General features: G+C 46.3%; 1 protein-coding gene across 1 annotated transcript; it reads right to left on the minus strand.

Annotated features, from left to right (window-relative positions):
• Positions 1-5,624: 5,624 nt before the first annotated feature.
• Positions 5,625-71,380, minus strand: LOC134602556 (prostaglandin-E(2) 9-reductase-like). The gene is made up of 9 exons (XM_063447531.1): positions 71,229-71,380; positions 39,826-39,993; positions 36,626-36,742; positions 29,393-29,470; positions 21,569-21,691; positions 20,790-20,899; positions 18,753-18,918; positions 13,807-13,889; positions 5,625-5,829 (listed from the first exon to the last, which is right to left on the minus strand). The coding sequence occupies exons 1-9, from the start codon at positions 71,313-71,315 to the stop codon at positions 5,787-5,789; spliced, it is 975 nt and encodes a 324-aa protein (XP_063303601.1). The 5' UTR covers positions 71,316-71,380; the 3' UTR covers positions 5,625-5,786.
• Positions 71,381-144,179: the final 72,799 nt, after the last annotated feature.

Raw genomic sequence — 144,179 nt, forward strand, 5'->3', positions numbered from 1 at the left:
ATCAGGGTCCCTGAGGACAGGTGTCAATCCATATCTGCCAAGTGACCCTATGTAGGGGGAACAGTCCCTATTCTGCTCTGTGTCAGTGTGTATCAGGGTCTCTGAGGACACTTGTCAATCCATATCTGCCAAGTGACCCTATGTAGGGGGAACAGTCCCTATTCTGCTCTGTGTCAGTGTGTATCAGGGTCCCTGAGGACAGGTGTCAATCCATATCTGCCAAGTGACCCTATGTAGGGGGAACAGTCCCTATTCTGCTCTGTGTCAGTGTGTATCAGGGTCCCTGAGGACAGGTGTCAATCCATATCTGCCAAGTGACCCTATGTAGGGGGAACAGTCCCTATTCTGCTCTGTGTCAGTGTGTATGAGGGTCTCTGAGGACAGGTGTCAATCCATATCTGCCAAGTGACCCTATGTAGGGGGAACAGTCCCTATTCTGCTCTGTGTCAGTGTGTATCAAGGTCTCTGAGGACAGGTGTCAATCCATATCTGCCAAGTGACCCTATGTAAGGGGAACAGTCTCTATTCTGCTCTGTGTCAATGTGTATCAGGGATCATTAGGATAGGTGTCAATCCATATCTGCCAAGTGACCCTATGTAGGGGGAACAGTCCCTATTCTGCTCTGTGTCAGTGTGTTTCAGGGTCTCTGAGGACAGGTGTCAATCCATATCTGCCAAGTGACCCTATGTAAGGGGAACAGTCCCTATTCTGCTCTGTGTCAATGTGTATCAGGGATCATTAGGATAGGTGTCAATCCATATCTGCCAAGTGACCCTATGTAGGGGGAACAGTCCCTATTCTGCTCTGTATCAGTGTGTATCAGGGATCATTAGGATAGGTGTCAATCCATATATGCCAAGTGACCCTATGTAAGGGGAACAGTCCCTATTCTGCTCTGTGTCAGTGTGGATATGGGTCCCTGAGGACAGGTGTCAATCCATATCTGCCAAGTGACCCTATGTAAGGGGAACAGTCCCTATTCTGCTCTGTGTCAATGTGTATCAGGGATCATTAGGATAGGTGTCAATCCATATCTGCCAAGTGACCCTATGTAGGGGGAACAGTCCCTATTCTGCTCTGTGTCAGTGTGTATCAGGGTCTCTGAGGACAGGTGTCAATCCATATCTGCCAAGTGACCCTATGTAGGGGGAACAGTCCCTATTCTGCTCTGTGTCAGTGTGTATTAGGATCCCTGAGGACAGGTGTCAATCCATATCTGCCAAGTGACCCTATGTAGGGGGAACAGTCCCTATTCTGCTCTGTGTCAGTGTGGATCAGGGTACCTGAGGACAGGTGTCAATCCATATCTGCCAAGTGACCCTATGTAAGGGGAACAGTCCCTATTCTGCTCTGTGTCAATGTGTATCAGGGATCATTAGGATAGGTGTCAATCCATATCTGCCAAGTGACCCTATGTAGGGGGAACAGTCCCTATTCTGCTCTGTGTCAGTGTGTATCAGGGTCTCTGAGGACAGGTGTCAATCCATATCTGCCAAGTGACCCTATGTAGGGGGAACAGTCCCTATTCTGCTCTGTGTCAGTGTGTATCAAGGTCTCTGAGGACAGGTGTCAATCCATATCTGCCAAGTGACCCTATGTAAGGGGAACAGTCTCTATTCTGCTCTGTGTCAATGTGTATCAGGGATCATTAGGATAGGTGTCAATCCATATCTGCCAAGTGACCCTATGTAGGGGGAACAGTCCCTATTCTGCTCTGTGTCAGTGTGTTTCAGGGTCTCTGAGGACAGGTGTCAATCCATATCTGCCAAGTGACCCTATGTAAGGGGAACAGTCCCTATTCTGCTCTGTGTCAATGTGTATCAGGGATCATTAGGATAGGTGTCAATCCATATCTGCCAAGTGACCCTATGTAGGGGGAACAGTCCCTATTCTGCTCTGTATCAGTGTGTATCAGGGATCATTAGGATAGGTGTCAATCCATATATGCCAAGTGACCCTATGTAAGGGGAACAGTCCCTATTCTGCTCTGTGTCAGTGTGTATCAGGGTCCCTGAGGACAGGTGTCAATCCATATCTGCCAAGTGACCCTATGTAAGGGGAACAGTCCCTATTCTGCTCTGTGTCAATGTGTATCAGGGATCATTAGGATAGGTGTCAATCCATATCTGCCAAGTGACCCTATGTAGGGGGAACAGTCCCTATTCTGCTCTGTGTCAGTGTGTATCAGGGTCTCTGAGGACAGGTGTCAATCCATATCTGCCAAGTGACCCTATGTAGGGGGAACAGTCCCTATTCTGCTCTGTGTCAGTGTGTATTAGGATCCCTGAGGACAGGTGTCAATCCATATCTGCCAAGTGACCCTATGTAGGAGGAACAGTCCCTATTCTGCACTGTGTCAGTGTGAATCAGGGTCCCTGAGGACAGGTGTCAATCCATATCTGCCAAGTGACCCTATGTAGGGGGAACAGTCCCTATTCTGCTCTGTGTCAGTGTGTATCAGGGTCTCTGAGGACAGGTGTCAATCCATATCTGCCAAGTGACCCTATGTAAGGGGAACAGTCCCTATTCTGCTCTGTGTCAGTGTGTATCAGGGTCCCTGAGGACAGGTGTCAATCCATATCTGCCAAGTGACCCTATGTAGGGGGAACAGTCCCTATTCTGCTCTGTGTCAGTGTGTATCAGGGTCTCTGAGGACAGGTGTCAATCCATATCTGCCAAGTGACCCTTTGTAGGGGGGAACAGTCCCTATTCTGCTCTGTGTCAGTGTGTATCAGGGTCTCTGAGGACAGGTGTCAATCCATATCTGCCAAGTGACCCTATGTAGGGGGAACAGTCCCTATTCTGCTCTGTGTCAGTGTGTATCAGGGTCCCTGAGGACAGGTGTCAATCCATATCTGCCATGTGACCCTATGTAGGAGGAACAGTCCCTATTCTGCTCTGTGTCAGTGTGTATCATGGTCCCTGAGGACAGGTGTCAATCCATATCTGCCAAGTGACCCTATGTAGGGGGAACAGTCCCTATTGTGCTCTGTGTCAGTGTGTATAAGGGATCATTAGGATAGGTGTCAATCCATATCTGCCAAGTGACCCTATGTAGGGGGAACAGTCCCTATTCTGCTCTGTGTCAGTGTGTATCAGGGTCTCTGAGATTAGGTGTCAATCCATATCTGCCAAGTGACCCTATGTAGGGGGAACAGTCCCTATTCTGCTCTGTGTCAGTGTGTATCAGGGTCCATGAGGACAGGTGTCAATCCATATCTGCCAAGTGACCCTATGTAGGGGGAACAGTCCATATTCTGCTCTGTGTCAAAGTGTATTAGGATCCCTGAGGACAGGTGTCAATCCATATCTGCCAAGTGACCCTATGTAAGAGGAACAGTCCCTATTCTGCTCTGTGTCAGTGTGTATCAGGGTCCCTGAGGACAGGTGTCAATCCATATCTGCCAAGTGACCCTATGTAGGGGAAACAGTCCCTATTCTGCTCTGTGTCAGTGTGTATCAGGGTCTCTGAGGACAGGTGTCAATCCATATCTGCCAAGTGACCCTATGTAGGGGGGAACAGTCCCTATTCTGCTCTGTGTCAGTGTGTATCAGGGTCTCTGAGGACAGGTGTCAATCCATATCTGCCAAGTGACCCTATGTAGGGGGAACAGTCCCTATTCTGCTCTGTGTCAGTGTGTATCAGGGTCCCTGAGGACAGGTGTCAATCCATATCTGCCATGTGACCCTATGTAGGAGGAACAGTCCCTATTCTGCTCTGTGTCAGTGTGTATCATGGTCCCTGAGGACAGGTGTCAATCCATATCTGCCAAGTGACCCTATGTAGGGGGAACAGTCCCTATTGTGCTCTGTGTCAGTGTGTATAAGGGATCGTTAGGATAGGTGTCAATCCATATCTGCCAAGTGACCCTATGTAGGGGGAACAGTCCCTATTCTGCTCTGTGTCAGTGTGTATCAGGGTCTCTGAGATTAGGTGTCAATCCATATCTGCCAAGTGACCCTATGTAGGGGGAACAGTCCCTATTCTGCTCTGTGTCAGTGTGTATCAGGGTCCATGAGGACAGGTGTCAATCCATATCTGCCAAGTGACCCTATGTAGGGGGAACAGTCCCTATTCTGCTCTGTGTCAGTGTGTATCAGGGTCTCTGAGGACAGGTGTCAATCCATATCTGCCAAGTGACCCTATGTAGAGGGAACAGTCCCTATTCTGCTCTGTGTCAGTGTGTATCAGGGTCTCTGAGGACAGGTGTCAATCCATATCTGCCAAGTGACCCTATGTAGGGGGAACAGTCCCTATTCTGCTCTGTGTCAGTGTGTATCAGGGTCCCTGAGGATAGGTGTCAATCCATATCTGCCAAGTGACCATATGTAGGGGGAACAGTCCCTATTCTGCTCTATGTCAGTGTGTATCAGGGTCCCTGAGGACAGGTGTCAATCCATATCTGCCAAGTGACCCTATGTAGGGGGAACAGTCCCTATTCTGCTCTGTGTCAGTGTGTATCAGGGTCCCTGAGGACAGGTGTCAATCCATATCTGCCAAGTGACCCTATGTAAGGGGAACAGTCCCTATTCTGCTCTGTGTCAATGTGTATTAGGGATCATTAGGATAGGTGTCAATCCATATCTGCCAAGTGACCCTATGTAAGGGGAACAGTCCCTATTCTGCTCTGTGTCAATGTGTATCAGGGATCATTAGGATAGGTGTCAATCCATATCTGCCAATTGACCCTATGTAGGGGGAACAGTCCCTATTCTGCTCTGTGTCAGTGTGTATCAGGGTCCCTGAGGACAGGTGTCAATCCATATCTGCCAAGTGACCCTATGTAGGGGGAACAGTCCCTATTCTGCTCTGTGTCAGTGTGTATCAGGGATCATTAGGATAGGTGTCAATCTATATCTGCCAAGTGACCCTATGTAGGGGGAACAGTCCCTATTCTGCTCTGTGTCAGTGTGTATCAGGGTCTCTGAGGACAGGTGTCAATCCATATCTGCCAAGTGACCCTATGTAGGAGGAACAGTCCCTATTCTGCTCTGTGTCAGTGTGTATCAGGGTCCCTGAGGACAGGTGTCAATCCATATCTGCCAAGTGACCCTATGTAGGGGGAACAGTCCCTATTGTGCTCTGTGTCAGTGTGTATCAGGGTCTCTGAGGACAGGTGTCAATCCATATGTCAAGGTGTCAATATGTCATATGTCAGGGGTCAATCCATTTCCATTGTGATTTAGGAATGTTAGGTGATTTATGCCCTTTATGGATTAAAACCAGACTCTGCATCAACTGTGTAATTTTCCATGGGAGTTTTGCCATGGATCCCCATCCGGCATGCCACATTCCAGGTGTTAGTCTCCTTGAAACAACTTTTCCATCACTATTTTGGCCAGAAAGAGTCCCTGTGGGTTTTAAAATTCGCCTGCCCATTGAAGTCTATGGCGGTTCGTCGGTTCGCGAACGTTTGCGGAAGTTCGCGTTCGCCGTTCGCGAACCGAAAGTTTTATGTTTGGGACATCACTGCTAAAAACGTTCATCTTCTGTTTCTTCAGTATTGATTGTAGAAAGAAAACGTGAGGCAAGTAGCTATTAATGTTATGTTTTAACCGATGACAATTTAAGCACGAAATGGCTGAAAATTATTTATCATTCATTTAACCCTTTCGCAGCAGTGCTTAATATGCAATTAAGCTTATTTCACAGAATGACATCTTCAAAGACTAGAATTGTCTTTTAAATATGTTCTTTTTAATTGCCATGAAAAAAACACAGAGTAAGAGTCAACAAACAAAAGCAAAAAAGATGGCATCTTCATGGCTTTCTGCCTCATCTTCTTCAGTATTCATCGTGGAAAGGATAATTTGGGTGAGCCTCAAATCTAAGAAAATCAATATCAGAAATTGAGTCATAATGATCCACACTTCAAGAATGTTACTGTAAATACTTTTTTTAAAACATAGGTAGACATATCATAGCAGTTATTTTTGTTTGGTGAAATACAGAGACTATTAAGATTAATTAGGTGGCACCACTGTAATGTTTGGAAGACACCGGACTGAGTTAATCGATAAGCATTAGACTTATGTCCATCAGAAAAATTTGGTTCAGCCAAATAAATTTGTGCATAAAACAAAAAATTATGTTTGCTTAATCTGATATTCCTCGTTGGGGTCCTTTGACTCATCTGAATATCATCCATGCTAAATATTCAGGAAAACAATTTAGATGACCCAAAAAGGGCATAAATATGAGTCCACCAGTGTATTGCAAAATATAGACATAATAGAAATATTATATATATGTTTCCCCCATATTGTTCAAAGATCAAGTGAGAAAAAGTAACTATAGTGGAAAAAAGGAGGAGCAACAAAAAAAAGCTATATTTTTATATGTTTTATATATTAAATAATATATATATATATATATATATATATATATAATTTTTTTTTTACTGCTCCTCCTTTTCTTACTATTGCTTACTTCTCGTTTGATCTATAAATGAAATCAACATTTATTGGCTCTCCCCTAACCATAAATCATCTTTTTGTTCCCCATAAATCATGCTTTTATTTGACACCAGAGGTGGTACTCTCCAATCATAACAAATAATTAGAACAATATATTTATAATAATAAATAATTAGGACAGTATATTTATAGATATTAAAATTAATGATTTGAAACTGATTTCCTAATTTTACAATTTAGAATTTCTAAGTTAGAACTAGCTTAAAAGATAATGGATGTATTTAGTTTGATCCCATAGTGTAGCCCCATGTAGCTAGAGCGCAGCTAAGCGGAAAAAGGCCTTGACAGGGGTTAGGAGGCGGGCTTAGGAGGAAGTAAGCAAGGGTTGGATTATGGGTAAGTAGGATTGGCTATTTAAATGAGCAGCCATTTTAGGTGAGTCATTCTAACTTTCTACCTGGTTGAGTTTGTGTTCACCTCGGTGTGCGCGGACTTTGCTTGGTTGGATTTTCTTTGTCTCCTCTGCAGGGCCAATGGACGACGTGGAGCGTTTGCTGGAGGGGATCAGGTCGGCAGCACGGCATCAGGGTGTGGACTGGCTACGGGCACAGCTCGGCCCTGCCCTGGCGGAGGCGGCGGATCGGGACGGTGATGGCGGGAGACCGGTCAGGGCCCGGAGGCCCCCGAGGAGGCTAAGCCCGGGCACGGGGCCCGGTGAAGTTGTCCCCGGAAGCAGTGGGGTTTCGGTTGCGACCGGCAGCAGGCCCGGGAGCCGCGTGGTCGAGGCCTTGCCTCCCCGCGTGCGGACGGAGCCTCGGACGAGCACTCGGCGGCGGAAGGATGTCGCAGACGGGGGCGCTGCTGCTTTCGGGTCGGAAGTGGCCGGGCGGCCCCCTGGTGTTGCAGGACCCACGGAGGGGAGGTCTGGGCGGGCTTCCCCCCCATCGGAGAGTAACGAGGATGACGAGGCTGGATCCGGGAGACCGCATGGCCGGCCTGGGAGGCAACAGGCAAGTGCAGGGGGCTCCGGCCGGGGCCCTCTTGGCGGGAAGGTCGTTAGGGGGAGCTCTGCCACGGAGAGAGGCGGGAGTAGGCCAGTGGGGGGTGCCCAGGCCATAGTCCTAAGGGGGGAGGGTCCTGGGGCCCCTAAGCGTAAACGTGGATCGAAAGGTGTGAGTTCCAGGGGCGGGGGGGGGGGTCTCGGGATGTGGCCAGGTCAGAGAGTGGGTCCCCCGTAGGGGTGGTGGGTAGGTCTGGGCTGTTGGGGTCTAGTCAGCAGGGGGGTAAGGGTAAAGGGGCGGGGGTGGTAGGCGCGGGAAAAAGGGTTCCGGAGGCAGTCAGTCGGAGGAATAAGGAAGGTCGGGGACCGGGATCCTCGGTAGTGGTCGGGCGGCGGGGGGGCCCGGATTCTGGGAGTAGTAGCGAAAGTCCATCACCCGTTAGATCGCAGGGGTCCCGGGAGGCGCGGGGGAGGTCGGGTCGGCACTGCTCCCCCTCGGACAGCTCGGCATGGGAATGTGCGGCAGCCCCTAGGTATGGTCGGCAGGGGCGGCCTACTAGTAGAGACGGGAGGAGTCGTAGCCCCAGGGGTTCCAGGGTGCCACGTGGTGGTAGAGGTCAGCGGGAGGCTTCGGTACAGAGCAGGCGCTCCCGGGGTCGTGACGGGAGGGGTATTGATGTCCGTTACACCCTACCCAGGACTTCTTCTCCTTGTCCTAGATCTCGGAGCCGTTCCGCCTCCTCGCAGGCTGGTCACCGGGTGGGCTCCCCGGTCGGCGAGACAGCAGCGGAAGTTCCTCTTCCTGGATGTCGGGCGCTCTGCACTGCAGCCCCCACCGTCCCGGTGTCGGGGGGCTTGGCCGGTGAGTCCAATGGGTCAATACACTCTAGCGCTTTAATTACCACACTTCAGGCACTACTCCACTCATTGGGGGCGGGGGGTGACACTAGCGGCATTGGTCAGATGTGGGCTCCGGGTGCTGTGGCTACGGGCTCTCGAGTTGGGAACTCCACGGGGCCTAGTTCGGGCGGGGACATGGTGGTGCCGCAGGAAGTAGGGGAGACTGGGAGCGAGCGGGCTGAGTTGACCGGGGGTATTCCCGACGCGGCTAGACAGCACGCGTATGTGTCGTTTGCGGGCCCGTTGGGGGTTCATTTGAAGCAGGACGTGAAGGATAAGATGTGGAAGGGGGAATTCTGTGAGATCTTCTCCCTCCTCCCATTGGAGGACTTTATAGACCTCAAGGAGGAGGATAAGAAGGACGAGAAGAAGGAGGAGGAGGAGAAGAGGAAGCGGTATCGCAAGATTCCGAAATCCTTTGGGAATTGGCTGAGGGCTTTTTGTGTGCTGGCTAGCGTGCTCGGCGAGAAATCGCCGGGGTTATGCTCCTCTCTGTTTTGTTATTTGGATGGCATTTGGGAAGCGTACCGGACTTGCGGGGGGTTGGCGTGGTGGCGGAATGACGAGCAGTTTAGGCAGCGGCTGGCGGCTAACCCGGGTATGCGGTGGGACCAAATGGACCTGCCGCTCTGGATGAAGTTAATGATGGTGCAAAAGGCGCAGCCCTTTCAGAACTCGGCCGGCGCTAGGGGGCAGTCCGCCTCGTCGGCCGCCTTACCAAAGGGCTTATGTTGGCTCTATAATGAGGGCCAATGCAAATGGGGGACCACCTGTCGCTTCAAGCACGAGTGCTCCGGCTGTGGAGGCGCTCATGGGCTCAACCGCTGCTTCAAGAAGGGGAAGTCCGGTGGCGCCGGTGCTGCTGTCGCGGCCGGGGGAGGGGGTGCATCCGCTTCCCCTGGGCTTAACCCCAGTGAGGCTAAGCGCGATGGAGCCATGGCTAAGCCGCTACGATAACAGGGCGGATGCCGCTGTGCTCCTGGCGGGTTTTGCGAAGGGGTTTTTCATTCCGTTTCAGGAGCGGGAGGGGGGATCGGGGAGGCTGCGCAACCTGAAGTCTGTGGCCGACTTCCCGGACGTGGTTAGGGAGAAGCTGGGCAAGGAAGTCGGGCTGGGCCGCATGGCGGGCCCGTTCGCAGTGCCTCCGCTGGAAGGCCTGCGGATTTCTCCGCTTGGGGTGGTTCCCAAGAAGGAGCCGGGTAAATTTAGACTCATTCACCATCTCTCGTACCCGAAAGGGGAGTCGGTGAATGACGGTATTCATAAGGACTTGTGCTCGGTGTCTTATGCATCTTTCGACCGGGCGGTCGATCTGGTCCGGCGGGCAGGGCGTGGGGCTCTGATGGCGAAGGTGGACATTGAGGCCGCGTTTCGGCTGCTGCCGGTCCACCGGGACTGTCATCACCTGCTGGGGTGTTTCTTCGAAGGGGACTACTTCGTGGACTTGTGCCTGCCCATGGGTTGTTCCATTTCGTGCTCCTATTTTGAGAAATTTAGCACTTTTCTCGAATGGGTGGTACGGGTGGAAGCGGGGAATCGTTTTATTGTGCATTATCTGGATGATTTTCTGTGCGTGGGGCCGGCTGATTCCTTGGATTGCCTGCGCCTGCTGCGGACGGTTGAGTGGGTGGCGGGCCACTTCGGGGTTCCGCTGGCGGCGGATAAAACTGAAGGCCCGACCACGTGTCTGAGTTTCCTGGGTCTGGAGATTGACTCTGGGTTGGGCGAATGTCGGCTGCCCCGAGATAAGCTGGACAGGCTTCGAGGGGCGGTGGCTGCTTTGGCGGGGGCGCGCAAGGTTACTCTGCGGCAGCTCCAGTCTTTGATTGGGCTGCTCAATTTTGCGTGTCGGGTCATTCCGATGGGAAGGGTCTTCAGTCGCAGCTTGTCGGCCGCTACTGCGGGGGTTCGGTCCCCGCACCATTTCATCCGGGTGTCGGCGGCCATGAAGGCGGACTTGGGCATTTGGGATGCCTTCTTGCGGGATTTTAATGGGACGGTGTTGTTCAGGCAGGAGGGCCAGTCGTCGGCCGAGCTTGAGCTTTTCACGGATGCATCGGGCAGCGTGGGTTTTGGGGCATATTTTGGTGGCTGCTGGTGTGCGGAGAGGTGGCCGGACTCTTGGGGTTCGAGCCCTCTTATGCGCAACTTGGCTTTCCTTGAGTTGTTCCCGTTAGTGGTTGCGATGGCGCTATGGGGCGACAGGCTGCGTGATCGGAAAGTGGTCTTTTTCTCGGATAACATGGCGGTGGTTCACGCGGTGAATCATCAGTCTGCGGCCTCAAGGCCGGTGGTTAGGCTGCTTAGGCGACTGGTATTGCTGTGTATGTCTCGGAATGTTGTTTTTCGCGCGCGGCATGTTCCCGGTTATTTGAATGAGGTGGCTGATGCTCTGTCTCGTTTTCAGTGGTCCCGATTCTGGCTGGTGGCGCCGGGGGCTTCGAAGGACGGGCAGGCTTGCCCGGACGAGATTTGGCAGCTGGGAACATCCTGCTTGGAGGACTTGTGAAGGCTTCCCTGGCGCCGGCCACTTGGGCCTCGTACAGTAAGGTTTGGGGCTTGTGGGAGCGGTCGCTGGACGGGCTGGCCATGGACAGCGGGGAGGCCCTGCGGGATGCTTTCCTGTGGTACACCTGTCAGTTGCTGGCAAAAGGGGCGTCGCCTGCCATGGTGGACAGGTCCATGGCGGCGATGGCGTTTTGGTTCAGATGGCATGGGAAGGAGGACTTTACTAAGACCTTCATTATCAGGCAGGCCCTGAAGGGCTATCGCAAGGGACGCAGGTCGCCGGATACCAGGCGCCCGGTGTCGGTTCGACTACTGGGGGATTTGGTGGGTTTGTTGCCTGAAATCTGTTTCGATGGGTTCGAGGCTTCGCTGTTCAAGGTGGCATTTATTTTGGCGTTTTTTGGGGCATTCCGAATTGGGAAACTGGTGAGCGCTAATAAGAGGGTGAAAGGGGGCCTGCAATTTTCGGGGGTTCGTGTCTTGGATGGGAAGGTGGTGGTGCACCTCGGCAGATCCAAAACGGACGTCCGCGGCGTGGGCCGGGACGTGGCACTGGGGGCCTTGCCGGGCTCGGCTTTGTGCCCGTTGGCTGCTACGGCAGAGTACCTGGCGCGGAGGCCAGCGATGGGGGGTTCCTTGTTGGTGCATGCCGACGGATCCTCCCTCTCTCGGTTTCAGTTCACGAAAGTTTTTCGGTTGGGCTTGGGCAAGTTAGGGCTTCGTGCTGAACGATTTGGAACGCACTCGTTCCGTATTGGGGCTGCCACGGAGGCGGCTCGGTTGGGATTGGGGGACGAGGTGGTGAAGCGGATTGGGAGGTGGGAATCGGTAAGATTCCGTTCCTATGTCCGTTTGGGTCTGTTGGAGTAATGAGATTGGGGACCGTTTTATGCAAAAAAATAAATAAATAAAAATATTTTGGGAATAAGAGACTGGTAACTGGCTGTACTGAAATGGTTCACTGTGTTATTTGGGCTGGGGTGGGGGTCTCTGTCGGACATCCCTCATCATTTGTTTTTTCCCCCCAGGGCGTGAGGCATGGATCGTGGGCCATTCGTTTGTCTTCTGGGCCGAGAGGAGGGCCGCAGCTCGAGCGCAAGGCCAGCAGCTGTGTTTTCCGAGAGGCCAGTTGGCAGTTCGCTGGTTTGGGTATCGGGGTTTCTGCTGGGGGGATGTTTGTGGTAAACTGTTTGGGATGCTGGCGGCGGGATACACGCCAGACTTACTGGTCCTCCATATTGGGGGTAATGACCTGGGCCTTACGCCGCAACGCCGGCTGGTGAAGTGGATGAAGCAGGACATCAATAAGTTGAGGGGCCTGCTTCCGGAGGTCATGTTGGTTTGGTCGGAGATTGTCCCGAGGCGCCGGTGGCGGCACGCTCGGGATCCGTTAGCTATGGATAGGTGCAGGAAGAAAGTGAATAGCTTGATGGCAAGCTTTGTGCGGAAGGTAGGAGGTGTGGTGGTAAGGCACCTTGAGCTGGAGGAAGGGTTGCCAGGATACTACCGCTCGGATGGTGTTCACCTCTCGGAGGTGGGTTTGGACCTGCTCAACTTGGGTTGGCAGGATGGTATCCGGATGGCTCTGTTTCTTCGGGGTGGCGGAGCTCAGACAGCTTAAGGGGTCAAGGTCTGAGCTTGTGGCGGGACGGGGAGCCGAAGGAGAGGAAATAGGCTCCCCTGGATGAACGTGAGGTGGAATAAACAGATTGTGGTCATCGGTGGTTGAGAGGTTTCGAGTCCTGGAGGTGACTCAGAACCTGGTGGGGCAGGGGTATCCGGGTATACCCCTGCCGTGGTTAATGGATGGTTGGCACTTTGGAATGTTGGTGTATGTTATAAATATGTTATAAATATGTATAGGTGTTATTATATGGGGGTCATTGCCTTTTGTATGGTAGCCGAAGGAACAGGATGCGAGGGGGCGGAGTATGGGGGGCAATGACCCATGTTTAATATGTTAATTTATTATTGTTATTATTATTATTATTATTATTATAATTATTGGTTAATAAAGCTGTGGACAAATTTCCCCATAATACTTAGTGTCCGTGTGTTATTGGGTTAGGTTATGGGGGTGGTTTGTCCTGGATTCCGACTGCCCAAATGGCGACTATACACCTGTCATGGTCTGCTGTGTTTCCAAAGTTTCTACAAGCATTAGTTGACACAGAAAAAAAAGGAATTTGAGGGGGGCAACCAGCACATACATTTCTCAACAGTGGTGCTGCAGCAAAAGCCACAATTTATACAAAACAAATAACAGAAATATACACAAAGGCACGGCACCACTGTTGATAAATAAACAAGTCCTTCCACTCATAGCCCCTTTGTGGGTGCGCTAGGTGTGAACAGTGAACAGTGATTGAAAACCCCTACTGGATGCTGTCCTGTTGCCAGTGCTTTTAGTGGACATACACTCGCTGGCAGCATGCAACTATGTGATTATGTAACTGATACAACCTAGTTAAGTAGATAAAAAATAGACCAGCATTCATTGCAGCTTTCAAGTATGTGTCCCTGTGCCTCTGGTCTCGTCCAATAATCATCCACAGATTTAGCCAATGATCCCAATTAAATTACAAATGGTCCAGCACTCCTCAGTACTTATAAATTCTGTTTAACAGTGTCTTTGACAAACATTTTATTAGAGGGTCCAAATGTTGCTGCTGTGAGTACACATTGAAGGGAGTTTATAAGTACTTAGGAGTGCTGGTCCATTTTTTTTTTACTGATATAACATTGCCAGGATTATTTCATAAAGTCAGAATTCAAAGTGAATTTCAAATTTAAGACCAAAATAGCTGAACTGAGAGCATAGCTGACTTTCTATAGTTTGGCTATTTTGACCTTATATTTGAAATTCACTTTGAATTCTCACTTTAGGAAAAAAATCCTGTATGAATTTTCATGTAGCCAACCAAAAGAGAAAGCTATGTAATATAGATTAGAATTTGAAATATCCATTAGATTTGCATACAATTTTGCTGGAACATAGCGCAGGTTTTGGTTTAGTCCTTCAAGTGCTTCCATATCATCTGGGGGCAGCTGGAAGTCAAAGACCTGAAAGGTATACAATTTATATAAATATAATGACTCAATACAACTATCATCTAAGGCAGGCATGCCAGCATTACGGATGTAAGTGCATTTGGGGGATGTAGTCCAAAACATCTGGAGTGCCAAAGGTTGCCTATTCCTGATCTAAGGTGCCAGGTTTTACACCCTTCCCTCCTGACAAAGTGTACACAATGTTTAACTTACGTTTTTAACAGAAATAGCAAATTACATTTAGTCCATAAAACTCTACAAAACACAGTGAATAATATTTCTCTGCTGAATCATTACAGTTAAAGATAAAGCCATTTCTCAGTTTCAGCTGAAAGATCAACATTAAAAATATCAAAATTAAGAAAAGTTATTTTCTTAATTTTGGGCTTTTAGTTTCAGTTTTGTGCAGTGCACTGGTTGCGGATAGCTCCCTAATTTGGTAGGTATGCTTATGTGGGATTGCCCTATAGAATGGTTCCACTACCAGTTAGGTAGGGGGCAGTTTAAGATATACCTGTTTAATGTGCAGTGGCGGTACTAATGAAGATAAGGCCCTGGTTTTGGGCCCCTTTTAGCTCAAGGGTGGTCAAAAGGTAGATTCCTATCTGTTGCGATGCTATGCCAGTTGGGGATTTACCATTTACCCATCCTTGCAGGGTTGTATATGAGAGCAGTATTTATGCGTTTGAATGTTTTTAAATGTGTGCATGTACATTTGTATGTACTGCTGCCATTTAAATGCAGCGGTGCATTTGTGTGAAGTGTTTGCATTTGAATGCAGGGGTGTGTTTCTATGTAGTGTTGGATTTTAAATGCAGGTGTACATTTGTGTGCAGTATTCATGCTTGAATGAAGGGGTGTATTTGTATATAATTTTGGAGTTTGATTGCAGGGATGTGTTTGTATTTTGTATGTAGTGTTGGCATCTGTATGTGGCAGTGTATGTGTGTGTGTGTGCATACATCCCAGCAATCAAATATACTTGCACAGATATACATACACATTAACACACACACATTCAGATACACACTGAAACAAACACACACTCAGATAAACACTCTGACACACTGACACACACACATCCTGTCATGTATACACACACTGACATATATACATACCTTGGCACAGATACCCATACACACACACTCACACACAGATACACACCATGACACACAGATTAGTGAGTGAGTGTGTCTGTGTGTGTCTGTTAGTGAGTGAGTGACTGTTAGTGAGGGAGTGTGTGTTTGTTAGTGTGTGTGTGTCTGTTAGTGAGTGTGTGTTTCTGTTAGCGAGTGTGTGTTTCTGTTACCTAGTGTATGCGTATCTGTCAGTGAATGTGTGTGTGTGTATTTAGTAGGTGGGGCAGGGGGGAAGGGTTGGGTGGGGGTGGTGTGGGGGGGGGGAAGGGGGCGCCTGAGTTTTGTCCTGCCTAGGGCAGCACAAAACCAGGATACACCACTGTGTTCAGCAGTATAAGTTCATGGGCCACCCTGAGCATGCGGGCCCTGGTGCAGCCACACCAATTTATGTGCACTTTAGTGTGTACCCTTTGTGGGAGTGTCAATATTTTAGGGTTCTAAATTAGGAAGCTAGCTATCTTATAAATGTTAATAACTTGACCTATAAGAATGATAGAAAAATGGTAGCAAATTATTTAATAAACATTTTATAACATTCTATGTGCCGCGTTGTAGCAGGACCATTGCATTGCATTCCCTGACGCACCCCTAATATTCACTTAGAGTTAGAGAAGTCTGAGTTAAACCATTTGCTAATGATAACCTAGGGTTGTTAACTTCAAGCAACTTATCTCTGGTCAGCTCTGCTCTGGGCTGGCCACCGATCATCCCCTCTATGAGAGCTGGAGGTTCTCTCTCTTCATTGGCTGAAGCCTAACGGTGCGGGGATTAACTCATTAGTTGAGGAATGCTCAGCATAGCATGCATAGCATGACTTGGCTCTTCTAGTGTACAACTAATATAGCACTCACAGAGAAAGTAGCTTTTGCATCTTCTGTACCTCATCAAACCATTAGCAATTTAAACTACTTAAATTGTTTTGGTGGAAGGGCACTCTTGGCACCATAACTATAACAGCACATTGTAATTCTGATAGTGCTAGATTTAAATAAAAAATAAATCCTTAAAGTAAAAAGAGCAGCAGAAATGGTCTGCTGTAGTTTAACTGCCTCAGCTACTTGTCATCCTCAGGGCCCACTTGTAGCCCCCTTTAATCTCTATTAGCAGTCTTCTTCATATTCCTGATTCTGGGTTTGAATGGGTCAGTGAGTGAGTGTGTGATGTTGTGGATTTTGGACTATATGTCTCTCTTTGGATACTACATACAGTCTGAAGTCCACACCATCACATACTCACTAACTTACAGACCAATAGGACCATATAGAGATGTGCGTGTAGTGATATGATATTGGTTAGGATGGAATTGAGGTTGTATTGGTTTGTGTTGTTGTCATACTGGTTGAATTTGTTATGGTAATAGGTGTAAAGAAAGAAAGGAAGAGTTACAAAAAAAAGAGTCATTTAAATGTAATGGAGATGAAAGTGAAAAGGGGCATTCAGTAGGAAAATTACACACACTCACCTTTTTCAGCCTCAGCACAAAGCATTTGCACAACTTCAGTCCTTAGTGTAGGATCTCCAGAGTGCCAGAACAGTACCCCAGCAATTTTTGATAGGGGAACTATATTATTGCACTGTACACTGGTTTATAAGTCTGTACTGTTCCTCTCCTCTCCCTGAGAGTTAGAATGCAAGAATAAGGATGATAATTCAAATTTCCTTACAATGAGGGAGGAAGGAACTAAAGCAGGGGTTCCCAATTAATTTTTCCTGTGGAACCCTTTCACATAGTGTACCAACATCGTGGAACCCCTCGAAAAAATGTTGCGCCATAGCACAAACCTTTTAATTAACAGAGCAAAAGGTTTTCTTTTTTTTTTTAGCAAATTTCTACAGATAGTTAAAGGGAAACTCCAGTGCCAGGAAAACCTCCCACCCCCCAATCCCCAGTTGCTGAAGGGGTGAAAACATGTTCCACATCGCTGCTTCTTCCGCCGCCGCCGGTCCTCCCTGTGATTGCGTCGGCCGGTGGGCGAGACTGATCCCGCCCCCGGCCGGGGAGACTTAATGCGCATGCGCGGCAATGCTGCGCATGTGCATTAGAGCTCCCCATAGGAAAGCATTGAAAATGCTTTTCAATGCTTTCCTATGGGGAAATGAGCGGCACTGGAGGTCCTCACACAGCCACTAGAGGTGGAGTTAACCCTGCAAGGTAATTATTGCAGTTTATAAAAAACTGCAATAATTACACTTGCAGGGTTAAGAGTAGTGGGAGTTGACACCCAGACCACTCCAATGGGCAGAAGTGGTCTGGTGCCTGGAGTGTCCCTTTAACTGACTGTTGTACTTTGTAACAGGTGTGCTTCTTTGTGTAGAGTTGGTGTTGTATATAATTTTAGCATTTTAATAGAGGGGGTGTGTTTGTATGTTATGCTTGCAATGGTGTGTTTGGATGTAGTGTTGGATTTTAAATGTGGATGTACATTTGCGTATAGTAATGTTGTTTGAGTGAAGGGTGTGTTTGAGTGTTTATAATAATTTTAGAGTTGGAGTTCAGGGGTGTCTTTGTATGTCATGTTTGAGTTTGCAGGGGTGTGTTTGCATGTTGTGTTGGTGTTTGATTGCTGGAATGTCTGCACATACACACTTACACAGATATACATACATATTAACAAACAAACAAACACATTGACACATACACACTGTCATATACACACTGACACATACACACAACAGCACGAAGACACACACTAGCACATACATGCACATTAAAATGCACACACACTGACAGATACACTGACACGCATACACACAAATACATACTAGCACATACACACAGATACACACACTGGCACATAGGCACAAAGATACAAACACTGGCATAAATATACACACACTGGCACACAGATACACACAATGTCACATACAAACACTGTCAGATACACTGACACACACTAGCACATACACACACAGATGCACACATACACACTGGCATATACACACATAAACACACACTGATACACAGATACACATAAAGACACACACCCGCATACAGGTAGACTAACTGGCACATACACACACAGACACACACACACACCCACTGGCACAAAGATACACACACTGGCACACACACACTCAGATACACACACTGACAGATACACTGATACACAGATACATATTGGCACATACACACACTGGTACAAAGATATACACACACATTCAGATACACACACACACACACACACACACACACACACACACAGGCACATATACACACTGGGAGATACACTGACACACATATGCACACACTGACAGCAAACACACTGGCACATACACACTGTGATACACACACTGACAGATACACTGAAACACAGATGAACACACTGGCACATACACACACAGATACACACTGTTAACACACATCCTAATTGAAGCATCAGGAAGCAGAGCTACTGATAGGTTGAGAGCTCCCCATTCAGACAATGGAGATATACATAATAAGTATATGATAATTAGTAGGTCCCCATTCACAAAATGGAGCAAAAAAGGTTTGTGTATTTTTCATTCAGTTTTGTGAATGATGTGCTGAAGCTCTCAGCCTATCAGCGGTGCACAGATCTGAAGCTTACTGATGGAAGCCTCTGACTGAAACATAAGTAAAGGGGCAAAGATGACAGTTGCCAGATTGAAGACTTTGTGGTTAAATTTTCATTAACAGTACAACACCTGAAGGTAAGCCAATTAAGTTGTTATGATGCCTGTAGTGTCCTTTTAATCCTTTACAGTATTCTCCCACCTGGAAATTTTCTTTGATCCTGGCAGTAGTAAAGCTCTTTGCCAAGACTATGATGTGCCTCTGCAGATGATATCTCAAGGCCACCTGAGCTGGGGATTTCTTGTGCTTTTTAGCGATGGACTTTAACACTGGATCTTCAAGAAGAATGGGTGAATTCTGGTCAATCCTGTAAAATAGGAATCCGATATTTAAAAAGACCCTCAGAACACCTAGTTTGCGCCTTACTTAAAGGACCACTATAGGCACACAGACCACTTCAGCTCAATGAAGTGGTCTGGATGCCAGGTCCCTCTAGTTTTAACCCTGCAGCTGAAAACATGTTTACACTGAGGTTTAATCCAGCCTCTAGTGGCTGTCTCACTGACAGCCACTAGAGGCCGCGTCCGCGATTCTCACTGTGAAAATCACAGTGAGAAGTCGCTGGACGTCCATAGGAAAGCATTGAGAAATGCTTTCCTATGGGCGCTGACGTCGGCAGGAGGAGGAGCCCAGCAATGGAGAAAGGTAAATGGCTGAAGGGGTTTTAACCCCTTCAGCCCAGCGGGACGGGGGTCATGAGGGTGGGTGGTCCTAATAACCCTATAGTGCCAGGAATACAAGTTTGCTTTCCTGGCACTATAGTGGTCCTTTAAAATTCAGTCTATAAATTCCCATGGTTAGCACTAGATGGCGCTCAGCTACGCTCTAAAAACTGGTCTCTAGCTTGCCTTACAGACTAACCTTTCATGTCTGTTCTGAACATCATATAGGATCTAACTAGGATTCTTTTTCAACCTCTACCTCTAATCAATATGGTAAAAAAATAATAATACTGGTATAGTTCTAACATGGTGATAGCTATTTCAGTAAATTGATCAGGGCAGTGTTAACCATAAGGTAACTCAGAGATTAGGCAAGAGAGTTGGAACCATAAATACACTTTGTCCCATTCACCATGTGAAGTATGAAGGTTGGGATGCAAATGGGTAAACTGCTTAGGGTCCTATGTGATCTTAAAGGGACTCTCCAGTGCCAGCAAAACATATCCCTTTTCCTGGCACTGCAGGACCCTCTCCCTCCCACCCCTCATCCCAAACAGGTTAAAACCCCTTCAGTGATTTACCTGAATCCAGCGCAGATGTCCCTCGGTCAGGCTCCGCCCATGCTCCTCCCTGCCAATGTCAGCCGGCGGGGGAGACCTAATTCTCATGTGCACACATTAGACCTCCCCAGAGGAATGCTTCCCTATGCTGATTCCGGCAACGCTGGAGGTCCTCATGCATAGCGGAGGAGGTCCAGCGTCATTTAAGAACATGAAATCTCTCTAGTGGCTGTCTGATAGACAGCCACTAGAGGAGGACTTAACCCTGCAAGGTAAATATTGCAGTTTATACAACTGCAATAATTACACTTGCAGGGTTAAGGGTGGTGGGAGTTGGCACCCAGACCACTCCAATGGGCATAAGTGGTCTGGAGTGTCTCTTTAAGCCTTCTCTGAAATAGATCAAGTGTGCTGTATAGTTTACTAGCAAAATGTTTTGCAGTTTACATATCTAGAGGATCAACCTCCATAGATATGTAAAGTCCTCCTGACATCAGCATAGGGATTCCCCAGCTAACACTGTAAGCTCTCTGTACTGTGTAATTGCAGTATGAGAGGGAGATCTCATGCTATAGCTCCTGTAACTGTGAAAGGTGCTGGACAGCTGGCTAAGCCCAGCAACAATCACAGGGCAAAGGGGCATGCATGTAGACCTAACCAGACTCATAATCACTGTGGCTGAGCTTAATGAAATTTAGCACAACATTTAACCCCTTAAGGACCAAACTTCTGGAATAAAAGGGAATCATGACATGTCACACACGTTGAGCCCTGTACATAGCTTATCTATCAGTCTAACTGTGGCCCCAGCTGAAAGAGAATACAACTCGGGTATCCAATGATACGTGGGGCTCCTTGATTTTACTTTTTTTTTTTTTTTTAATAGTTATTTGGTCACTGTTACCCTTTAATACAAGGCACATTGAGGAAGTATCACATACTAAGTTGCAACTCACCATTTCCCCTCCCTGCTGGTTCCCAGCATACTGTACCCCACAAGCACAATATCCTGAGACTTACAGAACTCAAGCAGTTTTTTCTGATTTAAGTATATGTGACATTCCACCTGCAGGGAGAAAAATATCCTATTAATTCAAGCACATGTATACATAACCTTTAATAGGGAGTTATAATACATAGTATAATGCTTCCACTGTAGCAACAAAAAAGAGTTGAAACTTCACATCAAATCAAGGCCTTGATTTGTGTTGATAAAAGCAACTGCAGTTAATTTTAACAACAATTAATTAGCTAGATTCAGTGAAAGTACAATTTAATTTATTAACGTTCATTGAATCCTCGTGAGGTGAAATGTACTTTAAAATGTGATTATTATTATTAGTTTTATAATTATTATGAAAACAGCAAGCACAATAGATTCACCTGATGAGACACTAATGCCTTTATAGATGAGATAAGGTGAACAACATTAAAAATATACAAAGGTAATTATTCCAGAAAAAGTCTATACAATTAAATATAATAAACCATATGTCATAAGCCTTGTTTCACTAGTCTGGGCAAAGATAGATTTTGGGCAAACTATCACTGATACTGGATGAATGTACAAGGCTCTGATGCAAATGAGTTGCCAATTCCACCAGGTCATGGAGATAAAACTTTGGTTGTTGACAGTGGGGCAAAGGACAAGTGGTCTAAAAGGAATATATTAATAATTCAAAATGAGAATTTCATCATCCCCTAAAAACTATAAGAATAAAATAATTTCTATTACCTGATTGCAAACTGGCTTGTACTTCAGTCCAGGCTTACTAAGGATTAGCTCCAACTGCTTGCGACTAAAGTTGGAGACACCAATGGACTTCACCAGTCCAACATCTTTACATTCCTCCAGAGCCTAAAAAAGCAAACATATGCAGTCACTATTCTACTATGTAATCTACACACTCATTTGAACTCTTATTTATTTGGGGGGTTTCAATGTATTTTTGCTCCATTTATTGTATATTTATACTCTTTATCTAAGTACGTGGGTGTGGGTGTCTTGGTTGTAAATAATATCATAGAACAGGTAACCATCATTTATATTACAAATGTACTCCAATAAATGCCCAAATGTGTTCCAATAAATGCCCTTTTCAAGTGAAACCTAGTTGGCGGTGAGAGAAAACAGAAGATTGGAAGCGGTTGAAGGGCAGTTTAAATTTTAACACCTTGATTAATTAAACCTATTGGTTTATTTGACAAGTATATCAATGTTATTCACTAAAGTGAGAATTAAAAGTAAATTTAAAGTGGGTTGGGGGGAGGAGCGATGACGTAGCATGCAACACATGTATGAGGATGTAGAGGAGAACATGCTGGAGGAGGTCTGAATCTACTACGGCATACAGGCTCACTAAACTACAATCGGACTGAGAACACCGACCCCTACCCACCAATGGAGATGCAAGCAAGAGGAGAGATCCAGGCAGATATACTACCTGTCATTCATCGAAAGCCCAGCAGTGCACCAGCACACAGGTCTCACCGCTCCATTGCGTCCAGTCAGCAGATTATTAAAGGGGGAGTGTGGAGCCGCGCTGGACACCATTGGGACGAACTGGAGCCTGAGAAGCATCTGATTCCTGATTCCTCCAGGTAAGTTTACTTATTCAGTTACGTTTGTTTCCTAGTTCCAGGTTTTTAGGCTTTTATGCTTTTTCTACTACTCTGATTGCCACAAATCTATATATATTCTCAGTAGGGCTATAGACCCCAGAGGCTCCATTGAGAAGATAAATTTCTAAGCTGATTACTTGCAAATTACCTTTCCTTTAACCCCTTAAGGACCAAACTTCTGGAATAAAAGGGAATCATGACGTGTCACACACGTCATGTGTCCTTAAGGGGTTAATAGAACTATGTTCATCTAGCAACAAAATATAGAGAAACATACTATTTGTCTAACTCTAAACCAGCCAGAAAAAAGAGAGCTGAACAATCAAAGACAAATTGAAAGGAAAGAAACAAGAACGGAATATAAAAAAGGCAAAGGAAAAGAAAGAGACTCTGTAAAACCTAATGCACAGGTCAATACTATTTTACTATAAATTTATACTAATAGCTAATCTAACTACTTTGTAAAACCACTGTGGCATGGTATAGGGAAAAGGGAAAAGGAAAGAGAGAAATTGTTCTTTTTTGTTTTCTTGTTCTTTTTTGTTTTTTTGTTTTTCTCTTGTGTCCTGTTAATGACACTGCTTCCAGCAACATACATTTTTTTTATAGAATATAGCTCCTCAAAAGAGCTAACTTGACAAATAATTAACCAATAAATAAAATCTGAAATATTTAAAATATTCAAAAGAAAGAGATACTAGGTGGGGGAGGTAAGCAGACATTAAACCAGATAGCATAAACATTATTATGTCGTTGGATAAAACATTGAAATGGCAACCAAAAAGACTACCAAACCGAACCAAAACAAAACAAAACAAAAAATTCTAACAAAAGAAATAAGAAAAAAGAAAATAAACCAAAGAAATGTAATTCTTGCTGTGATGGACCCTCCATCAATCGATGCTCCTAGTACTTACCAAGGTCCATCAGCACTACAACCAGACACCATCAGCACCGCAGTCCCCACATCCAGCGTTGCAGCTTGGCTGGGAACTCAACATTACCGGTGTCTCCGAGCTGCCTCTCCTCGCACTAGGACGCCATCCCACTGCTGCCACCAGATGTAATGGACCCTCTGTCAATCGATGCTCCTAGTGCTTACCAATGACCATCAGTACTGCACCAGACACCATCAGCACCACAGTAGCCACGTCAAGCGTTGCAGCTTGGCTGGGAACTTGCCATCCTCTACCCAACCTGGACCTACGACAAGGCTCCAGGTTCCAGTGGGTGAACCTCTCCTCCAAGAGAGAGTAGCAGGAACAAGCTCTTAAAAGAGCTTAGGGATTATAGCCCAGGGGAGTATACAGAGTATAGCTTTCCCCCAGTGTAGATGCAGCCTTTTCCCCCCAAACATGAGACGAGGCTCTATGTTGAGGGTAAAACAGGAACTCAGCAGATCTGAGGGTTTGTTGTCTTTTATACAGTTTTACCCACAAGGTCACCATCCAGGTGGATCTTGTGGAGCACAGGACACAAATTCATAAAACCAATCAAAACAGTATTGTACAGTTAGACACTCTCAGATAATGTACACAAACCCTCCCCTCTGCCTGTGATACAATTAACAAAGACAATGGGCTAACTCAATTAACTCTAAACAGAAAAAAACATACATTTTTACAAACCCCCAAAAGTACCCCAAAATACAACATATCCAAAAATCACCCAGATCGGTTCAGGGGTTCAGGAATTTCCTGGAAGTCTTATTTTTGCCCCACCGTGCACATGGTCCCATGCCCAAAACAGTTCCATACACTCGACGACAAAACACTGCTGGACAATTTAAGATGGCTGCCACCACATGTTTGAAAGGGGCATTGTGCTAAGTCCCAATATGCACAATTAGTGTCTTTAAAAGGCAATACACCCCAGGGGCCATAGTCACAGCAGGCCTCTCCAAAACCCAGTGGCAAGGTTACTTTTGCCACACTTGCTTTTCCCCTAAAACGAATAAAATAGATCTGGATAGAACAGATCTGGAAGAAATATCCTTAAATATGCCAGACGCAGCCTCGAAACATTATTTGCTGGACACAGAAAAGGATGATCAAATAATCACTAAAGCATTCTTGGAAAGGGCATGTGACTCTCAATTAGAAACATCTAAATCAGAGATAAATAATATTAGGAGAGATGTTAAAGAAGACCAACAGCAGATAAGGAAACAACTCCAAGAAAATGAAGTGTACATGGCACAATTGAAGACCATTATTCAGCAACAAGAAGACACTATCAAAAAAACAAGATGACAGAATTAACAACATGTGTAAAAATATAACCAAACTGGAAAACAGATCCAGATGAAATAACCTAAGGCTTAAGGACCTTCCAGAATCTATTTATCATGATGGGCTGGACGCCTATGTAGTAGAGTTCATAAAAGCACTTGGCATAAATATATCAGGATATGAGAATGTCCTGTAAAGGTGCCACAGGACCTTTAACCCCCTTAAATCCACAGTTCTAAGCCTCGTGATGTAACATATGCTGTGTATCAACCAGACTTAAAGACCAAATCATCAATGCGGCGCGAGATACCCATTTGACCTCTCTATATGCACAAATAAAGATTTTCCCAGATCTGTCATTTAATACCAGATCTGAAATGAAATACAAATGGGGCTATCGCACAAAAATGATCATATCTTATGATTATAGCACAATTGTGCCCAAATCACCTGACAAACTTGACAGCTGGCTTAAAGAAAAAAACTTTATGATGTCTTCCTCAAATAATCGAATTCAGCCAATCATGACAGGACACAAATAAGCTCTGGTAGGCTGACACAGATTTCAGGAAAGAAAGTGAAGGAAAGGGGAGAAAAAGGAGAGAGAGAAAGGGAGAACTCTGGGAATCTATAACTCCAAATTAAATAACGCAATCATATCCTGTCCCTCATCCAGATTAAGGAAGAAAAGAAAGAAAGAAAGAAAGAGAAAGGGGAAACGGAATAGAGGCAGGAGGGGAAGGAAAGAAGGAGAATGGAAAATATCTTACAATATATCTAAAAAATCTACCCACCCAATTATATCCTTATGAGAAAATATTATTACTATATGTAATAGTTACACTTTATATCACAGACACGACCACTTTAAAACTAAATAAAATAACACTCAATGCACCAACCAATTTTTTTTTACATAATTTTACAAATATACACATATTGAATAATAGAAACATCTCCCAATAATGGATTTTTATTACTATTAACCCCTTAAGGACACATGACATGTGTGACATGTCATGATTCCCTTTTATTCCAGAAGTTTGGTCCTTAAGGGGTTAAAGAACAAGGGAACAGGGAAAGAAGGGAAAGGGAACAATGGAGGGAAAAAAGAAATAAAAGGAAAATAAAAGATTCACAAGAAGAGATTGCAGTATCACCCTAAAGTTATAAAGTTATGATCACTATGAATTAAGTTATAAAAAAAAAAATAGGACATTATAATGTACACCATACACAATTTGTCTGACTATCACATACACTAAGATGGTAATAGTATCACCTAACACAGACTTAAATAGAAAGAATTGTAAGAAAATAGTGACACAACAAATGTATATATATTTAATTTTTTCTTTTTTTTTCCTTCTCTCTAATAGAATTTTTTCTCATACTATACGAACATTTTGGTGCGATATATGCTTTTAATGTATTCATCTTCCCTAACCATGAGATTTCCAAGGTTTTTAATTAAAGGTAGAAGATTAAGTTCCATCCATTTCTCTGTTTTTTTTTTTTTTTTTTTTTAATTTAAAGTAGAAATCCACCATATTAAAACCTTAAAGTCACTAGTAGTCCAACACATTTTTCCAGCTTGGCCTCTTTTTAAATAAAAAATCGGTATAAAAGGGAAAATAATATCAGCTTCACAATTAAATATATTTTAACCTTAGAATTATGGATCCATAAAGGTATGAAAAGGATCTCTAACCTTATAAGAGGAAATATGTTTAAATCTTTGGAACAACTTCAAACTGAATACAACCTACCATCTACTGAATGGTTAATTTATATAAAAAAATAACATCTTTCTTAAAAAAAATCTGAGATTTAACCCTCTTGAGCCTCCAGTTAAGATTTTGACAGAAATGTCTGAACAAGCAGATTATACCCATTTAGTCAATTAATGTCTCAAACTAATCTATAAAGCACATACAAAGCCAATTTCTCTGGCAATTGCAAAATTGAATTATGATTTGAAAACAAACATAAGTACGAAAGAATGGAATAATTATCTTACAACATTATATAAAACTTGTCATTGTTTAAATATGCATGAAGCTCATTATACGATATTAAACAGATGGCATAGAACCCCCCCCCAAAATTGCAAAAATGTATTCTACAGCCTCCGCCACTTGTTGGAGATGCTCCGAGCCAACAACAGATTTTAAATACATTCGGTGGGATTGCCCGGCAATCCGGCACCTTTGGGAGAAAACAAACCATTATCTATCAACTTTATTAGAAAAAAGTTTACATTGACTCATAGAATGGCTTTGTTACATATGTATAAGAAGGTGATTAATGGAAACCTTAGACCGGTTATCCTCCACATCTTAATGGCTGTCAAAATACTAATAGCCAGGAACTGGAAGTATCCTCTGGTGGATAGCTGGCCCAAGATCCACTCACAAAGTATAATACAATGTAAAATGGAGCGAGCTATTACTAGGCGCTCCCCCTGTTGAGGCCTGGACTCTGGACTCTAAACACCTATCATCGACCTACAATATCCCTTTACATCATCTAATCCTGGATAATTCTCTGGATTATAAATTAGCTATGCTTTCAGTTTGGCACTCTGTCATTAAAGGACCACTATAAGGTCAGGAACACAAATGTTTATTTCATACCCTGTAGTGTTAAAAACACTATTTAGCCTCTTGGCCCCAACTTGTCTTCCTAGATAGCTGTAAAACTCACGTTATTTCTTGTGCTGTGTGGGTCCACAGGTGCTGGCTTCACCGCCGATTAGAAGTGATGATCTCACTGGATTGGATTGGCTGAAATTGTCAATAGTGATAATCTCAGCCATGAAGGTGAGCCGGGGGGAGAAAGTGTGGGGCTGATGGGAAGGTGATGGGGGGAGGGGAGGAAGGGGAGGAGCGGAGGAAGAAATGCTGCCCTGGCCAATCAGCATCTCCTCATAGAGATGCATTGAGCCACTAGAGGTGTTCCTAGGCAGTAATGTAAACAATGCCTTTTCCCTGCAGGGACTGACTATACTTACAAGAAAAACTACACCAAGCAGTAGTTCTTCTTGTGGGTATACTGTCCCTTTAAGGCAGCACTGTCACCGTCAGGGTATACCCTGTAAAGATCCGCACTTGTGTTCCTGTGACCCAGGGGGCAGGTGACAGTGAGCTTTTCTTACCTGAACTTTTCCCTCATAGGAGGAGCCATCCTGATCCTCTTTGAAGCTGATGCCACTGCTATACTCTTGCGCATGCACAAAGGTACAGCATTGATGTCTATGGAGGATCCTGCTAGACTGCAGGATCCTCCATAAACACGGCCAATTCACTACAGCACTGTTGACAGCTGTTGGGATTGACACTTAGACTCATCCATGAGTCCAAGCAAGGAGAAAGACAGAGACAAAGTAGTCCCTAATTTGTCTCTGTATATCACTTGACTGGGTTGGAATTTCAGGGAAGTTGAAATTGAAGACAAAATTAGTATTTCATAAAGATTCTATTTAAAATACAATTAATTTTTGGGGGGTGGGGTGATACTTTAAATTTGAAATTCACTTTAAATTCTCTTTGAATTCTCACCAAAGTAAATAACCTTGAATATTTTCTTTATATCTGCCAATTTAAAAATCAGCATTGTTAAAAACATGATTCTATAAAAGTAACTGTGGAATGATTAACGCGTAGAGCAATGTATAGTATATTTATTATATTTCAAAGTATTTCATCTAGTCCTGGGTTTTCCTAATTTTAAAAAGAGTAAATATTGTACCTCAACCCCTCTGTTATGAAAGCATTATAGCTTAACTTAAACCTTTAACTTAGTGAAGTAGTTTTAATGTATAGATCATGCCCCTGCAGTCTTACTGATGGTTCTTCTTTAAATACTTCTTATTATTTTAATTAGTGACTATGGTAAGCAGATTTTGATATTAATGTTGTGTTTCCTAAAAACATTTTTGACACTACATCCCATCATAACTATTTTAAGGCATTTCAAGAGATATTGATCACAGTCATGTTTGGTGTTATATACCCATTGGAATTACAGTATAATTGATCAGACATCATAAATGACCATAAGTGGTATCGAATATAAAAAAAAAACTGCCCATCCCATGCACTCATAAAAAAGACAGTATAAGTAGTTTATGGACATTATGTAATGTGTGGCAAAATAGATAATTCTTGAACAAACTGCCTGACAGTGACATCTTCATCTGGGACAACACACACTTGATCTATGCATCAGACATGCAATTACTTGAAGGTGACTATGTTTTATGGGCACCTTTTTGTTGCATCAATGTGTGTCCAGATGCATAATCTTCCTGGCTTCTTGTAAATAAGGACCTATTCAGAATTATGCTAGAAGAGGTAAAGGTTTGTCCTATGATGATGTAACATCAAATAACTAGTGTTGCAGTATCCATCATGCTTCCAGGATATATGTCACATCTTCATTTTGATGGACAACATATGAAAATTGCTGCCTGGGTATATGCAGAATTTGTATGCTTAATGATACATAACTTTTCATCCTGCAACCTTTGATTTCTACATACCACAGTTCAGTGTTTTTATAGGCTGCCTTGTAATATGTATAAATAATTTGTGTCCAAGAAAACTTGATTGATATGATAATTCTGCACAAACATGAGGACATTAAAGGACAGAATGCCACATGTTCCGTTCCAAGACATACAGAAGCACATAGAAACAACTCACCTCCCAAGTCTCTCGCAGATCTGTATAATGAAAAATGTAATGACCATTTTCATCAACAGGCATTAGATCATCACCTGGCTTAAAGAAGAAGCACTTTAAAAATAAATCTACTCATAAAGTAAATAAAAAAAAATCATCAAACAAATCTATCTAAATAATAAGGCATTACTAAGTAATTTTCCTCTATCTCAAACAAGACTTAAAAGACCACTAAGGACCTTTTATGCTGTCACTCAGTGGATCTTCTACCAGACATCCTGGAGAGGTGCCTACCATCAAGAACACAGGGTGTTATCCCATGGTGCTGTGACTGGATGATTTCAAGCACAGTTTCAGCTAGACATATGCAATTCATTTTGGTCCGAATGTGAATTTGGACGAAATTCAGGCAAATCGGACATTCGGATGCTTCTGAATGTCTGAAGTGCCGACTGTCCGAAGTGCCAAACCGAACAAATTTTTTGAAGTGCCACATTTTGGAAGTGCCGAATTTCGGATGTGCCGAACCAAACGGAATTTCCGAAGTGCCGAATTTCAGAAGTGGCAAAACAAGAGAGGGAGGTAAAATTACATGAATGATGACAGGGGTAGGGTTAGGGTAGCATTAGGGTTAGGGGTAGGGTTAGGGGTAGGGTTCGGGGTAGAGTTATGGTTAGGTGGAGTGTGGTTTAGGGTAAGGTTAGGGTAGGCTTAGTGTTAGGATTTTCCGAAGTGCCAAACCGAATTGACGAATTGACGAAGGGCCGAACTTTAGTCAACAATCCTATGGGAGGGAAGGTTTGGCCATTTGTGACCAAGGATTGCTTCTCTAAGAAACACCATGTAAAAGCCATAAATAAAATTATGGGCAAAGGACCAAATCAAGTCTGATTATTAATTACATTTTATAATTATAGTATATATGTACAGCAGTTCAGCATATACTGAGCCCCTAATCTTGGGAGTGGTTCTGGTAGATTATTTAAAGAAACAATCCAGGCACAAAAAACACTACATTATGTTGTAGTGGTTATGGTGCCAGTAGTGCCGTAAGTGCTCTCTCAGGGTAAGTAGTCAAACTGTTTTAAACAGTTTGACCACTTACCTGGGGTCTGCCGGGATAAGGACTCTAATGTGTGTGTGTGTGTGGAAGAGGTGAAATATGTGTGTCTGAGGGGTGCAATATGTGTGTGTGAGTGGTGAAGTGTGTGTGTGAGGGTTGCAGTGTGCGTGTGTGTGTGAGGGGTGCATGTGAGTGTACAGGTGTGCAGTGTGCATGTGTGAGGGGTTCAATGTGTGTACAGGGGTGCATTGTGTTTGTATAGGATGTAGTTTGTGTGTGTGTGTGTGAAGGGTACAGTGTGTGTGTGGGGAGGGCAGGTTGTGTGGGGGGTACAGTGTGTCAGGGCTGCCATCAGGAGCGGTGAAACTGCCGCAGGTGCATCTGCACCGGGCCCATCAGGTGGCCCAAGCATTTAGGGCCACCGATGAGCCCTATATCTTCAGGGGCCCGGTCAGTGCTGCAGCCATGTAATAACGCGACCGGGCCCCTTTAAAAAAAATAAAATGCGGCTGCACCCAAATGCTGCTGGGAGGAAGTGACGGCGGGTCACTTCCTCCCAGCTTACTCCGCGCAGGGGGAGAGAGAGCAGAGCAGAGGAGAGGAGAGGCATCCGCTCCCATCATCCTCAGCTACCCTCCTGCAACTTAAAGGTAAGGAAGAGGAGCGTGGCTTTAAAATAAGGAGTATGTCTGTATGTGTGCATGTATATAAGAATGTATGTATGTGTCTGCATGTATGTATTTCTGTTTGTGTATGTCTGTGTGTCAGTATGTGTGAATATATATATGTATGTATGTATGTATGTGTGTATGTATATATGTGTCAGTATGTATGTGTGTATATATATCTATGTATGTATGTATGTATGTATATATGTCAGTATGTCTGTGTGTGGGTGTGTCAGTATGTATGCCTGTATGTATGTGTGTATCTATCTATGTATGTGTATGTATGTCTGTCAGTATGTGTGTGTATATATGTCAATATGTATGTCTGTGTGTGTGTATGTCAGTATGTATGCCTCTATCTATCTATCTGTATGTATGTGTGTGTATGTATGTCAGTATGCATGTGTGTATGTCAGTATGTTTGTATGTATATATCTATCTGTATGTGTGTGTATGTCAATATGTATGTATGTCTGTATGTATATCAGTATGTATGTGTTTGTATGCCATTATGTATGTATGTATGTCTGTATGTCAGTATGTATGTCTGTTTGTCAGTATGTATGTATGTGTGTGTCAATATGCGAGTATGTATGTACGTCAGTGTGTGTGTGTGTCTGTATGTGTGTGTGTATCTGTATCTCCTTATACATGTGTGTGTCTGTATGTGTCTGTATATGTGTCTGTTTCAGTATGTGTGTGCCTGTATGTGTCTGTATATGTGTGTGTCTGTTTCAGTATGTGTGTATCTTTCTGTGTGTGTGTCTGTGTCCTTTTGTGTCTGTATGTGTGTGTATTCTTGTGGAGGCTGAGCTTGGAGGCGGGCACCCGGGGGCCCAGACTTGAGCTGTGTTAGGTGCCCAAAATATCTGATGGCGGCCCTACAGTGTGTGTGATGGGTACAGTGTGTGTGATGGGTACAGTGTGTATAGGGGACAATGTGTGTGTATGGGGGATGGTGTGTGTGTGTGTGTGTGTGTATGGGGGTAATGTGTGTGTGTGGAGGGTAGTGTGTGTGTGGAGGGTAGTGTGTGTGTATAGGGGATTGTGGCGAATGTGACCTCGCCTTGGGTCTTGGAGAGGCCTGATTGCCAGCCTCTTGCCTTGTGACTATGGCCCCTAGGAAGTATTGCCATTTAAAAAGTCTGTTTGGGCTTATTGGATTTTGGGACACTTTTTCTGCTCATTTGAATCCATGGGAAGGTGTGCCACTTCCCCTCCCCCGTTTCCTGTCCCATTTTTCTCCAGCAGGCCGTTGTCCCAGGGACACTGCCAGACCAGTTGGAACTGGCTGCTTTGTCTTTCCTCGGTCTCTCATCAGCCCTTGCTATTGTTTAAACCCAGGGCAATTTGACTGTGTTTGTGGGATCTGAGCGCTGTTGCTATAGTGAGCGCTCAGATCCAAGCTATCTGGGGATAGGTCAAATGTAGGGGTTCAGTTCTATAGAATATTAGTTATGTATTTTAATGTGTTTTGTTGCAGTTGTGACTTAGTGATATTTTCTGCACCTGGAGATAATTGAGTTTACTACAGTTACTTAAGCCAATTATCTCCAGGATAGAGGAGAAAATTGACCGACCGCACAGCAATGCTTGCAGTCGATCAAAAAGGACTTTCACCTAACTTTTAAACCACTGGAGGGAATTGTCTGATTTTTGAAGTTTCTGGTGTTTGCATTTGGAGTATGCTGACTTAGAATATGTACTTTTTTGGAGATTGCATGTATATTTTAGGAGATATGAATATTGTGTGAAACTGTATATTTTCCTGCCTGTGATAATTAAGTTAACCCATTGTGTACAGTAAGAATTTGCATAAAAGAAAGTCTTTTGAGGCCTACTAGCCCCTGAAGGACACATGACATGTACAGCACCCCTGTTCACAGCAGCATGGAGCAAGTGAGCCCCTTTGCAGCAAACCCATATGAGAAGGAGTTTTACTGGAGGGTGCAGAACCTCTTGGACCAACAGGATGGGCCGGTATCAGAGGAGGAAATGTTGGACCTCAGAGGGGAGGCCAGAAAGGAGCTGTGGATCGAAGCCCTGGAGAGCGCTCAGCGTTGGCAAGATAAATGCCTTCCCAGCAGGCCGCAGAGACTACAGACCCGAATGGCAGCCACAGGGGGAGTGGGTGAAGAAATTCGAGATACTAGTATGGAGGGAACTGTACCTCTGCGACAAGTACCAGGTGCTATGGTGGTACGCGGTCCAGCGTGTTCCCGAGATGGCCAATTATGAAAAACTGGAGGGCAAGGATTTCCATGGCTCTGGCCTGTTCTGGGAAGCATTTAATGACCAAGACTTCGGGAGTCCTACAGAGTCCCACTTCTGGGACATCCATGACTACCATGAAGCCATGCTGGAACTCCCTAATGCAGTTGACCTAGGACCAGACCTGTTCCATCTGGACACCCAGGAGTGGGATCTGGAGCAGGACTACCAATACTTCCTCAGCTCAATTTGGCCCCAATCCACCCGACGGTGCAGCTGGGATGACCTGGCCGAGTTACCCCCTGCTCCCTTACCAACATCACAGGGAGAGGAGATTGTCTGTCCCTCGTTCCTGCAGCAACCCGCATAACTGGGAGTGGAGATGGTCACTACCACTACCCAGCACCAACCAGCATCACTGGGAGTGGAGACAATTGGTCTCACTCCCCAGCAGCAGTGCGAATCCCAGGGATCTGAAGGTGTCATCCTTCCTTCCCAGCGGCAGTGTGTATCCTTGGGAGAGGAGACAGTCGGTCTCTCTCCCCAGCAGCCAAGTGTGTTACAGGGAGTGGAGATAATCGGTCTCTCTCCCCAGTGGCAGTGCAAATCCCAGGGAGCCGAAGGTGTAGTCCTTCCACCCCAGTGGCAGTGTGTATCCTTGGGAGAAGAGACAGTCGGTCTCTTTCCCCAGCAGCCAGGTATGTTACAGGGAGGGGAGACAACTGGTCTCACTCCCCAGCGGCAGAGCATCTTACAGGGAGTAAAGACGACCGGTCTCTCTCCCCAGCAGCAGAATGCATCCCAAGGGGCCGAAGGTGTTGTCCTTTTCCCCCAGCAGCAGTGTGTCCTACAGGGGGCAGAGACAGTCGGTCTCTCTCCCCAGCAGCAGGACAATTTATTGGGAGTGGAGACGGTCGGTCTCCCTCTCCAGCGGAAGCATGTGCTTCAGGGAGAGGAGCATTTTGCCCTCTCTCCCCAGCTGCAGCTTACCCTACCAAGGGGAGACCGTATTCTATTAGACAGTACAGATTGGACCATAGTCCCTGCACCCATCCGACCGGGAGCCTGGACAGCCTGTCAAGATCCCCAACTACCCTCGCAGGGATACCAGGATGAGGGGGTAAGTGCTATTTCCCCTCCCAAGCCAAGTCCCAACAAGGCTACCCCAGCAGAAGCGCTGACATCGGGGTAGAGCGCAGCTGGCCTCTGCCCCCCCAAGTAACCGTTTGTTGTGGGTGGGCTATTCTTGTACTTATTGTGGTTGGGTTGTCCGACTTACTGAGGCACTGACCGACAGAAGCTCAGGTACCTGGTTAGTCTACCCTCCAAAGGGGAGATATGTGGCGAAAGTGGCCTCACCACTTGGAGAGGCCTGCATGCCAGCCTCTTGCCTTGTGACTATGGCCCCTGTGAAGTATTGCCATTTAAAAAGTCTGTTTGGGCTTATTGCATTTTGGGACACTTTTTCTGCCCATTTGAATCCATGGGAAGGTGTGCCTCTTCCCCTCCCCTGTTTCCTGTCCCATTGTTCTCCAACAGGGCGTTGTCCCAGGGACACAGCCAGACCAGTTGGAACTGGCTGCTTTGTCCCTCCTTGGTCTCTCATCAACCCTTGCTATTGTTTAACCCCAGGGCAATTTGACTGTGTTCATGGGATCTGAGTGCTGTTCGGCTATAGTGAGCGCTCAGATCCCCCTCAGAATGTGGGGGTTCAGTTCTATAGAATATTAGTTATGTATTTTAATGTGTTTTGTTGCAGTTGTGACTTAGTGATATTTTCTGTATAATTGAGTTTACTACAGCTACTTAAGCCAATTATCTCCAGGATAGAAGAGAAAATTGACCGACCGCACAGCCCAAATCTATGGAACTGTTTTTGGCAGGAAAGCCATGCTTGCGGTTAGTCAAAAGGGACTTCCACCTTACTTTCAAAACACTGGAGAGAATTGTCAGATTTTTGAGTATGTTTGTATTTATTTTGGTTTGGAGTATGTTTGTATTTGGTAACTTTATGTAAGAACTTGCATAAAAGAAAGTCCTTTGAGGCTTATTAAAACAGTTCTACTTCACCCTCAATTTAGAGTCCTGTCTCTTATCGGGGGAATCTGCTACAAGGGATTGCTATGCTCGTCATACTCTCTTGCTATAATCACTAAGCTCTTATAAGAGCTTGTTCCTGGTTTGCTACCTGAAGCAGTTTACGGTGCTTATGGTGTCTGCTGGAGTGCTTGGAGCCCTCAGGAAGTGCTAGGAGCATCCTTCAACGGAGGTACCCAGTCGGGGTTCCAGGTGATCTGTTACAGGGGTAATTGTGTGTATGGGGGGTAATTCTGTGTATGGGGGGATAGTGTGTGTGTATGGAGGATAGTGTGTGTGTGTGGGGGGGGGTAGTGTCTGTATGGGGGATAGTGTCTGTATGGGGATAGTGTGTGTATGGGGGGTAATTGTGTGTATGGGGGTAGTAAGTGTGTATAGGGGATAGTGTGTGTGTATGGGGAAGGAGTGTGTGTATGGGTGGGAGTGTGTGTATGGGGAATAGTGTGTATGAGGGGTAGTGTGTGTGTATGGAGGATAGTGTGTGTGTGTGTATGGGGTAGTGTGTGTGTATGGGGGATAGTGTGTGTATGGGGGATAGTGTGTGTATGGGGGTAATTATGTGTATGGGGGTAGTAAGTGTGTATAGGGTATAGTGTGTGTGTATGGGTGGGAGTGTGTGTATGGGGAATAGTGTGTGTGTATGGGGCAGTGTGTGTGAGAGCTATTGTATGGAGTGGGGTCTGTGGGGATAGGAGGGCAAATTAATACATATATACTTTTTTAAAAATAAAAAATAAAAATGATATCCTCCCTCCGCTTACCTTTGCGTAGGAGGGAGGGACATTTACTGCAATCCCTGGTGGTCTGGTAGGGAAGCCTTGGTGGTCTCATTGGGGAAAGTGAGCTCCAAGCTTGCGAGAGTAGGACTCGGTAGAACTGCAGCTTAGAGCTCCCCCAGGTCCTCTCTCCCTCCCTCCCTCCCTTCCTTGCCGGCTGTCAGCAATGTGCTAGCTGGCTATCCCCTCCGGTACTTCAGAGCCGGCAGGGTAGAGCACAGTTCCCGGTGCTATGATTGGGAACCGCTTGGTTAGAGGAAAGAAAGCCAAAACAATACCTGATGCTTACTACATTCATTTAGCTCTCTTACCTTATTTGACTTCCTTTATGATAATAGCACAGCTCATCCGTTGTCAGGAAATAAACCAGAAACAAAGCTAAAGGTCACAATAGTTATAGTTCGATTGCTGGAGGGTTACACTACATACAAGGCCTTACCTTGAGACCAGTTGGTAAATGAATAAGGAATAGATCCATATAGTCAAGCTGCAGCTGCTGAAGAGATTTTTCTAGAGCTGGTCTGACCAGATGAGGACTATGGAATGTGTTCCAGAGCTACAAAAAGAAAGTTACCAATGTAAATGATAAAATTCATAAAAAGTATGAGTACTAAAGTTCAATCAATAGATACATAGGCATAGATTTATTTAGATGTAAAAATAAACCTCCCATCTTTGGATCCTCTGTACAATAATTATAATATAAATTTATTATAGTCATCAACACGTCCTCGGTCATAGCATGTGGTTTCCCACTCTCAGAGGGCACGCCGCCGGCAGAAAGGGCCGCGACGGCATCACTCAAGACATACTGCAAACAGTGTTAAAGTTCCCAAGTGGGCAGCGAAAGGGAAATGGTGAGCTGAAGGAATCAAGGAGGATGCCAAGTTATTATGTAACCACAGCACCAGCCTGGGCTGCTGGACTGGCAGAATCACATAATGTTGTGGGACTATGTCACACGTGTAATGGGTATAGGCTGAAACAACAAAACAAAAACAAAAAAAAAACTATATCCCATATACATGCTTTGGATCCACTAAACACACTAGATCCCCTATAGACACACACGGTACCCAGGGCAAGAGCGTCCATAAGACAGCACAGGCAGGGAGAGAAGGACGGGCTGGGGGTGAAAGAGAAACACACAAATGAGCTGGAAGAGTAAAATACACAAAGGGTCTGGGAGAGAAGTAGACACACAAAGGCGATGGGGAGAGTAAGACACACAATGGAGAGTTGTAAGAGCTACACAAGGGAGGTGTAAGACACACAATGAGGAAAATAGGGGATAAGATACACTAAAGGGGGTACGGCATTTAAAAAAGGGGATAAGAAATAAAAGGTGAAGAAGCTCTCTTTTGGGTGGGGGGTGGGGGGTGGGGGGGGGGATTGGGCATCATCATCTTCCATCTTCGCCTGTGTACCCAAATATTTTTGCACCGGCCCTGACAATACTACATTTCTGACACACACACACCACATCCCCTATACACACTTTGGATCCCCTGTGCACATACTAGATTCCCTGTACACAAACACACTACATTCTCTAAACACAGCCCATAGCTACACACCCTATAACCCAGGCTTCCCCAAACTCCGGCTCTCCAGATGTTGCTGAACTACAACTCCCATGAATCTATGAATGAAATAGATGGGCTAAGAATCATGGGAGTTGTAGTTCAGCAACATCTGGAGGGCCGGAGTTTGGGAAAGCCTGCCACACATATTACACCATGAACATAACACATCTGAAACCAACCTATTTATACAAAACACCAGACCACAATCAACTCACTCTAAACACATGTAATCCCACACGCAGCCTCCAAATACATGTACCATATGCTCTCCTGGCTCTTTTGTCCTTTTGTATTCCACTTGTGGAGACATCAGAGACAAGTCACAAGCAAACTTATTGCAAGCGTGTCATTAACTTTGCTTGTGCTGCGTAAAATACATACAGGGACTTGACTTTTTCTCATGGGAGAACTCTTTGCGCATGGGCTGCCCTGAAAGAGCATTGAACCGACATGCTCGCTTTGAGGGACTGTGAGATTGGCCTGCAATAGCACTCTGATTGGCCTGGCTTGCAGCTACTTCTTTCCATTCTTTTGTCATTTATTTTTACTTTAAAGAGGGGTGGGGGAAGTCGAGGAGCATTCCAGAAAGAGTTACTCTAACAAAATTATTACTTCATATTTCATCCCTATGCTTTATAGCCACTGATTTCTTTTTTCACATTTTGTGATTAGTGATTATAAAGAATTGCTTGTTAATTTCAATAATTGGCAAACAGTGTACTATATACTGTTTATAAATCAGTACTCTTTATGTGGCATATTTATGAGTACTTTCCTGTTGCTATATCAATTGGATTTTCTCCCCACAACCTACTATCCCAACGCATGTTTCTCCTCTAGAACAGGGGGGCCTAAAAGGTTTTGTAGAACTACAGCTTCCATGATGCTTTGCTTTGCCATTACAACATTCTAAAGACATGCAAAGCATCACCTACAACATCTGGGGATCTACCTTTTGGGCACCCCTGCTCTAGAATCAGGGTTTTCAAAATCCTGGCACTTCAGATGTTGCTGGACTACAAATCACATGATTCTTTGAATGAAATAGGAAATGGATAGCCAGAGAATCATGGAAGTTGTAGTTTAGCATCATCTGGAGAGCCAGAATTTGGAGAACTCTAGATTGCAAGCTTATGCAGGTTTTTACTTAGTACTTCGTAGGAGGTTAAAGCCCAGGGACAGGGTTCTCTTCTACTTTTCTATTAGTGTCTAATTATACATCCCCCAGTCTGTATAATTATCAATGTTCTTGATACATGGAATAGCCTTCCAGCTGAAGTGGTGGAAGTTAATACAGTGAAGGAGTTTAAGCATGTGTGGAATAGGCATAAGACTACCCTAGATATAAAAGACTAATAAAAGTATTTAAAAATTTGGGCAGACTAGATGGGACGATGGTTCTTATCTGCCGTCACATTATATGTTTCTATAAACAATGGTACCCCCTCAAGGCACTATATATATATATATATATATATATATATATATATATATATATATATATATAACAATGTCCAAATGCTTGCACTCCAGTGTAATCAGTTATGTGGCCCGGTGCTTATCGGCATCAATAATAAATATAGTAGTTTTGAAAAGCACTCCAAGGACTTCATATAGGTGAAAATAAACTTAGCTTTATTCAGCAACAACCCTACATATAGTAGTTTTGAAAAGCACTCCAAGGACTTCATATAGGTATATATATATATCGTAAAACACACTGGATAAGAGCACAATGTAAGAAATGTTAAATGCAAAACAGAACATACAATCTTGTCCATGTTATACTTGAATTTAGACTGTGAATTTATAGCCAGTCAGGAAAAGGATGCAGGAGGATTGTGGCTAAGTTTATCTTCTAAGGTCAATGGAGCAACTTTAAATACAAGTTTAAATATTATTGATATCTTAAAACTTGCTAATCTTTTTAACTTTACCAAGATATGGAGCGGTATGTATATGTTTCAAAACAGTAATACACGTTAACAGTAAGTGAAAATTAATGATCCACTTTTAGTCAATCAAAATCAATAAGTCCTGTTTAGATATTTACTTTCCCAGTGTAGAATATGTTTTCTCTTCTAACTGTACCATCTGCAATCTTTGCTCTTATGGCATTGCCAACCTCTGCTTCATTGCCATAAATATAGGCACAGTCAATGTGGCGATATCCAACTTCAATAGCCACCTTTGTAGCATCTTCCATCAAGTTCCTCGGAAACTAAATATAGAAAAAAGAAAAAAAAAATCTTAAAAAAAATGTACATTAATCAAGGAGTTATTTAAGTTATGGTATATAGCATTAAAGGGACTCCGTCACCTTGAACTTACTTATCTCCTATTGTTTCTCTTCCTCATTCAGAGTCTAGTTCTCTCTAACACATAAAACAAAGTAGGGACTACTTTATCTTATGTATTTTCCTACAATTTGCAATCTTGACAAAGGGTGGAACTTGACAAAGGGTGGAATGCTTCAGTTCTTCTGTCAATCTAACACATGGTGAAGCTTGCCTTAAAGAGACACTATAGCCACTATAATTATTTAATCTCTTTGAATTAGTTATACTACCTGGAGTCCCCTTGCACTGTCCCTCCATGAGGGTTCCTGGCCACCGACAGTACGGTCCCTTTCAGAGACGATGGCTAAGGCAGGGATAACAGACTTCCTTGTATTCATACACATGCATACCATCAATTGGAGCTCTGACAGGCTAAAAGCCAGTGACAGCTTTTCATTGGTGCTCAGGCTAATACTTCCTCATTTGCCAAAGCAGCCCAGAGAAAAGGGTTTGCTAGGGACTCTCATTTAACATTAAACATAAAAAACACATTCAAAACTGTTTAATGCTCCAGTTCACAAGAAAGGTAGTAGGGAGGAGTCGGGCAACTATAGGCCAGTAAACCTTACTTCAGTAGTGGGGAAAGTAATGGAAACCATTTTAAAGGATAGGATAGTTGAACATCTAAAGTCACATGGATTTCAAGATCAGATACAACACGGGTGATCATGCCAAACTAATCTTATTGAGTGTTTTGATTGTGTAACTAACAAAATAGATCAAGGTGGTGCAGTAGACATTGCTTACCTAGATTTCAGTAAGGCTTTTGACACTATTGCACATACATAGTTACATAGTTACATACCGTATATACTCGAGTATAAGCCGAGTTTTTCAGCACATTTTTTGTGCTGAAAAACCCCAACTCGGCTTATACTCGAGTCAGAGTCTGTATTATGGCAATTTGCATTGCCGTAATACAGACAGGGGCTGTCAGAGCTGTAACTTACCTTCACAGCAGCTCCTGTCAGCTCTCTCCTCCTCCGCGCCGTCCGTTCAGCACCTCGGTCAGCACCCAGTGTAAGTCTCGCGAGAGCCGCGGCTCACGCGAGACTTACAGTGTGAGCTGATAGAGGAGCTGCACGGACGGCGCGGAGGAGGAGAGAGCTGACAGGAGCTGCTGTGAAGGTAAGTTACAGCTCTGACAGCCCCCCTCTACCCCCCACTGAACTACCAATGACACTCGACCACCAGGGAAGGAGAGCCCCCCTCCCTGCCATGCATCAAGCAGGGAGGGGGGGATGAAAAAAAATATAATAATAAATTATAATAAATAATAATAAAATAAATAAAAATAATAAAAAAAAATTATCTAACAAAAAATATATTACCATTATAATAATTTAAAAAAAATAATAAAAATGCCCACCCCCCACCAAGGCTCTGCAACACACTGCACACACACACACACTCACACACACTGCACTCACACACACTGCACTCATACACACACTGCACTCATAAACACTGCACTTACACACACTGCACTCATACACACACACTGCACTCATACACACACACTGCACTCATACACACACACACACACACACTGCACTCATACACACTGCACTCATACACACACACTGCACTCACACACACACACTGCATTCATTATATACACACACTGTAAATAAATATTAAATGAATATAATTTTTTTAGGATCTAATTTTATTTAGAAATTTACCAGTAGCTGCTGCATTTCCCACCCTAGTCTTATACTCGAGTCAATACGTTTTCCCAGTTTTTTGGGGTAAAATTAGGGGCCTCGGCTTATATTCGGGTCGGCTTATACTCGAGTATATACGGTAGTTACATAGCTGAAAAGAGACTTGAGTTCATCAAGTTCAGCCTTCCTCACATATGTTGTTGCTGTTGATCCAAAAGAAGGCAAAAAACCTAGTCTGAAGCGCTTCCAATTTTGCCAAAAACTAGGAAAAAATTCCTTCTTGACCCCAAAATAGCAGTCAGATGTCTCCTTGGATCAAGCACCCCACTAATTAGAAATTATATCCCTGTATGTTATGTTTTTGTAAGTATTTCTCCAATTGCAGTTTAAACATCTGTAGTGACTCTGACAAAACCACCTCTTCAGGCAGAGAATTCCATATCCTTATTGCTCTTACTGTAAAAAAAACTTTTATTTGCCTTAGATGAAATCACCTTTCTTCCAGCCTAAATGTGTGACCTCGTGTCCTATGTATAGCCCTGTTTATGAATAGATTTCCAGATAAAGGTTTGTACTGGCTCAGAATATATTTTTATAATGTTATCATATCCCCTCTCGGGCGCCGTTTTTCCAAACTAAACAGATTACATTTTTTTTACCTTTCTTCATAACTAAAATGCTCCATTCCTTTTAGCTCGTCTATGGACTTTTTCTAGTGCCATGATATCTTTCTTTAGAACAGGCGCTCAAAATTGCACAGCATATTCAAGGTGTGGTCTGTGGCAAATCTAGCCACTTCTGGACTATATGCAGTATAGGTTGTCCGTAGGCTGACTGTATGATGTGTTCCGTTAACTATGTATGTATTGTGCTATGGCCGTTCGCACGCTGGCAGCCGTACGCTGCCAGCGTACCAGCATTCATACGACGAAAACACGGCTATCCTGGCCATTCGCCGTACGAATACGGGCTCCCCAGGTCGACCACACACTCCCAAGTCGTGTGGTACCAAGTAACCGATTGCAACATTGTTGCAATCGGTAATTAAGGGCTCTCCTAGGTGGCCGTCGATCCACTACCGACCATGCGGCGGTCGGCCATCTTGGATCCTTTGTCTCTGCAGCGGTGTTCGGTCGTCGAGAGCCTGGACTTGAAAACGGCTACTCGATGATCCGAGCCCCGCTGGGTTTCCAGAGCATTCGGGAGTTCCGCGTTCGGTACATTATATGTCCCGTATTTATTCGGTACTTTTAAACCAACTTTCATGTTTAAATGTATTATGTGCGGCGTTCGGTCAATTCAGCTGGGATCAGAGCGGTATTCTCACAAAGGGTGCGCTCCGACCCCAGCTATCTACCGAACGTTCGATTATTCCAAAGTACCGAATATTATGTGAATTATGGATTTTTGAGTCAATTGTCGGTTTTGCTACACGAGGGGATAATCCACTTAATCGTCCATTTTAGTGGGAGTATCCCTCTCGTGTCGCAATGCCGGTTGGGAAAGTCACAATGCATGTTGGGAGAAATCCCCTGGATGATCTGTGTGGAAACCCCTTGCATGGGGAACTGTATAAATACGCTGCTTGTGAATAAACCGAGTTAGTTGACTCCCAAACTGGGTTTCGTCCGGTTATTGGGAGGATTGGGAATATTGCCTTGTTTTCTACTCTGACTGTGGATTTCCTGAAGATACCAACGGATGTCGTGGACGGTTATACCGCATACCGTTACAATTGGTGGCAAGCGACGGGATCCGAACCTTACAGCCGAAAAAGCAGCGTTCGTGTACACTGGAACTACCGAACAAGGAAAGCAAGGGCAATTCGTATGGAGATTGACTACACCATACTGAAACGACAGACTTTAAAAGAGCTACTGGAAGCCAGGGGCAAGATAGCCAGCAACAAATCTAAGGCTGTGCTGATCGCTGAACTAATGGAGGGAGACAGAGCCCGCAGCACTACACCTCCACCAGCCAAGGAAGAGACCCCATTCCAAAAAGAGCTACGAACCAGGTTGGAGTTTCTGCCGCAACCAGTATCGTTGGAAATGTTGACCGTGATGATATCGGATGTACAGGACTATCTGCTGGCAACCAACCCACCAGCAACCCCACCTAGGGCAGAGTCTGTTACTGCCTCCACCTATGGACAAATAAAGCCCAAAGTCCCACATCACGCCTTTAAAGCGTTTTGTGAAGAAAAGGACGAAATCGATGGGTACTTACAGGATTTTGAGCGGCTGTGCGATTTGCACGATCTGGAACCCGCAGTATGGGTACCGCTGCTGGCCGGTAAATTATCGGGTAGGGCAGCTGAAGCCTACCGTGCTGTACCTCGAGAGGACAGCAAAGATTACCCTAAAGTAAAGAGGGCGATCTTGGAGAGGTATGCTATTACCCCAGAAGCATACCGGCGCAAGTTCAGGGGCTTGCGCAAACCGGAGAAAGATTCTCACGCAGAGTGGGCACACAAGCTGGATCAAGCATCGCAAGGATGGATACAGGCCAGCAACGCCACTAATATGGAGGAGTTACGACAGCTTATGCTACTGGAGCAGTTTTTTAATGGCTTGTCCCCAGACGCACAAGAATGGGTGAGAGACCGTAAACCCCTCACCCTACCCGAAGCCGCTAGATTGGCGGATCAGCATTTTGATGCCCGGAGGCATCACGGATCACAGAATAAAGCCCTCCCTCGGATTACCGGGCCACCCCATAATTGTACTCCTACCGGCCCCACCGTACCCCTGCACAGGCCAGCACTGAATACTCCACCACCCCCCTCCCGATACAACGGCCGGGCTAACATTCAGTGTCACACCTGCAAGCAGTGGGGACACATTTCTCGGGAGTGCACCCAAAACCGGAGCCGGCAGGCTTGGAATCAGGTGCGACAAAATTTGGCACCAAGGGCTGCTGCACACCATTACCAGGTAGCCCCCGTCACCCAAGAATTGCTGAGCGCTCAAGTTGAGGAGCCGCTAGGGGTGCTCCACGAAGTAATGTCGGTCCGAGCCACCGACAACCGACAACATCATCGGCAGCTAGTAACCCTAGAGGGCAAGGAGGTACAAGGGCTCAGGGATTCGGGAGCCACTTTGACTTTGGTTGCACCACATTTGGTCCCGGGCGCAACCCACACTGGCGGGTCAGTGGCCGTACGGGTGGCCGGGGGAGCAGTATACCGGCTACCGACTGCCAAAGTACACTTGGATTGGGGTGTGGGAGAGGGGACTGTGGAAGTAGGGCTTATGCAAAATTTACCTGCAGATGTTGTGCTGGGGAATGACTTAGGCCAAATGACTTCCGCTTTTATTCCCCAGACTCCCTATCAGGAGGCACACCCCGTAACCACCCGGCAACAGGCTCGCACCACGGCTACACCGATGCACTCTGAGGCTCAGGTAAGAGACCATGCTCCCCAACCGACCCCCATGTCCTGGGATACCCCGACTACCTTTGCGACCGAAGTCCAGACCGATCCCACCCTCCAAGTATATAGGGACCGGGCACAAACAGACCAAACCGGGCTAGAGGGGGAGCGGTACATCTGGGAGAAGGAGTTGTTATACCGTGTCACGACTAAAGATGTGGGGGGGTCTGTCACCCTGACTAACAAGCAGCTAGTGGTACCGCAAAAGTATAGACAGGAGCTGCTTAGAATTGCTCATGACATTCCCTTGTCAGGACACCTAGGGATGACCCGTACCCGGTACCGCTTAACGCATGCCTTCTTCTGGCCCGGCATCTCGCAGGATGTGCGCCAGTATTGCACCTCTTGCGACGTATGTCAGAGAGTAGGTAAACGAGGGGATCGCCACAAGGCCAAGCTATGTCCCCTACCCATTATCGCAGAGCCCTTCAGCCGCGTAGCGGTAGATATCGTAGGGCCCCTGCCAAAACCCAGTCCCTCTGGAAAAAGGTACATTCTGACTGTAGTGGATTACGCCACCAGGTACCCCGAAGCTGTGGCCCTCACTAATATACATGCCGAGACCGTAGCGGAGGCATTAATGAAAGTGTTTTCCCGGGTAGGGTTCCCCCAAGAGATAATCTCGGACCGAGGTACCCAGTTTACGGCCGAAGTTACTCAACATATGTGGAAGGTATGTGGCATTAAGCCAATAGTTAATTCCGCCTACCACCCCCAGTCCAATGGGTTATGTGAGAGGTTCAACGGGACACTGAAGCAGATGCTTCGGACGTTCGGGGAGACCCACAAAGACTGGGAGAGGTTTCTACCTCACCTACTCTTTGCTTATAGAGAGGTTCCCCAGGAGTCGACCGGGTTCTCCCCGTTTGAATTACTATTTGGGAGGAGGGTGCGGGGACCCTTGAACTTAATTAGGGAACATTGGGAGGGAGAGAGTACTACCAACGAGACCCCTATCATATCATACGTCCTGGAATTCCGGGACCGTCTGGAGGCGCTCACTCAGGCTGTACACACCAACCTCCAGGCGGCCCAGCAACGACAGCGACGCTGGTACGATAGAGGAGCCCGAGACCGCAGCTTTCAGGTGGGACAGAAGGTTTTAATTTTAAAACCTGTCCGCACAGACAAGCTGCAGGCCATCTGGCAAGGCCCATACCAGGTAGTGGAGCAGCGATGCGACACTACCTATGTGATCGGCCCCTGCTCAGGGGTAGGGAAGAGACGCATGCTCCACGTGAACCTGCTCAAACCCTATCATGAGAGGATCGAGGATGTGACGGCCATCTGCGCCTCCTCCTTAGAGGATCAGGAGAACCTACCCTTACCTGACCTACTAGAACCCGAGGCACCGATAGAGCCCTCCCAGGGAGTTCAGCTGGGGGAGCGGCTAAGCGCCCATGAGCGTGCCCAGGTACAAGCGCTGATCGAAGCCAAAGGGGCTACCTTCTCCAATTTACCTGGTTACACTCCGCTAGCCACTCACCGAGTAGACACCCTGGGACAGCTACCTATGAGACAGGCTCCATATAGGGTTCCGGAATCCGTCCGTACCCATATGAAAGCCGAGCTAGATGAGATGTTACAGCTAGGGGTTATCGAACCCTCCGATAGCCCCTGGGCATCGCCGGTAGTCCTAGTACCGAAAAAGGATGGCACCACTCGGTTCTGTGTCGACTACCGGAGGCTAAATGACAAAACGGTGTCTGATGCCTACCCGATGCCCCGGATAGACGAGCTGTTAGATAAGATGGCACGGGGCCAGTATCTCACTACCATTGATTTGTGTAAGGGATACTGGCAAATTCCACTAGCCGATGACGCCGTCCCCAAGTCGGCGTTTGTCACTCCGTTTGGCCTGTACCATTTCAAGGTCATGCCCTTCGGAATGAAAAACGCTCCGGCTACCTTTCAGCGGATGGTAGATCGGCTACTGGACGGGTTCCAAGAGTATGCCTGTGCCTATCTAGATGACATAGCCATCTTTAGCCAGACCTGGGAGGATCACCTACACCACATAGGGGCGATCCTAGATCGTATTGGGGAGGCTGGGTTAACGTTAAAGCCTAGCAAGTGCCACATAGGTATGGCTGAGGTGCAGTATCTGGGACACCGAGTAGGGTGTGGGCAGCAGAGACCCGAGCCAGCCAAGATTGAGGCCGTAGCAAAGTGGCCTACCCCCAGGACTAAGACGCAGGTGCTGGCGTTTTTAGGGACGGCCGGCTACTACCGGAAGTTTGTTCCAGACTATAGCACCCTGGCCAAACCCCTGACGGACTTGACTAAAAAGAACCTTCCCCGACAGGTTGTCTGGGCCCCAGAGTGTGAGCAGGCATTCCAGCAACTCAAAACGGCTCTAACTAATGCTCCTGTGTTGACTGCTCCTGATCCAACTAAAAGATTTCTTGTTCACACAGACGCTTCAATGTTTGGATTGGGAGCAGTACTGAGCCAAGTGGGAGCCGATGGCGGAGAACACCCCGTAGCTTACCTAAGCCGCAAGTTACTACCGCGTGAAGTGAGCTACGCTGCCATCGAGAAAGAATGCCTGGCCGTGGTGTGGGCCCTCAAAAAGTTACAGCCATATTTGTACGGACAACCTTTTTCCTTACTCACAGATCACAACCCGTTGGTGTGGCTGAACCGTGTATCTGGGGACAATGCCCGGCTGCTGCGCTGGAGTTTGGCGCTGCAGCCCTTTGACTTTACCATTCACTATCGGCCCGGAAAACAAAACGGTAACGCTGACGGGTTATCCAGACAGACTGAACTCGAAAAGTGATCTGTGAGTACTCTCCCGGACATCCCCAAGCCGATCCGTTGGGATCAGACTGTGTATGCCGGCTTGGTTCTGGGGGAGCATTGTGGCAAATCTAGCCACTTCTGGACTATATGCAGTATAGGTTGTCCGTAGGCTGACTGTATGATGTGTTCCGTTAACTATGTATGTATTGTGCTATGGCCGTTCGCACGCTGGCAGCCGTACGCTGCCAGCGTACCAGCATTCATACGACGAAAACACGGCTATCCTGGCCATTCGCCGTACGAATACGGGCTCCCCAGGTCGACCACACACTCCCAAGTCGTGTGGTACCAAGTAACCGATTGCAACATTGTTGCAATCGGTAATTAAGGGCTCTCCTAGGTGGCCGTCGATCCACTACCGACCATGCGGCGGTCGGCCATCTTGGATCCTTTGTCTCTGCAGCGGTGTTCGGTCGTCGAGAGCCTGGACTTGAAAACGGCTACTCGATGATCCGAGCCCCGCTGGGTTTCCAGAGCATTCGGGAGTTCCGCGTTCGGTACATTATATGTCCCGTATTTATTCGGTACTTTTAAACCAACTTTCATGTTTAAATGTATTATGTGCGGCGTTCGGTCAATTCAGCTGGGATCAGAGCGGTATTCTCACAAAGGGTGCGCTCCGACCCCAGCTATCTACCGAACGTTCGATTATTCCAAAGTACCGAATATTATGTGAATTATGGATTTTTGAGTCAATTGTCGGTTTTGCTACACGAGGGGATAATCCACTTAATCGTCCATTTTAGTGGGAGTATCCCTCTCGTGTCGCAATGCCGGTTGGGAAAGTCACAATGCATGTTGGGAGAAATCCCCTGGATGATCTGTGTGGAAACCCCTTGCATGGGGAACTGTATAAATACGCTGCTTGTGAATAAACCGAGTTAGTTGACTCCCAAACTGGGTTTCGTCCGGTTATTGGGAGGATTGGGAATATTGCCTTGTTTTCTACTCTGACTGTGGATTTCCTGAAGATACCAACGGATGTCGTGGACGGTTATACCGCATACCGTTACATGGTCTTACCAGCGATTTCTAAAGAGGCAAAATTATATTTTCATCCCGAGAATTTATGCCCCTATTTATACATGACACAACCTTACTGGCCTTAGCAACTGCAGATTGACATTGCATATTGCTGCCTAATTTGTTGTCTATAACAATTCCCAAATCCTACTCATGTGTGGTTATCCCTAATTCACTACCATTTAGTGTTTCCTGGCTAATCATGGCAGCATTTAACATATGGGTTTAGCTCCTCCCACTAACCCTCAGGAAAGGAAACACAAACAATCAAACAATTAAGCCTACCTTCCCCCAGTATATAAGGTACCCCAGTATCCTCCACACCTCAGTCTTTTCCTGTCCTCCTAGCCCTAGGACAGTTTTTTATTTTTTTTTTATTATTTTTTTTTTCCAGTTTTATCTGGATAATTATTTTTTTTGCTCACCTGACCATGTTTGATATGGTCTTGTCCCTGTGGAGGTCAGCCTCCCTCCTCAGGAAGCCCAGGCACATGTAGCCCATTCTCCACGGAGTTGGGAACCCCTGGGAGCCTGGGTGGTTAGTTCCACAGGCTGTGGGAATCCTCTGGCGTCCTGTGTGTGATGCAGACCTCGATCAGACGATCAGCATGAAGGTAAGACGCTCGCGCATGCGCAATGCGTCCGACCGGACTCAGAGTGAATTTTGCCCATATCCAAAATGGCGGTTTCGCGATCTCGTGACCAAGTGAGCATGTGCGATCCTTTAAAGGGGCAGAGCGGGAAATTTGAAATGGCGGTATTTAGACTAAAAAACGCTTGTTTTCTTTCCCTTCAAAGATACAGTGCTCTAGTAGGCTGTTATTAAAGCTCTGCAGGTAAGTGAATTACTTTTTTTTTTTTCAAAGCTTCATAATATTGGGCTGAGAATACATTATTTTGTTTTAATGTTCTTAGCCCTACAGTCAGTATGGATCCATCATCCCTTCTGCAAAATCAACGAGATCTGCAATAGGTCATAGGTGAGCAACATTTTTATTTTTATTTTTTCTTCACGTTACTAAAAAGAGTGCATAGAGGGTACAGTCTCATGACTTCTGTGTCTTACAGCCCTCGTGACCGGTCCTGTCCCAGATCCCCATCGAGGAGAAGGGAAAAACCGGCAGCCTGCCCTGGATGTGGAGCAAGGCCTATGGATAACTGCAGGCTCTGCAGAAGATGCTTAGCCATGGTCGCAGGAGAATCTGATCGCCAGAAGTCACCGCAAGCCTCTACCTCCTCAGCCAAAGATATGGCTTACTGGATTAAACAAGCGGTGGTGGAGGGAATTGCAAGAATAAGAGATCAAGAGGTGAGACCTTCGGCATTGATTCAGATCAGTCTGAAGATGAATACAGACAGCCTTCAGCTTACCTGGATTTAGAGCTAATCTCTTCCAGTGAAGAGGAGTATATGGAACAACCTTGCTCCTTGGACTCCAAAACTATGGAACATTTGATTATGGCTGTTAGAAGAACATTGGATTTGCCGGAAGAGGCCAAAGAATGTTCAGCTTCTGACAGACACTTTGGTGATTTGCATAAGAAAAGACCTTCCTTCCCAGTTCACAGCTCTATTAAAGAACTGATGAAGAACGAGTGGAAAATTCCCAGCAAGAGGATTACTAGTCAAGGAAGGCTTTCGAAGTTATATCCGATCAAAGAGGAGGATTCCAGAATGTGGACTACGGTTCCTAAAGTTGATGCTCCTATCATTAAGGTTGCTAAAAGATCTACGCTCCCGATTGATAGCAATGCTTCCCTTAAGGAGCCCATGGATAAAAGGATTGACGCTGATTTATCTAAAGCTTTTATGACAGCAGGTTTAGGTTGCCATCCGGCTGTATCCATTTCTGCTTTGTCTAGAGCCATGCGTTCCTGGTTGCTTGACTTGGAGGATGACATCGATAAAAGTGTTAGTAGACGTCAGTTGGCTGAATCCTTAAGAGATATCAAACTCGCCAGTGACTGGCTTTTGGAATCCTCCACTGACCTCATTAGAATTCTTTCTAAGGTTATGGCTCATTCAGTCACCGCTAGAAGGGCGCTTTGGCTGAGGTCCTGGGGGGCAGACCTTTCCTCTAAGAATAATTTATGCTCACTTCCCTTTATGGGGGAAGTGCTTTTTGGAAAACCGCTGGATGAAGCTATTAAAAAAGCGGCCGAGGTTAAACAGGTTATGCTGCCACAAGATAGACGTCCTAAGAGACCTCATTTGGACCGCAGACCTTTCAGGGATCAAGGCTACTTTAGGGAAAGTAAGACCTACAGACCGGGCAGAGAATTCTCAAGGCATTCCAATTGGAAGAGCGGCCAGAATGTAAAATCCTCTAGGGGCAAGACGCAGACTTCTTCCTTTCGCCCCAACAAGCAGTTCTGAAGGTGGCTTACTCCAGGCTCCTCGAGTGGGAGCACGTCTTTCATTCTTTCAGAGGGCCTGGGAAATCATTCCAGATGCTTGGGTGAGATCCATTATCAGCGGAGGTTATCATCTGGAATTCGAAGAATATCCGCCTCCACCAAGGTTTATTTGCACAAGGCTTCCTGCCAACATCCAAAAAAGAGAGATTCTGAATCTTTATGTCTACAATCTGCTTATGGAAAAAGCCATCGTGCCTGTACCCATAAGAGAAAGATTCCAGGGTTATTATTCTCCCCTGTTTTTGGTCAAGAAGTCGGAAGGAAAATGGAGACCTATTCTAGACCTCCACCAGCTCAACCTTTATCTAAGAGTCAGAAGATTTCGCATGGAATCCATTCGCTCCATCATTCCTGTTGTTCATCACCAAGATTGGATGATATCTATAGATCTCAGGGATGCCTATTTTCATGTCCCGATCACGATCGCCCATCAAAGGTTTCTCAGATTTTGTGTCCGGAAAGAACACTTTCAATTTCAGGCCCTTCCGTTTGGTATAAGTACGGCCCCAAGGACCTTCTCGAAGGTTCTGGTCACCATCATTGCCTTGCTCAGAAAAGAAGGTGTAGCGGTGTTCCACTACCTGGACGACATCCTGGTTGTGGCCCCGGACCGAGGATTAATATTTCAACACAGACGACTAGTCCTCGACACTCTCTCTCATTTCGGCTGGCTCATCAATTACGAGAAGAGTCACTTGCATCCTTCAAGAGAACTGATATTCCTGGGAGCAAATTTCAATACAGACACGGCGATTGTATCCCTCGCACACGACAGAAAGATCGTGCTGCAAGATCGGATAAGGGACTTCAGACTGAAGACTTCAGCCTCGGCAAGAGAGTTTATGAGGCTCCTGGGGACTCTTTCCTCCACAATAGAGCTTGTCAGGTGGGCTCAGTGGAACCTTCGCCCTCTTCAGCAATTTTTTCTGGAAAATTTCAGGACCAGCTCAAGGGATTGGGAGATGCTGATTCGCATTCCTTTGGTTCTGAAACAGAAGCTCCTTTGGTGGATGTCGTGGGAAAATATCTCCCGAGGGTTCCCCCTGCGGGAAATAGATTGGGTGGTCATTACGACGGATGCCAGTCTGACAGGTTGGGGGGCGCATTTAGGCAATAGATTTTTTCAAGCAAAATGGCCTCCGAAAACTCAATGCTTACCTTCCAACATCAGAGAACTAAGAGCTACTTTCCTGGCCCTTCTTCATTTTCAACATGTCATCAGGCATTGCTGGGTCAAGTTGAGAGTGGACAACAAAGCAGCTGCTGCCTACATAAACCATCAAGGCGGAACAAGGAGTGTAGCCCTGATGAGAGAAATCGTTCCCATTATGACCTGGGCTCAGAATCATGTGGAGGGCCTGTGTGCCACCTATCTTCCAGGGAAGGAGAATGTATTAGCGGATTTCCTCAGCAGACACCTGATAGAAGCTTCAGAATGGCAACTTTCCAGGAGGATCTTCACCCAGTTGGTCCAGAAGTGGGGTCTTCCACAAGTGGACCTCATGGCGACCATTCGGAATGCGCAGGTACCATGCTTTGTGTCGAGGAGATACCATCCGAAGGCGGTTGCTCAAGATGCTCTATCCATCAATTGGGGGTTCAATCTGGCTTATGTCTTTCCTCCGATTCCCCTCATACACGCTGTTCTGAGAAAGATCTCCAAGGAACATTGCAAGGTGATAGCGGTCCTTCCCTTCTGGCCTCGTCGCCCTTGGTTTCCCCTGTTACAGAGGTTATCGATGGACCTGCCTTGGGAACTTCCAGTCTCAGAAGACCTGCTGTTTCAGGGACCAGTGTTTCATCCGGAGCCTCACAAATTCAGGCTCCATGCATGGCTATTGAGAGGAAGTCTCTAGTTGAACATGGCCTTTCAGACCAGGTTATCTCAACCCTGTTACGTTCCAGGAATCCTTCTACTTCTTCTACGTACCATAAAGTATGGGAAGCCTTTGCACGATGGGGTAATTCCACGGTTCAAGATTTAAGTTCCCCTTCCGTATCTCAGGTTTTGGGTTTCCTACAAGCAGGCCTGGAGAGAGGCCTTCAACTTAACACGCTTAAAGTGCACTGCTCGGCTCTTTCAGCTCTTTCTGGTGTTCGTTGGGCATTAAATCCTATGGTGATTCGATTCTTCAAAGCAGTCATTAGGATTAGACCTCCTATCAAGGGATTCTCGGCTCCTTGGAATCTGCCTCTGGTTCTGCAGGCCTTGACGGAACATCCCTTCGAACCTATTGATGAAGTCCCTATGCAGGTTCTTTCTCTGAAGACCCTGTTGTTGCTGGCCTTGGTATCTGCTAGGAGAATGTCAGATATTAGAGCACTGTCATCTGAGGAACCGTTCACTACCTTCTTCGATGATAGAGTTGTGCTACGGCCTAGACCGGAGTTCCTTCCTAAGGTTGTTACATCCTTCCACCTGAATCAGGAGATTGTCCTGCCGGGGTATTTTCAGGAGCCATCTTCTCCTGAAGAAGAAAGATGCCATACGCTAGACCTGAGGAGATGTATTTCCACATATATTGGTCGCTCAGCTAATTGGAGGAAGTCTCCCCAATTGTTTGTGATACCTTGGGGTTCTCGTAAAGGTGAAGCAGCCTCTGTAGCTACCCTTCGTTCCTGGACGGTTCAGGCTATTTCTAGAGCTTACAGAGCGAAACAGGTTCCAGTTCCCAAGGACATCAAGGCACATTCCACAAGGTCCATTGCTACTTCATGGGCTGCAGAGTCAGGAGTTCCTGCAGAGAGCATCTGTAAAGCTGCCAATTGGTCATCGTTGAGGACCTTTGTACGTCACTACAGAGTGGATGTCTCTTCTCATTTGGATTCAGAGTTTGGCCTGTCGGTCTTGAACTCTTTTAAGCCTTAAGTGGATATTAAACAATTTTTGTAGCATGACTTACCCTCCCTGAGTGGTTATTGCTTTGGGAATCCCATATGTTAAATGCTGCCATGATTAGCCAGGAATAGAGAAAATTTATTGATACTTACCGTAATTTTCTTTTCCTGGCTATTATTCATGGCAGCATTTGGTCTCCCACCCTATCTTGGTTTATTTGTCTTGTTACTGGACTGAGGTGTGGAGGATACTGGGGTACCTTATATACTGGGGGAAGGTAGGCTTAATTGTTTGATTGTTTGTGTTTCCTGTCCTGAGGGTTAGAGGGAGGAGCTAAACCCATATGTTAAATGCTGCCATGAATAATAGCCAGGAAAAGAAAATTACGGTAAGTATCAATAAATTTTCTCTAGTAAGTTGCTTGTGCATTCTTAACCCCGAAGTGCATAACTTTGCATTTCTCTACGTTAAATTTCAACTGCCATTTTAGTGCCCAGTCCCCCAATCTATCCAAATCTCTCTGCAGCAAAGCAATATCCTGCTCACATTTTATTACTTTACAAAGTTTTGTGTCATCTGCAAACACTGATACATGGCTTTCAATGCCTATTTCAAGATCATTTATAAATATGTTAAATAGAAGTGGTCCCAAAACAGAACCCTGAGGGACACCACTTACCACTTTTGTCCATCCTGAAAATGTACCATTAATTACAACTCGTTGTACTCTATCCTTAAGCCAATGTTCTACCTAAGAACAAGAATATTCATCTAGACCAATTTCTTTTAGTTTGAAGACTAACCTATTGTGAGGAACCGTATCAAATGCCTTGGCAAAATCCAAATAGATCACATCCACTGCAACACCCTGGTCTATACTCCTACTTACTTCTTCGTAGAATGCAATTAAGTTAGTTTGACATGACCTAAGTTTCATAAAACCATGCTGATTATTGCTAATAACAAAGTTCTTCCCAATGAATTCCTGAATATTATCCCTTAATTGCCCTTCAATAGAGATGTCCCAAATAGTTCGCTGGCGAATAGTTCCCGGCGAACATAGCTTGTTCGCGTTCGCCACGGATGGCGAACATATGCGATGTTCGGTCCGCCCCCTATTCGTCCTCATTGAGTAAACTTTGACCCTGTACCTCACAGTCAGCAGACACATTCCAGCCAATCAGCAGCAGACCCTCCCTCCCAGACCCTCCCACCTCCTGGACAGCATCCATTTTAGATTAATTCGGAAGCTGCATTCTTTTTTTTTTTTTGTATTTTTTTTTTTAGACAGAAGTGTGTTATATTTGAGCATGCTAGGCTGAATGTGCGTATATCATGGCTAGTTGCACTGAGGGTATGAGTATATAGCAGTACATTGTTGTGAAAGATGGCTATCATGTTTAGGGTGTAGCTTGCACGTTATCAACTGTGTTTTTATATCAGCAGCTCCACCACTAGTTATAAATCAAGTGTGAGTCGCCCCATGAGATGAGACTAGTGAATAACATAATACATGAAAGGTTAAGGTAAAGGCATGTAAGGAACTACAACAATAAACTCTTTAGGAGGTGAAATAATGACATGTTTAAACGCTTGCTACTTTACGATTAGTTAATGTGCAGAGAGCAGTTCATGTGATCAAAGGCATGGTGTGGAGGATCGGCTATAGTGGGACATGCTTGGCAGGCTGCTGTTTACTGCTTGTGCTCATCCGATCCCTTCTTGGGCGCCAGGTACAGACCCTGGGAGTCCCTGATACCTGGAACAACAAAGGTAAGTCTCTGGCTGAGTTCGCGGCTTGAGGTGGTGGAAGCTTGTTTTGTCGGGGGGTCGGATCTGTCCCGGTGGTGCTTCACGTCCGGTGCGGTATTGTGGTGGCTTAAGGTGGAGGTGAGTGCTTGACGTGGGGCAGGCTCTGCATTTCTGTTTGTGCCTGCGGTCCCGTCTTCAACGCATTTTGCGTTGGTGGATTTTAATGGGGACTGCTTCGCTTAGCTGTGGTGGAGCTTGTTGGGGCTGTGGTGGAGCTTGTTGGGGCTTCCTGCTTGTTATTTGCTTCCAAAATTGATTAAAGAGTCTGTCCAGCTTAGACTCAATATCCTGCCATGCTTTGCTGGTACCAGGAGGACACGCGGCTGCTGCCATATTGGGAGAGTCCCAGATGAGTATGTCAGCCTGGGCGGCTGTGCTCTGTGCGTCCATTAGCTCCAGACAGCCTCTCAGGGGTGGACCGGGATAACCCCCACCAGTCCGAGGGGGGGGGTAACAGAGCTCCTGCCGGGAAGTAGCTGCTCCTGGGCATCCCAGGATCGGGAGATCGGCCGCCTCTCCCACCAGGTGAGCACCAGGCCACACTTGCCACGCGGAGGTAAGATAGACTTTTTTAGGGCTAGAACATCAGTCTGCTTTTTTTTTTTCTGTGTAATCTAATTGCAGTTGCCTGCCTGCCAGCGTGTGTGTCAGGCTCAGAGCGTATACTGTGCCCACTTGCCCAGTGCCACCACTCATATCTGGTGTCACAATAGCTTGCATTTAAAAAAACAAAAAACTTTTTTGACTGTAATATAATAGCAGTCAGTTTCCTTCACACATGTGCATTTCAGGGCCTGCCAGGGCACAGTGTCACACCAGTGCAACTCATATCTGGTGTAACAGTAGTGTACATTTAAAAAAATATATAGAAATTTGACTGTGAAATAATAACAGTCAGTTTCCTTCACACGTGTGCGTTTCAGGGCCTGCCAGGGCACAGTGTCACACCAGTGCAACTCATATCTGGTGTAACAGTAGTGTACATTTAAAAAAAAAATACAATTTTGACTGTAATAGCAGTTAGTTGTCTGCAAGCATGTGTGTCAGGCCTACAGCGTCTGCTCTGCCAACTTCTGCCAGTGCACAGTTCCACTCATATCTGTTGTCACAGTAGCTTGCACGCATAGTACCACTAATCCAAAAAAAAAAATGACAGGCAGAGGCAGGCCGCTACCACTGGACCACCAGGGAATTTTATTACAAAACAAGGTATTTTAGTGTGTGGAGGCTTGTCACAGCCTCCACACACACTGTCCCCAACACTACCCACCCACCCTCACTGCTCCAATACTCCCCACCCACCCTTACTGTCCCCAACACTGCCCACCCTCACTGCCCCAACACTGCCCACCCTCACTGTCCCAAATACACTGCCCACCCACCCTAACTGCCCCAATACTGCCCACCCTCACTGTCCCAAATACACTGCCCACCCACCCTCACTGCCCCAATACTCCCCACCCACCCTCACTGTCCCAAACACTGCCCACCCTCACTGCCCCAGCACTGCCCACCCTCACTGTCCCAAATACACTGCCCACCCACCCTGACTGCCCCAATACTCCCCACCCACCCTCACTGTCCCCAACACTGCCCACCCTCACTGCCCCAGCACTGCCCACCCTCACTGTCCCAAATACACTGCCCACCCACCCTCACTGTCCCCAACACTGCCCACCCTCACTGCCCCAACACTGCCCACCCTCACTGTCCCAAATACACTGCCCACCCACCCTCACTGCCCCAATACTCCCCACACACCCTCACTGTCCCCAACACTGCCCACCCTCAATGCCCCAACACTGCCCACCCTCACTGTCCCAAATACACTGCCCACCCACCCTCACTGTCCCCAACTCTGCCCACCCTCACTGTCCCCAACACTTCCCACCCTCACTGTCCCCAACACTTCCCACCCTTACTGTCCCCAACACTGCCCACCCTCACTGTCCCAAATACACTGCCCACCCACCCTCACTGTCCCCAACACTGCCCACCATCACTGCCCCAACACTGCCCACCCTCACTGTCCGAAATACACTGCCCACCCACCCTCACTGTCCCCAACACTGCCCACCCTCACTGTCCCAAATACACTGCCCACCCACCCTCACTGTCCCCAACACTGCCCACCATCACTGCCCCAACACTGCCCACCCTCACTGTCCGAAATACACTGCCCACCCACCCTCACTGTCCCCAACACTGCCCACCCTCACTGTCTCCAACACTTCCCACCCTCACTGTCCCCAACACTGCCCACCCTCACTGTCCCAACACTGCCCACCCACCCTCACTGCCCCAACACTGCCCACCCTCACTGCCCCAACACTGCCCACCCACCCTCACTGCCCACCCTCACTGCCCCAACACTGCCCAACCTCACTGTCCCAACACTGCCCACCCACCCTCACTGTCCCCAACACTGCCCCAACACTGCCCACCCACCCTCACTGCCCCAACACTGCCCACCCTCACTGTCCCAAATACATTGCCCACCCACCTCACTGCCCCAATACTCCCCACCCACCCTCACTGTCCCAAATACACTGCCCACCCACCCTCACTGTCCCCAACACTCCCCACCCACCCACACTGTCCCAAATACACTGCCCACCCTCACTGTCCCCAACACTGCCCACCCTCACTGCCCCAACACTGCCCACCCTCACTGTCCCAAATACACTGCCCACCCACCCTCACTGTCCCCAACTCTGCCCACCCTCACTGTCCCCAACACTTCCCACCCTCACTGTCCCCAACACTTCCCACCCTTACTGTCCCCAACACTGCCCACCCTCACTGCCCCAACACTGCCCACCCACCCTCACTGTCCCAACACTGCCCACCCTCACTGCCTCAACACTGCCCACCCACACTCACTGCCCACCCTCACTGCCCCAACACTGCCCACCCACTCTCACTGCCCCAATACTCCCCACCCACCCTTACTGTTCCCAACACTGCCCACCCTCACTGCCCCAACACTGCCCACCCTCACTGTCCCAAATACACTGCCCACCCACCCTAACTGCCCCAATACTGCCCACCCTCACTGTCCCAAATACACTGCCCACCCACCCTCACTGCCCCAATACTCCCCACCCACCCTCACTGCCCCAACACTGCCCACCCTCACTGTCCCAAATACACTGCCCACCCACCCTCACTGTCCCCAACACTGCCCACCCTCACTGTCCCAAATACACTGCCCACCCACCCTCACTGTCCCCAACACTGCCCACCCTCACTGTCCCAAATACACTGCCCACCCTCACTGCCCCAATACTCCCCACCCACCCTCACTGTCCCCAACACTGCCCACCCTCACTGCCCCAACACTGCCCACCCTCACTGTCCCAAATACACTGCCCACCCACCCTCACTGTCCCCAACACTGCCCACCCTCACTGCCCCAACACTGCCCACCCTCACTGTCCCAAATACACTGCCCACCCACCCTCACTGTCCCCAATGCTGCCCACCCTCACTGCCCCAACACTGCCCACCCTCACTGTCCCAAATACACTGCCCACCCACCCTCACTGTCCCCAACACTGCCCACCCTCACTGTCTCCAACACTTCCCACCCTCACTGTCCCCAACACTGCCCACCCTCACTGCCCCAACACTGCCCAACCTCACTGTCCCAAACACTGCCCACCCACCCTCACTGTCCCCAACACTGCCCCAACACTGCCCACCACCCTCACTGCCCCAACACTGCCCACCCTCACTGTCCCAAATACACTGCCCACCCACCTCACTGCCCCAATACTCCCCACCCACCCTCACTGTCCCAAATACACTGCCCACCCACCCTCACTGTCCCCAACACTCCCCACCCACCCACACTGTCCCAAATACACTGCCCACCCACCCTCACTGTCCCCAACACTGCCCACCCTCACTGCCCCAACACTGCCCACCCTCACTGTCCCAAATACACTGCCCACCCACCCTCACTGTCCCCAACTCTGCCCACCCTCACTGTCCCCAACACTTCCCACCCTCACTGTCCCCAACACTTCCCACCCTTACTGTCCCCAACACTGCCCACCCACCCTCACTGTCCCAACACTGCCCACCCTCACTGCCTCGACACTGCCCACCCACCCTCACTGCCCACCCTCACTGCCCCAACACTGCCCACCCTCACTGTCCCAACACTGCCCCAACACTGCCCACCCACCCTCACTGCCCCAATACTCCCCACCCACCCTTACTGTTCCCAACACTGCCCACCCTCACTGCCCCAACACTGCCCACCCTCACTATCCCAAATACACTGCCCACCCACCCTAACTGCCCCAATACTGCCCACCCTCACTGTCCCAAATACACTGCCCACCCACCCTCACTGCCCCAATACTCCCCACCCACCCTCACTGCCCCAACACTGCCCACCCTCACTGTCCCAAATACACTGCCCACCCACCCTCACTGTCCCCAACACTGCCCACCCTCACTGTCCCAAATACACTGCCTACCCACCCTCACTGTCCCCAACACTGCCCACCCTCACTGTCCCAAATACACTGCACACCCACCCTCACTGCCCCAATACTCCCCACCCACCCTCACTGTCCCCAACACTGCCCACCCTCACTGCCCCAACACTGCCCACCCTCACTGTCCCAAATACACTACCCACCCACCCTCACTGTCCCCAACACTGCCCACCCTCACTGCCCCAACACTGCCCACCCTCACTGTCCCAAGTACACTGCCCACCCACCCTCACTGTCCCCAATGCTGCCCACCCTCACTGCCCACTCTCACTGTCCCAAATACACTGCCCACCCACCCTCACTGTCCCCAACACTGCCCACCCTCACTGTCTCCAACACTTCCCACCCTCACTGTCCCCAACACTGCCCACCCTCACTGCCCCAACACTGCCCACCCACACTCACTGTCCCAACACTGCCCACCCTCACTGCCCCAACACTGCCCACCCACCCTCACTGCCCACCCTCACTGCCCCAACACTGCCCACCCTCACTGTCCCAACACTGCCCACCCACCCTCACTGTCCCCAACACTGCCCCAACACTGCCCACCCACCCTCACTGCCCCAACACTGCCCACCCTCACTGTCCCAAATACACTGCCCACCCACCTCACTGCCCCAATACTCCCCACCCACCCTCACTGTCCCAAATACACTGCCCACCCACCCTCACTGTCCCCAACACTCCCCACCCACCCTCACTGTCCCAAATACACTGCCCACCCACCAAGCCTGTCATACATTATAACAACAGCTCATTATACACACGATGCAACCCCTATATGTTTTTTTACTATGAGTGTTAGTGGGGGGCCTCTTGTTTGAGTTTCGCCTAAGGCCTCATAAAGCCTAGAGCCGCCACTGTGCGCAACCATTATTGCTAGAGGATGTAGATAACAGGGATATGTCTCAGTCAGGCAGCATTACACACATGGACGTACGGTGTGATGATGATGATGTTGTACACGCTGCTGCTTCCTTTGCTGAGTTGTCAGATACAAGTGAAGCGGTTGATGATGACGATGCGTCTGTGGATGTCACGGGGGTGCCCGCTAGAAGAGAAGAAGAACAAGGGGAAAGTTCAGATGAGGAGACAGAGAGGAGGAGACGAGTTGGAAGCAGGGGGAGGTGGTCGCAAGGAGCTAGTGGCACAGTCAGACAGCATGCATCGGCACCCGGGGTCAGCCAGACAGCACGCCAATCAACACATGCTGTTGCCACCACCAGAATTCCGTCATTGCAGAGCTCAGCAGTGTGGCATTTTTTGGTGTGTCTGCCTCTGACAACAGCGATGCCATTTGCAACCTAGCCAAACCTAACCTGTGCCAAAAGAAACTGAGTCGTGGGAAGTCCAACACCCATCTAGGTAAAACTGCTGTACGAAGGCACATGATCGCACATCACAAACACCTATGGGATCAACACATGAGTACAAGCAGCACACAAACTCAAAGCCGCCATCCTCCTCCTGGTCCAGCATCTTCAGCCACATCAACCACTGCTGTCCTCCTTGCCCCCTCTCAACCATCTGCCACTCCGTCTCTCGCCTTGAGCAGTTCCTGCTCATCTGCCCACAGTCAGGTGTCTGTCAAGGACATGTTTGAGCGTAAGAAGCCAATGTCACAAAGTCACCCCCTTGTCCGGCATCTGACAGCTGGCTTGTCTGAACTCTTAGCCCGCCAGCTTTTACCATACAAGCTGGTGGAGTCTGAGGCGTTCCAAAAATGTATAGCTATTGGGACACCACAGTGGAAGGTACCCGGCCGAAATTTCTTTGCACAAAAGGCAATCCCCAACTTGTACTCGATTGTGCAAAAGGAAGTAATGGCATGTCTGGCACACAGTGTTGGGGCAAGGGTCCATCTGACCACTGATACCTGGTCTGCAAAGCATGGTAAGGGCAGGTATATCACCTACACTGCGCATTGGGTAAACCTGCTGACGGCTGCCAAGCATGGAATGCGTGGCTCTGCAGAGGAGTCGGTGACACCGCCACGACTTGCAGGCAGGCCTGCTGCCACCTCCTCTACTCCTCCTACTCCATCTTCTTCCATAACCTCCTCGGCTGAGTCCTCTTCTGCTGCTGCGTCTTGCTCCACATCAACGGCACCCCCCCAGCTCCCCAGGTACTATTCCACATCCCGGATACGGCAGTGTACTACTTAACACACCTTATAATAACGCAGAGAGAGGCAACGCAGAGAGAGGAGTCTGAAGAAGAGGAGTCAGAGGAGGAAGGTGGCTTTGAGGAGGTGGAAGACCAAACACAGCAGACTGACAGTGGGCGATACATTTGACTAAAAAAGGCGTAACAGGGATTAAACTGATAAGAATAGTACTACTTAACACACCACTCCTATCTGGTGGCACATTAGATTACACGCGCAGTGCCCCAAATTTGAAGTAGGAGGGCCAACCAAGCATCTTTTTCCATCTCCCGGTTCCTAAAATCGATGCCATATACACGACCCCTGATAGGGGACGTAACAGGGATTAAACTGATAAGAATAGTACTACTTAACACACCACTCCTATCTGGTGGCACATTAGATTGCACGCGCAGTGCCCCAAATTTGAAGTAGGAGGACCAACCAAGCATCTTTTTCCATCTCCCGGTTCCTAAAATCGATGCACTATACACGTCCCCTGATAGGGGACGTAAAAGGGATTAAACTGATAAGAATAGTACTACTTAACACACCACTCCTATCTGGTGGCACATTAGATTACACGCGCAGTGCCCCAAATTTGAAGTAGGAGGACTAACCAAGCATCTTTTTCCATCTCCCGGTTCCTAAAATCGATGCCATATACACGTCCCCTGATAGGGGACGTAACAGGGATTAAACTGATAGGAATAGTACTACTTAAAGCGGCACTGTCATGCCGAACTTACCTTTCATCAATCTCTTCATCTTCTCCCCCTCTCTCAGGATCTGTTCTTCTTTTCTTCCTGTCTTCTTTAGTTTTCTTTAAAATCATAAGACAAAATAGGGACCCTTTGTCTTATGGAGGATTCCCCCGCTTGACCAGCTCAGACCAGCGGAGGAGCAAAGTGTGCTTAATTTCCGCTGGTCAGAGCAATTTTCCCATGATCCCTAGCTTTCCTCCCTGTTCCCACAATGCTTCCTGTCAGTATTGGCGAACGTCCTGTCACTTAGACAGAACGCCGGCAAAACTGCCGAATTGCATCCTAACAGAATGAGCACTGTTTCTCCATTGGTGTTAGGATGCAATTCGGTACTTTGATCGTATCGGAATTTCATTCTAATGAATGAAACTCCGATCCTATTCATTGCCGCGGCTGCTTCTTGCAGCTGCTTAGTAGATAACTCCCTAATTCCCACGGTATCAGGGAGCTATCTACTAAAAGGCTGAAAGACCTAAATTGGTCTTTCAGCCAACTTTACTAATACTAAGTAAAGATTACTTAGTATTAGTAAATAATATGCCCCTACTCACTATACCGCGAGTAGGGGCATGTCTAGTAAGCAGTGAGCATCCTGCGGCTGCTCACTGTAAAAAAAACAAACAAAAAAACCTAATACACCCCCCCCCCCCTGCGCGGGGGTTAACCCCTTAAGGACCAAACTTCTGGAATAAAAGGGAATCATGACATGTCACACATGTCATGTGTCCTTAAGGGGTTAAAGATGGGGGGGGACCTACTGTCCTCCCCCCTGGCCCCCACCCCTGCGCGGTGGGTGGGGGCCCTAATTAAACAATAAGGGGGGGGGGACCTACTGTCCTCCCCCCCTGGCCCCCACCCCTGCACGGTGGGTGGGGGCCCTAATAAAACAATAAGGGGGGGGGACCTACTGTCCTCCCCCCGGCCCCCACCCCTGCGCGGTGGGTGGGGGCCCTAATAAAACAATAAGGGGGGGGACCTACTGTCCTCCCCCCTGGCCCCCACCCCTGCGCGGTGGGTGGGGGCCCTAATTAAACAATAAGGGGGGGGGACCTACTGTCCTCCCCCCCTGGCCCCCACCCCTGCACGGTGGGTGGGGGCCCTAATAAAACAATAAGGGGGGGGACCTACTGTCCTCCCCCCGGCCCCCACCCCTGCGCGGTGGGTGGGGGCCCTAATAAAACAATAAGGGGGGGGGACCTACTGTCCACCCCCCCGGCCCCCACCCCTGAGCGGTGGGTGGAGGCCCTAATAAAACAATAAGGGGGGGACCTACTGTCCTCCCCCCTGGCCCCCACCCCTGCGCGGTGGGTGGGGACCCTAATAAAACAATAAGGGGGGGACCTACTGTCCTCCCCCCCTGGCCCCCACCCCTGCACGGTGGGTGGGGCCCCTAATAAAACAATAAGGGGGGGGACCTATTGTCCTCCCCCCCGGCCCCCACCCCTGCGCGGTGGGTGGGGGCCCTAATAAAACAATAAGGGGGGGACCTATTGTCCTCCCCCCGGCCCCCACCCCTGCGCGGTGGGTGGGGGCCCTAATAAAACAATATGGGGGGGACCTATTGTCCTCCCCCCGGCCCCACCCCTGTGCGGTGGGTGGGGGCCCTAAATGACCCCCCCCATCAAGGTGACTAGGGGTCCCAAGACCCAAGTCACCCCCCCCCCCACCCAAAACATTCTATCCCCTACCTACCCCCGTCACCCTAAAAATAGTGAGGGGGGAATAAAATAACTAACCTGTAAAAAAAAAAATTAAACTTACCATTTGACGTCTTCTTTTTTCTAAATTCTTCTTTCTTCAGCCCCCCAAAAGGCCAAATAAAAATCCATCATATCCGACGCACTTTAAAAAACAAACAAAAAAAAACAAAAACGAGCGCAAACAAAAATTAATCCATGTTCACCCATGGAGGGCACGCCACGTACTGAGCTCCGCAGGGCGGGTCAAGGCTTATAAAGCCTTGCCCCGCCCTGCAATTAGGCTTAGAACACACTGATTGGTTGGTTTAAGCCAATCAGAGTGCTCTGTGTCATTTTACACTGCATGGGAAAATTCAAAAGAACTTTCCCACGCTGTGTAAAATGACAGATCACTGTGATTGGATGGTTTTCAAGCCATCCAATCACAGTGCTCTGTGTCATTTTACACAGTGTGGGAAAATTGAACTTTCCCACGCTGTGTAAAATGACACAGAGCACTATGATTGGCTTAAACCAACCAATCAGTGTGTTCTAAGCCTAATTGCAGGGCGGGGCAAGGCTTTATAAGCCTTGACCCGCCCTGCGGAGCTCAGTACGCGGCGTGCCCTCCATGGGTGAACATGGATTAATTTTTGTTTGCGCTCGTTTTTTTTTTTGTTTGTTTTTTTTAAAGTGTGACGGGTATGATGGATTTTTATTTGGCCTTTTGGGGGGCTGAAGAAAGAAGAATTTAGAAAAAAGAAGACGTCAAATGGTAAGTTTAATTTTTTTTTACAGGTTAGTTATTTTATTCCCCCCTCACTATTTTTAGGGTGAGGGGGGTAGGTAGGGGATAGAATGTTTTGGGTGGGGGGGTGACTAGGGGCTTGGGACCCCTAGTCACCTTGATGGGGGGGTTCATTTAGGGCCCCCACCCACCGCGCAGGGGTGGGGGCCATGGGGGAAGGACAGTAGGTCCCCCCCCCTTATTGTTTTATTAGGGCCCCCACCCACCGCGCAGGGGTGGGGGCCGGGGGGGAGGACAATATGTCCCCCCCTTATTGTTTTATTAGGGTCCCACCCACCGCTCAGGGGTGGGGGCCGGGGGGGAGGACAGTAGGTCCCCCCCCTTATTGTTTTATCAGGGCCCCCACCCACCGCGCAGGGGTGGGGGCCGGGGGGGAGGACAGTAGGCCACCCCCCCTTATTGTTTTATTAGGGCCCCCACCCACCGCGCAGGGGTGGGGGGCCGGGGGGGGAGGACAATAGGTCCCCCCTTATTGTTTTATTAGGGCCCCCACCCACTGCGCAGGGGTGGGGGCCGGGGGGGAGGACAGTAGGTCCCCCCCTTAATGTTTTATCAGGGCCCCCACCCACCGCTCAGGGGTGGGGGCCGGGGGGAGGACAGAAGGTTCCCCCCCCTTATTGTTTTATCAGGGCCCCCACCCACCGCTCAGGGGTGGGGGCCGGAGGGGAGGACAGTAGGTCCCCCCCTTATTGTTTTATTAGGGCCCCCACCCACCGCGCAGGGGTGGGGGCCAGGGGGGAGGACAGTAGGTCCCCCTTATTACCATTTTTTTTTACAGTGAGCAGCCACAGGCTGCTCACTGTTTAGTGGACATGCCCCTACTCGCGGTATAGCGAGTAGGGGCATTGGGGATCTCCCTCGTGCTATTATGGGGGTAATATTGACCCCCATAGAGTGAGGGGGGGACCTGGGGGGCTTATGAAGTGGTGGGGAGCACTGCTCCCTGCCGCTTCTATAGTTACATATTACAAGGAAGTAGCTGCACGCCGGTAGCTCCCTCCTTGTAATAAACTGAACGAACAAACTAACACTGATACACAGTGATACTCAGTGTTAGTTTGTCTGATGTTTCTATTCATTCATTCGTCTGTCTGATGAATGAATGAATAGATGAAATTCCCGTTCGCATGTCCAGGTGTTTCACTGGGCATGTACGGGAATCTCACAGTCTGTGTAGTGTGGGCAGATGACGTGTCCCACAGGGACTTCTCCTACCCACACAAAGATGGCGGCGCCCTGAATAAATATCGGGCCGAAAATAAAGAATTAAAAATAGGTAATGTGGGGGGGCTTAGGGGCATTTGGGGGTGACTAGGGGGTCGTTTGGATGTAGTGGAGGCGGGAGGGAGGTTAAAAAAAAAAACGGGATTCGGCATGACAGTGCCGCTTTAACACACCTTATAATAACGTAGAGAGAGGCAATGCAGAGAGAGGAGTCTGAAGAAGAGGAGTCAGAGGAGGAAGGTGGCTTTGAGGAGGTGGAAGACCAAACACAGCAAGCGTCCCAGGGGGCTTGTTGTCACCTTTCGGGGACCCTTGGTGTTGTACGTGGCTGGGTGGAGGAAGAGACCTTCAATGACATCAGTGAGGACAAGGAACAGGACATGGCTAGCTTGGTATCCAACCTTGTGCAAATGGGGAGTTTGCGGCTGTGCAAATGGACTGTTTGCGGTTGTTTGCGGTGCATTAAACGGGGAGTTTGGTCTGTCACTGTGAAGCGGGCATAACCCTTACACTACCTGATCGATACAACATCATACCTGATGTTTTAAAGCACGTTATTCTAAACAATTTAGGAATGTTAGGTGATTTATGCCCTTTATGGATTAAAACCAGACTCTGCATCAACTATGTAATTTTCCATGGGAGTTTTGCAATGGATCCCCCTCCGGCATGCCACAGTCCAGGTGTTAGTCCCCTTGAAACTACTTTTCCATCACTATTGTGGCCAGAAAGAGTCCCTGTGGGTTTTAAAATTCGCCTGCCTATTGAAGTCTATGTCGGTTCGCCCGGTTCGCCCGTTCGCGAACATTTGCGGAAATTCGCGTTCGCCGTTCGCGAATGGAACATTTTTATGTTCGTGACATCTCTACCCTTCAAATATTTTCCTAGTTACAGAAGTTAAGCTCACAGGTCTATAATTTCCAGGCAAGGATTTTGAACCCTTTTTAAATATAGGAACAACATCTGCCTTCCTCCAATCCTCCGGTACAACACCTGAAACAAAAGAATCTTGAAAAATGAAATAGAAGGCTAATCAATAATACTTATCAATCTTTGAGTTTGTATTCCAAATTTGTTGAATGGGTTAGGCAGTGGCTGAGTGACAGGCAACAGGGTTGTAGACAGTGGAGTATATTTGAAGCAAGGTTTTTTTTTTTTACCAGTGGGGTACCTCAGGGATCTGTACTTGGACCCAATCTCTTCAATATTTTTATTAGTGATATTGCAGCAGGTCTTGATGGTAAGGTATGTATTTTTGCTGATGATACTAATATTTGCAACAGGGTTGATGTTTTGGGACAGATAAGCCAAATGGCAAATGATTTAGGTAAACTAGAACAATGGTCAGAGCTGTGGCAACTGACATTTAATGTGTATAAGTGCAAGATAATGCATCTTGTGCAAGTTTAGAATATTTGATACAGTTCTAACCTCAACATCTGAGGAAAGAGATTTAGAAGTAATTATTTCAGATGACTTAAAGGGACTCTCCAGGCAGAGTCTTTTACTCACCTGGTTCCAGTGCCGGGAGCTTCGTGAAGCCGCGCCCCCTATTTCGTCAAAATGACGAAATAGGTGGGCGCGAGCAGGGAGCAATCAGACGCTTGCGGAGCTCGCGGTCTTTGCCCGCCCCCCTCCTCTGCTAACAGGCTGGAGAGAGAATGCGCGCACACAGTGCCTTCTCTCTCCTGCACACGTCAGACGTATTTTAATACGTCTGAGGTGTACAGGGCCTTTTTAGGGCCCTGCATGATAGGAAGTCCCTCTGGTGGCCGTCTGAGTGACGGCCACTGGAGGTATTCCTATCATTCAATGTAAACACTGTATTTTCTCTGAAAATACAGTGTTTACATTAAATTTGCCTACAGGGAGCTATAGATCATACCTGAACAACTACATTAAGCTGTAGTTGTTCAGGTGACTATAGTGTCCCTTTAAAGGTAGGCAGACAATGTAACAGAGCAGCAGGAAATGCTAGCAGAATGTTTGCTTGTATAGGGAGAGGTATTAGCAGAAGAAAGAGGGAAATGATCATACAATTTTACGCAATACTGGAGACCGTATCTCCAGAAGGACACTGATACTTTGAAGAGCGTGCAGAGAAGTACTACAAAACTGGCTAATGGATTCAAGGGTAAAACTTACCAGCAAAGGTTAAAGAATCTTAACATGTATGGAGTAAAGACGAAATGTGGAAAAGCATGGAGGAAAGACGAAATGTGGGTAGAAGATTCATCTTTTGCAACTGTCACTAACCTAATACTATCCTTACCTTTTTGTGTCACTTTACCCCACTCCCTCTAGCATGTAAGCTCAATGAGCAGGGCCCTCAACCTCTCTGTTCCTGTGTGTTCAACTTGTCTGGTTACAACTACATGTCTGTTCGTCCCCCCACTGTAAAGCGCTGCAAAATTTGATGGTGCTGTATAAATAATAACATAATAATAATAATAATAATAATAATAATAATAATAATATGAGAGACACGTTTAAATATATCAAGGGAATCAACACAGTAAAGGAGGAGAGTATATTTAAAAGAAACAAAACTACCACAACAAGAGGACATAGTCTTAAATTAGAGGGGCAAAGGTTTAAAATAATTTCAGTAAGTATTACTTTGCTCAGAGGGTAGTGGATGCATGGAATAGCCTTCCAGCCTAAGTGTTAGAGGTTAACAGTGATGGGGTTTAAGCATGCGTGGGATAGGCATAAGACTATCCTAGACATAAAAGTATATAGAACATTGGGCAGACTAGATGGGCCGAATGGTTCTTATCTGCTGTCACATCATATGTTTCTATAAATGATGGTACCAGAGGACTCAAGGCACTATAAACAGTTTAATGAGATGAGGCAGACACAGTGCCTACAGCCTTTAAGCTCCCACTTTATCAAGATTGCAAAGTGTAGGAAAAATATATAAGATAAAGTAGTCCCTACCTTGTCTTGTGTTTTAAAGAGAAATAGATCATAAATGAAGAAAATATGAACAGATACTGAAAAAGGAAGAGAAGAGGAAACAATGGGAGAAAGGTAAGTTTACGGTGACAGAACCATTTTAATATTCAAAAAATGTTGGGTGATTTTTAATATTTATTTTATAAAGCAATTTATCTTGCCTTCTAGGAATGTATAAACTGTTAAACATACAACTTAATTATATACATACTGGTAAGCCAATCAATATCAGTGCATGTTACATATTGACATAGTTACGAGAAAATTCTGTCTTGAAAGTAATCTTTCATCCACAAACCATGTCAATTCAATATACTTAACTGAAGCTTTGTTTCATACTACCCAACATGGAATCCTAAAGAGAATGGATCGGCTGTACATCCGCCTTACCCTGAAATCATACGAGGTTGATTGCTCAGGATGGATGATTTGGAAGTGAATTTTCCACTTTATCTGAACTTATGCAGATATGCCTGGATTTTAGTGTCTTTGAGAGCCCTGTTTGTTTCCAAAATGTTGCAAAACCATTTAATATAAACAGGAAAATGACATCCAAAGGCTCGTAGCAACATAATCAATACAGTGGTTATAGTGCTTAAAGTGCCCCATTAATCTTTTAAGGCTTGCACATGTTTTCAATGCACTTTTCCCATGTGCAACTTGTTGGAATAATGCTACCAGAGAGAATTGTTTATACCAATATTAGAGGTGTTTTCGAAGTGAGATCATTGTCATCTAGGGATCCCATTTTTTGTTTCTGTTTGTCGCAGAACACTATTAAATGTAACATATATATTTTTTGAGAAGTAATGCCACCAATCTAAGCTTCTATTAAGCGTCGAAGCTTCTATTAAGCCACATTACCTGCAAACTAGTAATAAAAAGCAATTACAAATTATTTAGAACATCTAAATTACAGCATGCATAAAGGACTATAAACTGTGTAATCTGCACACAAGTAATAAGAAAGAACGTCTAATGAAAACCCCCTGAGTGCATCTATCGATAAACTGCATACTCACATTTTCTGAAGCATAAGTGCCAAAGCCAATCACCGGAATTTTATTTCCATCATTCATAACAATGTAAGAATCTGATTTTAGATCCATGCCTTTTGTTAAGCTTCACTCACAAATGAGAAATTGTGGAGTATGAAGTCATGCAGTTATGTGCCCTTGGGGAAACTCAGTGCTTTCAGCCCACCTCCTTCAATAATATTTCTTGCTGATAATTTCAACCTGAAGACAGCCCATTTTTAGATAGTTACTGAAGAATATGCTGCACTGTTTTCATGATCTGTTATTTTGTTTTACGAGTTAAGTATTACAGAATGTGTAACCATGCAGAATTTGCAAGATGTAATTGGAAGCAGTATGGTGGTCCTTGATTACATGAGGTATCCAGAACACAATTATTGCAATTATTAAATAAATAAAATACATATATGAACCCTTTAAGGACAGAGGCATCTGTACATGTTCTGATCAAAACAAAATCAAAACAAAACCTGGAATTTGACTATGTTTGTTCAACAATAATGTACCTCTTTCATACTGAACCCACACTTATTATATATAATTATTATATATACTTTTGTTCAGGAGAAGCAGGGCTTTCATTTCACATCAAATAGTTATAAAACATAATTTTATATGAATAAAAAGTTTAAAAAAAAATGTATTTTTTTTAGTTCTGCATGGCATTTTAACTGTGAATGTCATAATACTCTGTGATGCACAAAATATGTGGATGAAAATGTCCTCCTCAGGTAGACATACAGAATAAATCCATATATTGTGCAAGATAAACCACCAGGAAAGTATATATTTAAAATGTTTAGTTATCTGAAGATCATACTGGTGGATGGTCATGCTCACATTTAATAATTTGTGAAGTTTAATAATTGTAATTTTAGTTTAGTTGTTCAACACTCTGTAGTGATAAGTGTACCCGGATACTTTAGGGCTGATTTACTAAACACTGAATGGTGGTAAAACTGAATACCACCATTTAGGTAGTGAATAGGAAGATTTAGGTGAATAAAACCTAGCTAATCTGGAAAAGCTCTGCATTTATGCTATAGCAATAGTTGGTTATTTTAGACTAACATTTTTTTTTTTACATTTTCTATTCACAAGGATTCACTGGTTACATTTTCTATTTACGAGGATTCACTGGTTAGTGCATAAAACCCTTTATGTATTTATGTGTGCATGGCATTTGACTAGAATTTTATAGAGATAAAGTTGGGTGCACAGGAAAACTTCCTTCTTGTCATATGTCATCAGAAGCTGGCTTTTAAATTCTTTTATAGGTTGTAGAAAATTAAATCAATTGGAAGGACACATTCAGCTGAAATATGTTGAGCTGTGCTTGTGAATGTTTCTGTATATATATGTGGTTTTTTTTTTTTGGAGGTTTTTTTTTTTAGAAAAGTGCCTAGGGGTACGTTTATATAATCACATAAGTAGATGTTTTGCACAAGTAAAAAAAAAAAAAAAAAAGCTTTCATTTTACCTTTAATGGAAATGCATGCTTCTATTTAGCTTGCTATCCATCTTTCTTGTTTATATAACAGGACTAAGTACATTATGAACATATGAAAGGTTTGATAAAGTAGGCATGATTCGTTTTTATGCAGTGTATATTTTTTAATCATGGATTTGTAAATCCCATAACATGATTCTTTCAGACATGTTAGAACATTGGCTTACTTTGCTACACGGCATGTGGACATATCCTGGTGAACGGACAGCTGGGCAGATGCATTGCCCATCAGGCTGAACACCGCTGGTCATATTTAAATCTGTCTCTACCCAAAATTACAGAGGATGTGAACATTAACAGAGAAGGCAACCAAAACACCCCCTGGGACTCACAAGTCCCTTTGTGAGGGCACACTCATTTAATCCATATTCTTGCACTCAACACCAGAGATGGATTACCCACAAGGTTGCATAGGCAGGTGCCTTGATTTATACTCACCCTGGCAATTAAACACAGGCCAGGTGAATTCTTACCTGACAACCTTGGCCTGTGTTTAATTGCAAGGGTGAGCATAAATCTCTGCCTACCGGACTCCCAACTAAGGTAAGCCCTGACACAAAGTACCTCAAAACCCATGGAAACCCCACAAACTCATATCCCCTGATAGCCACGATCTGGGGGACCAACATATCCAAAAACCACACAGATCGGTTCAGGGGTTCGGGATTTCCATGTAGGTCATAATTTGACCGACCGCACATATGATATTATGCCTAAAACAGTTCCACAGTTTCAAAGGTAGCAGTCGGTCCATTTCGGGAAGTCTAAAAAACAAACAAATTCACAACTGTTTTCCTGGCTCATGGGTAGTTTGTGGGAACAAGCCTACTGAATAGCGCTCTCTTGGCTGGTAGATTTAAAAAAAAAAAAAAAACAGGCATTCACGAAGTTGACCGGCATCTGCGGTTTTCTTTTGTAGTTAATGAGCCAAGGGGGTTTTCGGTGTTCGGTAGTTTTATCTACCGAAAGAGAAAAATCAAAGTTAAAAAACTAAATGTATGGTTTTTTCACACCACTTATTCATGAACCCTGGCCAAAGTTAACGTTCATATTTGTTTTTTGCATTTTTTTACACATAAACTGCAGTTTAATTGATGATATCATCATCATGACTCATTTTACTGTTTCAAAACACGGGATGTGCATAGGCAAAAAATTTGGTTCGGTTTGGAAATTCAAGTAAGTAAAAAAAGTTTGTCGGACCAATGGCATTCAGTTCGGGACTTCCGAACTACGGAACTTCGGCAATTCGGAACATCAGCAATTCTGCAATTCAGCAATTCGCACATTGGTAAGCATCCGAATGTCCGAATTGCATGAAACAAATTGCACATGTTTAGTAAGTGGTTGTGGTGGCAGTCCTGGGCAACCCTAATCCTAACCATAACCATAACCCCAAACTCTAACTCTAACCACTTACACATCTATAGGGCTCCCAGTGCCAGGATTGCCACCACAACCACTTACACATCTATGGGACTAACCCTAACCCCTAACTAGTGGTGTATTTTAGATTTATGCTGCCCTAGTGAACCCCTCCACCCCATATTTAAATTTTCCCCACCCCTTTCCTGTCAAGGCCACACTTTGACTGACAGACACTTTCTCACTGATGCATTCACTGACATACACTCACTTAAAGATACAGTCATTGGCACACATACTGTTTAACCAACACATGCTTTCACTGACTGACAGACACACATACACACTCACTGACAGACACACTCTCTCATGTACACTGACAAATGATGACATTCACACTCATTGATTTGACACACACTATTACTCAGACACACACTGACAGGCTCACACTCACTGACAGATGCACACACTCACTGACAGATGCATACACTCATTGACAGACACTCTCATATACACTGACAAACAATGACATACACAAAAACTCATTGATTTGACACACACTGACAGATGCACACTTACCGACAAACGCACACACTCACTGACAGACGCACACACTCACTGACAGACGCACACACTCACTGACAGACGCACACACTCACTGACAGACACAGACACACTCACTGACAGACAATTATTCATAGACACACACACTCACATACACACACTTACAGACACACTTACAGACACACACACACACACATTTCCCTCAACACTCACAAATTATTATTATAATTTTTTTTATTTTAATTGAAATCCACCCAGCCTCCTTGGGAGAGCTGAGTGTATTACTTACCTGCGGTCCAGTGGGGCTGCTGCGCGGGCAGGAAGGGGGTAGACAGGCAGAGCAGGCAGCGAGGGAGCTCTAATCTTCCTGCTGAGCTCCCTCGCATGCTACTTAGTGATGCCAGGAGCCAGAGTGATGTCATATTCCGGCTCCAGTAAGCAGCGCGTGAGGGATCTGAGCATGCTCCCTTGCTGCCACGACCGCAATAGAAGCTGCCTCCCACCTCGGGGGGAAGGGGGCTCAAAAGTGGCCAGCCACCCAGCTCTTGAGCCCCCAGGACACAAGGCAAACAAGGCTTTTTTTGCCGCCCCCTGCAAAGTGCCGCCCAAGGCAAATGCCTTGTTTGCCTCGTGTAAGATACATAGTTGCCCCTAACTCTAACCCCTAACCATAACCACTTGCACATCTATAGGGCTCCCAGTGCCCGGACTGCCACCACAACCACTTACACATCTATAGGGCTCCCAGTGCCAGGAATTAGCTTGACCAAGATTCCTGTCATCATTCACGTAATTTTCCCTCCATCTCTCTTGTTTTGCCAGTTTTCCGAAATCCGAAGCACTTCGAATTGCTGAAGTTCCGAATTGCCGGTTTGGTACTTCCAAAGTACCGAACTTCATCACTTCGGAACTTCGAAAATTCATCACTTCAGATATTTGTAAGCATCCAAATGTCTGAATTACACAATATTCATCTGAACAAACATTCGTAAAGGAACGAATTGCACGTGTCTATAAAACATGTCTATAAAACACTCAAATTTTTGTTCAGCGAAGTCTCCAGAGTAAAACAGTACTCAGATTTTTTTTTTACAGATTTAAATATAGGGCTCACAAATTGAATTCTCTGGACTTTCTGCTTGGGTTGTCAGGCAGGTCCCTCAAATCCTAATTATTAAAACCCCTAATTATGTAAAAAGATTACATAAATATACACATAGAATAAAAAAAAAATATATATATAATTGTAGTCGTGGATATTAAGTAGTGATGTACCGAACTGTTCGCTGGCGAATAGTTCCTGGCGAACATGCGCGGTTCGATCCGCCCCCTATTCGTCATCATTGAGTAAACTTTGACCCTGTGCCTCATGGTCAGCAGACACAAATTAGCAGCAGACCCTCCCTTCCAGACCCTTCCACCTCCTGTACAGCATCCATTTTAGATTCATTCTGAAGCTGCATTCTTATATAGAGGATGGAAAGTGTAGCTGCTGCTCATTTGATAGGGAAATTGATAGCTAGGCTAGGGTATTCAGTGTCCACTACAGTCCTGAAGGACTCATCTGATCTCTGCTGTAAGGAAAGCACCCCAAAAAGCCCTTTTTAAGGCTAGAACATCAGTCTGCTTTTTTTTTTTCTTTTTTTCTGTGTAATGTAGTTGCAGTTGCCTGCCTGCCAGTTTCTGTGTCAGGCTCACAGTGGATACTGTGCCCACTTGCCCAGTGCCACCACTCATATCTGGTGTCACAATAGCTTAAGCTTGCACTGTAATAGATTGAATAGCAGTTAGTTGTCTGCAAGCGTCTGGGTGTCAGGCCTTCAGCGTGTACTCTGCCAACCTCTGCCAGTGTACTTTGCCACTCATATCTGGTGTCACTATAGCGTGCCTTTAAAAAGAAAAAAGTTTTCACTGTAAGCTAATAGCAGTCAGTGTCCTTAAAGCGGGTGTCAGGCCTTCAGCGTGTACTCTGCCAACTCTGCAAGTGCACTTTGCCACTCATATCTGGTGTCACTATAGCATGCCTTTAACCCCTTAAGGACACATGACATGTGTGACATGGCATGATTCCCTTTTATTCCAGAAGTTTGGTCCTTAAGGGGTTAAAAAGAAAAAAAGTTTTTCACTGTAAGCTAATAGCAGTCAGTGTCCTTAAAGCGGGTGTCAGGCCTTCAGCGTGTGCTCTGCCAGCCTCTGCAAGTGCACTTTGCCACTCATATCTGGTGTCACTATAGCGTTAATTTAAAAACAAAAAACAAAATTTCACTGTTGTAGATTGAATAGCAGTTAGTTGTCTTCAAGCGGGTGTGTCAGGCCTACAGCGTGTACTCTGCCACTGCACAGTGCCACTCATATCTGGTCGCACAGTAGCTTGCATGCATAGTACCACTAATCCAAAAAAAAATGACAGGCAGAGGCAGGCCACCCCGCAGGGGCCATCGTGGTCGTGGTGCTGTGATTCCCTTTTGCCCTAGAATAATGCCCAGTTTTCAGAGGCCACGTACCCTGAACTTGAAAAGTTCTGAGGACATAGTTGACTGGCTAACACAGGACACCCAATCTTCTACAGCTTCCGCTCGGAACCTTGACGCACCATCCTCCTCCAGCTTAGCTTCGGGCACCTCTCAAGATACAACTCACCCGCCTGCCGCCACCAACACTAGCACCACAGCCGCTTCACTTGGTATGTCAGAGGAGTTATTTACACATCCGTTTGATTAAATGAGAGATGCGCAACCATTATTGCCAGAGTATAATAAAGGGTTGGCCCTATAGTAATGGATAAAGGGGTAAAGGACAGCACAGGGGGTAACCCTAAGTAGATAAATGCAAAAGGAAAGAAGAGAAACTGTCCCTAAATAATATACAAGCGAAAATGGAAAATAATAAATGAATGAGTAATCTTTTAATAGGTGAGACTAAGCACACACTCAATTACTAACAAAGTTGCTAGTCACTACTGTCCCAATAATGGATACCTGGGGCAGACACGGTGGCTGCAACTAGACAAACTGTGTTAAAAAATATATACAAGTAGGAAGACAGTGAACAGAACGTAAATAGACAATAATAGGGCAAAACCCACAAAAACGTTAAGTAGATAAGTCCCTACCCCAAAAATAGTACAGTGCACACAATACTATTGCTACAGATTAACTGGCTGGCGAGATCGTAAGGTATGAGTGCAGTGTAACAAAAGTGTCAGAAAAGTACACAGAATGGCTACAATATGCCGAAAGTACCCCTTCTGAATCAGGGATTTGTGTAATCAACTGAGGGTAGTAGAAAAATAGGTGGTGGGAACTTATGATGTGAGTCTGTGCCCTAAAAGACATACAAATCGTAGCTGATATCCCCTTGAGAAAAACCCTGCTTTGAAATATAAAGTACTCCGGGGTCCCAATTGGTTTAATGGAGGATATAGCCGTAGGTCAGCACCCTCCTAGTAAACGTCATGTTCCCGCTCATCTGCCCACAGTCAGGTGTCTGTCAAGGACATGTTTGAGCGTAAGAAGCCAATGTCAGAAAGTCACCCCCTTGCCCAGCGTCTGACAGCTGGCTTGTCTGAACTATTAGCCCGCCAGCTTTTACCATACAAGCTGGTGGAGTCTGAGGCATTCAAAAAATTTGTAGCTATTGGGACACCGCAGTGGAAGGTACCCGGACAAAATTTCTTTGCACAAAAGGCAATCCCCAACCTGTACTCGATTGTGAAAAAGGAAGTAATGGCATGTCTGGCACACAGTGTTGGGGCAAGGGTCCATCTGACCACTGATACCTGGTCTGCAAAGCATGGTCAGGGCAGGTATATCACCTACACTGCGCATTGGGTAAACCTGCTGATGGCTGCCAAGCATGTAATGCGTGGCTCTGCAGAGGAGTTGGTGACACCGCCACGACTTGCAGGCAGGCCTGCTGCCACCTCCTCTACTCCTCCTACTCCATCCTCTTCCATAACCTCCTCGGCTGAGTCCTCTTCTGCTGCTGCGTCTTGCTCCACATCAACGGCACCCCCCAAGCTCCCCAGGTACTATTGCACATCCCGGATGCGGCAGTGTCAAGCCGTCTTGGGTTTGATTTGCTTGAAAGCAGAGAGTCACACCGGACAAGCACTCCTGTCCGCCCTGAACGCACAGGTGGAAAAGTGGCTGACTCCGCAGAAACTGGAAATCGGCAAAGTGGTTTGTAACAACGGAACAAATTTGTTGGCGGCATTGAAGTTGGGCAAGTTGACACATGTGCCGTGCATGGCACATGTGTTTAATCTGATCGTACAACGCTTTGTGCATAAGTACACAGGCTTACAGGACGTCCTGAAGCAGTCCAGGAAGGTGTGTGGCCATTTCAGGCGTTCCTACACGGCCATGGCGCACTTTGCAGATACCCAGCGGCGAAACAACATGCCAGTGAGGCGCTTGATTTGCGACAGCCCGACATGTTGGAATTCAACACTCCTAATGTTCGACCACCTGCTCCAACAAGAAAAAGCCGTTAATGAATATTTGTATGACCGGGGTGCTAGGACAGCCTCTGGGGAGCTGGGAATTTTTTTTCCACGTTACTGGACGCTCATGCGCAATGCCTGTAGGCTCATGCGTCCTTTTGAGGAGGTCACAAACCTAATCAGTCGAACCGAAGGCACCATCAGCGACATCATACCATTTGTTTTCTTCCTGGCGCGTGCCCTGCGAAGAGTGCTGGATCAGGCCGTAGATCAGCGTGAAGAGGAAGAGTTGTGGTCACCATCACCACCAGAAACAGCCTTATCAGCATTGCTTGCTGGACCTGCGGCAATGCTGGAAGAGGATTGTGAGGAAGAGCAGTCAGAGGAGGAATGTGACTTTGAGGAGGAGGAGGAAGACCAACCACAACAGGGAACCCAGGGTGCTCGTTGTCACCTATCTGGTACCCGTGGTGTTGTACGTGGCTGGGGGGAAGAAAATACCTTCATTGAGATCACTGAGGAGGAGGAACGGGAAATGAGTAGCTCGGCATCCAACCTTGTGCAAATGGGGTCTTTCATGTTGTCGTGCCTGTTAAAAGACCCTCTTATAAAACGGCTGAAGGAGAACGACCTGTACTGGGTGTCCACGCTACTAGACCCCCGGTATAAGCAGAAAGTGGCGGAAATGTTACCAAATTACAACAAGTCGGAAAGGATGCAGCATTTGCCAAATAAATTAAAAAGTATGCTTTACACAGCGTATAAGTGTGATGTCACAGCACAACGGGAATCTAACAGGGGAAGAGGTGAAAGTCATCCTCCTCCTCTCACTACCACGCCGGCAAGGACAGGACGCTTTAAAGACGTGTTGTTGATGGAGGACATGCGGAGCTCTTTAAGTCCTACGCATCGCCACAGCCCTTCGGGATCCACCCTCAGAGAACGACTCGACCGACAGGTAGCAGACTACCTCACCTTAACTGCAGATATCGACACTCTGAGGAGCAATGAACCCCTTGACTACTAGATGTGCAGGCTTGACCTGTGGCCTGAGCTATCCCAATTTGCGATAGAACTTCTGGCCTGCCCTGCTTCAAGTGTCCTGTCAGAAAGGACCTTCAGTGCAGCAGGAGGTATTGTCACTGAGAAGAGAAGTCGCCTAGGTCAAAAAAGTCTAGATTACCTCACCTTTATTAAGATGAATGAGGGATGGATCCCGAAGGGACTGACAGTGGGCGATACATTCGACTAAAAAAGGCCTGATGAGATGAGCTGCCTTGGGCTAAAAATGGTCCACACACTGCTGTATTTTAGCTCTGAATGCCGGTTGACTTGCGTGACTTATCCGCCACCAACTAGGGTTCAAGCCGCAATGTTTTAGGGCACTTTCTGCCTGGGAAACAAACATCAATTTTTATGGCCGCTGCTACAGCAGCGGCTGCAACAATACCTTATTTTTCAGGCATGTGTACATGCCTAATTTTTCGGCCCTCTGGTGTTGCACTGTGGCTTCAAAAACCAAACCAAAAAAGAGGCACATAACAGGGATTAAACTGATAGGAATAGTACTACTTAACACACCACTCCTATCTGGTGGCACATTGCACGCGCAGTGCCCCAAATTTGAAGTAGGAGGACCGACCAAGCATCTTTTTCCATCTCCCGGTTCCTAAAATCGATGCCATATACACGTCCCCTGATAGGGCGCCAGCTCGTTATTCTCTTGGGCGCCAGCTCGTTATTCTCTTTTTAACTTCACTAGGGACACTTTACTGCACTATGGGCACTGAGACCCACTCTTTGTCGTGCACACTGTTATTCCTAGCCAGCATCTGTGATGGGAAATCAGGCAGTCATCTAAACGTTTAGATTGCGCTTTAGCTTAGAACACCCTTGAAGGTGTTTAAGGAGATTAGGGCTAGTTTAGAGGATTCTTCTTAGACCTCTGAGTCTTTATAGCCCTTCTACCTATCCAGCATTTCTGGAAACTAGCTAAGAGAAAGGGTGGCTGTGTGTCTGTGATACATTTAACTTTATATCACCTTATTGACACTTTATCACTCCGGTCTCCATACTCTCTGCCTATACCCATCTATTCAGAGGGAATTTCCTTGCCCCTGCCAATATTATATAATAGGTAATAGTATTACCATTATTACACAATTAGGTCTCTGAGGACAGGTGTCAATCCATATCTGCCAAGTGACCCTATGTAGGAGGAACAGTCTCTATTCTGCTCTGTGTCAGTGTGTATCATGGTCTCTGAGGACAGGTGTCAATCCATATCTGCCAAGTGACCCTATGCAGGGGGAACAGTCCCTATTCTGCTCTGTGTCAGTGTGTATCAGGGATCCTTAGGATAGGTGTCAATCCATACCTGCCAAGTGACCCTATGTAGGGTGAACAGTCCCTATTTTGCTCTGTGTCAGTGCATATCTGGGTCTCTGAGGACAGGTGTCAATCCATATGTCAAGGTGTCAATATGTCATATGTCAGGTGTCAATCCATATCCATTGTGATTTAGGAATGTTTGGTTTTAATCCATAAAGGGCATAAATCACCTGACTCTGCATCAACTGTGTAATTTTCCATGGGAGTTTTGCCATGGATCCCCCTCCGGCATGCCACAGTCCAGGTGTTAGTCCCCTTGAAACAACTTTTCCATCACTTTTGTGGCCAGAAAGAGTCCTTGTGGGTTTTAAAATTCGCCTGCCCATTGAAGTCTATGGCGGTTCGCCTGGTTTGCCTGGTTTGCGGCAGTTCGCGTTCGCCATTCGCGAACCGAAAGTTTTGTGTTCGCGACTTCACTAATATTAAGCTGTATCTGGAGTAGTAGGTGATGATTGCTAGTCGGTTGTGGTGTGCCTTAACCGACGATCGGGTAGGCCTGAAATAATGAGGGCATAAAGGTTTTTTAAACAGAACACTTTAATGAGCAATTCCTTGAAAGCTTTCCTAAGTTCTTTTTCTGGCTGTGGAATGTATGTGCCGTAAGCTGCTGATTTCCACCTTCCTAGTTTTTTAATGATGTGTACGGGTACGTTATTGCTGGATGCGGCTGAAGCGGCGCCAATCCTAAATGAGTGTCCTGAGATGGACATGGGGGTCGTGACCTAGTCTGACCACCAAGGCCCTTCCATAGTGTATGAATTTAGCCATGGTCAGGGGTTTGTTGGCAATTGTGAGTAGGGGTGAGTAGCTTTGTTTGTCTTTGAGGGAAAGGCAGAAAGTATCCAGAACTGTCACCGGACACCATTTATTATGGGTCGGGAAGTACTGGATCTCTGTAGGAGGTCCCATCTGATTTGTTTTGGATTCTCTTAGAAGAAGTATGTAGTGGTCCCCCAGTTTTTGTAGATCCCTTATTCTGATGTAACTTGTGTTGACAGATAGACTATGCACCGTGAATTCATTGGGCCTTAAGAACCCATGGAACGCTATGTACATTGCCGTTTTGAGTACGCAGCTAGTACTAGGTTCAAATGGGCTGGAATCTAACAGATCTGATAGATCCTTAAATTTATTCCCATCAATTGATTGTCTTTTGGCTGTTGGAGGGCCGTCTGTGCGAAGTATACCTTTCAGGACGTTTTTCAGGAGATAGGATGACATGAAAGATTTGTGACAGGGAAATAAGGTGAGTAAGTGGTGCTGTAGGCCCGTGAGGTAAAGTTTGATGGTGTTATGTGCCAGCTTAAGGTGTAGGTGGCAGTGAGCGGTGAAAGCAACTATCGTGTCGATGGAAAAGTTGTTGGTGATGTGATGTTCGGAAGTGAACCTGGAGAAAATAGTAAGTGCTCTATCGTAGGACTTCTTGGTGTTGTCTGACAGAGCAGATTTTGCCAACGTTAGTGCGTGTTGTTTCAACCGTATCAGTCCATTATCAGGTCCTGAAATGTGGGGGTTGGCTCGGGTTTGATGGCCGCCGTGGGGTGTTGTTTGAAAAAGGCCTGAAAGTTGGAGTGAGAGAGAGCGTCAGCTGCAATATTTTCCCGACCTGGTATGTGCATGCAAACCAAGTGGAAGTTGTGAGTTGCTGCCAGCCACATGAGTCTCCTCATGAGTCTCATGATGACTAGGGATGCGGATCTGCCTTTGTTTATGATCTCGCATGTGGATTCATTGTCGAAGAGGCATTTAAATGCTTTGCCCTCCCACAACGAACCCCAAGTGTGTGCGCCATGAGTCACGGAACGACTGGTTGTTGTATATGGCCGCAAACCCTGTGTGGGCTGCTGCATCGGTCCATATGACTGGGGAATCTACGTCGAGTGGGGGTATGAACATTGACCTCCCATTCCAGGAGGAAAGAAATCTGCCCCACATCAGTAAGTCTGCTTTGGCGTTATCATCGATGTGAATGTGAGTATTGTCGTGGGGGGTCTCCGTTAGGAGGTGAAGCAAGCATGAAATGAATGCCCGACCCTGTGGTATAATGCGGATCGCAAAGTTTAGTGAGCCCAGGAGAGACTGTAGCTCTTTGCGGGAGCAATTGTTTTTCCTCATGAACCATGTGATTTTGTTAGTGATGCGGTTAACCTTCTCGTCTGGTAGACTCTCCACCATAGATGTGGAATCGAGATGGATCCCTAAGAAGGTTAGGGCTGTAGAGGGACCTATCGTCTTTTCCCTTGATAGAGGGACTCCTAGTGTGGAGAAAAGTGCAGCAGTTTTATCTATGCTGTGAGGAGTACAGTTAGGTTCCTCTACCGTGAGGAAGTCATCCAAGTAGTGTATTGCTACTGGGCAGCCACACACATTTAGTAGTAGCCAGCACAGTGTTTCGGCGAACATGTCGAACAGTTTGGGAATGCTTTTGGCCCCAAACGTCAAATGCGAGGCAAAGTAGTACTGGCCCTTCCATTTAACTCTGTAAATGCCACAGTGACGGATGTATGGGTAGCAATTTGAAAGCGTTAGTGATATCGGTTTTACCTAACCAGGCGCCTTTACCTGCTTTCAAGATTGCCCCCATTGCGTTATCCACTGTGGCATACTGTAGTGAAAAACTAACTGGATGGTATTAACAAATTAATGCTAGGAACCACAGATGAATGAGGTGCTGATAGGTCATTGATCATACATTTTTTATTGTTAACTTTCCCAATTGCAATGCCAATTGGGTTAGTTCTGAAACTAGCGTATGGGGTGTGTGTAAATGGGCCTATCACGAACCCGTGGTGGATCTCTGCTGTGAACAGTGCGTCGGTGGTGACAGGGTCTAGTATGGCTGATTGCAGGTTCCTGCATTCTAGGGTGCCCCCCGCTGTTGCCACTAGCCCCGTGTGGAATCCTACCGTGAACCCTGTGGTAAGGAACTCGACCAAGTGAGGGGAGGGGTGGTTGGAGAGATAATAGGTGAGGTTGCTAACATTAATTTCCGTGAGTCATTGTCTAGGGAAAAGCCAATTAGGGCACGTGGTCTTTGTGTGTGCCCTAAAGCAAAGGGAACAGACATGCAACAAACGACAAGCGCTAAAGATACAGCCTCCCGCATTGAAGTTATTGCATATCTGTGCTTTACCGAGGTATACGATGGGTCTGCCCAGCTTGTCCTTGATCACCCTGTCTGATTTGGGGGTGGGCTCTGCGTGGCTAGTGGAGGGTTGGCTCAGTTCAGAGGGGCACAGATTGGTGGAATGTGCAGTTGATGTGCAAATGGCACAAGATGGAGGCTTGAGGCCGGCGAAGTGGTGGCAGAAGAGTTCCGTATCTAGTTGGCTCCAGTCTGAGCGTATGTTAAACTGAATCAGCGCTGCCGCCGCCTTCATCGAGAATGACCTATGATAATCATAGAAAGAGTAGCCTCCGTACTTGTTGCCTAGGTCCACCAATTTGTGGAGGTAAAGGTCCAGCTCCTCTCTGCGTTGAGGGAAGACAGAACAGATGACGTCCCTGAATAAGCCAAAAGCTATAACAAAATCAGGGATGGCCAGCTTCTTGTTAAGCCTGGGGTCCCTAGCCTTGAGTACAACAGATACCTCCCCAAAGCAGTAAGCCTTGTTTTCTACCAAGTCTTGGGGCGCTATGAGGAGTGATACCAGGTTGACATCTTTCCCTTCTAAAATGTCTTTCTTAATAGCCTGGGGCACTAACTGGGCAGGCGTGATGATGTGTGTGGGTGTAGGTGCTGGGTTGGAAATTGCACTGTTACCGGGGTTAGGCAAAGTCTGTGGTAGCATGGAGGGGATAGCTGCTGGGGTGATTATGGCCACTTGATTTTCAAGTTTCTCCAGTCTCTCATTGATGAGGTTAACTGAAGAAAGAAATGCGGACATTGTGGCCTGAAGTCCAGGCGTGCTTCCGTCGATTGGCTGTGTGCTGGTGCCTGGTCACGGGGTGTCAGGGTTAGCGTTCAGGAGGCGGTATAGTTCTGCTTTGCGGGCAGTGGCCGGGTATGGTATGCCTCGACTCCTGAGTTCAGCTGCGATCTTGGGTATGGTCCAGGAGTGTAGGGACGCTGGACTAGCCGTCTCTACATTATCCACTGGGGTACTTGGTCTGGTTGGGCTGGAGATTCTGGCTGGAGTGCTGGGTAGGGAGACATCCTCGGCTATGTTGAAGCATGTGACATTCTATAACATGAGTAAGTACATGAATTAGAGGACATTGATTTGATTGGGGGAAGAGTAGTTTACGTTTTTTGTGGGGAGTGAAACTCCATGTAATGGAGGAGTGATTGGGGTGCTTGTACGTGTCTATGGTGAGTTTGCCCGTGATGCCGGTGGGCGAAGCGGTCTTTGTTTGTGAGGGCCGAATAAGCGTGATGATGTGCGACGTAGAGTGAACTATGGCACGATGTGGGGGTGTCGTGCCTCAGTGGCGAGTTCGATGGATTTATCCACTGAATGTGGACGTGGTTAGGACCGTGATTGAAATGGGGCCGTTGTGTTGGACTTGTAACCTGTTGGTCTGTCAGATGCGTGTCTGACAGGGTGATTACTTAATGGGAGAAATAGATGGGAAAAGAAACAGGATACTTACTTGTGGTTGGCGAGTTTGCGCAATTGCCTTGACCTGAGGAAAGGAATTAATGTTTTCCAGACTGTTATGGCACGTGGGTTGCCTGAGATGGCTTAGAGACCTACGAAGAGGAACAGTTAAAAAAAAATAATAATAATTAACGTACGTAAGTGTGGCTGTTTGGGGATGTATTACCTGCACGAAACTTGTCCGGTGGATACGGGGTTGAAGTTTGCGGACTATGCGTTGTCCCGGAAAGCCTAAGTGATGATTAGAGTGAGTATGCGACCGTGATATTGTTATTGCATTGACAAGATTCTTTCTCTTACTTACCTATGTATTTATGGTAGTGCGGTACGCAATGATTTGGTATCCTATGTTAGGGATTGCCTAGATAAAATACACGTATGGGGAACTGAGTTAAACAATTTTAATAACGAACTCCCCCCCCACCTCTCTCTCCCTCCCTCCCTCCCTCTCCTCCCTCTCCTCCCTCTCCTTCCCCAGACTTTGAATATATTGTTGTGGTTGTATATAATTATATTATATCATTTTGAGATTGGCTGCGGCATATGGGAGTGATGGCTGGTTTATTAGAGCAGGAGGAAAACTGTAATTGTGCATACTTTAAAAATTGCCATGATGTGGATATATTTGTTGTAGATGTAATTTAGAACAGGAAAGTGGTTACCATAACAAATGACTGGAAAGGAAACATGCACTAAGTGCAATTTGACTCACGAGCTAGTGAGGATCTGTATTTGTAGTAGACATGTGCAATTCGTTTCGGTCCGAATATGAATTCGGACGAATTTCGGGAAATTCGGACATTCGGGTACCTCCGAATGTCCGAATTGCCGAAGTTCCGAAGTGCTGAAGAGCCGAAGTTCCGAAGTACAGTATTGCCTAAGTACTTATATACTTACCCAGTAAAAGAAGAATACAAGAATACATTGTATACAATTTTAAATAAAAAGTATACAAACATAGCCAGGATTTAGCTGTAAGCATTTGCAACACTTACAACAATCAAGTAACATACATTCATATAAAATGTAAGTTACTTGGCCAGTCAGTGTAATGACAAGAATGAATAAGTAGAAAACTCCCTAATTTCCACGGTATTAGGGACCTATCTACTAAAAGGCTGAAAGACCTTAATTGGTCTTTCAGCCAAATTTACTAATACTAAGTAAAGATTACTTAGTATTAGTAACTTATGCCCCTACTCGCTATTCTGCGAGTAGGGGCATGTCTATTAAACAGTGAGCACCCTGTGGCTGCTCACTGTTCAAAAAAAAAAAGAAAGGGCATCCCTTCCCGAGCCCCCGCCCGTGAAGCGAGTGGGGGCTTTTAAACTAAAGGGGGGACCTTTTTCCCCCCACCGGCCCCCACCCCTGAGCGGCGGGTGAGGGCCCTATTTTGGGTGCCCTAAATTATATTAAGGGGGACCTAATGTACTCCCCCCCTGGCCCCCACCCCTGAGCAGCAGGTGGGGGCCCTAAATTATAATAAAGGGGGGGACCTAATGTCCTCTCCCCTGGCCCCCTGAGCTGTGGGTGCGGGCCCTAAATACTAAAAAGGGGGGGACCTAATGTCCTCCCCCCTGGCCCCCACCCCTGAGCGGTGGGTGGGGGCCCTAAATACTAATAAGGGGGGGACCTAATGTCCCTCCTCTTGCCCCCACCCCTGAGCGGTGGGTGGGGGCCCTACATTAAAATAAAGGGGGGGACCTAATGTCCTCCCCCCTGGCCCCCCACCCCTGAGTGGTGGGTGGGGGCCCTAAATACTAATAAGGGGGGACGGGACCTATTGCATTGACCTGCCGCTCAGGGGTGGGGGCCCTAAAAAAAAGTTAAACCCCCTTCCCATGTGACTAGGGGTCCCCAAACCCCTAGTCACCCCCTCGACCCAAAAAAAGATTTAACCCCCTACCTACCCCCCCACCCTAAAAATAATGACTGTTCAATGTTTTCTTTCTTCTAAAATCTTATTTTTTGAGCCCCAAAAAAGGCCAAATAAAAAGCCATAATAACCGACGCACTTAAAAAAAAAAGAAAATAATAATCCTTCTCCCGGCAAGGGCTCTGTGCAGACTGAGCTCAGCAGGGCGGGGGAAGGCTTACAGGTAAATGAAGAGACTGACAGGTGAGTCTCTATATTTACAGGTAAATCCGAGTGCTCTGTATCATTTTACACAGCGTGTCATTTCCCACGCTGTGTAATTTGACTCATAACACTCTGATTGGTGGATTAAGCCCCCTCCCTTATTAGTATTTAAGGCTCCCTCCCACTGCTCAGGGGTGGGGGCCGGGGGGGAGGCAATAGGTCCCTTTAGTTTAAAAGCCCCCACTCGTGTGTTGCGGGCGGGGGCTCAGGAGGGGGGACCCTATTCTTCTTTTTTTTTTTTACTTAGTATTAGTAAATCTGTCTGAAAGACCAAATTAGGTCTTTCAGCCTTTTGGTAGATGACTCCCTAATACCATGGGAATTAGGGATTTATCTACTAAGCGGCTGCAATAGAAGTCCCGAAGTGCCAAAGTTGCCGAAGTGCTGAATTGCCGAAGTTGCCGAATTGGCTAAGTCCCGAATTTGCCAAAATCCCGAATTTCGGAATGCCGAACCAAAGCGAAAATTTTCCCCATGCACATGCCTAATTTGTAGCCGTGAGTTTGTGTAGACCGGGGGAGGGGGGCTCGGCATTTGGCACTTGTGAATGTGTGCTTGCCGGCCTCTCCTCTCCTCTCCCCCTGATTGGTGGACTGTGTGTCCGACGTGTATAGAACTTATGTGTGTGTGCGCTTGCCAGCCCCTCCGCTCGCCTGACAGATGGACTGTGTGTCCGGAGTTGAGGAGCGACCCGGAAGGAAGGCGTGGGGGAGAGGGGTTGGCATTCGGCACTTGTGTGTGCTTGCCATTGCCAGCTCCTCCGCTCCCCTGACAGGTGGACTGTGTGTCCGGAGTTAAGGAGCGACCCGGAAGGAGGCGTGTGCTGGGTGCTCACGTGACCGGTAGTGATTGCGGCCTGGAAGTGATGTGGCAACGAGCTGGCGGAAGCACGGAAACTGCCCGAAACTACTCGTGGTCCTAGTGCAGGACCTGATTGCTGCTGGCGGGAAGGGGGACACTCCGGTCATTGGGATGGTGCTGGCTGCGTGCAATAGGAGTTTCCTTGTTGATTTGAGGTTGCTCCTGAACCGGAACCGGAAATGGACGCAGTGGAGTCTGGGTCAATCTCGGCCCTCATTAGAGGTAGGTCTGGGTATATATTGGCAGGTTAACCCCTTCCACAACTACAAGCTCCGCCTTAACATACCTGACAGTGCCGTAGGGGGACTGCCTGGACTGTCAGGCAGTGCCTGAGAGGTGGAACAGTGAGTAATCCGGCTCCTGGGGCTGAAAGCCGTTATGGTGTTCTATGCCGCCGCAACGGCTTTAATGCCCATTAATCTGCAGATGGCATAGAACACCGTAATGGCGCAAGAGGTTAAAATTTAATATTGTCATTTACATGGGGGGTAATGATTGGAAATTGTGTTGGAAAATGATACGTATATCAGGTATGAGATTGTTGAGCCAAGGACATAATTCCCTGCCACTTTGGAATCAAGAATGATTTTGTTCTTGAGGTAAAACAGTTAAATAATAATTACAACTCTTTTTTTTTTGCATTATCTTTGTTCAACTGCATACTGAAGTATCTACTTGATTGTACTTGGTGGACTTGAATCCTTTTCTGCCTAGATAACTATGCAACTATGCATCTATTTAATTCTCTATAAACTGTCAACATGTTTTGCAACCCAATACAATGTAATATTCCTAGCATTATAAAGATGTTAACCTCATTAAAGGGGCACTATAGTCACCAAAACAACTTTAGCTTTATGAAGCAGTTATGGTGTATAGATCATGCTCCTGCAGTGTCACTGCTCAATTATCTGCCATATAGGAGTTAAATCACTTTATTTATTCAGCTCTAGTCACACACCACTGCATGTGACTTGCACAGCCTTCCTAAACACTTTCTGTAATAAGAGATCTAATGTTTAAACTTCCTTTATTGCATATTTTTTGTTTCCTATCTACTGTTCCCGAGCCTTATAGACCCTGCAGGAGCCTTCTGTGTGTGATTAAAATTAAATTTACAGGGCATGAGATAAAAATCAAATAATTTTTTAAGCAGCCATGTGTGTCATAGCCAGGGGACGTGTGGCTAGGACTGCATTAACAGAAACAAAAGTTACTTTTTTCCCCCCTAAATAGCAGAGAATTGAGCTGTGAGACTACGGGTGCATGATCTATTCAACGTGATCTTTGTTAAGCTAGAGTCGTTTTGAGTACTATATTGTCCATTTAAGCTCCAGATAATATATGTAGGCATTGAGCAGTATCAACCAAGAGTGAGAGCTTATTCATGATTGTATCGCCCATAAATACGTATTTAAGTATAAACATTCTCGGTAACTTAAAGAACATGGCTAAAAATGTCCATTCCCCGCTGTCCTTTGGTTAGGGGATATTTCTACCCTGAAGAAGACATTTACCCGTGGTGAATATGCAATGGAATCTCGTGGCTTGCAGTGGATGTTAACATTTAAGGCCTGGTGTTATGTTAAGCCCTGCTCAAGTAAGTAACATAAAACATATATTTAACTAGGCACGATCATATACATGTCTATTTAAATAAACAAATAGCCAAATATACTCAGAAACAAAATTGTGAGATTCTGTTTATTGGTTAACTTAGATTACCATGAAAACAGATTTTAAGACAAATTTGTACATAAATGTAGTAATTTCTAAAGGGTTCACATACGTTTTCTTACCCTAGAAATTTATTTTTCTTCTGTCCAAAAATCATGCTGATTTATGCATTAATTTCAGGCTGTGGTACATTTGAACCATTTTTGAACATTAAAAAAAAAATTATTAAATGTAAAAGGAGCCTTTTAACTCCAGCGACTTTGTTTTGCCACTGTGGGTATATTGGTCATTATTCACTTTAGTTAATTGAACCTTTTATTACTGGATTATTATTCTTTACGAAAAACTCTTTATACTTGGTATCGTGTTCCTTATTATGGAAAAGGTTTTATAATATCACTCAGCTATTGTGTATTACTTTAATTATGTGATGTAATATCACAATGTGCTTTTATCATTTATTGCTTTTTTATGCGCTGTTTATCATGTGATGGATTTTATGTCATTTGCTTCCTACAATACAGTAAATAAAACCCCACCTCACAACCTTTGACATTTTTTCACTGTTAAAACATTTACAGTGTTCAACATAATTACGCTGTGTGCGATAAAGATCAAAGTAAATACCTTAGCTTTTTCAAAGACCTTATTGCTTGTAAACGACAATATGTTACACTGCCAAGGAATAGGGACAGGGTCTATGCACTAAAATTACTGCATTCAAATATAGTGGTTTTGGTGACAGGTGTGTCACTTTAACCCCTTAAGGACCAAACTTCTGGAATAAAAGGGAATCATGACATGACACACATGTCATGTGTCCCTAAGGGGTTAAAACAGTTACAGAACTTTATGTTTACGTTACTTCTAGCAAGAACAGCACATTTTCATAGCATATTTTCATATATTGTAGCAAACGACCAGCTCTGTATCCAGAAGACCACAAGAAGTTACAAGATCACAAGGTTAAGGTTAAGGATACAGATGTACTTACAATGAGTTTACTGTCTTTACACGGCTACAATGTTCTCAGAATGGAACTCTCCCTGAATTAAAAATGACACACAGATGGGAGTAAAGCATTTTTCATGTTTCTTCGTAGTTCACAATTGACAATTGTTACATTTTTTGTTTTGATTTCTTTTGCTTTACCATTTATTCACACATTATGTAGCAGTTTCTAATACACTGTGTTTTATGCACCTCACTAACAGAAGGCACATTAAATGGCATGAATAGGTGTCAGAAAAGTTAAAGCAACAATGCTGTTTAGATAACCCCACAACATGTGTGTGTATTAGAAGGATATCATAATATACTTGTACAAGTTGTGGGCTTCTTAGCCATCTAAATACTTAACAAGCAAATGTGAACCTGGGGCTATGAACTTCAAAATGAATAGTTTAAGTAGGCCTGGCCAAAATAAAATAGTCCAACTGATTATACATCATGTTTCTTGTTATGTTTTAATGCTTCTAATGAGTACATCTTTAATCCTTCCACATAGGAGTCATATGTGGGATGTGGCAAAAACTGAAAAACTGAGAAGGAGAGGGGGTGATGTGAGAGGGAGAGGGGGGTGATGGTGTGAAGGGGAAGGGGCAGGGGGGGCTGAGGAGGGTTGGTGGTGAGAGGGAGGGGTGTGATGTGAGAGGGAGAGGAGGGGGATGTGAGAGGAAGAAGGGTTGATTATGAGAGGGAGAGGGGGTGATGTGAGAGAGAGAGGGGGTAATGGTGTAAGGGAGAAGGGGTGATGGTGAGAGGGAGGGGGTGATGTGAGAGGGAGAGGGGGTGATGTGAGAGAGAGAGGGGGTGATGTGAGAGAGAGAGGGGGTAATGGTGTAAGGGAGAAGGGGTGATGGTGAGAGGGAGGGGGTGATGTGAGAGGGAGAGGAGGGGGATGTGAGAGGAAGAAGGGTTGATTATGAGAGGGAGAGGGGGTGATGTGAGAGAGAGAGGGGGTAATGGTGTAAGGGAGAAGGGGTGATGGTGAGAGGGAGGGGGTGATGTGAGAGGGAGAGGGGGTGATGTGAGAGAGAGAGGGGGTGATGTGAGAGAGAGAGGGGGTAATGGTGTAAGGGAGAAGGGGTGATGGTGAGAGGGAGGGGGTGATGTGAGGGGGGTAATGGTGTGAGGGAGGAGGGGTGATGGTGAGAGGGAGGGGGTGATGTGAGAGGGAGAGGGGGTGATGTGAGAGGGAGAGGGGGTGATGGTGTAAGGGAGGAGGGGTGATGGTGAGAGGGAGGCAGAGCTGCAGACCATGAATCTCACTAAACCCAGTCAGAGCGTTGCTGTGGTAATCTGTGGCAACGCTCTAAATGGTCAGATCTTGCGAGACACATGGTCTGCAGCTCTACACACTGCAGAGCTGCAGATCGGTGTCTGCTATGGGCGCAGGAGGGGCAAGTCACCCGGCGGCATATTGAGCAAGCCGCCGGACCCCCTCCTGGTGTTGGGTCCTCGGTCAGTGACGCAGGACCCCGCAGGACCCGACACAGTTTGCCCCGGGCACCCCCCTATTGAGTGGCAGCCGGGGCGGACTGCCCCCCCTACCCCCCCAGCTGCCCCCTCACTTAGTACGCCACTGGGTATAGTGACACAAATGGTATAAGTAAGGGTAATGAAATATGTTGCTAGAAAAGTATTCACTGAGAACTACTTTTGAGTAATGGGGGTGGAAGGGGTGAATGAAGACCCGCTAATAATTTAAATGATGTGCATTCCTGAAGAAGTGTGTTTTCAAAGATATTTTGAAGGAGTGGAGACTGGGTGAAAGTCTAACGGAGAAGGGAAGGGAGTTCCACAGAACAAGTGCAGCCCTGGAGAAGTCTTGGAGGCAAGCATCAGATGTGGGAGTACTGACAGAGGGTAGATGTAGGTCTTTGGCAGAGTGCAGGGGTCTCAACGGGACATAGTTGTGTATTAGGGAGGATAGGCAGGTTGGAGCAGCATTATGTAGGAATTTGTAAGCAAGCATGAGACTCTTAAATTGAGCCCTATATCTAACTGGAAACCAATGTAGGGGCTGTTTTTTTTTATTTGAGGTTGAAGATAAACAAACATGAAAAAAGAAGACATTTGAGGGTAAGTATCATTTTTTTCTTAGCAGGAACTTTGATTATTGGGCCTCCCTCATTATTATTAATGTGAGGGGTGTGTACATGGATTTTCTTTGGAGGGGAGTGTCTTTGAGATCTCAAGCCACCAGAGACGGGAGAGATTTGTAATTAAAGTAGCTAAAATCTTTTAAAAATTGCAGTGGTATGTCCACGCTCCTTGTATGTCATAATATTAGCCCACATCTGCAACCCATGGGTGGGGTTGGTGTGACATCAGCTTCTGCTGTGTTGATATTATTTGCTAAATAGCTCCAACCTGCTGCCTATGAGTGGGGGGTCTTGCTGCATTATTACTCAGGCCCCCCATGAATTTCATTTAATAGCCCCCACTGGCTAATGATGTGGCACAAGGGCACACTAACGTGGAAGCATGGGGGTGGCCCACGGTGTTCCTTGCTTTATAATTTATTAGCCGCTGCACAGTGGGAGCAAGGAGGACCAGTGTCGTGTCTCCCCTTTATTATATTAGAGACTGGGCAGCAAGAACAGCACAGTTGCTAGTCTCTTATGAGCAGAGCCGGCGTTTTGAAGTAAGACACGTTATGAATGAACAAAGTGCACGGACATCCACAATCACTTGGGTCAATTCACATATGTCTGAAAACTGAAGTCCAAGTCTAACCTCTAGTGTATGTCACTCCAACAGCTACTAGAGGGACTTGTTTGCAGGGTCAATGTTCAGGGCTTAGGTTCGGTGTATCCATGATCTGCAATGTATCTCTGCGAGGAGATGATGATTGGTGCAGCACAGTAAAATAAAACGGGTTAAATCAGACAAGTGAAACTCTTTTTTTTTTTTTTTTAATGTACATTGGGGCAATCATCGAATAATAGTAATAATAATAATCATTTCTAGGACACTAAAGGGTAATAAATACACATTGTTAAAAAAACAATAAATGGTAGTGAATTGAAAACCAAATTGCACAATTTAGAAAAACAATAACTGATCTGTGAAAAATCTTTAACACAGCTTGGCTATTTTGGTCTTAATTAGTTTGAACTTCACCACAATTCCCTTTGTAGTGAATAAACCCTATTGCGACACCAGGTACACAAAAAACAAGAGATAATGGCAAGGGGAGTTAGATAAGGTATATATACAATAGGTTAAGAGGTAAATTACTTATTGTTGGAAAATGCAGCATATAATATGAGATGATTTACACTCCAGAAAAGAGATTTATGAGATTTATCAGATGTCCGGGATACAAAAGCACATGTGTTTAACGACTTCTAGGTAAAGAAATATTCTGACATTGGAGTAGAAAATCACACTTGCACTTTATTGCTGCCGAATGATTGACACCAGGAGCTACCTGGTTACAGCTGTTATATAAATGAACACAATTTATCTTTTATAGTATAACGGGATATCTCTAATTTTATATTTCTTCATTTTTTTGTGTTTTTTACTATTTGTACTACCTGTTGATAAGTTTATCTTGGTCTCATCGGACCACAGGACATGGTTCCAGTAATCCATGTCCCTAGTCTGCTTGTTTTCAGCAAACTGTTTCTGGGCTTTCTTGTGCATCATCTTTAGAAGAGGCTTCCTTCTGGGACAACAGCCATACAGACCAATTTTTATGCAGTGTGCAGCAAATAGTCTGAGCACTGACAGGCTGACCACCCACCCCTTCAACCTCTGCAGCACTCATACGTCTATTTCCCAAAGACAACCTCTGGATATGATGCTAAGCACGTGCACTCAACTTCTTTGGTTGACCATGGTGAGGCCTGTTCTGAGCCTGTCCTGTGAAACCGCTATGGTCTTGCTCACTGTGCTGCAGCTCAGTTTCAGGGTCTTGGCAATCTTCTTATAGCCTAGGCCATCTTTATGTAGAGCAACAATTCTTGTTTTCATATGCTCAGATAGTTCTTTGCCATGAGATGCCATGTTGAACTTCCAGTGATCAGTATGAGAGAGTGTGAGAGTGATAACACAAAATTTAACACACCTGCTCCCCATTCACACCTGATACCTTGTAACACTAACGAGTCACATGATACCGGAGAGGGAAAATGGCTAATTCGACCCAATTTGTAAATTTCCAGGTGTACTCACCTTTGTTGCCAATGGTTTAGACATTAATGGCTGTGTGTTGAGTTATTTTAAAGGGGACAGCAAATTTACACTGTTATACAGGCAGTACACTTACTACTTTACATTGTAGCAGAGTGTCATTTCTTCAGTGTTGTCACATGAAAAGATATCAGCGCTGCGGAATCTGTTGGCGCTTTATAAATAGCAATAATAATAATAAAAAAGATATAATAAAATATTTACAAAAATGTGAGAGGTGTACTCACTTCTGTGAGATACTTTACTTGTGCATCCAATGCTTGTCCGTCACATCTTTTATGAGTTAATGTATTTTGTTTTTTAAATTCTTTTTTTTAGTAGTGCAGATAGTCACAATATTTCGACAAGCGCCACAACAGCGTATTTCAAGTGTTTTACATGGTATACCGTGGCATGAAAATTTGCACAATTTTTTATATATAACAGCTTAATAAACAGGCTTATGATGGATCTAGTTATGGTAAGATTATGTAGAGTATAAGGTATTACATTCCTGAGAGGAACTAACAGTCATACATATGCCAGGATTGTATTTGTTGAAATTCTTGCTTTAGTGCAGAATCGAGTAAGGTAAAAGGCAACGTTTAAACAGGCTTATGGCATAGACAGTAACTGCAAATATTGTTAAGGTAAGTGTTGAGGTAGCCTATGTGCACTTGTCAGGATAAAGTGTGCAGAGGCGTGACTGAGGGTACAGACAAGACACATGCAATCTTATTTTTAGCAAAGCTATGCAATTAGGTTCGTGCTGAGAGGAAACAGGCCTATGAAACAGGCGTCCAAAACAGGTTTCTAGAACAGGCTTATATAAAGAAATTTCTAATAAAAGAAAGTAAAATATATGAAACGCTATGTTTGACATCGGTGCCTTATTATAAAACATGCTAGGCTATAAAGGTATAAAACATTGCTTTGTTGAGAAGGAGATCGTTCACTTTAGCCTGGACCGGCTGGCAAACTATACTGTGTAAGTAAGCGTAGTTCAGGCAACAGCATTATGGTAATATAGGCAGTATGAAATTTAAAGAAAAAACATAGGGAAAAAAGGCAATCATATGGGAAAAATATAAGAGAATACCACTGGTGGTAAGGAACTGGAGAGCGTATATGGCTCTAGTCCGTGTGGCTGACCTGTTGCGGAGACAGTTCAGCCTATGCCCGACATGTAGTTTCCCGATAGCCAGGGAGAGTGACTTCGTGCTAGGGAGGTGCTGGTCCACTGTGGCATCTTCGGTCCTTGTAGTGGTAAGAGGTGGTTGCTGGCTAGGTGCGTAGTTGGTGACTGAGCGCCTCTTCCCTGCGGGTCTGTTTCAGCGGTGGTGGCTGTGCGGTGGGCGGGTGATGCCGGCGGTGCTTGTTGTGCCGCTCCTGTCCCAGGTAGCCGCATGTTGGTCAGCTGGTCGGAGGTGCGCTCGTGGCTTTTGGGTGGTACGGCTTGCACCTTACCGCAGGCGTGTAAGTAAGTTTGGGTGCCCAAGTTGGGGTGAACTGTCTCTGTCTTAGTCGCTTGTCTGTGCTTGTGTGGGCGAACGCCCGCTTGGAGTACCTGTAGTGGAGCGCCATAATAGCGTCGGCAGGTCAGCGGTCGAATCCACATGGCCACCGCCCGTGCCGCTTGAAGACTGGGCATGCCCCTGCTGCACTGTAGCTTGTAGAAGGCCGAGCAGAGCCTGTCGAGGGCCTCTAGGGAGGAGGGCTGCACACCCTTGCTCGTGGCTCCCCTCTGTGAAACATGGCGGGCGGCCATCGTGGATACGCTCCGCCTGACTGCTCCTTGCTGCTCCCAGTTGTGAGTGCTTGAGTCTGGTCAGCCTGCCTGGTCCGTCCAGCTAGTAGGACCGGGATATCCCCCACCGGTCCAAGGGGGGGGGGGTTGGAAACCTGCTTCGTCGTTGAGGGGATCCGTTGTCGGAGAGAGCGGCCGCCTCTCCCCAGCTCCGGCCTCTGTAGGCCGCATTTGCCGTCCTGGTTTTCCGGCTCCTACGAGCACAGAAAGGGTCTCGGTGTGCCCAGAGGTGCACCCCCGACTTGGGTGTTGCACCCTGGTGGTTCCTTGGGCTATTCCGCCCTCGATTTTGCAGGTTTTCTGGCCCGGGAAGCAGGAGCTCGAGTCCCCTGCGTCTGCTTAGGTCGACCGTGGGTTAATGTATTTAATTACGTTTAGTATGTATTCTCTCTTTTAGAAGCTCTTGGATATATACTGTGACAAAAGTAGCCTCGTCACTGGTTCTTGGAAGAGCTTGTTTGCCAGCCTCCTACCCTGTGACTATGGCCCCTGTGTTAGACCCTATTTGAAAACACCAATTGTGCCTCTTGGACTTAAAACAAGCTCTGTTCGGGCAGTTTGGGCTATATGGATCGTTTACCGAACAGCTGCACGAATGAGACCACGCTGGAGCTTGTTAAGCTTAATTGATACATTGTTGCAATTTCCACCTCTGTGGTCTGTGTTCGTCTATGTGGCCGCAATTCCTATAGATGACCACGAGGTGGCGGCCATCTTGTTCGCATGGACCAAAACCGCGAATAGACTTCAGGGGGACTTAGCTGCGAATGCCCTGGAACTATTTTAGGCATGAAAACCTTGCGGTTCCCAGTCGGTCCTCCAGGGGCACTTAGCCACGATTCTGTGGAATTATTTTCAGCTATGGGACCATGCCTGCGGTCGATAAAAAATATGACTTCCATAAAATTTCTGAACCCCTGAACTGATCTGGGTGATTTTTGGATTTGTTGGTCACCCAGGTCAGGGCTATCAGGGGATGTAAAACTTGTGGGGATACCAAGTGTTTTGGGAATGTGTGTTGTTTGTGTTTGGAGATAATTGAGTTTAGTATAGTGCTTGACTCAATTATCTCCTAATTGTCTTGTATGTGGGAGTGTCGTACATTTAATGACTGTTCTGATTGGTTTGTAAGCTTTGTGTCCCTATCCCCAACAAGGTCCATGTGGGCGTTCACCTTGCTTGGGGGCTTGCATAAAAGGCCAGCTGTGGCTTCCATTAAACAGAATGGTTTACCCCTTCATGAAGTCTTGGCTCATGTTTGGGGGATTGGAGAACTACCTACACTCTGGAAATTGCTATAATCACTAGCTCTTCTAAGGGCTGTTCCTGCTACGCTTTCTGGACTAGGATAGGCCTACCCACTGGAAGTTGGATCCTGGTCTTGGGTCCAGGGTGGGTGGAGGACAGCGAGACCCCAACCAAGCTGCAACTGTTTGTTGGGTTTACAGTGGTTATGGTGTTCCAGTGTGGTGCTTATGGTGCTCGCAATTACTATGAAGCAGCGATTGACGGAGGTACTTGGTTGGGGTGCCAGGCGGTCCATCACATATACATGATATGTATTAGTATTGAATTTATTTATTTAAATTTATAGTTCTAAATGTTTTATATAAAATTTTCTTGAAATATTTTATTATCTCCTTTGACAAATTCTGTGTGCTTGTCTCTGATATAAATTTGGGAATATATTGTTAAAAAGTAATCGAGGGTTAAAAAACCAACCCAAGTCCATTGGATTCAACCCATGAAACATATATTTTTATGCTGTTGATGGAAAAGATTGCAAAAAACAAATTTGAAACAATAGCCAATTATCCATTGTACAGTGCTAAGGAATTTACTGGCACTATATAAATATTAAAATAATAATAATAATAATGCCACAAATGACTCCATAAGGACAATCCGATTTTTCCTTTAATCAGCAACCTTGGCTCAACAACCCATGTATATGTTAAATATATCCTTAAATAGTGTTTTTTCCAGAATCATCCAGCCATTTAAAAAATATATACCGTATATACTCGAGTATAAGTTGACCCAAATATAAGTCGAGAGCCCTAATTTTACCCCAAAAAACTGGGAAAACTTATTGACTCGAGTATAAGACTAGGGTGGGAAATGCAGCAGCTACTAGTAAATTTCTAAATAAAATTATATCCCCCCCCCAAATTATATTAATTGAATATTTATTTACAGTGTGTGTATATAATGAATGCAGTGTGTGTTTGAATTAATGCAGTGTGTGTTTGTATAAATGCGCTGTGTGTGTGTGTGTGTGTGCAGAGGAGAGAGAAGGGAGCTGACAGGAGCTGCTGTGAAGGTAAGTTACAGCTCACTGCCAGCCCCCAACAGGACTGCCGGGCTTGTAATGAGCCCGGCGGTCCTGGTCTGTATTATGGCAATGTAAGTTGCCATAATACAGACATTAACTCGAGTATAAGACGAGTGGGGGGTTTTCAGCACAAAAAATAAGCTGAAAAACTAATCTTATACTCAAGTATATACGGTATACATAATTTGTTGACAACCTCTTTAGGTAGGTAGAGAATTTCAAATCTTTCTTTTTCTTACTTTATAGAAATCTTTCCTCTGCTGTAAGCAAAAACAATTTTCTTCCAGTCTCAACAGGTGATCTCTTGATTGTTGTATATTCCTTCTAACAAACAGGCTAGTACCTTGTGGGTACTTACCCTCTATATATTTGTATAGTACTAACATTTCCCCTCTGAGGCGCCTTTGTTTTTCTAAAGAAAACAAATGCAGTTTTCTAGCCTGTCTTCCATTTGTGACTGGGAGGTTCCAGGATCAGCTGGAGAGTGTCCATTTGGCAGACTGTGTGGTGGAATCTCTGTATAATGTTTGTGTTTGTTTTGCCCATATTCTCTATGTGTTTGTGCATTCTGCTTTTTATAGTTTTCATTGATGTTTAGATTGAACAAATGTACTGTACTATAATCTGTTCTTTCTTTCTTTTATACGATACTTCTTTAAATAAATAGAGATATCTATTGTGGTATTTATATACCTACTTTGAGGTTTATTTCAACTTGTGTCCTGCTCCCTCTGGTGTGTCATTTTGTTCCTTTGGCTTTTGAAGACCTGTGTTGGAGTGGTCTTATGAATGAAAACATTCACCAGTATAATATATATATATATAAAGGCTGTTTGGCCTGTATTTTTGGGAGGGGCTTAAATTAATTCACTCCCCTATATAAGGGACACCCCTTACCTGACTCCATATAGCTTGAGGTCAGCATCAGAATGATTTCCACTTCCGGGTCATCTAGACGCCATTTTACCTGATTACTCCATGAGGTTTTCTAAACTGAGCTGTGTCAGGAATCCAGCCACAGGCTTTTCCGGCCTACCACCTTCTTTCTTCAATCGCAGTGGATGGTGTCCAAGTGACTCACAAACCGTAAGTCGACCTACCCGTTACACCAGGCATCAGTCCCATGGCACCATGCACGGGTCAGGTCCTCACTTTACGGCATGGATCTGTTCTAAAACCATTGCATGTTCATGCATATAATTTGTTTAAACTCACTTGTTTATATCTGTCACTGACTCATTTCGAGCATTAGCATACTCCCAAACGGGAACACATTCTGTTTCAATTGCCTAAACATACTAGGCAATTCTGTGCGTGCATTTCGAATCTCACTGCTCATTTTGTTTTGTTTCCCTGACATACCAGGCTCATGGTTCGTGCAATTTTCTACCAAACGGGAACTAGTTCATGCATTTACTATTGTACTGTGGTGAAATCTCGGTAAAAATAAATTTAGTAGGCCGAGATTACCACGTGGCATGTGTACGTGCATATGCTGACGTATCGATCAGTTGGTTGCACGAGGCAAGATACGATCAGTAGTGTACGGAGGATGTGCAAGAATACAGGATGTAGTATTCCCCTCCTCCATTGTGCTGGACAGGCCATGCGGTCAAGCAGGAAGTTAATTCTTATTTGTATTGATTGGTCAAGAGAATGTGCGGGTGGAGCTTAATATGGGAGGAGTTATGTACCTATATAAGGAGCCTGCACTATTGTCCGGGGCTCAGAACTTGCTGTATTTTGGTGACATTAGTCCCTCTGAGTCCCGATCGGTGAACCGAATAAAGAATCTCTTCCTTCCTGAAGAAACCTGTGTCCATCTCTCTGTGCTTGGCTTCCGTCAGTTTCTCCGGTATCATTTGGTGCATTGGCCGGGAAGCTCATCGTTCAACGGTAGCTGAGAGGCAGAGGCGTGAGACGGTCTATCTTTGCCCACGTTCTCTACGGCTGCACCCCTGAACTTCTGCGTGGACCTCCCTTCGTCTCGGCGCCACTGGTCTGTTGTCCAGGAGATCATCGGCCTCTACGTAAGAAGTGCTGGGGTGTCCCCGTCGATGAGTGTGAACTCAGGTTCAGGAACGAGGAGGTAAGACGACCGCTGTTTTAGACGGCGGACCCACTAGGGGTATACCGATTGTGCGGTAGGCCCATAAGGGGTTTAAATCTGTGTATGGAATCTGCCCCCTCTGTCGGAGGGAAGGAGCGAAGGCGCACCGCTCAATCGAACGCTCTTTAGTAAGACCGTTTGATTTGGTTTGGAGTCAGGCGGGGTTCTGTGTAAATAGCCCTAGCCGGACACCGGTGTCTTGTCTAGACTAGCGTTCTAGGGTGTATATTTTGTTCGCTAGGTCGGAGGGACCGGGAGACTAAGCGGCGCCTGTGTAAATTCGGTCCGCTAGATCTCAACCTATCTTGGCTAAGTGGGAAGGCGTGTAAATTTGGAACCCACTAGACTATTGATAGAGTAGAAAGACTAAAAGGGTTCTGTTGTAAATTCCGCCCTCTAGTTCGCTATATGTGGTGCTTGGGCAGTGTGGCTAACCAAAATGGATGTAGATAGTTTTAGGTAGTCCATTCAAGGTACTGGCCAATAGTTTAGTTGGGATTGTATATGTGTTAAAGATTGTTAGTAAAGTGTATATCTTTTTAGATAGCGCGAGCTCAGCCGTCTAGCGAGAGTGTTAATAGTGTGTTGCTGTATCATAGTGCACGGTACCATAACCCTGTATATTTACTGACACTGTATATAAGTACTAATCATTGTCGTCTATTGCATGTTTAACACCATAACCACTAATAATTGTATTGTGACCTTAAATTGTGCTTTGACCTATGCTAACCATACTGTAACCGCTATTTGTAAAAGACGATGTTACTGGGGTGTGTTATAGACGGGTAATTCATATATAGAGAATTATAGCGTGGGTGACTGTATAGTTTCGCCAAAGGGCATAATATTGATTATTTAGTGACTGGTGTAACAGCTGTGTGTGTACGGGAATTCCTTGAGTGTTTATTGTGTTATTGTGTACGTTTCACTTGGTAACCGTACCACGTGGTGCTGTTGCCGGAAGAAACGGGTGTGACTGTTGAATAGAACGTGTGCATAGTATTCGTTGTCAACGACGCTCCATTGATAAGTATGGGCGCTTCGGAGTCAACGATTTTGGATCCCTTAGGTTGTATGGTAAAGAATTTCAAAAAGGGATTTAAAACCTGTGATTTTGGGGTTAAAATGTCCCCTGTACGTTTGGTCACTTTGTGCACTAGGGAGTGGCCTACTTTGGTTGCGGCATGGCCGCCACGTGGCAGTTTGGATCCAACTCTGGTACAACGTGTACACGTGGCTGTATCAGGTAGGCCTGAACTTTACGGACAGTTTCCATATATTGATTGTTGGAGACAGGCCGTAAACGACTCGCCAAGATGGATTCGGATATGCCACAAGGAGCAATGTCGCCTCATGGTGGCCAGGACTTGTTTGTCCACTAGGACTATGGTTAGGCCCATTTTGGACACGCCCCCTGAGTCCGAGATCCCTTTGCCGCCCCCTTACTTCCCTTTAGGAGGAAGTGGTATGAGTACAGGAAGCTCTACACCCCTTCCCCCATTGCCCCATCCACTTCCGCTTCCTCCTCCAGTGCAGAATCCACCCCCCCTCGTATTAAACCTTCCCTTCCGGAACCAACCCCCGTTAGATCTGAATATCCTGATTTGGCGCCATTTCAAACTTCTGGTCAAGCTTCTTCTAGCTCGGCTCGGAATATTCTATTTACCGACCTTTCCCAAAATCAAGCTCCCACATCCTCATGCCTTACCACCCCCCGACTGGAACCTCTAACCGACGCCCCCTCACGTAGCCCTATACTAACCCGACAACTAACCGGTACCCAACGACCTAAACATTACCAGATGCCTCTTCGTCTGAATCCTGGGTCAGCCTATCTCAATGCCGCAGGTCAAATGGTATATGCTGACCCAGTCTTCGTATATGTCCCGTTCACGACTACCGATCTCTTGAATTGGAAGACCCACAATTCCTCGTACACTGAGAAACCACAAGCTATAACCGATCTGTTCACCTCGATAGTTCAGACACATAATCCGACATGGGCTGATTGCCAGCAGTTATTAATGACATTGTTCAATAATGAGGAAAGGACTAGGATTAACCAAGCGGCCATTAAAGCGCTAGAGGATGAAGCCCGTGCTTTAAATCAAGCCAATCCAGCAGCATGGGCCGCAACACATTATCCTAATACCGATCCTGACTGGAATGTTAATGGCGCAGATATGGTTCAACTAAAAGCCTATAGAGACGCTATAATTGCTGGCATGAAAGCCGGAGGGAAGAAAGCCATTAATATGTCGAAGACAGTTGAGGTGATTCAGAAAAGTGATGAAGCGCCCAGTGTCTTTTATGACCGATTATTGGAGGCATACCGCTTGTATATCCCCTTTAATCCGGAAGACGCTGATAATTCCCGAATGGTAAACTCCGCCTTTGTCAGCCAAGCTTACGGAGATATTAAGCGCAAGCTACAAAAGTTAGAAGGGTTTGCAGGTATGTCTATCACCCAACTAATGGAGGTAGCAAATAAGGTGTACATGAATAGGGAAACAGAGACAAAGAAAGAGGAAGAGCGCAAGATGCGTAGAAAGGCAGATATGTTAGCGGTAGCAATCGCAGGCGTAGATAGACGGGGAACAGATAGAGGCGATAGTAGGTGGAATAGGGAGCCCCTGAGTAGGAATCAGTGCGCATATTGCAAGGAAGAAGGGCATTGGAGAAGTGAGTGTCCGCAAAGAGAGCAGTATGAGAGAGACCAACCCAGGGCAGGTTATGGAAACTTTAGAGGCAGAGCGAGAGGTAGAGGAGGCCCCGGAGGGAGCAATGGTAATAGAGGAAGTAATGGGAACAGAGGAAGTGTAAGGGAAGATAGGTACTATCCAGCAGCGCAAAGGTCCCGCGATAGAGAAGGTAGGGACTTTGTAGGATTGGCTGACACGGTCATGGAGGACTATTGATACCGACCGGGCTCCATCCCCCTTGGTCGAGCGGAGCCTATGGTCGATGTATCAATAGGGGGAAAAAGGAGTGCGTTCATGATCGACACTGGTGCTGAACATTCGGTGGTGACTAATCTAGTTGCTCCTCCATCTGGAAGAACTATTACTGTAATAGGAGCAACTGGAAAAGTGCTGCAAAACCGGTTCTTAAAAGTCGACTCTGTACATTGGGAGGCCACGTAGTAAAACATCAATTCCTTTACATGCCTGAATGTCCAGTCCAATTGCTGGGACGTGATATGCTATCCAAATTACAAGCGCAGATTACGTTCCTACCAAACGGAACAACATCCTTAAAGTTTAATGGACCTTCAGGTATTATGACATTATCCGTACCAAAGGAAGAAGAGTGGCGACTTTATACAGCGTTGACTAGCCAAAACCCTAGGAGTGATGAATACTTATTCAACATACCAGGAGTTTGGGCAGAGAACAACCCACCAGGACTGGCCCGCAATATTCCACCTATTAAAATCGAACTAAAACTTGGGGTTTATCCAGTGAGCCTACGGAAATATCACATCCCGCAGAAGGCTAAAAAGAACATCCAATCTTATCTGGATAAGTTCATACGGTATGGTATCCTAAAATTCTGTACTTCCCCCTGGAACACCCCATTGCTGCCTGTTCAAAAGCCCGGTACAGATGAGTATCGACCTGTGCAGGACTTAAGAGCAGTCAATGATGCTGTTGTTAGCATACATCCAGTTGTGCCGAATCCATATAACCTGCTTGCTTTAATTCCGGGCGGGGCAACTTATTTTACAGTCTTAGACCTCAAAGATGCCTTCTTTTGCCTCCGAATTGCCGCCGAAAGCCAATGTATCTTCGCTTTCCAATGGGAAAACGCTGTGACGGGCTCAAAACGCCAAATGACTTGGACAAGACTGCCCCAAGGGTTTAAAAATTCACCTACCCTATTTGGTTCAGCTCTAAGTCAAGATCTACTGGATTTCGAGTCCATCCCAGGAGAGTGTGTATTGTTACAATATGTAGATGACTTGTTGATAGCAGCAGTTACAAAGGAAATATGTCAGCAAGCAACGCACGATTTACTACACATTCTCTGGAAGGCAGGATACAAGTTGTCTAGAAAGAAGGCACAGTTGTGTTTGCCAACTGTCAAATATCTGGGATTCCATATCTCTGAAGGTCAAAGAATTATGGGGCCAGAGAGAAAAGAAGCTGTGTGCCAAATACCGATACCCAAGAATAGAAGACAAGTGCGAGAATTCTTGGGGGCAGCAGGCTTCTGTAGGATATGGATTCCCAGTTACGCGATACTGGCAAAACCTCTGTATGCAGCTATCAAAGGTACAGAGCACGACCCCTTCTTATGGACTCAAGAACAGCAAACGGCATTTGATCACACACGACCATTCTACCTGTATGTACACGAGCAAAGAAGAATGGCTGTGAGTATTGACACAGTACTTGGGATCATGGCAAAGACCTGTTGCCTACATGTCTAAGCAACTGGATGCAGTGGCCAGCGGACCTCCACCTTGTCTAAGAGCAGTAGCTGCAGCCGCCCTGCTAGTAGCTGAAGCCGATAAACTCACTCTGGGTCAAGAACTTTATGTACGAGTCCCACATGCAGTACAGACGTTGTTGGATTACAAAGGAAATCATTGGTTTAGTAACAGCCGTATGACCAAGTATCAAGCAATGTTGTGTGAAAACCCAAGAGTGCATTTAGAGACTGTAAATACCTTAAATCCAGCTACCCTTTTGCCACAACCTACTGAAAGTCAACATGATTGTTTGGAAGTGATGGATGAAGTATTTTCAAGTAGACCAGATCTTCGTGATTTTCCCATCCAGAACCCCGATGTTCAATATTACACCGACGGCAGTAGTTATGTGAAAGAAGGGATCCGCTATGCAGGATATGCAGTAACAACGATAGATAAGGTGATAGAAGCTCGGCCACTGGCAAAAGGAACATCAGCACAAAATGCAGAATTGATAGCACTGACACGAGCGTTACAATTGGCTGAAGGTTTAAGAGTGAACATCTACACGGACTCCAAGTATGCGTTTTTAACCACCCATGCCCACGGAGCTTTGTATAAAGAAAGAGGACTATTGAATTCAGAAGGCAAAGAAATCAAGTACGCAGCTGAAATCCTACAACTATTGGAAGCAGTGTGGGAGCCGAAAGAAGTCGGTATTATACATTGTCGAGCGCATCTGAGAGGAGATGGTGATGTAACCAAAGGAAATCGGATGGCAGATAGTGCAGCTAAGCGTGCCGCTGAATCAGAAAGACAGGAATATGTGGAGCATATAGCTGCTCTGATACCAACTCCACTGTCTCAATGGACTCCAGTTTATACAGCTCAAGAAGAGGAGTGGTTAAAGACTGAACCTGGAAAGTATTTGGAGAACAAATGGTATCAGTTAGAAGATGGAAGAATAGTCATTCCAGCATCACTAGCGGTAGAAATTGTCCAAAACTATCATAACGGGACACATTCTGGGAGAGACAGTACAGAAGAATCTCTCAGAAAATATTTCTATATACCAAGATTGTCCAATTTGACTCAGGCCATTGTACGAAGATGTGTAACGTGTGCTAAAAATAATGCAAGGCAAGGACCAGTAAAGCCACCAGGAGTTCAGTTTATGGGGGGACTCCCCATGTCCGATCTACAAATTGACTATACAGTAATGCCTAAATCTGGTGGATATCGCTACCTACTGGTAGTTGTGTGTACCCATTCAGGCTGGGTAGAAGCATGTCCTACTCGTACAGAGAAAGCAGGAGAAGTTGTGAGATTCCTGCTACGAGAAATAATACCCCGATATGGACTACCCTGCTCTATAGGATCGGACAATGGTCCAGCTTTTGTTCATCAGTGCCTACAACAACTGACTCATATGCTTGGTATAAAGTGGAGGCTTCATACGGCATATAGACCCCAGAGTTATGGTAAGGTAGAGAGAATGAATAGAACTATTAAGAATCAGTTGGCTAAAATGTGTCAGGAAACCCAACTTAAGTGGAACGTTCTCTTGCCCATAGCTCTATTGCGAATCCGCAGTAGACCTACCAGAAGGATGGGCCTCTCTCCTTTTGAGATCATGTATGGGCGACCACCTCCCGTACTTGGTAACTTAAGGGGGGATTTGAGTCAGTTGGGAGAAGGAATTACCCGGCAGCAGGTTGTGGAGTTGGGTAAGACTATGGAGGAGGTACAGAAATGGGTACAAGATAGATTACCTGTGAATATTTATCCCCCAGTTCATAGTTACCACCCAGGAGACCAAGTGTGGATTAAAGAGTGGAATAATGTACCGTTAGGGCCCAAGTGGAGAGGTCCTTATGTTGTTCTTTTGTCTACCCCTACAGCGATAAAAGTAGCCGAAGTGACTCCGTGGATACATCACTCCAGGGTTAAAGCAGCAGCAGTCGATTCTTGGCAAGCTACAGCAGATCCAGAGAATCCCTGCAAGATCCGGTTAAAGCGCACGACTCAGTCGGAGTGACGAGGAACCTTGTGGATTACAAATTTTATTGTTTCAGAGATTGGTAAGTGAGTGAGAAGGCCATAATAAAGCCTGTCCGCTCACCGACGTATAGTGTATAAGTCAGGAAAAGTCTCGAAGGGACCCCTGTGAAGACGAGCAGAACTCCATACCCTGCAGCCCTTACCCCTGGAAGCTGAGGTGCCATCGCACGGACGAAGACTGAGGATGACGACGAAAGATGTGTTTCTAATAATGTTTTTATATGTGTATTTTTATATTCAGGAAGGTAGAGGTACCAACACTCCTAGCTGTGAGGTATGCATTAAGACTACAAGAACAGGTAACCATATTTCCCAGACCCTAATTTGGCATTCGCAATACGAGTGTAAAGGAGATGTATCAAGATGTAGATACTTAAATATAGAATATAGTGTGTGCCATTTAGGGGTAGGAGAACCTAAGTGCTTCAGTCCAGAGTATCAACCCCGTACAATTTGGTTGACTCTCAGGAATGGAGATCCTCAGGGGACCCTAATTAACAAAACAGTATTAGAATCCGTATATTCTTCAGGTGTTCTGCTATTTGATGCGTGTAAAGCGCACATGTCAAATACAATTTACCAGCCAATATAAATTACACACAAGATTGTTTTAAACATAACCATAAACCATAAATTAAACTCCAGCAGGGGCTCAACTTCAGGTTTAATTCACAATAATTTACATTTCATATCAAGACCAACAGTGGTTCTACCAACACTGCCACCTACAGGTCTGTCAAGTACATTGACAATTTTCATGGGGTTTTACAAACACCAAAAGACTGACCCCTATAGGTCAACAGATAAACAACATTTCACATACCAATCAGTATCCAACTACACTGCCACCTATAGGGCACTCGACTGATCTCCAGTGCACTTGCATTTTGCAACACCATGATTCACGGACCCCTACCGGTCAATAAGACATACAGCAATTCACATAGCAAGTAGTATATCAACATCTGGTATAAATACATATATTATTACACAGTAGCAGACGCATCTGTATATACATAACTGGTAATATAGTTCACATACATTTTTCACAGCACGCTGCTCACACAACAGACTTTCCCCTAGCAAGGGGACATACAACATACTAGGTGGGGACAGACCACTTTTTAACTTGTACATACGGCACTTAATGGGTTAAGATTGATACATATTTAACCAGTATGGCTACGATGTTTAATATTTACACATCACGGCACTTTACTTTTCACATATACTGTACGTATTAAGATAAGCTTGGTCTATGCCATATTTCCTAATGCCATACGGTTTTATCCATTCAAGTTACAGGTACTACTAAAAACCTATATGGATTGTCAGGTTCAATACCATACTACCAGGTACATACACCTGCTCACGTAGTTATCCATCTCTTCCCTTCCCTGGAGTAGTAATAGCGTACTGGCATTTAGGGTTCTAGTGCCCAATAGGTATTACCCCCTTTTTTCTCTGCATTACGCTTCAGTTAGTGGTCCCGCGAGGCCAACACCCCGCCTCACACTCGGAGGCATACACCCCTCGGGCCACTCGTGAGCTAGCCGCCTCGCATTGTATCATCTGTCACTCCCCTTCCTATTTTCTGGTTACTGTCACCGAGAGGTCAACATCCTGCCACAACGTTCGGTTTCTACACAAAATCCCCCCACGCCAAGCATAGAGAGCCACTTGGCAACTAGCAGGGCCTCACCAGTCACTAAAAAACACCAAGCCTAATCGTTTCACCTTACGGCTTAGCTAGCAAGCCAGTACAAGACCCCTGGGTACAAATAATAATTGCAATCTTTATTGTTATTTAAGTATTTCTCAAAAAGATGGTGAAGAATCACCTCTTTCAGCACCCCAGCTAGAATTGATACACCTTCAAGCAGAGGAGATGTTGCTAGTCCAGCAGCAATCAGATCCTGGACGATCCCACACATTACCACTGACCTAAGGAGGCGACAAATCCCCTACCCTGCCACAGCAAGGAAAGCAGAGTTATTCAAACTCCTCCATACATCAACAGACAACACGGAGGCAGGGAAAGGCCCAGCAACACCAACTCAGGTGACACCCAGGCCATGCTAGCCTCACTCATAAACTCATGAGCAGAGGCGGCTCTAGACTTTATGAGGCCTTAGGCAAAACGCAAACATGAGGCCCCACTAACAAAAAAGTGTCACATATACACATTGATGCACTGTCCACCTGTGTATCTGCCTGAGAGTGTGTCTGACAGAGAGTATCCTTGTGTGTGTGAATGTATGTCTCTGTGAGCATGTTTGCATTTTTGTCTGAGACCCTATGTGTATGGGGTAGCTGATGGCGAGAGGGAGCGGGCGGTGTGATGGTGAGAGGGAGCGGGGGGGGGGGTGATGGTAATGTGAGAGGGAGCGGGGGGGGGTGATAGTAATGTGAGAGTTAGGGGGGTAATGTGAGAGGGGGTAATGTGAGAGTGAGAGGGGGTAATGTGAGAGTGAGAGGGGGGTAATGTGAGAGTGAGAGGGGGTAATGTGAGAGTGAGAGGGGGTAATGTGAGAGTGAGAGGGGGGTAATGTGAGAGTGAGAGGGGGTAATGTGAGAGTGAGGGGGGTAATGTGAGAGTGGGGGGGGCTAATGTGAGAGTGAGGGGGGGTAATGTGAGAGTGAGTAATGTGAGAGTGAGAGGGGGTGATGTGAGAAGGAGGGGGTGATGGTGAGTGGGGTGAGGCTGAGGGTGGTGACGGAGGGTTATGCTGAGGGTGGTGAGGAGTGATGCTGATGGGTTAATGCTGAGGGTGGTGGGGGGAGTGATTCTGAGGGTGGTGATGCTGAGGGTGGTATGGGGTGAAGCTGAGGGTGGTGGTGGGTGGTGAAGCTGAGGGTGGTGGGAGGTGAGGCTGAGGGTGGTGGGGGGTTATGGGGGATGGCGAGGCTGAGGGTGGTGGGGGGGTAATGGTGAGGGTGGTGGGGGGTGAGGCTGAGGGTGAAGGGGGGTGAGGCTGAGGGTGAAGGGGGGTGAGGCTGAGGGTGGTGGGGGTGGTGAGGCTGAGGGTGGTGGGGGGTTATGGGGGATGGCGAGGCTGAGGGTGGTGGGGGGGTAATGGTGAGGGTGGTGGGGGGTGAGGCTGAGGGTGAAGGGGGTGAGGCTGAGGGTGAAGGGGGGTGAGGCTGAGGGTGGTGGGGGTGGTGAGGCTGAGGGTGGTGGGGGGTAATGGTGGTGGGGTGAGGCTGAGGGTGGTGGGGGTGATGGTGAGGGTGGTGGGGGGTAAGGCTGAGGGTGGTGGGAGGTGAGGCTGAGGGTGGTGGGGGGTTATGGGGGATGGCGAGGCTGAGGGTGGTGGGGGGTAATGGTGAGGGTGGTGGGGGGTGAGGCTGAGGGTGAAGGGGGGTGAGGCTGAGGGTGAAGGGGGGGTGAGGCTGAGGGTGGTGGGGGTGGTGAGGCTGAGGGTGGTGGGGGGTAATGGTGGTGGGGGGTGAGGCTGAGGGTGGTGGGGGTAATGGTGAGGGTGGTGGGGGTGAGGCTGAGGGTGGTGGGGGTAATGGTGAGGGTGGTGGGGGTGAGGCTGAGGGTGAAGGGGGTGAGGCTGAGGGTGAAGGGGGGTGAGGCTGAGGGTGGTGGGGGGTGAGGCTGAGGGTGGGGAGGGGTGATGGGGAGGGTGGTGGGGGTGAAGCTGAGGGTGGTGGGGGGTGAAGCTGAGGGTGGGTGTAGCTGAGGGTGGTGGGGGTGAGGCTGAGGGTGGTGATGGTGGGGAGGGGTGATGGTGATGGTGGTGGGAGGTGAGGCTGAGGGTGGTGGGGTGGGGGGTGATGGTGGTGGGGGGTGATGGTGGTGGGGGGTGATGGTGAGGGTGGTGGGGTGAGGCTGAGGGTGGTGGGGGGGTGAGGGTGGTGGGGGTGATGGTGAGGGTGGTGGGAGGTGAGGCTGAGGTGGTGGGGGGTGATGGTGGTGGTGGGGGGTGATGGTGGTGGTGGGGGGTGATGGTGAGGGTGGTGGGTGAGGCTGAGGGTGGTGGTGGGGAGGGTGGTGGGGTGAGGCTGAGGGTGGTGGGGGTGAGTGTGGTGGGGGTGAGGGTGGGGGGAGGTGAGGCTGAGGGTGGTGGGGGTGATGGTGGTGGTGGGGGGTGATGGTGATGGTGGTGGTGGGGGGTGATGGTGAGGGTGGTGGGAGGTGAGGCTGAGGGTGGTGGGGGGTGATGGTGAGGGTGGTGGGAGGTGAGGCTGAGGGTGGTGGGGGTGATGGTGGTGGTGGGGGGTGATGGTGAGGGTGGTGGGTGGTGGGGGGTGATGGTGGTGGGGGGTGATGGTGGGGGGTGATGGTGAGGGTGGTGGGGGGTGATGGTGGTGGGGGGTGATGGTGGGGGTGATGGTGAGGGTGGTGGGGTGAGGCTGAGGGTGGTGGGGGGTGATGGTGGTGGTGGGTGATGGTGGTGGGGGGTGAGGCTGAGGGTGGTGGGGGGTGATGGTGGTGGTGGGGGGTGATGGCGAGGGTGGGTGATGGTGGTGGGGGGTGAAGCAGGGGGTGAGCCTGAGTGTGGTTGGGGGTGATGGGGAGGAAGAGCCTACCTTTCCCTGGTGGTCCAGTGGGCTCCCTGGTGGTCCGGTGGCCACTGCTCCCGGTCTGCAGCTCCGCAGAGCTGCAGACCGTGTAGTCTCGCGAGATTTCAGAGCGTTGCCATGGTAACCCGCGGCAACGCTCTGATTGGCCAATTTTCGCGAGTCACATGGTCTGCAGCTCTGCACACTGCGGAGCTGCAGACCAGTGTCTGCGATGGTGGCCGGGCAGCCAGGAGGGGCCTCGCACCCGGCGGCATACCAGGCAAGCCTCTGGGCCCCCTCCTGGTGTCAGGTCCTCGGTCTTACTAAAGCTCTGGAGCTTCAAAGGGCTCCCATACAGGTATCATAACTACACCTTCAAGGAATATAGCATGAACTCACTTACAGTCAGCACAACAGAACCATCGGCTGCAAACACACTCATAGCCAAGATTTACAGAGGGGTTTTTGCTTGGGTTTTCCAATCTCCACCATTTACAGCATGGCACCAAACACAAACACATTGGGAAATCTTCCCTTTAAACAAAGACTAACCATAGACTTATTGGCACCACACCTCCGCTACCCCAAGTCTCAACTCCCTCATACCCTCCGAGGAGTTTCCTTACTATACAACACCATTGATCTACCTTTACAGCTATCACTCAAGCATGGGTTGAAGCTTGGTTAAGTAAGACTAATATCCTCAACGCAGTAAACGGCTACTATCTACCCTACACACTGGCACTTACATGGCATAAAATGGGCAATCCTTTCCCCGCTCAACTTCAGGGCTACAGATTAGCCTACTATCGATATTCGCAGATACTCTGTGCTGGTTATGATAACATATCCAGAGGCCTTACAGTCATACACTATCTAGAAGACTTCTTGTTAATCAAAGATAACATATTTTTCACTGGAAGCCTCATGGCAACTTAGTCTGGTTGACCACTTGGGCGTCCCAGTACCCCATAAGAAACAGAAGGCCCAGACACTATCATCACATTACTGGGCATACGACTTCAGTCGGCATCCATACACGCAAGTTACCACAAGACAAATAGGGAACATTCACAACTATATCAATCACTACCTCCTGCTTAGTACTTACAACTACAAGGAACTACAATCCCTACCAGGTTCCTTAATTTTGCCATGCAAATCATACCACAAGACCACACTTTCACATCCAGAGTACTTTCCCCTTTTTTCCACACTTCCAACATGACGATCAGAGGATGTCCCTAGACACCCCAGCCACAGCAGACCTACACATGGGGGGGGTAATTTCTTAACCACTTGGCATGGTAAAAGCATGTTCCTTCCAGGATTGTCTGACACTTCTCCCACCAGATGGTCAGACGCGGCATCTACCGCGGGTTTGGCAGCGATCTACCGGGAACGATTGCTTTGAAGCTGTTGGCCATGGCATTCAGGTTTGGACATTTTTCCACCACCTCAGCCCCTTTGGGGGATCTACCCCATTGTAGCAGATGCTGTGGCATGGGGTAAATCATGGTCAGGGTCATCAATCCGTTGTTACTCAGACAACTAAGCACATGTCATATCATCAACAAACGCACCTCATCATCCATACGATCATATTTCTGGGGAACTCACTTGGTTGGCCACTTATCACATTTCTTTTACTTTCATGTACCAGGCGGGGGTGTACATCCCTGTTGACAATTGTCTCATTTATATTCCAGGCATGTTCATCATACGCTTCCTACAGCCGCCCATACAGTCACGGCCACTCTTTCGTTCCAGAGACAAAATCATGGATTAGACATACTCATGCAGCATAGCATGCACTATCCCACCTAGCACTTTCGTCTCATACTTGTAGAATGCATAACACAGCTTTTCACCTGGCTTAAAGAATCTCATTGGAACACGACTAGTGATGTCCCGAACGGTTCGCTGGCGAATAGTTCCTGTGAACACAGCATGTTCGCGTTCGCCACAGACGGCGAACATATGCGATGTTCGGTCCGCCCCCTGTTTGTCATCATTGAGTAAACTTTTACCCTGTACCTCACAGTCAGTAGACACATTCCAGCCAATCAGCAGAAGACCCTCCCTCCCAGACCCTCCCACCTCCTAGACAGCATACAATTTAGATTAATTCTGAAGCTGCATTCTTTTTTTTTTAATTATTTTTTTTTTGTGTTTATTATACATTATCCTTCATAGCCAGTAACCTGTGTTTATTATACATTATCCCCCATAGCCAGTAACCTGTGTTTATTATACATTATCCTTCCATAGCCAGTAACCTGTGTTTATTATACATTATCCTCCCATAGCCAGACATCACTTAAATACGCGGTAATATGCTTTTAATTGGATAGGACGTTAGGAAGGTGTGTGATTGGGATAAGTGGTTGGGGCTGTATTTACCTTATCCTGTGACCGACCTGGCTCCTAAGCTTGAGCCGCGCGTGGCTGGATCACTCCTGCCTCCACATGAGCCGCATGCGGCTTGATCTCCTCTTCTGACTTAGCCTCGTGCACTGACCGCAGCGATCGGTCACGTGGCCCGCCTGGCACTAGGAGCACGGCTCGAGTCACAAGCTCACTCTTAAAGGGGCAGTGGGAGCCAAAAGTTGATTCAGGCTCCCATTGGCCCACGTCATTCCAGCACCCCCACACACAAACATTTTGGGGGCGTAGGCATGACGTGGGCCAATCAAATGTTAAAGGATATTTAAACTTCCCTAGCCCTATCCACTTTGTCCTATCGTGGTTTCTGTGTCAGCACCCTTTAGTGCGTTCCTTGATCTATTTTGTTTATTTTGGTATTGACCATGGCTTTATTCTTGACTCTGAATTTATCTTTATCCCTTTCCTGTCTTGTTTGCCCGTGTGACTGATTACCATCTACCTGACTCTGGCTTGTTTTTGTTTTCGTAGTCTCTCTGTTACCATGACCTCGTCTCGTTTCTGATTACGCTTTATCTCTGTCTGACATTTAGTCTGGCCATTCTAAGTCCAGGTAATAAGTTATATCCTAGTCTTGTCCCTTGCTATCCTAAACTCTGCGTGTTGGGGTATTACATCATGACATTACGATAGGACCATGGGCCCTGCAGGTTTAGGACAGCAAATGGCCTCCTATGTGGCAAGATTTTAAGAACAGGATCACCATATAGACCAGATTGCCCAGGCCCATCAGACACTTTTTTCCAGAAATGCTTATTTGGCCCCTGAGACACTGGTATGCGTACCATCTCAACCCGTACCTCCCATTCCAGAGGCATGTATCCTGACTAGAGATGTCCCGAATAGTTCGCAGGTGAATAGTTCCTGGCGAACATAGCTTGTTCGCGTTCGCCATGGATGGCGAACATATGCGATGTTCGGTCCGCCCCCTATTCGTCATCATTGACTAAACTTTGACCCTGTACCTCACAGTCAGCAGACACATTCCAGCCAATCAGCAGCAGACCCTCCCAGACCCTCCCACCTCCTGGACAGCATCCATTTTAGATTCATTCGGAAGCTGCATTCTTAGTGAGAGGAGGGACAGTGTAGCTGCTGCTGATTTAATAGGGAAATCGATAGCTAGGCTAGTGTATTCAGTGTCCACTACAGTCCTGAAGGACTCATCTGATCTCTGCTGTAAGGACAGCCCCCCAAAAAGCCCTTTTTAGGGCTAGAACATCAGTCTCCTTTTTTTTTCCTGTGTAATCTAATTGTAGTTGTCTGCCTGCCAGTGTGTGTGTCAGGCTCACAGCGTATACTGTGCCCACTTACCCAGTGCCACCACTCATATCTGGTGTCACAATAGCTTGCATTTAAAAAAAACAAAAACTTTTTTGACTGTAATATAATAGCAGTCAGTTTCTTCACACGTGTGCGTTTCAGGTCCTGCCAGGGCACAGTGTCACACCAGTGCAACTCATATGTGGTGTAACAGTAGTGTACATTAAAAAAAAATACAGGGGGCTTGTTGTCACCTTTCGGGGACCCTTGGTGTTGTACGTGGCTGGGTGGAGGAAGAGACCTTCAATGACATCAGTGAAGACAAAGAACAGGACATGGCTAGCTTGGTATCCAACCTTGTGCAAATGGTGAGTTTGCGGTTGTGCAAATGGACTGTTTGCGGTGCGTTAAACGGGGAGTTTGGTCTGTCACTGTGAAGCGGGCGTAACCCTTACACTACCTGATCGATACAACATCATACCTGATGTTTTAAAGCAAGTTATTCCAAACAATTTAGGAATGTTAGGTGATTTATGCCCTTTATGGATTAAAACCAGACTCTGCATCAACTATGTAATTTTCCATGGGAGTTTTGCCATGGATCCCCCTCCAGCATGCCACAGTCCAGGTGTTAGTCCCCTTGAAACAACTTTTCCATCACTATTGTGGCCAGAAAGAGTACCTGTGGGTTTGAAAATTCGCCTGCCTATTGAAGTCTATGGCGGTTCGCCCGGTTCGCCCGTTCGCTGTTAGCGAGTGGAAAATTTTATGTTCGCGACATCACTAAACACGACATAGCTCAACCTGTGTCATAACATTTCTATGAGGTTTTGCTTCTTTTTGCCACCTTAAACTAAAAGTCTTACACACCATTAATTATATATTTTACAGGCATTCAACAACACAGGATAACCTATGCCCAAAACTACCATAACTTCATGCTATCATACCAGACAAGAATATACTCAGAGGTTTTCAGGAATCCATTCCCCCACATTCCTCTCAGAGATTACCAATAGCCATCCAACTTTTCCATCCTTATCGGACCTATTAGATCTACAACCATTCAATGATACTACCGAGTTGGCCATTACCAGCCATGCACACTGCCTTCTATGCCTTTCTCAGGCCAGAGAATCCACTACCATCACCAACACTCAGACAGATCATTGTCTTCAACGATCCCACGTACCTAAACACATATATCATTACCTATTGGCTCTACCACATTCCGAAATGAGTCAACATGCACCAACAGTAGAGATAACATACTATCCTACCCACAACAAATGGTGTCCAGTTGCGGTCCTAGATTCCTACCTTCAAAATCCTTCCAGGAATTAAATACTGTAATGCATTTAAGGACATGTCTGGTTAATTTGTATATAGTTGTTGACTGTATTAAATCTTTGATTATTCATTTTTGCCCTCTTTATTTACAGGCCTACCGTATCGTCGGTCTCGGCACACCACAACCGACTTGCTCCCTTTATACTATCCTACACTTATGCTGGAACCTTACTCCATATAAGGCTATTTGCCCCTTACACAAGTATTAAGGCCGTTTGGCCTGTATTTGTGGGAGGGGCTTAAATTAATTCACTCCCCTATATAAGGGACACCCCTTACCTGACTTCATATCACTTGAGGTCAGCATCAGAATGACCCTCCCACCCACTCCTTATTTCAACACTTTCTCTTTTCTTTCCATTTACTTTACTTTCTTACTCCTACCCCTAACTCAGCTCAGGGTCTGGGCCCCCTGGGGCCCGCCTCCAAATACCGCCCACAGGGTCCGCCTCCAAATACCACCCACAGGAATACACACAGAGACACAAACACACACACTGATACAAAAGGACACAGATACATACTAACAGACACACATACTGAAACAGACATACACACATACAGGCATACATACTGACACACACATACTGAGACATACACACATATACACAGGCATACATAGTGACAGACAGACACATACTAACATACACACATGCATGAGAACATAAAGACACATACATACATACATACACCGACAGCCTTGGTCAGCCTTTCATCTGAACATTTGCTCACAATGTAGGTGGTCTCGCCAGGCCCGGACTGGCCATCGGGCACACCGGGCAAATGCCCGGTGGGCCGCGGTGGCCAGGGGCCGAGGCCGGCAGGGGAAGTCCCAGGATCTCCCCTGCCGGTCTATGCAGGGCCGGCACTATCCTATCGCCGGCCCGGCAGTAGTCCATGGCGGGCCGGTGGGGAGATCAAAGATCTCCCTCACCGGCCCACCTGCAGTCCAACCCGGCCACCGGCTGGGGAGAGAGGGAGGGAGCCAGCCTACCAGCAGAGGAACCCGGCGGAGCTCTATCTTGCAGCTCCGCCGGGTTCCTCTCGCGAGATCCGGAGCATTGCCATGGCAACGACCGGATCTTGCGAAAGTGAACTCTAGCCCGCAGGCTAGAGTTCACTCACCACTGGACCACCAGGGATGAAAGAGTGCCGGTCCCCCCTCCCAGATACCACATTGCCGGTCCCCCCCCTCACAGGCTAAAAGGTAAGAAGGGAGGGGGGACATAATGCCTGTTATTTTATTTGTTTATTTACCCCCCCACACACACACACACAATCCATTCTAACATTTATACACAGCAGCATTCTCACACCCATCACACTCAGCACTCTCACACTCAGCACTGTTACACACAGCACTCTCACACCCATCACACACAGCACTCGCACACACAGCACTCTCACACACATCACACTCAGCACTCGCACACACAGCACTCTCACACACATCACACTCAGCACTGTCACACAAAGCACACACAGCACTCTCACACACATCACACTCCGCACTGTCACACACAGCACACACAGCACTCTCACACACATCACATTCAGCACTCTCACACACATCACACTCAGCACTGTCACACACAGCACACACAGCACTCTCACACACATCACACTCAGCACTCACACACATCATACACAGCACTCTCACACACAGCACTCTCACACACATCATACACAGCACTCTCACACACATCATACAGCACTCTCACACGCACATCACACACAGCACTCTCACACCCATCACACTCAGCACTGTCACACGCAGCACACACAGCACTCACACACATCATACACAGCACTCTCACACACATCACACACCGCACACACACAGCACCCCTCACACACAGCATCCATCACACACACACTCTCACACCCATCACACACAGCACTCTCACACCCATCACACTCAGCACTATCACACACAGCACTCGCACACACATCATACACAGCACTCCCACACTCAGCACTCTCACACACATCATACACAGTACTCACACACATCATACAAAGCACTCTCACACACCACACTGTTACACACAGCACTCTCACACATCATACACAGCACTCTCACACACATCACACACCGCACCCTCACACACCACACACATCACACACAGCACCCCTCACACACAGCATCCATCACACACACTCTCACACCCATCACACTCAGCACTGTCATGCACATCACACACAGCACTCTCACACACATCACACACCGCACCCTCACACACCACACACATCACACACAGCACCCCTCACACACAGCATCCATCACACACACTCTCACACCCATCCCACTCAGCACTATCACGCACATCACACACAGCACTCTCACACACATCATACACAGCACTCCCACACTCAGCACTCTCACACAAATCATACACAGCACTCTCACACACATCATACACATCACGCACAGAACTCTCACACACATCCCTCACACATATAGCTTGGTTGCTTCATCTAAGTGTTGCTTCTAAGTGTCTATGTTTGGAGATATTCTGGAGAGTTTTACAGAAGCTTCAACTGTCTAAGAGTTGTGCTAAGAGTTTTCTTTTTTTACTGTTACAGGTAAGATTCATCTGTAGGAAAAGGTTACTGATTGCACAAGGTTTGATTTCCTGTTGGTAATTATAAGGCATTTGATTTGATTAGTTAGCTACTTGCTATTGATTGCTGTGTAAATTAGCTATTGTTTGCTAATAAGCAGAGGCCTACCCAGGTGTTAAACATTCCTAGTGGGAGGTGATTTTAGGAGTATATAAGAGTTGTTGTCATTAGCTTGGCTTATATAGCTTGGTTGCTTCATCTAAGTGTTGCTTCTAAGTGTCTGTGGTTGGAGATATTCTGGAGAGTGTTGCTTCTAAGTGTGTGTGGTTGGAGATATTCTGGAGAGTGTTGCTTCTAAGTGTGTGTGGTTGGAGATATTCTGGAGATAAACTGGAGGTAATCTGAGGTATTCAGGAGGATAAATAAAAAGTTAAGATTCGTTTGATTTAAATAATTCATCTCATTGGAATGGCAGACTTAGTTCAGTGTAATAGTTGCTATGCATTTGTTTCACGTTCCACTTTTTGGAGGTTTGGTTGTTGTCTAATCTGTAGACAGTTCTCTATCTTGCGGCAGGAGATTGTATTTTAGAAGTCTGAGATTTGTAAATGATCTGGTAAACAAACTCAGGCTGGAACTGCTGCAAAGCCACTGCCACAGAGACATACTAGGAATGGCAGACGGATTACTGTAGGATCTGGTAGACTTAGAGTTGTGGATAAAAGGCATATTGCACAGTCTGTTGTTCTACATAATTCATTTTCTGCACTTTCAGAGTGTAATGGTGTCATGGAGACAGGCACTGAGGCTAGTGGTGTTGTGCAGAGAGGCACTGAGGCTAGTGGTGTTGTGCAGAGAGGCACTGAGGCTAGTGGTGTTGTGCAGAGAGGCACTGAGGCTAGTGGTGTTGTGCAGAGAGGCACTGAGGCTAGTGGTGTTGTGCAGAGAGGCACTGAGGCTAGAGGTGTTGTGGAGAGAGGCACTGAGGCTAGAGGTGTTGTGGAGAGAGGCACTGAGGCTAGTGCTGTTGTGGAGAGAGGCATTGAGGCCAGTGGTGTTGTGCAGAGAGGCACTGAGGCTAGTGGTGTTGTGCAGAGAGGCTTGAAGACTATGGTGAGGCCTAATAGAAAGCAGTTGTTGTTGGGGGATTCCATCATACGAGGTGTGGAGATGGACAATGGTGGTCTTGTGAGGTGTCTTCCCGGAGCTACTGCTCACAGAGACAGGAGACGTATCTGTAATATTGTTAAGCAAGCAAAGCAGGAAGGGGAATTGGATGTACTTGTCCATTTAGGGACAAATTACTTGGCTTGCAATGAGGTTTCAGAGGTTAAGGAAGTTTTTAGTGTTTTTGCCAATGATATTCGGCAGGTTGATTCCACACTGTCATTCTCTGAAGTTCTGCCTGTCATTCTCTGAAGTTCTACACTCAGAATGACAGGCGGATGCGTATTAGGGACTTTAACTTGTGGCTTGGTGAATGGTGTCAGGAGCAAGGATTTGGCTTTATTGCTCATGGTAGCTCTGTTTGGAATGGAAATAAACTGTACAAAAAAGATGGTTTGCATCTTTCTCAAAAGGGAACAAATGTTCTCAGTGAGCAGTTCAGAGGTTTTGCTAAGATGTATTTAAACTAGGGGGGGGGGGCAAAAGGGTGATAAAAGAAATAGCTAAAATGACAATGAAGGGGGAAGTTATCACCATGGGTGACTTTAATCTTCCTGATGTGAATTGGAAAACAAAAATAGCTACTTGTGCCAGAAGCACACATATTCTAAACTCCCTACTGGGATTGTCTCTAAAACAAGTCGTTGAGGAGCCAACTCGTAAAGAGGCCATACTAGATTTAGTGTTAACAAATGGAGATTTGGTATCAGATATTACTGTAGGTGAAAGTTTAGGATCCAGTGATCATCAGTCAGTGTGGTTTAATATAAGAACAGTGACTGAGTCACACCACACAAAAACAAAAGTTTTAGACTTTAGAAAAACAGACTTTTCTAAAATTAGAATATGTGTAAAGGAGTCATTATCAGACTGGAGCAACTTAAATGGAGTCCAAAAGAAATGGGATTATTTAAAAGCTGCACTACTGAAGGCAACAGAAAATTGCATTAGGCTTGTCAGTAAAAGCAAAAAATTCAAGAAACCACTGTGGTACTACGCAGATGTGGCCAAAATAGTAAAAAACCAAAAGTTAGCATTTAGTAATTATAAAAAAAACCCAGAGTGAGGAAGACAGAATGACCTATAAGATTAGGCAGAAAGAGGCTAAGCAAGTTGTAAGAGCTTCCAAATCATACACAGAAGAGAAAATAGCACAGTCAGTAAAAAAGGGGGACAAAACTTTTTTTAGATACATAAATGAGAAAAGAAAAGTAAAACAAGGATTAGTTAGATTAAAAACAAAAGAAGGAAGGCATGTAGATGAGGATAAAGGTCTAGCTGACTGCCTCAATGAATATTTTTGTTCGGTATTTACAGCTGAAAATGAAGGAAAGGGACCTCTGTTAAAAAAAAGGATAAATTAGTCATTTATTACACGTGAGTTTACAGAGGAAGAGGTTCTATTTCAACTGTCAAAAGTAAAGACAAATAAGTCAATGGGACCTGATGGAATACACCCAAAGCTATTAAAAGAGCTTAGTGGTGTACTAGCAAAACCATTAACAGATTTATTTAACCAATCATTGTTAACAGGAGTAGTCCCAGAAGATTGGAAGTTAGCGAATGTTGTGCCCATTCACAAGAAAGGTAATAGGGAGGAGTCGGGCAACTATAGGCCAGTAAGCCTTACTTCAGTAGTGGGGAAAGTGATGGAAACCATGTTAAAGGATAGGATTGTTGAACATCTAAAAACACATGGATTTCAAGATCAGAGACAACATGGGTTTACTTCAGGGAGATCATGCCAAACTAATCTTATTGTTTTTTTTGATTGGGTAACTAAAATTATAGATCAGGGTGGTGCAGTATACATTGCTTATCTAGATTTCAGTAAGGCTTTTGACACTGTTGCACATAGAAGGCTTATCAATAAACTGCAATCTTTGAGTTTGGATTCCAATATTGTTGAATGGGTAAGGCAGTGGCTGAGTGACAGGCAACAGAGGGTTGTAGTCAATGGAGTATATTCGAAGCTTGGGCTTGTCACCAGTGGGGTACCTCAGGGATCTGTACTTGGACCCATTCTCTTTAATATTTTTATTAGTGATATTGCAGAAGGTCTTGATGGTAAGGTGTGTCTTTTTGTGGATGATACTAAGATATGTAACAGGGTTGATGTTCCAGGAGGGATAAGCCAAATGGCAAATGATTTAGGTAAACTAGAAAAATGGTCAGAGTTGTGGCAACTGACATTTAATGTGGATAAGTGCAAGATAATGCATCTTGGACGTAAAAACCCAAGGGCAGAGTACAGAATATTTGATAGAGTCCTAACCTCAACATCTGAGGAAAGGGATTTAGGGGTGATTATTTCTGAGGACTTAAAGGTAGGCAGACAATGTAATAGAGCAGCAGGAAATGCTAGCAGAATGCTTGGTTGTATAGGGAGAAGTATTAGCAGTAGAAAGAGGGAAATGCTCATGCCATTGTACAGAACACTGGTGAGACCTCAACTTGTAGTATTGTACACAGTACTGGAGACCATATCTTCAGAAGGATATTGATACCTTAGAGAGAGTTCAAAGAAGGGCTACTAAACTGGTTCATGGATTGAAGGATAAAACTTACCAGGAAAGGTTAAAGGATCTTAACATGTATAGCTTGGTGGAAAGACGAGACAGGGGGGATATGATAGAAACATTTAAATACATAAAGGGAATCAACACAGTAAAGGAGGAGACTATATTTAAAAGAAGAAAAACTACCACAACAAGAGGACATAGTCTTAAATTAGAGGGACAAAGGTTTAAAAATAATATCAGGAAGTATTACTTTACTGAGAGGGTAGTGGATGCATGGAATAGCCTTCCAGCTGAAGTGGTAGAGGTTAACACAGTAAAGGAGTTTAAGCATGCGTGGGATAGGCATAAGGCTATCCTAACTATAAGATAATGCCAGGGACTAATGAAAGTATTTAGAAAACTGGGCAGACTAGATGGGCCGAATGGTTCTTATCTGCCGTCACATTCTATGTTTCTATGTTTCTATGTTTCACACACACAGCACCCATCACACACACATACTGCACCCCTTACATACACACTACTTCCAAATATATCTATATCTATATATATATATATTTGTGTACGGCACATTCCGAGGACGTAAGGAAAACAGGGTTTAAAATAAGTAGTTCCTTAATAGCAAGTCAGTTGAGGTGTGCCGAAACTGACGTAAGGTTAGGCCTGTAAAAGAGGGCCCAGCTAGGAAAATGATAAAATTGAGGGTGCGGTGGGAGGGGCACTTCCGAGATCGTCGAAGACAGGTAAGCAGGGGCTCACTGGGTTTAAATAGGGAAATTAAGTGCCTCCCACAATTACAGGCCAAGCCTTCTATTTGTGTACGGCACATTCCGAGGACGTAAGGAAAACAGGGTTTAAAATAAGTAGTTCCTTAATAGCAAGTCAGTTGAGGTGTGCCGAAACTGACGTAAGGTTAGGCCTGTAAGAGGGCAAAAATAATAACCATTAAAAACAAAATGCGTTTATTAAGCGGTACATCATTTAGTCATATCACAGAAAGCCAGCCTTATCTCTTTCTCTGGATTGGGAATGTATCTGTTGTATGCGGATGATTTCCACCTCCCCATGTTTTTAATTATGTGTGTCGGTACATGATTACCTGAGGCAGCTGTGGCTGCTCCAATGCGAAAAGAATGGCCCGAGAATGAACGTGGGTTTTGTCCCAAGCGGAGTAAAAGGGTGCGTATGTAAAGCATGAAAATTTTTGTGGTCAGGGGTTTCCCTAGTATAGCTAGAAGTGGGCTATCAGGAGCAGAATTAGCTTGGGCTGCTACTAGCTTATCCAATACACGGACGGGACACCATTTGGTTGAAGTGAGATAAAAGTTAATTTCCACTGGTGGGCCTGTTTGGCTTGTTTTGGTAAGGGTAACGGACAAAGTGTAGTGATCTAGATTTTTAATTAAGTGTTTCTTTTGGAGGCACGAGCTGAAATCAGAAGCCCTCTCTACAGTGAACTCTTTGGGTCTCAAGAAACCATAAAAGGCTAGATAAGCCGCTGATTTGATAACGAGGTTTGTGATATGTTCGAAAGGGGACGTGTCGAGTACATCGGACAAATTCTTAAACAGCTTACTATCTATGGGAAGGCGTTTAGTGGGTATGTGTACTGACAAGTTATGAATGCCTTTGAGGACACTTTTAAGAGGGTAGGAAGATAGGAAAGGAGACTTGTTGGGAAAGGAGGTTAACATGTAGTGTTGGATTCCCGTTAAGTAGAGTTTGATTGTGTTGTAAGCTAGATTAAGAGAAAAGTGGCAAAACGTTGTGAAAGCAACCATGGTTTCAACAGAAAAAACATTTATTACACAGTAATTACGAACGAAACACATAAACAGTTCATATGCTCTGTAATAGGCTTTCCTCGTGTTAAGGGATAGACCCGCCTGAGCAAGCGTGCCGCTTAGTTGTAAGAGAGAGCTTAACGCATTACCAGGTCTTCGAATTTTGGAGGTACCCTGGGTTGCTGGGAAGCTGTAGGATGTAGTCTGAAGAACTCCTGCAAATTGAAGCGTGACAGAGCATCAGCGGCAGTATTTTGTATACCTGGGACGTGAACACAGGATATGCAGAACTGGAGATTAGCTGCTAGCCAAGTGAGTCTCCTGACTAGGTTCATGATCGTGAGGGACTGAGAGCGGCCCTTGTTGATGATGTTACAGGTAGCTAAGTTGTCACAAAAACACCTGACTGACTGCCCCCTCCACTCTACCCCCCACGTGTAAGCTGCTGCTACGATAGGGTAGATCTCAAAAAGAGAGGAGGTGGTACTGAAACTCTCGAGCGACGTGGTTTCGACCGGCCAGGAGTCGTACAGCCACTCGTCTCCAAATATGGCCGCATAGCCTAAGGTACCTGAAGAGTCAGTCCAGAGTACTGGGGAATCGTCGGAAACGGGGGGAACAAACAGTGACCTGCCATTCCACGAGGAAAGGAACAGCTGCCACATTCTCAGGTCAGCTGTAGCTGACTCGTCTAAGGGTGTAGTGGAGTCATCGTCAGGGAGACCGTGCAAAAGTGAAAGGATTCTGGAAATGAAAGACCTACCCTGTGGAATTATTCTCATGGCGAAATTAAGTGAGCCTAAAAGTGACTGTAGCTGTTTCCTGGTGCAAGTGCCTAGTGACATGCAGGTGCTAATGTAAGACAGAATTCGGTCTACTTTCTCCTGGGGCAGGCTGGCGTGCATGGTGACAGAATTGAGTGTAATCCCCAGAAAAGTAATTTCGGTTTTGGGACCTTCAGTTTTGTCCTGGGCTACGGGGACACCTAAATCTTTGAAGAGCGTGAGCAAGTGATTAAGGCTGCGTGGAGTGCAGTGGTGAGGTTCAATGGTGAGGAAGTCATCTAAATAATGAATGACAACTGGGCATCTGCAGAAGTTCAGGAGAAGCCATGTTAAGGTTTCGGCGAACAGGTCGAATAACTTGGGGCTACTTTTGGAGCCGAAAGTAAGCCTGGTAGCGAAATAGTAGTTGTCTTGCCACTTAACTCCGTGCAGATGCCAGAGTGATTGATGAATGGGAAGTAACTTAAAGGCGTTAGTAATATCTGACTTACTTAACCAGGCTGCCTTCCCGGAGTTAATAATCGCTTGAATGGCATCATCGATTCTAGCGTACTGAAGAGAAAAATCTTCTGACGGGATTAGTGCATTCAGGCTAAGTGTGGGAGAGGCGTGTGGTGCAGAAAAGTCAATAATAAGTCTCTTTTTGTTGTTAAACTTCCCAGTGGCGATACCTAGAGGGTTAGTTCTCCATGAGGAGAAAGGAGGAGTAGTGAAAGGGCCTATCATGAAGCCGTTATCTACTTCTTTCTGTAAGAGTACTTGTAGGGTGTCGGGGTCTGTGAGAGCTGACTGAAGGTTGGGGCACTCCAAGATGCCTGAGGGGAGAGAGACAAAGCCTGTGTGAAACCCGTGAGTGAACCCTGACGTGAGAAATTCCACCAGATGTAAAGAAGGATGATTAGCCAGGTAACGTTGCAAACTCGGTATGTTTATTGGAGTGGATGCCTTTTTAGGGTACAATTTGTTAGGGCACATTGTCTTGGCATGTGCCCTGAAACAAAGCGAGCACACATGCAGCAGTCTACAAGCACTGTAACTACAACCCCCAGCATTAAAATTATTGCAGACCTGAGCTTTGCCCAAGAACACTATTGGCCTGCCTAATTTGTCTCTAATCTCCTTCTGGCTGGAAGTTGACTGAAAATCGGAGTTGGCGTTACTGGTAGAGGGGATAGCTACATTTTCAGGACAGAAATTAATGGAGTGAGCTGCAGACGAGCATATGGCACAGGAAGGGGTTTTGAGACCTGCAAAATGCATAAGAAACAACTCTGTGTCTAGCTGACCCCAGTCCGTGACTGCATTATATTGAGACAATGAAGCGGCTGACCTAGAGGAGAATGACTTGTGATAGTCGTAAAAGGCAAAGCCCCCGTACTTATAAGCTAGCTCTATCACCTTGTGTAGGTACAAATCTAGCTCCTCTCTGCGGAGGGGAAAAGCAGTACAGATAACGTCTCTGTATAGGCCAAATGCCAAGACAAACTCAGGAATGTTAAGTTTCCTATTCAACCTAGGGTCTCTGGCCCTCATTACTACTGATAGATCCTCAAACGTGTACGCCCTGTTTTCTACCACGTCTTGAGCCGCTATCAGTAGCGAGGCCAAGTTAACATCCTTTCCCTCTATGATGTCACGTCTGAGAGACTGCGGTATTAGGTGAATAGGATTAATAACGTTAGTAACTTTCCTAGCCGGTGGAGGGTTACTGTTACCTCCTAGGGCGGGTGTGGGTTGGACAACCGGCCCGGGAATCTCGGGGACTGTAGGAACATTATTAGCTTCCAGGTTATCCAATCTGTTATTGATGGTGGCAACTGAGGACACTAGGGAGGCCATCATGGCGTGTAATTCAGCCAGGCTATTAAGTACATTAACCTGTGAACTAGGGCCAGGCCTTTCGTTATCCTCAGTAGAGTTTAATAAACGAAAAAGTTCATTCTTCCTAGCTGAAGCCGGATAAGGGATATTCCTCTTTTTAAGTTCAGCGGTAATCTTAGGGATAGTCCAGGAGCGATAGCTGGAAGCTGGACTTGGAGGGGTTGGTTGCCTTCTCTGCGTGCCCGACCTGAGAGGGGTGCTGGTAACCGACAGATTGTCTTCTAACACCGAAGCGTTGGACATTCTAAGGGGGGCAGAGAGGGTGAGTTTAGTACTGAAAAATAAATAGCTGGAGGGACCCCACTTACTAGGCTAGTGCCCATAGGCGAAATTGTATTAGCTTAGCTTTCGTTGGTGGCAGATGAGGCCCTAACTACTTGCCAAGTGGCTATGAGAGGCACTAACTATGATTTGGCTCGTGGGGCCTTGGTGCCACTGAGGTGGGTGGCAGGGTGTTGGCCTCTCGGTGACATGAAAAAGAAGCAAAACGTTTGGCCGTGACTGGTGAGGCCCTAACTAAGTTTTGAAGCAAGGCTATAGCTATGCGTTGGGACGATTGGCCTGAACCTCCGAACGTAAGGGCTGACCTATGCCTTGCGGGACCTCTAAACTTATAGGCAAAGAGGCCTATGGGAACATACCTAAGTTGGCGGGAGAATTACAACTAGTCCTCGAACCCCCCCCCCCCAGGACACACCAATAACATACCTGCAGAGGAAGGAAAACTTTACTTGACCTAATAAAGGAGTATTATCCTGAAGGGAACTAACGGAACTAAAGGAAAAGAAACGTGACCTATTTATGAAACGTACTATTTAACTACAATATACACACAAATGAACTGGGTGACACAGGCCTACCTCTTTAACAAAGCTGCGAACACGTATACCCGCGAAGGGCCACTTGCGAGAAGTGTCAGTACTAGTAAGGACTACAACAAAAAATAGGACATGAACAGCCATTTAAAACAATGGAACAACATACCCCCTATTTAATCTACTTAGCTATTTATGACTTTAAGGGGACCATATAAACTACTTTAAATACAGAAGTTTAGAATACTGGGCAATACTACAAACCGCCTAAACCCCTTTTATAAAACGTAACTACTAAATTATTGCTTGAAATGTGAACAATATCCAGAAAACGGAACAGAATGAAGGTATTGCACCAACTGAACGAAAAACGTATGGCAACCCGGTGCGGCTAAACGAGACTACGAGGTGTAAGTGTAACTGAACGTGTTACACTGACCGAGAAAATGCAGGAGCGGAGTGAAGCCGAGCCCGTGAGCGACAGGGCTAAACTTACGATTTCGATGCCGTCCGTGTAAGGCAAAAGCGTTATACTCACGAATACAGCCGCAGGGCGTTTGAACCGGGCTGCCGGCGGGCGGGAAACTGACGTCACGGATCTGTAAACCGGAAGTACACTGAAGCACTTCCGAGATCGTCGAAGACAGGTAAGCAGGGGCTCACTGGGTTTAGATAGGGAAATTAAGTGCCTCCCACAATTACAGGCCAAGCCTTCTATATATATATATATATATATATATACATATACATACATACATACGCACACAGATTCCTTGTAAGCAAACACATACTACACCCCTAAACACATACTTTCTACAAACACTACATCACCTATACACACACACGCACACACTTGCTATATCCCCTATACACACACATTCTCTACAGCCCCTAGCCACATATGCACTACATTACACCACAAACACAACATGACTAAAACCAACCTTATTACACAATACAACACAACAATCAGCTCACTCTATACACACGCAATACCACAAGCAGGCTCCAAACATATGCACAGTACTCTTTAATGGCATTTTTGTCTCCTGGTATCCATTTATAGAGACACCAGAGACAAATTGCAAGGAAACACAGTGCAAGCATGTTATTAAATTTGCTTGCGCTGTGCAGAACAAATACAGGGCTTTTTTCTCATGCTAGAACTCTTCAGCAGAGCTCTGTGCATGGTCTGCCCTGGAAGAGCATTGAACCAACATGCTCACTTTGAGAGGGGGCGTGTTTGTCATTGGTGATGACAAAACACACCTCCTCTGCCCTGCCCCCTTCTTAGTGGGCCGCTGTGATAAAAAATGCCCGGGCCGAATTTTTCTCCCAGTCCGGCCCTGGGTCTCGCTGATGCGCTCTACCACCTTAAAAGGTCCCTGCCAGGCCGCTTGCAGCTTGTCCTTCTTAGCAGGTCTCAGGGCCAATACTTTCTGCCCTAGGTCTAGTACCCTATCCCTGGCTCCCCTATCGTACCACTTCTTCTGGCATTCCTGGGCCGCCTGCAGGTTTTCCCGAACCGATTCGGTGAGAGCCCGCAAACGGTCTCGGAACTCCAGAACATACTGGATTATAGGCACTCCCCCCTCATCTGTCTTGCCCTCCCAGTGCTCCCGTACGAGATCCAGTGGGCCACTAACTTTTCTTCCGAAAAGGAGTTCAAAGGGGGAAAACCCAGTGGATGCCTGGAGCAAACAGAAGGTGGGGAAGATACCTTTCCTAATACCTGTGGGACTCTGCAAAGGTTTTTAACATCTGTTTGAGCGTGCCATTGAAACGTTCACAGAGTCCGTTAGTCTGGGGATGATAGGGGGCGCTAAATAGGGGTTTCACTCCACAGCTCTGCCACAATTGCTGTGTCAGGATTGCCGTTAACTGAGTTCCCCGATCGGACAAGATCTCCTGGGGGAAACCTACCCGGGTAAATATTTTAACTAGAGCCTCTGCCACGGTCTCTGCCTCACGGTCGTGAGGGCGACCGCTTCTGGGTATCTAGTGGCGTGGTCCACTACAGTTAGAATGAACTTTTTGCCAGACTGGCTGGGTCGGCTGAGAGGTCCTATAAAGTCCAACGCTACTCGGTGAAATGGCTCTTCTATAATGGGTAAAGGGTGGAGTTTGGCTCTCTGGTGGTCACCTCTTTTCCCTATCTTTTGACATATGTCACATGTCCTACAATAATATTTAAGGTCCTGTGTGACTCTAGGCCAGAAGAACGTTTGGGTTAACTGGTCCCTTGTCTTTTTAACCCCTAGATGTCCGGCTAGGGGAATGTCATGACTGAGTTTTAATAACTCACTCGATACAGTAATCCCTTATACCACACGAACCTTTCGTGCGGGTTGTCCCCTTGGGCAATGTCTACTGCCTTTCTATATCCTTCTAGTGTGGGGTCTGTTCGCTGTAACACACTCCACTGTTCTTCCTAGTTAGGGACGTAGGTCGTGCTTTCTTGCTGCACACAATGAGATGCTGCCCTTGTTGTGGTGGTTGCCTTTCCCAGCTTCCCCGGTTCAAGCGAGGGCACTGGTTCTTATAATGTCCAGGTTGCTTGCAATAATGGCACACTGCAGGGGGTCGAGATGTTATTGCTGAGCTTGGTGGTGGGTTGCTTATGGAGGTTCTAGGAGGTGTAAGGGTTGCTGGAGCCGGGTAGTTAGGCTTAAAAGTTGGTCTGCTCACCCCCTGTTCCGTACTCCTGTTGTCCTGGTATTCATCCGCTAATCTGGTGGCTTCCTCCACAGTTTTAGGCTTTCTGTCTTTTACCCAATCTTTTATATCCTCTGCAGTGTGATTAAAAAATTGCTCCAATAACATGAGCTGTAAGGCATCCTCCAGGGTAGTTGCTTGGCAGCCCTTCATCCAATTACAGGCGGCTCTGTGTAGCCGAAAAGCCTATTCAGGATGGGAATCTCTCCCTATCTTCTGCAGTTCCCTAACCTTTTTCCGGTATGCCTCAGAGGTTACAGCATATCTGGCCAACAAAATGTCTTTTATCTTTTCATAATTATGTATGTCCCACTCAGGTACTGCTCGCAACGCCTCTGCTGCCCTTCCTGACAACTTGCTGCTATTTAGGCATGTGCATGGGGAAAATATTCGTTTCGGTTCGGCATTCAGAAATTCGGGACTTCGGCAACTTCGGCACTTGAACACTTCGGCACTTCGGAACTTCGCCACTTCGGAACTTCGGCAACTTCGTATCTTAGACACTTCGGCACATCGGTACTTCGGAACTTCGGCAACTTCGGAACTCCAGCATTTCGGGACTTTTGTTGCAGCCGCTTGGTAGATAACTCCCTAATTCCCACGGTATTAGGGAGCTATCTACCAAAAGGCTGAAAGACCTAAATTGGTCTTTCAGCCAAATTTACTAATACTAAGTAAAGATTAATTAGTATTAGTAAATTATGCCCCTACTCGCTATACCGCGAGTAGGGCCATGTCTAGTAAACAGTGAGCGGCCTGTGGCTGCTCACTGTTAAAAAAATAAATAAAAAAGGGTCCCCCTTCCCTGAGCGGCGGTGGGGGCCCTAAATAAAAATTGGGGGGACCTAATGTCCTACCCCTGGCCCCCACCCCTGAGCCGTGGGTGGGGGCCCTAAATACTGGGGGGACCTATTGTCCTCCCCCCTGGTCCCCATCCCTGAGCGGTGGGTGGGGGCCCTAAACAAGAATAAGGGGGGACCTAATGTCCTCCCCCTGGCCCCCACCCCTGAGCGGCGGGTGGGGGCCCTAAATACAAACTGGGGGGACCTATTGTCCTCCCCCTGGTCCCCATCCCTGAGCGGTGGGTGGGGGCCCTAAACAAGAATAAGGGGAGGGACCTACTGTCCTCCCCCATGGCCCCCACCCCTGAGCGGTGGGTGGGGGCCCTAAATACAAATGGGGGGACCTAATGTCCTCCTCTCTGGCCCCCACACCTGAGCGGCGGGTGGGGACCCTAAATACAAATTGGGGGGGACCTATTGTCCTCCCCCTGGCCCCCACCCTTGAGCGGTGGGTGGGGGCCCTAAATACAAATGGGGGGACCTAATGTCCTCCTCTCTGGCCCCCACACCTGAGTGGCGGGTGGGGACCCTAAATACAAATTGGGGGGGACCTATTGTCCTCCCCCTGGCCCCCACCCTTAAGCGGTGGGTGGGGGCCCTAAACAAGAATAAAGGGGGGGATCTAATGTCATCCCCCCTGGCCCCCACCCCTGAGCGGTGGGTGGGGGCCCTAAATGAAAATTTAACCCCCCTCCACCCCAGGTGACTAGGGGTCCCTAAACCCCTAGTCACCCCCTTCCCAAAAAAATAAACTCCTACCTACCCCCCTCACCCTAAAAATAACGAGGGGGGACCATTTACCTAAGTACCTGTAAAAATAAACTTACCATTCGATGTTTTCTTTCTTCTAAAACCTTCTTTTTTCAGCCCCAAAAAGGCAATTTTCCCATGCTGTGTAATTTGACTCATAAAACTCTGATTGATGGATTAAGTAACCAATCAGAGAGTTATGAGTCAAATTACACAGCGTGGGAAAATTCAAAATAACTTTCCCACGCTGTGTAAAAGGCACAGAGCACTCTGATTGGTGGATTTCAAACCAACCAATCAGAGTGCTGTGACAGGTAAATGTAGATAAGCCTTCCCCCACCCTGCAGAGCTCAGTCTGCACTGAGGGTGAAGATGGATTTTTTTTTTTGCGCTCGTTTTTTGTTTTTTTTAAATTGCGTCGGTTATTATGGATTTTTATTTGGCCCTTTTTGGGGCTGAAAAAATAAGATTTTAGAAGAAAGAAAACATCGAATGGTAAGTTTTTTATTTTTACAGGTATTTAGTTAAAGGTCCCCCCTCATTATTTTTAGGGTGAGGGGGTAGGTAGGAGTTTATTTTTTGGGGGAGGGGGTGAATAGGGGTTTGGGGACCCCTAGTCACCTGGGGGGAGGGGGTTAAATATGTATTTAGGGCCCCCACCTGCCGCTCAGGAGTGGGGGCCAGGGGGAGGACATTAGGTTCCCCCTCTTATTCTAGTTTAGGGCCCCCACCCGCTGCTCAGGGGTGGGGTCAGGGGGGAGGACATTAGGTCCCCCCCTTATTTTTGTTTAGGGCCCCCATCCACCGCTCAGGGGTGGGGGCCAGGGGGAGGACATTTGTGTTTAGGGCCCCCACCCACTGCTCAGGGGTGGGGGCCAGGGAGGAGGACATTAGGTCCCCCCCTTATTTTAATTTAGGGCCCCCACCCACCGCTCAGGGGTGGGGGCCAGGGGGAGGACATTAAGTCCCCCCCAATTTGTATTTAGGGGCCCCACCCACCGCTCAGGGGTGGGGGCCATGGGGGAGGACATTAGATCCCCCCCTTATTCTTGTTTAGGGCCCCCACCCACCACTCAGGGGTGGGGGCCAGGGGGGAGGACTTTAGGTTCCCACACCCATTTGTATTTAGGGCCCCCACCCACCACTCAGGGGTGGGGGCCAGGGGGGAGGACATTAGGTCCCCCCCCTTATTCTTGTTTAGGGCCCCCACCCACCACTCAGGGGTGGGGGCCAGGGGGGAGGACATTAGGTCCCCCCCCAATTTTTATTTAGGGCCCCCACCCACGGCTCAGGGGTGGGGGCCGGTGGGGAGGACAATAGGTCCTCCTCCCTTTTTTACTCTAGGGCCCCCACACGCCGCTCAGGGGTGGAGGCGGGGGGGGGGGCAATAGGTCCCACCTTTATTTTAAAAGCCCCCACTCGCACTTCGCGGGTGGGGGCTCAGGAGGGGTCCTTTTTTTTTTACAGTGAGCAGCCACAGGCTGAATCCTGGCTACGTTTGTATACTTTTTATTTGAAATTGTAACATTAACATTAAGTGTAACATTCTTCTTCTTTCACTGGGTAAGTATATTAGCACTTAGGCAATACTGTGCTTCGGAACTTCGGCACTTTGACACCTCGGAACTTCGGCAACTTCGGAACTTAGGCACTTCAGCAATTCGGCACTTCGGCACTACTACACTTCGGAAATTTGGTAATTTTGGCACTTCGGGACTTTGGCAATTCGGCACTTCTGCAATTCAATTATTCGGACATTCAGAAGCACCCGAATGTCCGAATTACCCGAAATTCTGCCGAATTTTAATTCGGACCGAAACGAATTGCACATGTCTACTGCTAATTACTGCAGCCCATGTTGTGGAGTCCACAGGGAGGGACAAAATATAACCAATCCCGTACAGTAAAAACATAAAACACACCCAGCACAAACATATAATTCCCTCCCCTAGCCCTGGAGATAATCAAGTCTGATAAAGTAATAACTTAATTATCTCCAGGCAGAAAAATCACTATTTTCCCCAATATCTGGAACATCCCTTTATACATGGGGTATCCCCACAAATAATATGTCCCCTGATAGCCCCGATCTGGGTGACCAACATATTCAAATTTCACCCAGATCGGTTCAGGGGTTCTCAAAAATCATGGAAGTCCTTTGTGAACGGTTCACCGTGGGTGGGCTGCTCAAAATAGTTCCACACGTTTGGGTGGTTTTTCCAGTCACTTTAGAAATAGGAGAAAAACAAACAAAAGTACCGAATGGATTCCCCTGGCTCCTACCAGCGATTGTTCCCCTCATTCGTATGCACAACCATACCGAATAGCGCTCTTCTAGCTAATCGGTACATATAGATCCAGCGTTCGTGTGTTTGAGACCGGTGTTCAGGAAGTCGAGTGTCCGATTTTAGTTCCAGACAGTCGACAACCAAGTCCCGCTGCCTTTGTTCGTATGAAAAATGATGGCTGCGGTTTTCTCAGCCACGTGGCGTTCGGCAGTACGAACGCTGGCCGCACACGTAGAGGGTTTAATTGACGCCGGCTTTGAAGTTAAATGAGCCAGGGGTGGTCCTTGTTCGGTAGTCCCACCTACCGAAGGTAAAAACGAAGAAATTCAGAATAAAAGGGTAATTTCTTCACACACATATATACATACATACAGACATACATGCATGCATACAGACAAACAGACAGACAGACATACATACAGACACACACAGCTCATTTTCCAGCCACCCTCCTGTCTCTTACTTTTTATTTGCAGGAGGGTGGCTGGAGCTGATGGGAGTAGTCGGCGCGGCTCTCCCTCTTCAATCCCACGCTTGCTCTACTCCCGCGCGGAGTGAGCTGGGAGGAAGTGACCACATACATACATAGACAGACATACATAGACATACATGCATACATACATAGACATACATGCATACATACATACATACAGACATACATGCATACAGATATACATGCATACATACAGACTGACATACATGCATAAATACAGACATACTGACATACATACATACATACATAATGACATACAGACATACATTGATACTTGCATACATACAGACAGACATACAGACATATACACATACTGACAGACATACAGGCATACATACAGACATACATGCATACATACATACAGACATACATGCATACTGACATACATACATATATAGACATACAGACATACATACAGACATACATGCATACTGACATACATGCATACATATACATACAGACATGCATACATAGACATACAGACATACATACATACATACATATAGACATACAGACATACATACAGACATACATGCATACTGACAGACATGCATACATAGACATACAGACAGACAGACAGACATACATACATACATACATACATACAGACTGTGGCAAGGTCAGAGAGGCTTTCTATGTTAGTAATAGATTGGAGCGCTCTCTATTCCCAGCATGATGGGGTTAATTGGGGGGAGTCACCCCTTGAATGTTATCAACCAGGTGCATGTAATTAACCAGCCCTAGGGTTTTAAAAGGTTAGCCTCTGAAGACATCAGGGAGTCTAACAGCTGGGAGAGAGGAGGTAGTTAAGCCTGAGACTCTGAGACTCTGAGAAAAAGGTACTGTGTGAAACCTGCTAAAAGTGCTGTATTTCATTTTGTTTAAAACTGGGAACTAGATTAGCTGGCCAGTTGGATAGTTAGTAACACTGTTGTTTAGTAAGTCTCCAAATTGGAGTAGGATTTATTTTCTTTTTGTTTTATTTTGTGGGAGAGCACAACCTTGTATAAATTGTGGAAAGTGACAATAAACTGCAGTACTATTTTATCCTGACTGTTGCACTTGAAGTTTATTGTGAAGAGCCTGGCCATCCTGCCACACGACATACATACATAGACATACAGACATACATGCATACTATTTATTATTTATTTATTAAAAATTCTTACGAAACGCAGTCTTATTACCCATAGGGTCTCGATGCGCATACCAGCAATAAAACAGACAAAACAATATCCAGCAAACAACAGCATTATAATCACATGCATTTGAACCAGGTTAAAAGTTTCATGTCATCCCATACGCCTGAGCAAATAAAACTGTTTTTAAGCTCCGGCGAAACTTCAGTAGATCATTCTCAAGTCTTAATGTCAGAGTCAGGGAGTTCCAAAATTGCGCTCCCTGAACATCACTCGTTCTCCCTCCGCACTTTTTCTTTTTAAAATTTGGAATCTTCAATAAGGCTAAATCAGCCGATCTCGAGGATCGACTTGGGAGTATAGCGTGTGAATTTATCCTTCAGATAGTCTGGTCCCATACCATGGACTGCCTTATATACCAAACAACCATTTTTAAACAGAACCCGTTCACGAACGGGCAACCAGTGCAAGGCTCTTAATGATGGAGTGATATGGTCATTACGGGCCACACCCGTAAGTAGCCTTGCAGCTGCGTTCTGTATCAACTGTAGCTTGTGTATGATGTTCTGAGGCAGTCCAATGTATAGAGCATTGCAGTAGTCCAATCGGCTACTGATGATGGCGTTGACCACCGAGATTTGATCGGAGGGGGCAATGAATCTGAAAATAGACCTCAGAAGCTTCAGGTGGTAGTGGCAAGAGCTTACCACCTGATTAATCTGAGGCTTCAGTGTCAACCTGGAATCGAGAATGACTCCCAGATCTCTGACCTTAGTGGCAGGACTCGGAGATGGAGAAAACGAGTCCGGCCATGAGGGAAAGATACTATTCACCTCCTGGTTACTGAAGATGATGCATTCAGTTTTGGAGCCATTAAGTTTTAAATAATTGGCTCCCATCCACGACTGGATATCCTGTAGGCATGAAGAAAGATTGATTTGATCCTCCTTTTTCTTGGCCAGGCGAAAGTACAACTGGGTATCGTCGGCATAGATATGATAGGGAAGCATGTGGCGGCGGATGATATGGGTCAGTGGCCTCATATAGATGTTAAACAGGATTGGAGATAAAGCCGAACCCTGGGGGACTCCACACGTCAGGGAGATGTTAGAGGAGTAAAATGTCCCAAATTTTACCCTTTGAACCCTGTCGTGGAGAAACGAGGTCACCCAAGCTAGCGCCCTGTCATCCACACCAGCCACAGTAAGTAGCCTCTCTGTCAATCTATCATGATCGATGGTATCGAAGGCCGCCGATAAATCCAGGAGTACCAGGGCAATTTCCTCCCCTCTGTCCAAAGCCCACAGGAGATCGTCGTGGACTTTAACCAGGGCAGTTTCTGTCCCTCTACCAGGTCGAAATCCCGATTGGAAGTCATCCAGAATGTGATTAGATTCCAGGTGAGGCTGAATTTGCCATACCGCCGCTCTCTCGATGATCTTGGCCAAAAAAGGCAAGGTGGAAATAGGTCGATTGTTGCTCAACTCGGAGCGTGGCACAGTTGGTGTCTTCAGCAGAGGGATAACCACAGCCTGCTTCAGAATGCCAGGAACAACTCCGGTGGCAAATGACATACTAACAATGTCTGCAATATAGGGGGCCAAAGCATCAGCGGCATCCTTCACCAGCTGAGCAGTGCAGGGATCCAGCGATGAGGACGATGCCCTGAGAGACTTGAGGATGAACAGAATCTCAGATGAACTAACGGGTTTAAAATTCGAGAACATCGAGCCATCATAGGGTGTAAAAGTTTCTGCATCAGGTTCCACCACTATGTTGCTCCTGATTAGATCAATTTTTTGTTTAAAAAAGTGAGAAAGGGATTCACAAAACTTTTGAGATGTTTCTTCTTGAGGAAGTGAACAGTTAGGATTTGCTAGGAGGTTTGTTGTGCGAAAAAGCTCTGCCGCTGAGTTTTTCGCTTTTGTAATCTTATCTGTGAAATATTGTTTTTTCGTATTTTTAATACTAGATTTATATAATTTTAAAGATTTTAGATATTCCAATTTAAGGTCGGTATTGTAATCTTTTCTCCACCGTTTTTCAGCTGCTCGACATCGCCATTTCATCTCCCTGGTCGCCTGATTAAACCAGGGAGGGTTTTTATCTGCTTGTCTTACTAGACAAGTTTTTTTCAAGGGGGCTAGAAGTTCTATTGATTCTACGATCACTGAATTAAACAGTAAGATTTTCTCTTCTACTGTGTGGGAATCATGAAATTTAATAGGGTCCATTTTGCTGGAAAAGGTTGTGCTAAGAAGAGGTCCGGTGACTTTGGAAATGTCTCGAACCCATGAGCATATATTATTTCTTTTTGGGATGTGGGGGATTTTCTTCATTTCAACACCTACTGCCTCAAACTTGATCAAATTATGATCACTCCAGGCCGTGGGTTGAGGAGTGGCAGTCGAGGAAATCAACCCATTGTGGAAAATCCAATCTAGTGTATGTCCGGTTCTATGTGTAGGGCCGGATACTGCTTGGTTATACCCTATGGTTTTAGCGTAGAGTATTAAACTCTGGGCATGAGAGTCCATAGGAGAATCAGCCCATAAGTTAAAGTCTCCCAAAATGATGGAGGAGGTAAACTTAAGACTTATAGTAGTTAGCAGTTCAGATATCTCCTCCATAAAGACGGGGGTACTAGTATTAGGCGGATGATAAATAAGAGCTAGGCCTGCCGTTTCCCTCTCAGTGCGCTGCCATAGGAGAGAGAGATATTCAAATGTGGTGGGGGATGTCACCTCCATCTCAATTTCACTGATTTTAAGGTGTTCTTTAAAAATAATCGCAATCTTCTTGTGGCCCGATTACACATAAGTATGTGATATCCAGGGGGGGCCAGTTCATCAAGACGAGGTGGGGTTGAGGGAGAAAACCATGTTTCTGTTAAAAACAAAAAATCAAGGTTGTTATCCTTAATTACAATATTGATGGCCTCAGCGTTCTTAATTGCTGAGCGAGCATTCAATAGAGCACCCTTAAAAGACGGGCCATGATTACTCTTTAGAGTATTATTAGTCTTGCTAAGGTTGCTAGACAAATTAAGAATAGTTTTAATCTGGGAGCTTCCATAGTGAGATAATATTTTATTTTTCTTTAATTTGAGGGCAGTACGAATATCTATTGGGCCATTAGTATTTAAAGCCTTCAAATCAGAGGCAGAGTAATTCAAGTTACTCATGATGCTACAAGGTTTCATCAACTGAGGCACAATCTGCAGATTATATATAACAATAACAGATAACGACCGGGTTTACCAATTGTCAAAAATATGCGATCTTAACTTTTAGCAAAAAATGGTCAATAGCCAACAATGCGTAGAGTAACACTTACAGTTGAAGACAGGCTAAAGTTACCAAAATAAAATAAAATAAAAATAACAGCATTAAAAAATAAAATAAATAGATAAGCAATAAGAAAATAGAAATGGGGGGATAATTAATAAAAACAAGTAAGAGGTAATTAAATTGTCGTTGGTCCGCCCGTCAAGCCCGTCCGGGGCACGGACGGGCACAGACGGGCTTCCCTCTGGCGCGCCGCCGGAGTGCCGCCTGCGCCCGCTGCGCTCCGCGCAGCGCGCGGCAGCAAATAAGGGGATACTAAGCCCCTCCTCCTGGTAACAGGATTGGCTCCGCCCACAGTGGTGCTGTCAATCAAGATGGCCACCAAAGTGAAAAAATAGGTGGTTTTGAAAATATAAACAGTGATGCCTGCGGTCTTCCCCGCTTGGGCAGAGTGCAAGTTCAAAGTGCAAAATGATGATAAAAGTGCTGAGGTGCAGTGGTCACGGCCACGTTTGAAAAGCTGGAGCTGGAGCTAATGTTCATGCGCAGCGCGCGGCAGCAAATAAGGGGATACCAAGCCCCTCCTCCTGGTAACAGGATTGGCTCCGCCCACAGTGGTTCTGTCAATCAAGATGGCCACCAAAGTGAAAAAATAGGTGGTTTTGAAAATATAAACAGTGATGCCTGCGGTCTTCCCCGCCTGGGCAGAGTGCAAGTTCAAAGTGCAAAATGATGATAAAAGTGCTGAGGTGCAGTGGTCACGGCCACGTTTGAAAAGCTGGAGCTGGAGCTAATGTTCATGCGCAGCGCGCGGCAGCAAATAAGGGGATACCAAGCCCCTCCTCCTGGTAACAGGATTGGCTCCGCCCACAGTGGTGCTGTCAATCAAGATGGCCACCAAAGTGAAAAAATAGGTGGTTTTGAAAATATAAACAATGATGCCTGCGGTCTTCCCCGCCTGGGCAGAGTGCAAGTTCAAAGTGCAAAATGATGATAAAAGTGCTGAGGTGCAGTGGTCACGGCCACGTTTGAAAAGCTGGAGCTGGAGCTAATGTTCATGCGCAGCGCGGCAGCAAATAAGGGGATACCAAGCCCCTCCTCCTGGTAACAGGATTGGCTCCGCCCACAGTGGGGTCAATCAAGATGGCCACCAAAGTGAAAAATTAGGTGGTTTTGAAAATATAAACAGTGATGCCTGCGGTCTTCCCCGCCTGGGCAGACATGCATACATAGACATACAGACATACATGCATACTGACAGACATGCATACATAGACATACAGACATACATACATACATAGACATACATACATGCATACTGACAGACATACAGACATACATGCATGCATACAGACATACAGACATACAGACAGACACACACAGCTCATTTTCCAGCCACCCTCCTGTCTCTTACCTTTTCTTTGCAGGAGGGTGGCTGGAGCTGATGGGAGCAGTCGGCGCAGCTCTCCCTCTTCAAGCCCACGCTGGCTTTCCTCCCGCGTGGAGTGAGCTGGGAGGAAGTGACCACTTCCTCCCAGCAGCACTTTCTGCGGCTGCTTTTTTTTTTTTTTTTAAAGGGGCCCGGTCGTGCTATGCCATGGCCACAGCGCTGACCGGGCCCCTGAATATATAGGGGCCATCGGATGGCCCTAACTGCGTGGGCCACCCGATGGGCCCCATTAGCGTGTGGGCCCCGGTACAAGTGCACCGGCGGCAGTTCCGCCGCTACACGTGTTGTCACCCCCTGATGGCGGCCCTGGCAATATGCTTTTGTGCCACTTCTTGTGCTTAGGAATTTACTGCACAAGTAAATCCTTCCTACACTGAGTCTAGCTTGTGTTTTTTTTAACTCTTTGCATAATAAAAAGTATTCTGAAATTTGTTGGTGGTGGCCATCCCCTTGTTCACCCATCTTAAAACATATATATATATATATATATATTTGTGGTCGGGGCATCAAAAGCCGTATTAGAAGTAGGTTAGGTCCCTATATGAGACATATAGTAATATGAAAAAGTTGGTTGTGGTGTGCCAGAACCGAAGATGCGGTGGGCTTGTAATAAAAGAGGGCAAAAGAGTATACCATACAAGATTATACAGCCTACAAATTAAGCATGTTACCATATATTACATATACATATTACAAAAGATTTGGTGTATTTAAGAACAGTTGGTGTATGTATGTGGAGTTAGCAGAGGCCTTCATCATCTCAAAGGCCCAATAATATGTACCATTATATTCCTGGAGGTATTGGTGTCGGCACCGATGCGAAAGCAGTGACCTGGTTAGTTACCTGTATTAAGACCTTATCTGACTATGCAGTAATATCCTGAGATAAAGTCTGAATGTACTTGTCATTAGAGCATTGCCGTGGAAGGCTAGTAGGAGTTGATCAGAGGAACCTTGAACAGAGGTTAGGTTGTTCTCCAGGATTATTACTGGGCAGCATTGGTTATTGGTAGGGTAATGGGGTATTTGGCTAGATTTGATAGAAGTGAGAGGTAATATGTAGTGGTCTTGTATCCTGTGTTTGAGATATCTTAATGCAGTCTAGGGAAGTCACGTTCATAGAAGTAAGTTCTCTTGATCTGAGAAACCAAAGAAAGCTAAAATAAGTGGTGGTATTTATGTCATGGTTTGTGTGTGGTTCAAAAGGTGCCGCATCGATGAGACAGGACCCTGACCGGAAAAATGTCTGAGAATAGGTTATCTAGAGGGTGGAAGAATAGTACTCGAGGTTTAATGCTCAACAACATGATTCTAATTTTGTAAGATGACAGAAAATAGTTAAATATCATTTAGTAGTGTGAAAATACTTTAAGTAAAGGTGGCAAAAGGAAGTAAAATCGACCGTTGTACTCTAGA

Source organism: Pelobates fuscus, chromosome 3 (assembly GCF_036172605.1).
Source record: "Pelobates fuscus isolate aPelFus1 chromosome 3, aPelFus1.pri, whole genome shotgun sequence".
NCBI lineage: Eukaryota > Metazoa > Chordata > Amphibia > Anura > Pelobatidae > Pelobates > Pelobates fuscus.

What these genes read in the sequence shown, in the direction of transcription:
- LOC134602556 (XM_063447531.1), bottom strand. Translation starts at nt 71,315, where the DNA reads ATGGATCTAAAATCAGATTCTTACATTGTTATGAATGATGGAAATAAA. An exon ending in GCACTTATGCTTCAGAAAAT is followed by an intron (nt 39,994 to 71,228) that starts GTGAGTATGCAG and finishes TTCTATATTTAG; the next exon opens with TTTCCGAGGAACTTGATGGA. An exon ending in ATCTGCGAGAGACTTGGGAG is followed by an intron (nt 21,692 to 29,392) that starts GTGAGTTGTTTC and finishes TTGCTTTTTTAG; the next exon opens with GCTCTGGAGGAATGTAAAGA.